This window comes from Meleagris gallopavo, chromosome 5 (assembly GCF_905368555.1).
Source record: "Meleagris gallopavo chromosome 5, MGAL_WU_HG_1.1, whole genome shotgun sequence".
Classification (NCBI taxonomy): Eukaryota; Metazoa; Chordata; class Aves; order Galliformes; family Phasianidae; genus Meleagris; species Meleagris gallopavo.
The window spans coordinates 35,958,893-36,101,933 of NC_139408.1; the positions used below are offsets into that span (position 1 = coordinate 35,958,893).

The window sequence follows — 143,041 nt, forward strand, 5'->3', positions numbered from 1 at the left end:
GCCATCAAGAAGCCAACCTCCACACTCACACCGGGCCGCGCCACCCCCGCCATAGAGCACGCGCGTGCCCGGAACATGCGCAGACAGAGCGGCTGCTCCACGCGGGCTCACGGGGCGCAGCGCCCGGGGGAAGCGGGAATGAGGGTCGCCCTAAGCGGCTACAGCAGCCTCGTGCTGCCGAGCTGAAACTGTATCTCAGTACGAAGAGTTGCTTCTGCCGGGCAAACAGAGCTCTCGCTTCCCAAAAGGAAAGCACGGAAACATACAGCCCGCACCGCTGCTCTTTTCCCCGGCTCAAACCTCAGAACCGGCCCGTGTCACACACTCTTCATCTGAAACCCCAGTGCTTGCAGGCCGGGCCCGCCTGCAGGAAACGGAAAGCGCTCCCGGCTACTGCAGCATCCTTCAGGACGGAACGGCAGAGAGCCGTCGTACCGCTCACACAACCTCTCAACTCCCAGCGTGCCCCGCGCTCCGTCTTGCTGTACCTGCAGGCTGGGCCAATGGGAGGGCTCGGCCAATGAGAAGGCTTGGCCAATGACAGAGTTCGACCAATGGGAGGGCACGGCGGGCGCTGGGCGGGGTTGGTTGCACCGCGGGGCGGGGCAGCGCGGCGCGGCTGGCAGTGGTGGCGGCGGGAAGGGCCGTTCTAGGGCTGCCCCGGGGCTCTGCGGCGGGCAGGATGCCGGTCCACTCCCGGGAGAAGAAGGAGAACAACCACGATGAGATGGAGGTGGACTACGGGGAGAACGAGGGTAGCACCTCGGAGGAGGAGGAGACCGAGAGCTCATCCGTGTCCGAGGAGGGGGACAGCTCAGGTACCGGAGTCGCCGTCTCCGCCGTCCTCTCTGCCCCTTCCGGGGGGAACCGGCCCCCTGCTCCGGCCGCGGCACTGCCGCTACCCGCCCCCGCCGCGACCCCGCCCCGCGGCCCTCCCGTTGCTGCGGCCCAGCCGGGGGCGGGGACGTGGCGGGGGCACGACGACACCAGTTCGGTTCCCGCCGCAGGTCCTGGTGCCGTGCGGGCCGGGCCACGTGGTGCCGCGTTGTCTGTGTGGGGCCTCGATGGGGCTTCGGTCCGCGGCCGGAGCCAACGTCCGCCTGTTTCTTCGCAGGCGAAACCGAGCATTTCTGTTGGGTGTTTTGGGGCCTGTTTGGGTGGGAGGGGACCTGTCAGTGCCATTGACCTCTTCTGCGCAGCGTTAAACCCTGCTCTGCTAAAGGCCCCTTCTTTTTATGCCTAACTTGCTCAGGACCGCGGGCTGGGGTTGATTTAGCATGTGAAAGGTGAATCTAACACCTGTTCACCTGCCACCCTGCCAGAAGAAAAGTTTCCTGTCCGAGATTACTTCATCATTTTAAGGGCTAAATTAGAAACTTGTCTCTTATTGGCATCCATGCTGATCCTCTGGAGAGTGCTCTGCAGTCTGGCATCATTGGGTCTCCGTAGGTCCTGGCCCACATGGGACCTTTGTCACTGGATGCACTGGCTTTTCAGTATCTAAAGGGGAGCTATAGGAAAGAAGGCATAGGACTCTGTTAAACAGGACAAGGGGGCATGTTTTCAAGCTAAGGAGAGGGGATTTGGTTTGGATAGGAGGGGAAAAAAAAAAAAAGCAGTAAGGCTAATGAGACACTGGAATGGGTTGCCTAGAAATGTGGTCTGCCCATCTCTGGAGACAGTCAAAGGCAGGCTGGACCAGGCTCTGAGCACCTTGATCTAGCTGTAGGTGTCCCTGTTCATTGCAGAGGAGTTGGACTAAATGGACTGTTGAAGGTGCCTTCCAACTCAAACAACTCTGTGATTCTTTCAAAAGCTGGAGCTGTGCTCAGTGCTGGCTGTGGTCCTGAGGCAAGCTTCTGGTAGCTGGAATGTGCTCCTTGCATTTACAGTGCACTGTCCTGGTCCAGGCCCATGCTTGTAGCAGCACAGTGACTTGTGGTATGAGCGCAGGGCTCGTGTGGTTCTAAGCGTCCTACCTCTTCCATCTTTGAAATTGCATTTTTACATGCATTGACCTACAGTTGGTTTATCTGAATGTGTTAAAACCCTCAATATACTATTAATTCATTGTTATCTTATATTAGAAATCTGGGAGATCTTGACTATTAACATTCTCTGGCTTTTATATTCACACTGACTTCATTCCAGGGAAAGCTCTGATCTGGTGGTTCCATGGAGCCTCCTCTTGTCTGGGCTGTTTTTGGGTAGAAAACTGTGGAAGCCCACAGGTATGATACAGGGTCATCTAAGTTGGCTCTGCAGTAACAGTGTAGAGTGAAGGCTCTACCAGCGCTAGAAAAGCTTTGCTGCTGCCGTGCTGAGAGAGTATAGACATGCCCTTGGGCAAATATCGTTGATTGAACCCCACTTTACAGCTGTCACCATCCTTCCTCTCATCCTTACTCACCCTTCTTGGTGCAGCGTACTTTCCTGTCCTTGTTTCTTGCTCTGTCTTCAGTGATATTGGGCCTTTGTATGCTAAGTGTCAGAAAAATAGTCCATTAAAAATTGAAATAGCGAAAATGGCTGAGTGAAGAATTTTATTTGTGAATGAGAGGTACTGGGGGCTATGTAAACTAATGCTTAGGTAGACTGCAGCTCCATAGCAACAGAAGTCATAAATAGCAATTTTGTTAGAATATGTAAAGATCTCCAATTTACATCTGTTAACTCAGCACACATTTTTGTGAATTTAAGACTGATGACTTGCACAGGTTTAGACAGGAGGTTTCTTGAAGCAGAGATCCTGAAGTTCTTGGCAGTTTCCTGATCTGAGGGAACATCTTGCTTCTCTCATCTAATGCAGTATTACTCAGGAGATATTTTCAGTCCATAAACCATGGAGCACATCCAGGTATGGGCTTGCAAGAACTAGCAAAATTATTACAAACATTGTTTCTATTTGTGTCTAAAGTAGCAACTGATTTGATGAAGAGATTCCTAGTTCAGAATAGATAGTACTGAGGCCCCTATTTCTCCAAAGCAATTATGGTTTTCTTTTAGATAATATAGCCTGAACTGAACATGTATGGTTGGAAGCTGCCTGAAGAACAAATCATTGTTTCAAACTCTTATGCTCTCTGTGGATATTTGACTACATTTGATAAGTGCTTGGTGAAGCTTTGAATTTAACTTGATAGTTAAACTTGGTTTCTGTTCAATGAAACTGCTGCAAACTGAACCAGTGTGTACAAAGCTATTCTGTGGTGAAACATGTATGCGCACCGAACTTTATAAATAGTTGGGCTATTACATGTGAACAGTTCATTGATCCAGGTACAGATCTACTGCTGAGAAAGGCTGATTAGTCTTGCCTTACCCCCCATTCTCTTGAAGTTGTTCAGTTGGGAAAAAAAAAAAAAAAGAGCCAGAAAGATGTGTTTCACTTGCCTTGAGTAGGCTTGATGAAGCTTAATGTGGGCAGCATCAGTGTGTACTGGTGGTTATTATGTTGGAAGAAAAGTAAATTTGAGAGAGGATATCAGGACAAGTAGCTGCAGGTATCACATTTTAAGTGTAAAAAGCATGTCTAATTATGTCCCTGTTTGCACAGCAGCCTGCTCTGTTTCTTTTTGATGTGACTTAGGAAGGAATGTTTCTATTCTTTTATTATCAGAATTGAATGTGGACTTGAATGTTTGAGAAAATAAATAAATGGAGATGGCTCTTCCCTCCTGAACATGACCATTTTTCAAAAAAAACTGTACAGATACCATTTGTTAAATCTTTCAGAGGGAAAACATAGAGTAGAGGAGGAATGCGCAAGCTTATTCAGTGACAAGGAGGTGAGACATGGGGTTGCAAAGGACTCCTTGATGAGGTCCAGGAGCAGTACTGCAACAGTAACCCTTATTTACTTAGCCCAGTGGCTCTTCCTGCTTGTCTTGAAATAGGTTATGCAGTTTATGTAGGTTACTGTTATATAAGCTGCCTCTTCTCTATTTTTCTAGCCAAACAGTATGTCTTAATTTATTTATTTTTTTTTAATTCTCATTTTTTCCTATGTGGGAAAGGGAGCTTGATATCACGGAATCACAGAATGGCCAGGGTTGGAAGGGACCTCAATTCAAATCATGAATTTCCAACCCCCCTGCCACATGCAGGGCCACCAACCTCCCCATTTAATACTAGACCAGGCTGCCCAGGGCCTCATCCAATCTGGCCTTGAACACCTCCAGGGATGGACGGGGCATCCACAACCTCTCTGGGCAGCCTGTTCCAGCACCTCACCATTCTCATAGTAAAGAACTTAAGAACTTAATATGACAGATATAAATGTAGCTTTCTCTCCTCCAACTCCCTGGCTCTGGTGAAGGGAAGACTGTCTGTTAGTACCAGCCGCAGGCTTTGAAGCTTCTTCTCTTTCAAAATTTGCCTGTATTCTTGTTTATAATTTTTGGTAATTGACTTTTTAAAGCAAACTTTGAATTTTGCAAGTCCATTTTGTTGTTTTTATTATTATTATTATTTTTTATTATTTTTAAATGAGGGCAAGTAATGCTGTTGCCTTTCCATAGTCTTTAGCGGGGATGCAGGAGGAGCAATGTTTTAAGTGAAAGTAGTGTGTGTTTCTTTAAAACCATACAAGAAACCCTGTTGCATTCCACGGAGAAATGCTTTTATGGCAGCACTTTAAAAGTGATGACTATGGGAAATTACATGCTTGTCTCAGTGTCTTGACAAATATGAATTTACTCCATGGAGGCGTGTTGCTTCTACAGACACAAGACGATCAGCACTGCAGGAAATAAGTATTAATTAAAATTACTAGGGGAAAAAAAAAAAAAGAGAGAACCCCTTCAAGTTCTTTCTCATAAATTTGTTATTTGTTTTACTTGCATTTAACTTCTTTTTTTTTTTTTTTTTTTTTTTTTTTTTTTTTTTTTTAAATCTCTCCCAGTGGATGCCTGAGAAAATAGAAGGTGCAGTCAGAAGCAGTATTAACTTGCCCTTGAGAGCTGGCACCGTTTTTATTCTGTTCCTTTTGTTGATATGTATTTAGTAAAGTGTTGTGTTGTTTTTTAATATTGGCAAAGGCCCAGAGTAGCATATCACGGATGAATAAAAAAGCCACAAGTTATGCTCACCATCCAAGATGAGAATTTGGGCATTTTATAGAGCATTTTTTATAGGCCACAGCTTATTAATAAGAGCTATGTTAGGTACTCTTGTGTTTTCAGTACTTTTTTTTTGATCTTTAAACTGAGCTGCCCTGGTTGCTGAGTTGGATTATTTGAATGTAGTAGGGAAAGAATGACTGTAATTCTGAAAGTGATTTAAAATGCCCCAAATGCTCTGTGTAGTATGAAACCTAATGTGAAGTGTTGAGACAGTACGGGGCCGTTAGCAAGTATTTTAATATATAATGAGCTGTTCCCATTTCTAGCAATATAAATTTTCAACAGATAAGCTGTGAGATATAATCTGAAAACTTTTACTTTTTCATTACTGAATATTCACTAAACTGTTCTTTAAAGATAGGAAGAAGTTCTGTAATTGAGGAATTCAAGATATTTCAGGAGTCTTAAGACTTGAAAATGGTTAATGGGCAAAATAAAGATGAAACAACAGAAGATTATTATTCAGTGTTGTAGGTAGAATGTAGACTTCTAGACAGGAAATCAAACATTTTTTTGAGTGTACAGGTAGCTGAGGGGAGATTTGAACAAGCTCTGTTTTATTTCAGTAAGTACAAGAGTGTCCGCTGTGCCCTCATGCCAATGTGTTTTCTTGTTTTCTTGCAACAGAGGATAAAAACATAAGATGCAATTCCCTTTCCCTTCAGTGTTGAGGAGTTGCACTGATCTTCAGAAAAGGCTGCTGTTCTAATGTGTTTTTTTATTAGTTTGTTTGTTTGTTTTACATTTGTTGTCCTAAAAAAATCCACAAGCAATAAAATCCATGTTGATATAAGGGAAAAATTCTGAATTAATTGCTTGCTGAAACACACATAGAACCAAAACAATTCCTGGACAAATCTGAAATGTGTGCTTGAGCTGAAGAAGAAAGTAGGAAATGATCTGGATCCCAGTGTTTTCTTGGTCTCATCTTGTTTCACAGGGCAGATCTTTCAAACTTTAGAGAATCTTTATTTTTACAGCACATAAAAGCTTCAGGTAACTCACAAAGTAATGTAACTGCCATATTCCTTAAATCTGACTGAGGTGAAAGTTGCCCAGTCATTTGGGCTCAGGTAGTATGTTGAACTGCCAACTAAAGCTTTGCTCTTTAATCTGATTTTCAATCTTATTCTGGGTTTCAAGATCTGCCTTATTTTTGAGAACGGGAATTTGAAATCATGCCTTTTAAGGCATGCCTTTAGAGCGTATTTCTCTCCTCTTGCACTCTTCCCTGTGTGCTAAGCATTTATTAGAAGTTCCAGCTTTAAATTTTCTCTCTCTTCAGGCTAGGTCATCTCCTAAAGCTTTGTCAAAGTTTTCTGCTTGTACTGACTGTAGTATAAGGAACTGCAGTCTTTCATTTGGACATACTTCTCTGCTGCCTGTTGGTTTTCATACACAGGCTGAAGGGGCCAGTGTGGTTTTCAAACTTAAAAGCTGTGTTTATTTCAATGGAAAGGTATGATCTTAGTAAAAAGAAATGTAGAACAGACTTCAGACATCAAGGGATCTTAGTGGCAGATCTGAGTTAATAGGTTCCTCTGAGTCAGGGAGGTGATATGCGGGTTCCTCTCATCTTTGCAAATCACTTACTCTTCTGCAAAACAAGAATGAAGGCTTGAATGCTGCCTTTTTTGGAGCTGGCATATGAGACCACACAAAGCAATGAAAAGTTGACCGAGGAAGAGGCAAAGGCATTCAGAGTTGTTTTTGGACTAGAAGAGCTGATGCAGAGCATCTGTGCTTGGTTTGGGGCCCTTCTTGGCCTCTCTGTCAGCTGTTTTCTGGAGTGACTGCGGTGCTGGGCACGGCCTCCTCTTAGTCAAGCTCTCCTCTTGTGCCCTGGCTCCTGGCTGCATGGCTCTCTGCCCTTCTAACACTGGTTAATGGTTAGTCACTTGTGCCTTAACCAGAGAGCTGTTTCTTTGAGATGCAGCTGAGGTAAAGCAGCTTCAGGACATCTCTACCCCTTATATACCTTAGCAGAGCTTGTTCTCCCTCTCTTCTATTTAAAACACAGTGGGCAGGACTGGTGAAGCTTTGGGTCTAGAAATTCAGTTCGTTATCATGGAGAACTGTGGTTAATGAAGTACTGGGTTCAGAAATACCCTGGAAACTGGCGTGTCTTTGATAGGAATAGAGTTTAGAAGTTTCCATTTTATCCTTGCTTGCCAAGTACAGCAGAAGATTGCATGTCACTAAAATTCAGCAGTTTTCCATTCTGTGGTTGCTGCTTGTTACATCCATCTTCTATCCTCTTGAGATGTGCTTTGCTAAATCTAAAAGGGCAGAGACAGAGATGGGGTTTCTGTGTGAAGGAAAATAGAAGCAAGAAATGCTGTCTTGGGGAAACTCTTCCCAACTTTTAGTTTATCTAATCCACCGTAAAAGCAGGGAAAAAGATAGAAAATTCTTTCTTCAACAAAAGAAAACTAAACTGAAACTTTTAGTTCACCTTGTCAAGGTGTTTACCTGAAGGTCAATGGGAGCTACCACTTCACAGTGTTAATGATTTTTCTATTTTGTAGTTTAAGAAATGGGAATGGAGGTAACAACTGACGTTTAGACGTCCCTTTGGCAAGAGCCAAAAATTCTTGCCCAAAAAGTGAGTGTTTATTATACCTTACCATTATGTCTGTTACATAAACTAGAGAAAAAATCAGAAGTATGACTTAAAACAAAAGCTCTGAAAATAATTTAATAACTCTTGCTGCATAAAAGCATACGAAATGAAGTTTCTGTAAAAATCCTATATTTTTTAGGTTTTGCTGTTAAAAACTGTTTAGTTACAAAGTCTTTTTTAATGGTCATTGAGATGAGCTACAGATATTTCTACATGAATATTTTAGCTTCAAACAGCTCTTCCAATTAAAGAGGATGAAACCTTGTTTCAAAACCAAGTGTTACATTCTTCTTTTTAATGGATGTTAATGAAACAAACCTTGAATTACATATGACAGGCACAACATTTGAACTTGGTCTCCAGGGATTTCTTATACTGATGCAGGACACACTTGAATTTTCAGTTATGGCTAATAACTCTTCATGAGTAATGCTGCTTCTCATCTGATGTGCTATACAAGGATTAATTGTTCTGTTTCACACTTTCATCAGCATTTTACATCGTCATTTATGAGATTTAACCTCTTGAAATCTTACAATCATGTTGTTTTTTGGTGTGAGAAAGAAAAATAGCACTTCATGGGACTTCTTGAATTGAACTTAAGTTTCTTACTTAATGTGACAAGTGGTTTATTGTAACCTGCTGTAGCATAGTAATATGATGGTTGATGTGTTTATTGCTTAAATTCAGACTTTCTTCAAGTTTTAGAAGAAAACTATGCAGTCTACTTGGTTACATTGTTCAAAATATATTACCTTTTCTTATTCTTAGAAATGGATGATGAAGACTGTGAGAGGAGAAGAATGGAGTGTTTAGATGAAATGTCCAATCTTGAAAAGCAATTTACAGATCTCAAAGATCAGTAAGTATCTTAAGTGCCTCATTTGAGGGTCTGTTCTGTGAAAATATTGTGTGCAACTGGTGTTTCTTGTCTTTCAAATATCTGGATATTATTTTTGGAGAAGAATAATGGTTGAAAGTTCTGATGTGGTTTGCAGGCAGTTGCTCCAGAATACTTTCTCTTTGGTGTCTCTGAAAGGGAAGAATATATACCAAGGAGACACATGCACATGATGTATACAGTATGTGTATGCATATGCATGTATACGTACATAAATGTATTTATTTCTGTTTTGCTGTAAGAATAGTTCTGAAGTGTTGCGGTAAAGGGCAGGTGTGGTTCTGTTGCACCAAGGAATGATGGTCTTTGGAGAGGTATACCAGGATCCTTCTTCTCCTTGTGTATATGTACGACTTGTATAAACAGACTCAAGCATTGTGTTTGCTGAACTAGACATGAGGGTTTTTTGTAAGGCATCGTAGCAGTTTTTATTGCTGGCATCGATGAAAATTTCTTGTGATCACTGCAAACCAGATACCAATACTGCCAGTGAAACTAGCGTTAGGTCTGTTGGTAGTTTACCACAGTATCTGTATCGCTCAGTGAAGACCTAGTAAGCAGAAGAGAAGAAATGAAGAGCCATGTGTACTCAAAAGTGGATGTGATATTTTTGATAGTATTTGATATGTGGGTTTTCACCAGAGATAGAGTGAGGGCTGCTTCAGTAAGAGCCTGCCTGTCTTTTTCCTTCATTTGTGGTTCTGTAGGAGCAGGTATGTGGACAAGAAAATGAGTTTCTATCTAAAAATCTTTTTCTCCCTCCAGTAATGCAAGCATGGAAAATTTAAATGGTAACAAATCTTTAATTTACTTCTGTAGGTGCACCATGATATTAACAAAGAGTCAGATTAGCTCTTCTTAAAATTCCTTCTACTTTGTACTTACTTTAAATATATATATATTTTTAAATGTTTATTGTTTTCAGACTTTACAAAGAAAGATTAAGCCAAGTGGATGCAAAACTGCAAGAGGTCATAGCTGGAAAAGCACCTGAATATTTAGAACCATTGGCAGCATTACAAGAAAACATGCAAATCAGAACCAAGGTGGCAGGTAGGCATACAAAATGAATGTTTCTATTTCAACAATATGACGTTGCTATTCATTTAAACATCAATTTTATCAATTGCTATGATTTTTACTTTAAAATTGCTACAAGAGTATGTTTTAAAAGCACTGAAACACTGTGTCATGGTTTTAAACTTAAAATATTTTTCAAGTCAAATTGAATAGGTTGCTTCTCTCTTCTTTATTTGTCTGATAACATCATGCTAAAAATATGGCTTATTTTTCATTGAATAGCTGTCTTTGTGTAGTGAGCACAAAGTTTCTAAATTAGAAACAGTAAACTTTGATGCTTCATTGTTACTTTTGACTCCAGGCTGTGAAGAGAAATTGAAATCTTCTGGTCTGTGGCGCTTTTCTCTCTTTTGATAGTCTTCATAATGCTTTCCCTTAGCTGGTGACCTGGCATTTCTGGGTTTTAAGATCTTTATCCAAAATCTACTTGATTAATTCTGAGTAGTACTTTTGCCTATTGCAGAAGATGAAGATTCCAAGTTGAACTTCCCAGGAGGTGTGACATGAAACCACCCTTAGCTTTTTAGTTTTAAATGTGACTTTCCGTCAGTGCTTTGATGTAGATGGGTGTGAACAGGCAGAATATTAAGGATTCTCCTGGTTCAAGTCTTCAACAGCAATGAAAATCAATGTTCCAATGTAGTATTTTTCCTGAGCTCTTTCTACAACTTTTCTGAAGTCTAGAAATCAGATATTTTAATTTTTTTTTCTTTTTTCATTTTGTCTTCAACTCACTGAGATTCAGAAAGTCATTTCAGAGGATGCCAGAAATTGCAGAAAGAGGTTTTATTTGCTCTTACTGTTTCATAGCCTTGACAGAAGTGGGTAGTATGAGGGTTTGAGCTCCAGCAAGTAACTCATAAGGACTGCAAATAAGCAGTGACTATGAATTGATAGGTGCAAGAAATAGACTTAATACTCAGAAACACTCTTATTTCATTGAAGTCTATTTCATTGAGTGGAATAGTCTTGTTAAATGATGTGATTTATTAGTGTCGTGCTGCGTAAAGCAAACCTTGTTCCACACATTCATTTGTAAAAGCTCATTCTTTCATTCTGTTTTCCAGCTATTTGAAACTCTCAAAGTATTATTTAAAATAGTAATTAGAAAATAGAATAGGTGAATACTTATGTGTTTGAAATTTGAAGATATCCAGGGTAATTTGGTAGGCTGTATGAAATAGACCTATTTTGTTAGGTTAGCATGGTAACTAGTATAACTGTTGACAGATAGGGCAAAAAGTGATAGTATTTATTTTTCTTCAGATATTTAGATTTAATGAATTAAAGGGGATTAATTGCCTAACAAAATATATCTATTTTTTTCCCTTTTGTACATATTTTGGGACTTGAAGGCAATCTTAAAAGAGAATTTTGCAATCAGATATTAGCTAAAGAAAGTAACGTTGTCATTTGTTTGATGGCAGGTATCTATAGAGAGCTTTGTCTGGAATCTGTGAAGAACAAGTATGAATGTGAAATTCAAGCCTCTCGACAGCACTGTGAGGTTGTGCCAGCTATTCTGTATCAATCATTTTCCTTTACTGTGTGTCATGCTTTCCAAGTTCAGTGCATATTTTTATGTTTTAATTTTTTATGTTCTAATTTTTCTATTGCTGTTACTTGCTATTTTAACGTGATCCTTTTGTGATATCAAAATCCATGTAAAAGCTTGTTCAAAGCATATCAAAGTTAGGTTTCTAATAGGTTCGCTTTCATACAAGTGTAATTTTCTTATTTAGTAAAATGAGACTGGTAAAAATCATTTTGGTACAATGTTTACCAAGACCAGTAACTAAAATATCTACCATAATTTTAGCAAAAAGCACCTTACATTTTTGTGATTATAATAGTCTTATTCAGTTTTTAAGATATCTCGATCAGCTAGGGATAGAGTTGCTGTTCTTGTGACTGCTTTTGAAAAAATGTTTCTCTGCTTGAACATAACATTTCCATTGAAGCATGTAAATAGTGGTACTGTAGTCCAAATACTAAGTACCTGTGTGTCTGACCCTGGGGCGTAACTGCTTAGATCCTCATGCATGCATTGTAGTCCTCCTCAGCATCTTATTACAGTGGCTTAAATGTGTGTTCTTCAAGGTGGCTGACTGTATTCTTGAAATTCCTGGTTCTTATTCTGACAATAAATTAAGAGTGTACACACATACTATTTAAAATTCCATTTTCTGGTTGCCTTACAAAAGAAAAGGTACAATGTAAGACAGACCGTTCATTACTGGCTCTCTTCATTCCTGTGAATACAATCCTGAGGTTGGTCAGAATGCTTTAAGATTCGCAGGATTTCTTATCCACAATTGAATGATTTTCTTTGGCTGTGTATTATTCATCTTTAAGGTTGTCCTTGTTGCTTGTTTTGCTGCTATTCTTTTACAGTGGAACATTTGGGATTCAAACATGCACCATCCAAGAAGGGTCCCTGGAGAAAAGCTCTTTGAAATCAGTAATGCTGCTTGTAGAATCGTTGCTCTGAGTATAGCTATTCAGCAAGAATGCCTCTGTTGCCCGTAACATCTTCTCACACCTTATTTGTTATCAAGACTAGCAGCAAAACAGGTGTCTAAACACAAACAGTATTTCATTTTAAAAAGGAAGCTTTAAAATGGTATCAGAATAAATAGTACTCATTTGACACTTCAGGTATATATAAGAATGCTTTTGGATTTTCAGTTCAATTGAGGATTATTTTTTATTTAGTGGTAACGGGTTGAGAAATATGTAAAGGGGGGATCTGTGGAACACAAGTACTTTGTAACTTGAAGGGAATGTTAACCACACAGATATCTATTGGAGTAGGAGTATTCAGTTGTTTTTATTCCTGAGCTGATTTGTTTCACTGATTTTGCTTCAGCGTTCAATTTGAACATTGGTGTTGTAAGTTTCTGTTACTATGCTGTGCTGTGGGCAGAAGCAGTTGAGATACAGAGATCTGCTGAATTGGCTCTAGGTCTGCAACCTCTGGCAGAGATATGGTGGCAAATGAGTAGATGCAGTGACTTGTGGTACTTAAGCTGGTTGTTTGTTGTTGTTTTTTCATTCAGTGATTAAGTCCAAGTCTCTGTTTCCTCAAGTTGTTAGTGGTGTTGGTCAGTGAACATGAACTTAAGAATGTAAGTCAGTTGTGCTTCCTGTTTGTGTTTTAGGAAGTGTGCAAGTGAAACTCAGCTTAATTTCTTTCTTTAATTAAAGTTCTAGTTTTAGAGAGTTAAGTGTGTTTAGAAACTGCCTTTAAAAGGGCAACTATTCAATACAGATATTGTATAACTTCCTTATCACCTCAATATAGGGTGTTATAATTGAGAGTAGCTGTACAAAAAGTTCATTTTTCTCTTTCCAAAATACCTGTAGGTGGAAAAGAGGTTAGACTACAACATACTGTAGAAAGCTTGCATCAGGGTGTATTTCCATTGGTGCATTATTAGCACTTTTTATATAAGAGCATTGGAGGCATTTTGTTAATCTATGTGAATCAGAGATAATCTTTTAAATTGATGAACTAGCTAATCTTTCTAAAGCAGTTTTAAGAATGTTTCTCACAGCTTTAAGGTACACAGTTTTGCTTTCACAACTGTCTAGAGTATTCTGTGTGTGCTGTAGATTCTTTCTACTATGAGTAGATATATCAGTTCTGTGGGAAAAGGTAATTGCAAATAATATAGTAGTAGATGATAATTCTCTATAAATTAATACAATCTCATTAACATTGGAGACTTAATAAAGCACTTTCAATGGAAACATTAACTTTTAAGAAAGCTGGAGTAGAACTTTAATGTTTTGCGGTTACTCACTGTGAATAAATCTTTGCTATCCAAAAGGAAAATATTGAGCACTATTCTGGAGGTCTGGCTATGTGCTTTGTATACTTGGTTGTTCTTGGTACTGATACTTGATAACCATACATATGCTGATGCCAAGTGAATGTGCCATCTTTGAGGAGCTGGGATCTCCTGATAAGGAAATGAGTACAGGGCTATATTGTATGCTTTACAGCTCTGTAAAGCGTTCACCTCAAATCTGTTCTTTCCTTCTGCTGAGCCTTTAAATTACTGTAATACAGAACTTAGTCATGCTTCATTTCTTGTTATTTTAGAGTGAAAAGCTTCTGTTGTATGATACTGTACAAAGTGAGCTAGAAGAGAAGATTAGAAGACTTGAAGAAGACAGACATAGCATTGACATTACCTCAGGTGAGTGAAAATGTAATTTTTTAAAATTTTTTTATTAAAAATTCAGGTAGCTATACTATTTCTGGTGAGTTTCAAGTTATTCCGTAGAATGCTATTCTGAACAACAGTGTAAGGTTTGTAGGATAGGTTTGAATTTAAGCTTAAAACAAACTTTCGTCCAAACTTTTCATTCTTTAGAGAATATTCATCTATGACTGCATGATCTTGTGACACTTTTGTTCTATTCAGAATCATCTCACCAGATTGCCCAGAAATAAAAACAAACACTTCTCAGATTTTCTTTTCTGTGACAGCAACTAGGTATACACACTTCTGATTCACTCATTCTTATTATTTCTTTTCAGAATTATGGAATGATGAGCTACAGTCAAGGAAAAAAAGGAAGGATCCATTTAGTCCAGATAAAAAAAAGCCTGTTGTTGTATCAGATATCCTTTCATTGAAATCATTGATCATTCTGGCAGTATTCACTCCTATTTTATAGCTAGTCATATTACATATGTCATTAACAACAAGTTGAAGTGATAATGCATTCTCAAAATTTATTTTTGAATGGCAGGTGGTATTCTAATTGAGATTAGAGAAGCCTAGTTGACACATCCTGTCATGAAAATTAAAATTAGGAATCTGTAATTACTAGCTATGTACAGAGACTGTTTATAAAAATATCTGTCTCTTAAAAAAAACAGGAGCTGTTTGGCTCATCTTTAGAGTATTTGGTGTAGGTACTTGACATCATTTTTGCAGTATAGTTGAAGGAAAGGAAGAGCTACTGAACTGGGCCCTATGTATATTAAGGAATGCACTGCACGTAACGAAGAATGTATCTTGAAGCATTCTCGGTCCTGTTTTTGTGAAGAGCAAGGAATATGGGAGAAGAGATTGAGAACAAAAGGGCTTAGATAGTTGTTGCAAGTTAGGAAAAGCTTTTTTTCTTAGGTGGAGACATAGAAAGGTGATAGCTCTGAAAATAAATACTCTTTTTGGACATAAACGAATAATGAGTAACTTTTCATTACTACAGTCACTTTAAAGGTTAATTGGATGGAAGACAGTATATAAGGTAAAGTGTTGGCTCTCAGTGTAATGGAGATTCAGCCTGATGAACAGTTAGATACAAAATGAAAGCAGAAACAGGCGTTATATCTGCAAAGTGCAATTTGTGTCACTTCTACTTCATAGATTTGCTTCTCTTACTGGGGCATCTTCAACTCAACTTATGACTTCTTAACAATCTCCAAGTCTTCAGAACCCTCTGATTAATTGTCTCAATTCCTGGAATTTTTAATTTTTATAGGCATTTTTTGAGCTTGAGGTTCCTGTAGAATGGGTATAGTGTTTAAGAATTTTGTACCAGTATCTTCTATAAAGCTGTAGATGAGCATACAGTGCAGCTGAAATTTCTAAAGTTATGGCACTTTAAAGAAAGATTCTTGTCTCTTAAGAAAGAAACTGAGTATTCCATTTCCCTCCTGTCCCTAATCCATGCTGTTATTGCTTATGATTTTAATGTAGTTGTGAACTGGTCACTTTGCAGAGATCTATGTAAAGCAAGTACCTAGGAATTCTACAGTGCTCTTGATTTGTAATTCTCTCCTATTTAGAGAAAATTAAAACAAATATGAAAATGGTGAAGGATTCTTGAAGTTTCAAATAGAATGTAGAATACCTTAAAAATGATAACTTTAGAAGAGATTATACGAGTGCAGATGGTTTTTTAGTGGCATATTGAAATCGCAGGAAGTTCTAACTGTAATTTATAACATTGCAAGTAGAATGATTTTTGGAGCAGGGATGGTATGGTTGTATGACAGTCATTAATCTTATTTTTATGTTGAATTCCAATAGTATGAATATATACGTGCTATTACTTCTTTTAATAACTTCAGAAGTATACTTCTAGGTTGCCTAATTCAAAGATGCATTTATTTTTACTGAGCTTCAACTTCACTCAGGTATTTTTTCTGAGACAAATATCTTAATATCTTCATTCAATCTTTAAAATATTAAGTATATTATTATATAAATAAATAAAATTATATTAATATATAAGTATTATCACTGTTTAGAAGAGTTTTCCCTAACTTTTTCACGCCCCTATATAGTTTATATGTTACAAGACCTTGATATACTTGAAGACTGGACGACAATAAGGAAGGTAAGATGAAAGCATGAATGCCTGTAGCTTTGGGTTGCTTTGGGTTCTTATCTATTCCTTTTCCTTACTAGAAATATGTAAATGCATTTCTAATACCATCAAGACTTAAGTACAGGTATGTATTTATTCAGTGGTCTGTTAATGATTCCAGTTTGAGCCATGCTTTTGCAACTTTTCCTGCCTCTACGCAAATCATGCAAAGGAATCTGAAAAGGAGATGGCAAAAGTTCTGCCTAAGTATTTGTCAACTGTGATTTCTGTGATGGAGTGAACTTGAGGCCTGTATCAAGGCCATCTGATTTCTCATTGTTTCTACCAAAGTCTGTCATGCTATGATAGTTTGATAGTGTTTTGTTTAAATAAAGATTTTTGAATATATATAATATGTTTTGTTTTCTGATAGTAAATGTATCATTTTATGATGATACATGTTCTTCAGCCTCTCACTACACCTTTTTTTTTTTTTTTTTTTTCTTTTGGCTTAAAGTATAATGCTGTGTTTTTCCCAACTGTAAGAGGATCGGGATTTACAGGAAGATAAATTCGTTTGACTGATTAATGTTTGGAAAAAAATAAATCCAAATTTTGGGTACAGAGTGTCTTACCAGATCTTTGCCATAGTGTTAGTGTAACTTGATGTAATCAAATGCTATTCTTGCCTTGCATCTGCAGTTGGAAAATTTTTCCCTATATTCTGGCAAAAATCAGTGCTTTCCAACTTGTGAAGCGGGAAACTACGTTGTAAGAATTCGGAAGCTTTCTGGGAAATGGTGTTGAGTTTATTTCCATCTGTCTTGTGGTGCCGATGTGAAAACCTGTCTGTTTTCCTGTCTCACCAGAGGCACAGATAAAAAATAGCTTCCGCTCAGTTTCTTTGCTGTAGTGTAATGTGATTTAAAGCAATAGCAACAACAACAACAACAACAACAAAAATTAAAAATCTATTTTGCTGCTGCATATGATTCACAAATTTTCACTTGCATGAATTGTCTGATTGTGGGTATAACTTAATAATCCAGAGAGTAGGTTGTGCAGATAGCACTTAGTTTTTCAGTATCAGAATTATTGTTATTTTTTAAATAGAATTATATAATGGCCATTTTAAGGATTTTATTTAGAAAACTTGAGATACGTAAAATCAAAACTCATTAGAGAAGGTCATTTTTCCTCCCCAAACAGTTAAAAGCAAGTGTAACTAAGCAGTTCATAAAGTAACATGTTTGTTTTTCCCCCAAAAAAGTACTTCAGGTTTGTATTCGTTTCATAGTATCATCAGTATCACATAACATTAATGCTGCACATAAAAATGTCTTGAGCTATGCTGCACGACATCATTTGATTTGATCTGGCAATTAAGAAAAAAATTCTGCTTACTGTCTTCATTTTCTTTTGTTTCAAGGCAATGGCTACATTGGGGCCACACAGAGTAAAGCCAGAACGTAAGTAAACACTGTTTGATTTCACAAGACAGAACTTGCAATATACAATGATGCATTGAAGCAGGCTATATTTGTTTTAGCCTTGGAATACTGACTGCAGGGTGGAGTGAGCTGACTGACAGATGTGGATTTTGTCTATCCCTCCTCTGAGTTGCTGATACTTGCAGCTTGATTGGTGATTATGTCATTGATGCGTGAATTGTAAAAATTATTTAAAAAATTAAGACATCTAAGAGTGGGCTATGCTAGTGAATATTGGTATATTATGCCAATATTTTCATAAAATGAGGCAGGAAACTGAAATCACCTGAATTTGAAAGGGGCATTCTAAACGTGCCTTGTGTTCACTGCAAGCTGCAGCTCTGAAAAAACAGGTGTGGGAAAGGAGTGGTAAATGATAACATGGTCTGAGGTAAGAAGCATATTAATTGTAGGTAAAATCAAATGCTTAGAGGTAGTGAGTAATGAAGAAAAGGGGGAGAAGACAAGCGAGTGGTTTCTTCAGTGGTGAGTTACTGCTTGCAGTCTGAGATAATGCACTGATGAAGAGATTTCATATTCTGTGTCTTGTTGCATTATTCTAATTGTGAAAATTGACATTGTAGATAGGAGAGTTGTATGGAAGAGAACTCCTTTAAAATGGAAATACAGCTTTTAATTTATCTAACTGGAAATAAATATCTTCTAATTTTCTTGCATTTGGAGTTAATTATCTAGAGAGAGGCTACTTGGTGACAATGGAAAAACTGCATATTCTGTGTATAAATAATTTACTGAATGTTTATTTCTAAATCTTACCTTCTGCCAATTGATATTAAATTTGATCATTTTAGCACCTGTCAAATTAGAGAAACATCTACATAGTGCTAGATCTGAAGAAGGAAGACTGTATTATGATGGAGAGTGGTATGGACGTGGACAGACGATATACATTGATAAGAAAGATGAATGTCCTACAAGGTGAATATTATTCATTTTATACAGCTCTGTATATTCCTGTTAAGCAAAAGGCAACGTGGTGGCCTTGAAGAATAAGGCTTAATTGGAGATAACCTGCAATCTTTACGAAGTTGAATTTCACTGAAGGTAATGTATTTCTCAGGATGGGATTTTATTGAAGGATTGAAGATCTTAACCAGTTTCTGGCCAGCCTGTGATTTAGGGGTTGTGTTCGGAGATTTTGTTGCTTTGAGACTTTGACCTGTTCGCCAGATGTAGAATAGTATGGAAAACTACTTTTTGCTGTTAAAGATAAGCTATTTTTTTCCAAAATTTAAAGAATCACAGAATAGTTTGAATTGGAAGGAATCTTGAAGATAACTGAGTTCAAAACCCTCTGCTGTGACAGAGTTGCTATCCACTAGATCAAGATATCCATGGCCTTATCCACCCTGGGCTAGAATGCCTTCAGGGATGTGTCATCTGCAACCTCTCCGGGCAGCCTGTGCCAGTACTTCACTGCCCTTATTGTAAAAAACTTCTTTCTTTTATCCAGTCTAAATATCTTCTCTTTTGGTTTTAAGCTATTTTCCCTTGTCTTCTCACAGAGGACCCAGTTAAAGAGTCAGTCCTCTGCTTCCGCTGTTTTAATCTGTGTTTGAGCTGTTTGTCACCAATTCTGTTTGGAAGAAACATTTTAAGGTTTGGGTTGTTTTTTTGTTTGTTTTTTTTTTGTTTTTTTTTCCAGTGTTTGTGTTAGGGACTCTCCTTTGTGTCCACAAGGAGCATAAAAGCAAAGATCATGTAAGGATGATTTGGTTAAATTAAATAAGTCAGGCTTTAGCTTTATTTTTCATGGTCTTGGTGCTGGGATTAACGGTTGAATACTTTCTTCTTTGTATTTATTTATTTATCTAAGCTTTGTTTTTGCTCTACACCTTGGGCTTTTGTATGTTTAAGCATTTTCTGGATATGCTTTCTAGCGCATTGTGGGTTTACTGTGGGTAGCCTGTTGTTGATTACTATGAGTGACTGTCCTTTGTAACAATTAAAGTACTTGTAGATGTTGTAAGGATTTTCTCGTAAAAGGAGAAAAAATAGCTGGCTGAAAATTCAACTACCTACTAGAGACTTATGCAGTTACTAAAAAATTGTGTCCTTACAATGGGGCTGGTACCCTCTGAGACCAGTGTTTATACCTACTACATATTTTCATTTACAGTACAGCTGGAGTTTTTGAGATTTTTTTACTCTTAACTTTTCTACATGCTTCTTATTTTTCTTTCCCTGACCCTTCTTCCCCCATTTTCTGTAGTGCCATAATTACAACAATTAACCATGATGAAGTTTGGTTCAAAAGACCGGATGGAAGCAAGTCCAAGCTATATATTTCTCAGCTACAGAAAGGAAAATATTCAATAAAGCATAACCACAACTAACTATTGCTAAGCCATGCTTGATGTGCCATGGGATGAAAGTTGTATTTAATAGCATTTTGTATTCCTTATAAATTTACAGCAGTATCTGATGTGTATTTGTAGTGCTGTATGTAAACTTCATACGGATGGCTTTCAGAAACCTGAGGATGTTAAATCATGTTGACAGACATTTTACCTCTAAATTGGGTCCAGTGCCTAGATATGAAGTATGCTCCTCCAATGTAATGGCTCGGAATTTCTCATTAAAAGTTAATCTTTTAAAATGGAAAAAATAAAAATAAAAAAATTCTTTTTCATTGGTGACCAGTTTGTTTGATTAAAAATGATACCCATGATTACCAGCAACTCACTTGTGGATGTAAATTTAGCTTGTTCAGCTGTTGCTTTTAAATAGATTGTAACATGCAAAAAGCATTGTTTTATCCGAAGTGGATTGATTTATTAAAATTATTGCCCTCGACAGCTCTGCTATCTGACTGTGTTCTATTTTGTGAGGTTTACTACATTGTTTGTAATGAGACAAAGCTAATATTTTGAGTTAAAATTTTTCAGGAGCACTTTTCTAACTTAGGATTATACAGAAAACATATTATTGGTAATTTTTTTCTTCTTCCCCAGATTATCATCAAGATTTACGTGTAAAGTAGATAGTGTTATATGCAGCCCACTAAGGGTGGCTGCTGGGACGATTATGTAAATACTGTTGCATGCTTTGATTATTTGATCCATAGTTGTATGGAATATGGTGAGTTTTTTTTTCAAAAGGGAAATATTTCCCCAGAAATCATATAACTGGGCAAATTTTCACTGTCTTCTTCACCAAACATTATTTTCCAAATTTCTGTAACCCATTTCATCTTTCATCGCCATTGTATACCAGAATTATTTTATGCGGCTTAGAAAGCTGAGTTTCTCTTGTATCTTACTGTTTAAGCCACCAAGAAAAATCCTTTATCCTTCATGTTACTGTGATGTGCTTGAAGCATCTAGACTGTTAGATGGGATCGTTGAAGAATTTTTAATGTGTTGGTTTTGTGCACTTTAATCTCCACTTACGATGACTCTGTGGAGCAAGAAAGCATCCATTTGGTTTAAAGGATCACAGCAAATAAGTATTTTTTATTGTAACATATACATTGTTTATTCCTATACTAATTGTCTCTTTTAGTGCAGAGTGGTAACTACTTTCTGAATGCCAAATCAGTTTCTTCTGAGTGATGCTTTTCTACAAGTGTATGACATGAATAATGTATATATAAAGTATCAGTTGACATTGGCTTTTAACAAGATGAACTGTATGTATACAGTTGTTTGATAAACTTTTTGTAATAAAATATTCGTATTTTTTAACTTAGTATATAAATAAATGATTGGTGTTAGTGGACATCCTCAACATTGTTGTGCTTATTTGTTTTCTAGTCTTGGTGCTGCTGATGTAACAACTCTGTAAGCAAAGTATATTTAAGTTTGCAAAAAGCATAAATCATTTTAAAGCTCCTTGACTTGTGCTTTCTTTCTCTTGAATATTGAGAGTGTGCACACTTATTTTTTTCATCTTACATTTTTTCTTCAGTGTGCTATGAAAGCACTGCTCTGCACATTTAAAAATTACATTTTAAGCACTCTTAAAAATGTCTCGGCTCCTGAATGGCTTGAAATCATTTGTACTTCGGGTTGCTGAGGTCCCTAAATTGCTCAGTGGTTCACCTGTTTTCTCCCTGTATTCTGCACCACACTGGTTGCAATCAGTTGTTTCTAGAGTTGTTTCTAATCTGATATCTTTGGGTGCAGAGCTTTGCTTTGTACTACTGTGCCGTTTGGGTTGACACCTGGTGAGCGTGGTTTCTCTATTCAGAGTAACTGCTCACATGAACTTGGTTAATAAGCATAGCGTTATGTCTTGGTGGTCAAACAACTGAGATCAAACTGTTCCATTTCTGTAAATATGATTTATAATTGTTTTGCTTCTGCATGAGCTGTATTTGGTACAGGTTACATATCTTTGTATTATTTTGTCAGTTAATGGTTTGCCCACTGTCATAAGAGATGTCTTGAGGAGACTTTAGTCATTTGGAGTACAGGCATTGTTAACCTCTTGGTCATCTGTCGTTTGCACTGCTACAGGAAAGCTTTTCAAGGTTCAGTAGTTTTGCTTTAACCTGCAAGTGCGATTAAATTCAATGAAGCACTGAAAGGAATAAGGTGTTGGGCATACTATTTATTTCTTGATCTAAACACTTCGTGAAAGGAAAATAAATAAGAATAATAGGCACTGACAAGAATAACTTTGTTATACTTCAGAGGAGATGCTATTTTTGCTGAGCAAGGTGACCTGTTCATTTTTCCCATAACAAAACTGTGGGTGTATTTAGTTGAAATGCAATTGATGTGACCCAAAAACATTCAGTGCGGTATCTTGTAACAGCAAGCTCCTAAGCTTTCCAAATACACTTGAATGTTGATACTTTATCTCACAGTGTGTTTTAAAACTGTGAAAATCAGCTATTTATTTATTTATATTCCATGGAACATCTTGTTTAAGATTTGGAAGCTAAGGCCTGCATAGCCAGCTCACCATCCCCACCAAGTGGCAAGGGATGATTAAGTACTACAGTTGTCACACTGTCTCAAAACCTATGTAGCCTTCCACTAACAGGTTACATTTGTTTCTTTGTTTTTCTTCCTTTTTTTTTTCTTTTCCTGTGGAAGAGCTGTGGGTATTTTCATTGTTTTGTTTTGCATGCGGGTTTTTTTTTCTGTTTGTTTTTGTTTTTGTTTTTTTTTTTGAGGGCAAGGGGAAGTGGTAGAGAAGAAAGCACGTGGTCTATAGACTGCACATTTAAGTAGCTAAAATCTGCGGTGCTTTTGTGCATCTCAGGTTGGTTCAAGCCTGTCACTGTTCCTGGTGTTAGCTAAATGGCTTTCTTCACACAAGTTCTGCATGTGATGACTCTGTCCAAGCACATCCTTTTACAGACAGCTTAGTGAGCTCTATGGTAGGCGTACTCAATCCTTCTGACAGAAGTTGATCATAAACAAGGCCATCCACCATTGGAGCTAGGACAGGTAGGCAGTGATATGCCTCTGGTACGAAAGCTACCTCAGGGTCTTGCAGCCAGGTGCTCTGGGTGACTTGTGCATACTGGTGGTGCTGTTGGGAACTGCCTGGGTTCTGGAACTGCTTCAGTGGCTCTGTGGCATACGTGTAGCTCAGCTGCATAGTGCATCTGCAGTAAATCAGCATGGAGTTTGCAGCCTACGATTTAATCAAAAGCACAGCATGTGTTCCCTAAGCCTGCTATTTCCTGGAAATGCCAACCTAACTGTCCTTGTATTGTGAATGCTTTTATTTTCTTTGTACAGAGAACATGGTCTTGGCGAAACAGAGGTGACCCTTAATCAATGTTTAAGATTTTTTTCAGTTTACCTTTCCAGTTAGGTGCTTCCAGAAAATGATGTGCTGAAGTGCTGCTTCAGCATGCTGGCTCACACAGGCCTCATTTCTCAAAGTCTGACTTTCCCAGGTGTTGTACAATGAGTTGGAATGCTTGAGGTGAGTGGAGAGTTTCACCAGCTGGCAGAGGACCCAAAGTTAGGTGTGGGCTGAAGGAAATGTTGAAAGGAAGACATTCTAACTACAGAATAAAGATCGAAGGGTAAATGGACCAACTGAAGTGTATGTCAAACATCAGCTTTTCAAAAAATGTGAAATGAGTAACATAGCCCTAGTTACTAATGAGTAGAAGCATGCTGGAATAGGATGATGCCAAACAAAATAGACTGCTTGATTTATTTGAACAGAGGGCATCAGATCAGGCATCACAGAATTGCAGGGGTTGGAGGGAACCTTAAGAGATCATCGAATCCAACCCCCCTGCTAAAGCAGGTTGCACAGGTAGGCATCCTTGGATCTTGAATATCTCCATAGGAGGAGATTCCACAGGCTTTCTGGGCAGCCTGTTCCAGTGCTCTGTCACCCTTTCCGCACGTCTGTGTGGAACTTCTGATGTTCAAGTTTCAGGCCATTACTCCTTGACCTATTGCTATACACCACCGAGAAGAGCCTGGCCTCATCCATTTGCCTCCCACCTCCCTTTAAATATTTATAAACATTAATCAGGTCCTGCCTCAGACTTCTTTTCCCCAGTCCCAGTTACTCAGCCTTTCATCATAAGGGAAATGCTCCAGGCCCTTTTTCCTGTGAGCAAAATGAGTCAGAAACAGCTGGCACAAACTTTTTTTTGTTGAGATTTTGTTGAATCTGCCTTTCCTTTGTGACCTGGGATCTGGGGGTATCCTGCTCCTATGCTGCAGAGAAGTGTTGTGCTGAGTGCCTGCAGGTGGCAGTATGTTTATGTCCAAATTCCTCACTGGTAGACTACAAATTTTCTGTCAAGATCTAGCTTGATTTTTTTTGTTGTTGTTTTTGGGTTTTGTTTTGTGTTTTTTTTTTAATTCTGTTTCCTTCAGTTGTAGCACTACTGCAATTGGTTTTAATCCTAATGCATACTAATTAAGGGATATTTAGAAAGAGCAGATAGTACACGGAGCTCTAAAGAAGGATTATCTCTAGCTACTGTATCATGGAGAAAATTGGCGTGTAAAGGCTTAGGAAGCAATAGAAACGGATTAGATGCTTTCTAGTTGCTATAGAAACAAAATATGTAATTAAACAAAATGAAATATATTACAACTCTTACACTGATGAAAGTACTTAGGAAAGGTTGGACAATAAATGAGTGTTTTATGCTGCAGTACCAACCCAAGAAACAAACAGAGCTTTGGGATTATTTTTCAGATAAAATATTCATCTGCTGCCTTTTGATGCTCAGTTAACTCAAGCCAAAAATATTTTGTTTCCTAACCTGAAGCCGTAAAAAGGAGTCTTAATAATAACCAGTAACTAACGCGGTGAGGTCTTGCATCAGTACTGCTGCAAATTTATACAATTAATGTGAATAACAGTAATGTAATGCTGATGATACTGTAAAATTAATAAAAAGTTGAAGTATATTTATTTTTTGGAGAAAAAAAAACCATGTTATTTTCTGAATATTGACTGTTTAATTATACTTGCTTTAAAATAACAGATCCCTTCAGCGTTTCCTATTCCAAAAGAGTATGTTAGCAGATGCACACCCTTGCTCTGTAGAGGTTACACTCAGCATTTGTGATACCAGTTTTGCATGTCACAATAACTCCTTTTGACACTTTTGAGCTGTGTGTACTTTTGGATTACTTTATCTGCAAGGCAAACGAAGGCAAGACAATTTTGAATAGATAATATGTCAGATCAGAAAGTGAATGGTGTGGATTTAGCACGCGCTGCAGATGAACTAGCAGTTAGTGCCACCTGCCAAAAGAGGGCACTTTGGGGTTTCTTATCAAGTGCCGTTTACTTCAAAAGTTTCACCTGAGTTCTCAGAACATTATTTCTTTCTTATATCTTAAAATTTGATTGTTGACAATTCAGAAAGGTTGCAGTGGTTGCTACTTCTTTGTTAGCTTAATTTTGAAAGTGACCGCATCTGCTAATGGTAAATAAAGGAGGCACATTTGCATAGAAGGAGCTTTTTTTTAGCATATGGCCTGAAATGTGGCCATGGAAGGAAGATCACTGTTTGTTAGCTTCTGATTTTACAGAAAAGAAAAGAGAGTTAGAATGCCAGTATATGATTCTTCATCTTTATTTGTCAGAGTGCAGCTCTGACATTCCCCAGCCTGTGTTTTGAGCCCAGCGTGATGAACAAGTTATTTTACATTTAAGGCTATGAATTGGGCTCCAATTTTTATTATCCAGGCACTGTTTTGTTGGATCAATTATTGGGTTGAAGTACATGAGTAACTTGAGTGAGATAAAGTCTGTGCACGGGAAGTAACCAAAAGGTGACTGTTCAGTTTCAGTTTTCTATTACACCACATTAGCAGTAGGAGTCAAGTCACAAGTCAGTGTAAATGCATCACCGTTGTTCTATGAACTCACCTGTGCTGAACAGCCCAAAACCCAGCCAGCATCTGTGAAAAAGCTGTGCGATGTTCTGATAAAATGTACTTATCAGCAGTTACTAAATTCACATGCTTGCCCAGGTTTTTTCATTCTTTTATTGTATGGTCTTGCTGCTTCTGTAACTGGAGTACTCAGTAAATCTCTAAATAGAAAGCAAGAGAAGCTTGTGGGGGTGAAATGCATGGTTCTTCATTTTGTTTTAAATTCTTTCTTCCATTTTTTCCCTTCTAAATAGTCCAAGATCCATATATAAGTACTGCTAATGATTAGGCAGCCGTCAGCCAATTCCAACATGCCTCCAAATGAACCATTTTAATCAGCCTTCCTCTGAATTGGGCTCTATCATAAAAATTTAACGTGCAACTCACAAAAAGCTGTTTCTTATTTAAGTAATGCTTTTTTTTTTTCTTTTTTCTTTTTTTTTTTTCCTTCCCTTTGTGGGGTATAAATAGCCCAGTATTTTTTGGAATAGTACAGACTAAAAATGTTTTCCTAGCCATGGCTCAGGATGTGGGCTGCTTTATTATTGTATTTCATAATGTAATAATTTTTTTTATTGTAGAAGAACTAATCCTGATGGACTTGTACTTGCTTTATGAGGGAGGCCATCACCACAATGGTCATCTCTGGAGACATAATACTATTAAAATCATCATCCCTGGTTTTAACTTTAGAAGCATGCCTGCCAAGACTTGTTGGCACCTGCATTTGGTGGTACCCATTCACCAGCATAGGGAAATTTGGCATCCCTCCACTGGCAGGAGCAACAGCACTGTGAGTAGGCAGCTGCAGTCCCACCTCTGCGTCCCGGCTGTGTTTGCTGTTACCAGGTGAAGTGGAGCAGCAATTCCACAGAGCTTCATGTGTGGTGTCACCATGGGCCTTCTCTGAAACCTCTCCCTGCATCATCAATGGGATTACAGCTTATGTTTAGCAGTTTTATTAGGGGGACCAACAGGAGGACAGATGAACAACTGATAATGTGCTGGAATAAATCTCATTTCCTTGGAAAACTGAGCTAGAAAAGTGTGTTTAATATCAAAAACTGTGAACAAGCAAAACACAGCCAAGATGTGTCTGAGATCACAAAACCCAAAGCCCTGAGCATAGCACCAGCTGGATGACAAGTACTGGACAAGATCTGCTATAATCCTTTTTTCTGTACCTTGAATATTCATACAAAGGCCTTGTGATGTTAAATTAATTACAGCACAGCTCAGAAACCAGATCTTCAGAGGATAAAACTGCAGTATTTTTGAACAGGTAGAACTACATTAAACATTAGTCTCCTTTGTATGAGATTTCCTGAAAGACCTAAAATGTCATTGTGTAGTCGTTTCTCTGGAACAAGATATCTTGCTAGAAATCCTGTTGTGGGTTTCTATGTTGTAGTAGGATTTATTTTTAAAAATTTGAGCTGCTAACAAGGTTAAATAAAATGAAAAACCTGTTATAGATTAAGTCACTTCATAAGATGTTCTTAGAGAACGTATTTCTGTGTTTTCAGGGTCATGTCTGCTTCTAGTCTTCTCATTCAATTTCCATATAAAATGAATATATGCCAATTATATACGTTAACAATTAAATTCAAGGTTTTCTATTATTGTGAAAAGATTCCAGAAGCTGTATAGAAAAAAGTCACAAATATTGAGCATCCTTATTACTCCATTCTGATTTATGTATGCTGTTGTTTATGAATGGCTTCCCTCTAATTAGTTTTGCCATATAAAACAAGTCCCACTGATATAATAAGGTTTGAAAAGTATGAGCATAGGCATTAACCATTTAGACTTTGACAAAATCTTCCAGCTTGTGTAACTGACTTTATACCACATAAAAGATTTTAAAATATTTTATGTTTGTTGTATGGGGCTGCTGAATCACGGCCTGAACCTCTGATTGATCACCTGAGGCAAGCAATGAGTCAGCCATGGGAGCACAGGTGAATTGCTTTTACCTGTGCTGCAGGAAGGGGTGGAGCCTGGCTCCACCTTTCCTAGACCCATTTAAGAGCTGACTGCCAGTGGGGAAGGATCTCTTCTGGAGATCCGCTCCACTGGAGTCTATTTTGTGAGCCCAGGATAGGGTGAGTGTCTTTCTTTTCCTGCTCCAATATAATAATTCCGTCAGCTAAGCTCCTGGATATATTATACCATCTGTATATTCATTGATTGTACATTTGTTAAGTCTGTTTTATGGGAAACTGCTTCAATCACTAAATGAAAATCCAGGTTCTGGTCCCAAATAGTCTTTTCCACTGAAACTGTGAAAAGTTCAAGTTTTGTTCTATGCTGGCAAAAATAAACAAAACACTGCAGTATGGCTTTTTGCAGGACAGAGGGAATGTTTAGTATTCATCAGGACAACTGAGCCCTGATGTAGAACATGGAAGATCTGCTATACCCAACTGCTACAAAAATAAAAAGTGTTTTTTGTCAAGTAAGCATTTTCTGCTTCAAAATACTTCTTAAACTCAAGTTCCTATTTCCTATCTGAGGAGTGGCCAAAAATAATGTGATGGCCAAGCCATATTAAGGCAAACGTAAGCATAATGTGCCAGCATAATTAACATTCAAGCTTACAACACACCCCTCTATGTGTATTTGTCAGTGTTTATGTAGATAAATGTGCATATATGTACAAACATGCACCAGTCTCTCCAAAGTCTGATGTGAACTGTGTGTTTAAGTAATGCACGCTAAATTGATGCTCTAAACTGTGTGTCTTCCCAGACTGATCAAAGCTCAGAAAGAGATTTATTTCAAGAAACCAAGTGCTTTGAAGTGCCTATGCAAGCTCGATGCGTAGCTTATGATGTAAGCATTCTTTTAAGGACTATAAGCATATAGGAATGGTGTATAACTATGAAATACTGTCTGGTTGTTTGTTGACTTTATATTTATTACTGTAGTATTGACCTCTCACTCCACGATTACATGAGCCAATCTTAATAAAAAATGAGCTTGCGTTGAAGAAAACCCTATTTACAGGACGTAATAATTTGATTTCTTCTTTCTATATCAGCAAAATGGAGACTGCAGCAGAGGACAGAAATTACTCAGGGAAGTAGAAAATTCCTACGTTAACAGTATTTGAGATTGATCTGTGCATCTTTTAACAGATCTTATGATCTCTCTTCAGGTATTTTTATTTACTGATCAAAGTTGATGACTCTCAGATTTGAAAGGTGGAACAACCTATAGGCTCAATGGCACAAGGCTGTGAATAACTTGCTGGAGTAACATTAGCTGTATTTGCTGGAAGATGGACCCCAAAGGTGACATTGTCTGGAAAATCTGCCTCTCGTGCTACCTGGAATATGGTGAGATTTAAGGAGCATACTTAGGTCATCTAATCCTGGATTTTTAGTGCCATTTCTCAGAAATACATGTCTCATAAAGCTCTGTGTGTGCTCTTACTCTTTGACACATTCTTGTCCTTTTTATAGCTTTCATGTTCACAACTAGTGCACGTCGTTGCTCAGCTACAAAACACTTGAAAGAGTTGTGATGTGCAGGGATTCTGCTTGTAAGACTTTTGCCACGATCCATTTATTTGATGCTGCATTTTCATTTAAATTTTCATTACAGCTGTGCGTTACAGTAGCTACGTTTAAACAGTCGAACAGAGAGCAGTTATGCATGCTCATATGTTGAGTATGAGAAAGATTAAAATGTGCTCTTCCAAATATTAATATTATCAGGTGGATGAGCAAAGCCTATAGTATTTCTTTTGCCTTGGTCTCTTACTAATTTTCACTCTCATTTGCTGCAGAACAAATGCTTTCCTGCTTTTAAGCCAGTTCTGTGCACTGCTTAAAAAATAATAATAATAATCAATTTTTATGTACAAGTGCAATTTCAATGGGCTTAGCAAGAGTAACTACTATCTCTCCTTCTCACAAGAATTTTCTTAAGCAGCTGTGTCTGCAAACCATATCAGAGGTAGTGATGCATCCTGAGGTGTAAATTGGTGTGATTCATGACTTAGGGACAGACAGGAATTATGCATGATTTAAAAAAAAAAAAAACAACAAAACAAACAAAGGACTGTGAGGCAGCTGATAAGTTGCTGAAGTAGACAGATAGTATTAACATCAGCAAAGATGCACCCTGCTGAGTTTAGACAATGTCTTGACATCTATTTCAGCCCTGACTTTTATACAGATTTCATGGCCAGTGTCTCAGTATTTTGGTTCATGCTCAAGGTCCTGTTCTCCTTCCTTTCTCTGCTCTATATTCTCGAGTAAGTAGGAGGAAAAAAAAAAAAAAAGATGTTACATTCGAGTTCTTTCTCCTAAAAGCACAGGGTATTGCTGCACTCTGTGACGAGAGAAGTGGGAGTGTGTCTGCATTCCTGGATGCTTTACCGACCTGAGGAAAAGTGGCAGTGCTTGCTTTCTTCCAGCACCGGTGGGAAAGCTGCTGGTCACTCCCAGCACAAGTTAGGCAGGGCAAAGTGGATGGGGGTAAATGCTTTCGTCGGTGCTATGTCCCAAAATGGCAACGCTTCTCACTCTTATCTAAAAACCTGCATATGAAATAGTAGACCACTACAGAACTTGTAAGGCGCCAAAACTTTTCAGTACGTAGTAATAAATATCACACTATGGAGAACTGAAGCTGCTACTTTCCATCAGATATGGAGCCATTTTTTAAGCCAGTTTTAATGTTTAAGATAAAGATATTCTTTCTTGCTTATATAGAATAGAAACAAATAAGTGTTTTTTATTTTGCTTGCTTGTTTGTTTTTCTTATCATGCATCAATTCATTTTCAGAAAATCATCCATTATTATATTTGGATCCTTCAATCAACAAGCAACATGAAAATGTGCAAGAAAGATTTGTTCTTGCCAAAGTCTGCTTTAGTTAAATGAATTATCCTTCTGAGTGTTAAACAAACAATACATAGGATCATTGTATCATTAAGGCTGGAAAAGATTTCTAAGGTCACCTCGCACAACCATCAACCCATCCCTACTCACTATCCATGTCCCTCAGTGCCACATCTACACAGTTCTTAAACACCTCCAGGGATGGCGATTCTACCACATCCCTGGGCAGCCCGTTCCTGTGTGTTTCAGAAGAATTTTTTCCTAACATCCAACCTAATGTTAAGTATGTTTTTAGGCATGAGGCCTTACATGGATGAACTTCCAGTTCTCAATTTATGTTCTGTGACTAGAAAGCATCTTGAGAGTACCTGGCTGAAACAGGAAGAATAATCACCATTGTAAATCCCAACATTTGGAAAAGCAAATAAGACCTATTGGCTCATATTTATAGGAAGATTTAAACAATTATTATTACTATTATTTTTAACACTGAATATGAATATATAAAGCACTTTTCTCTGTCCTTCAAGAACAACTGTTATGCCAGCTGGGAGCTGCAACCCATGGTTGTTGCTCTGGGAGAGCACCAGCTGCCTGAGAAATGCTGCTTTAGGACATGGAGAATTTGAGCTGTGGAAGGAGAGGACTTGCTGCAGAATTGCTGCAGTTTGTGTTTCAGCCCTTTGTTTATGTGCACGTTTACAAAGGTAGCAAAGATGAAGTTGTGTAAAGCAGCAGGAGTTTCTTTACCACTTAACAATTTAAAGGTCCACAGGAATCTGCTGAGCGTTCAAGGTCATAGGTGTACAGAATAATGGAAGAGAAAATAATGAAAAGCAGGTGATTCTCTGCTAACTAATAGTAAATTACCTTGAATTGTTTCGAAGGAGGAATTAATTTATTGGCATTTACAATGAAAACATGAAAAGTTGTATTGCCTTTTATGAAATAGAAATCTCTGACCAGTTCCTATAATGGACATTACCTCAAAATACAGAATGAGGGTAAATACAGTTCATAGTGTTCCTGAAGTCTGCAGGTTAGCCCTATAGGGCAAAGTTTTTGTATGCTTCATATGATGTGGAAACCAACTGGCAACAATTAGTAACTAGCTAGGTACTAAGGAAAGAGGGTATTTTATCGGTATATTCTTTTTGGTTTTGTCTTTCAGAAGCTGATGATTCACTGTTCCACAAACTGTCATGGAAAGGGTCATGGAAAACTTGATGCAGATGGACAGACGTCTCTACAGGGATCATTTCTGTCTTATGGTCACTTATCCAGGTTTCTGTGGGATTTATAGCAAAAATCTTTGTTTCCGGTGGGGTATTCTTTTGTTCTTAATGAGCAATTATATATCCCAGAGTTGGTTGATTTAATGATTATATGGAAATGTTGCAACAATTTCATTCACATTATCCGATTGAATTTGGAGTAGCTTAATTATGTATGAATTAAGAAGCTACCAATAAATAGTGCAAGCCATATCCTGATAATTGAGCAAACATCTGAAATCTTCCTTCAGTGTTTGTATTGACATAATGTACTCTGTAGAGACAATAACAGATTTTAAAGGAGCTAAAGCAAGTAAACCAACTCTTTTTGACATAAATCTATGTCCAGGTGATGGCAATGAAAACAAAGAACAGAACTCTTTGTTAATTTTATTTATCGTTAAAATTGATATTTTTTGCATTGAAGTGGAGGAATGTTAAAGGTGTCACTTGTGCTGGCGGTTACTGCCGGCTCACGCTTCCGGCCCCCGTTTTCTCTCCCGTCTATCTGAGGCAGAAGCTGCCCCCTGCTGGTACACAGGGGAATCAAACAACAGCCGAAGTTGGAATCATTTTTGTCTCCCATTTATACCGCTAGAAACCACAGGGAAATTTTCTTCTCTGCTTTGTAGCATGGGGCTTAGTTCTCTCCCTAAAATCATCTCTGAATTTAACCAATGCTTTATCATAGAGATCTAGAATATCAACGTAGCTCTGTCTGTATCTTTGCAGTACTCACTCCAGCTGTGTTTTTCAGCTTCAGGTTAGGTGCAGAATTCAAGAAAACTTTCTGACAGGGATCTGTGTGTCCGACCTGGGGTCTCTCCTGAGCACTGCCTGCAGCTGTGGGAACCTCTTCTGGAAGGAATCCTGTCCCAGCCTGCTGGAGTGCTGGGACTTGTCCTGGTGGGGGAATTTCCCTTTTGTATACATATATATATTTTTTTTCCTTCCTCTTTTGTCTCATATTAATAATGTGAAAACAAATGCAAGTTGCCAAACCCAGCAGAGAAGGCTGTCTCCCTTGTTCAGAAGTAACATTTTGTGGAGATGGTTATTTCCCTTCTGCTGAATATTTACCACCTACTACAAGAACAGTAATTGAAATCCATTACAAAAATTGTGATTTGTTAATTAAAACCAGAAACTGTGGCAGCTCTTTGCCTCAAATGCACTTTGCAAGTTCACTTTGTATAGATGTTGCATACAGAATTGTTAGAAGTCCCGTTCTCCCCAAAATATCAGGGGTAAACATTGTACTGAAGAGAGAAGGAAAGGCACTCATGTTCATGATTTGAGTTCAACTGTATTTTGATTTAAAATAAAATAATGAGGGTGTTTCTTAAAGAATTAATAAAATAGTGTAGGAATATGGTCAGTATTGTGCATACCGGAGCAGTTCCCTCTCTTGATTGTGATGCTCTTTCGTACAGCTGAGTAAAACTAAATACAATTATTTCTGTGTATCTTAGAACCAAGTTTTCTGGTTTACACAAAATGAGACTCTAACATTGCCTACAGTCGATGTGAAAAGGAAACAGGAAACAAAAAAGTCCTTTGGAGCGCAGTTCAAGGGGGTCTGACGTGCTACAAGAGAGCCACATGACATCTGCACATTTTTCTGTACATTCGCACTGGAAAGAGGATAGAATTGCCAGGAAATGTTGCCCTGTGATTTCTGTATTGAAGTGGCTGCATCTGTGCCACCTGTTGATGACATGATTGGAGCATTAGTTCTCCCTCTGCCTTTGCACTATTGATAACTCTGCTTAACATCGCCACAGGGGAGGCTTTGTTGGAGGCTGCAGTCACTTCGCCTGAGCAATGGTGTACATTGGCTCCGCCATTCAGCCTTTTTTTCCGACATTAGTGCATTTGAATGGGCCACCAGTGAAGCCATTCAGTGAGAACATGCACCGGGGCTCCTGGGTGGCCCGGGCCGCGCTGAGAACCCTCGTTAATGGACTGCGAGCCGCAGCCTATTGAGCTCCATGAACTCGGTGACCAAAGAAAAGTGAGACAAAGATGTCCCTCGGCGGAACATGTAGGTCAGCGCCGGACAAAGGCGGACATCGACCAGTCAAACCTACTTGATTACTGACTGAAAAGGGGACACCTACTGCCATGGGAGCGACCCTCCCGCCGGCTGGCCTGCCCTCACCTGCGTGCCAGCCCGCCTCTCGGAAGACGATTTGCGCTGCAGTTTGCCCGACTGCAAAACGTTTGTCTCCTTTGTTTGTTTGTTTTGCTTCGAACTTATACCTGCTGGAACGAACAGCTCTTGTTTGTGATCATTAATACTATCCTGTTAAGCCAGACAGCAGGTAGTGAGATCTTCTGCTCTCACAATTAAGGAAAAGGGCAGGAAGACATGGCTCTGTACAAGCTCTTTACTGGGCTGAAGCTAAGATGGTCTCACGTGGGTCAGTGTCTTAAAGCCCTTGATTGGCTTTGAATAGCGATAGTATGCAAGACTATGCCTGTCCTGGTATCTCTGTGTGCTCTCCCTGGGGTCCTTTGGGTAAGGGATTATTTTTTTGTTGTTGTTGTTGTTTTTTGTTTTTTGTTTTTCCATGCAGATTAACAGCAGCACTGTGAGAAGCATTCTGAGCCCCAAATACACGTTATAAACTCAGGTATCAAATTTTTTCATTCAGTTTTCTGATGGGGATATGCCTCTGGTACTTATCTGCATGGATCTTTGCCTTCAGCCTCATGAATAAATCAAGTAAAAAGTTGTATATGTGGTAAATTCCTGCAGCAAGGAGTAATAACGTATGTGCTCCTTTAACTATTATTTCCTGCCCCTCATTCAACCACTTGCTTTGGGGAATCTGCTGGGCCTGAGCTGTGTATACCCAAAAGATGTATACTTGCTTCATAATCAGTCTCCCACAAATCTAACTCTGTCTTTTCTAGATTGCTTCTCATGCCTTCAAAATGCAGAGGACAACGTGATAAGCTCTCACATTGTTGTAAATAACAAATTTGCATTTTGATTGAAGATGAAGGACAGACGAGAAATGAGTCATTTTCTTTCACTGTCAAGGACTAATACCATACAGCAAATCCTGTCTACCTGTGCTCTTTATTTTTGTGTTTTGTATAAAAATTAAGACATGGTGACCTAGCATCAGAGACGTCTTAGATGAAGGTCCAAACCTTAGAGAAAACAAAAAAATATGTGGATGTAAATAAAAATACGTGTGTGGGGAAGATGCTGAAGCAATAAGAAACAGTTGAATTCAACTATTAGTTGTTGCCTACAGTACAGGCAATTCAACACCTCATTTTCATTAATTTTAAAGACAGACTGCACTTTTAGAAATGTAAAACATACAGTTAAAGATGCGAGTAGATAATTCTACAAAGAGCACAGAAGAAGCAGAAAGAAGTTGTCTGCAAATGCTCAGGTTGATTAAAAAGGTGAAGAGGAAAGCTAGCCAAAATAAAGAAAAAGATGCATTCAGTAAAGAGGAGAACTGGAAAGAAGAAGACAATTGAGACCTGTTTTTGATGGCCACTGAGCAGGTCAAATGAAGGAAGATGCAATCATCTCTCTTGTGTTAATTTCTTAAATGCAAACACAGAGAAACAGTAGATGGGGATATGCGATTCTATGTGAATGAATAGTGCATATACAAATAAATTCTGGTGACTGTATGCATTCTGGAAACTTCAGAAGCACAGTAACAGCAAACACAAGGCACCACACCTGTCAATTGCATTTAGAATCAGGCTTCAGCTGCAGCTGTAGATGAAATTGTTAGTTTCCCTAACACAGCTGGCGAAGCCTAACATGGCTCAAAACTGACTTGGTGAGAGTAGTTTGGGTGCAGGGCAGAGCACGGGCACAAGATTGTTTTGCCGGCGGTGCCAATGAGGCTGTGGCCACAGGAGCAGTCCGTGCAGTCTCTGGGGGGCAGCACACCACCACCTCCTGGGCCTGAATGCAGCAGACACAGCTTCACACGTTATCTTACAGAAAGAATTGCTTCTTTTTTGAAGTCTTCAGAAAACTCGGTTTTGATTTCAGGAGGCTTCCTGCAGTAAATACCTTGCACTGATTTTTTTACAGGATTATGTTACTTAACATTTTTGTAACTCTGCAAACATTCCCAGCTTTACGCTTGCTCTGCAGTGTTATTTTAATTCTTCTGTTATGCTTTTCCAATACACTTCAGTGGTTACCCTCTGGTATTAAATTTCATAAAATTGCCTTGATCAAAAATGTTCTGATCATTTTGCCCTGCTTCTTTCCACAGTTTCCATTACTGCATAGGGTCCAGACTTGTGGAAAAGCAGTCCTTCAGGAAGAATGCTTGTTCTTAAATGCTGGCCAAGTGGTCTCTGTTCTGGATGCTATGAGATCTCTTGTTCACCCACAACTGGACACCAAGACAGGCAGCTTATGTGTTCAATGCTTAAGGTAAGTGCCCGTAAAGCCAGTCAGAATCAAATGGATCTATGTGGTTCTCCACATATATTTTATTCTGTAGTTGTATCGGTAACTGAGAAATGTGTAAAGAATAAAGGAGATCTGGAGACTAATAGAAGTCAGAATTTTCTTTCATTAATAACTCTCTTCAAACACGTGCTATAATGAAGATAAGAACAGGAGGCTAAAGAACAGAAACTCTTTTTATTCCTAAATAGGTCTTAAGGTAAAACATCCTGCTACAAAGTAGGATAAAGCAGTACTCTTTTTGTAACTAGTAGATATTAGTACTTTTTTATGTGCTTTACTGTGCATGTCCCCATTTTTGATTGGTAATTTTTACACCCAGTTAGTATAGTTTAGTATTTTTTGTTTGGTTGGTTGGTTTTTTTTTTCCCCTCTGGGAGTTTCAAGAGAATGAAAACACCTTGCAAATTCCAGTGCAATTTTATGAATTGGTTTTGGCTTAATTTGTTGTAATTTCAAGGTGATAGGTAGCATTCACTGAAGCACCAATGACAAACCCCCTCATCTATTTGCAGTCTGTAACCTGGACTCCCAACAAGAATGTATAAAACTACATTCAGTTCTTCCTGTTGTTTGGTTTGTGAAAGAGGTTGTAACCCAGGTCATTCGCATCCCAGTAGACTTCAACAAGCAGGACAAAAATTTTCTTTTTAGAGGGAAAGGTGTGTTCTCCTGAAATTAATTTTTATGCATGTTATGAAGTATTTTATACACCAGTTGAACATAAATGAGAGATCATCAGTTAAATTACAGTTCTGGGAAACCTGGGTTTCAGTCTCTGTTTTTAGATACTGAACTTTTAACTTTTTATACGAAGGACAGCATCTGTGGTTGGAAGGACCAGACCATCTAATGGGCTCTGAGGACTCCTCTTCTGGGTCTTGTTTTGTGAGATGAGTTTTAAGGTTGTGCTCTGAATCATATGTAGAGAGAGGCTGAAATCTAAGTGTGACTGTGCTGGTCAGAGTTGAAGCAGTGTTGGAGCATTATCATTGTCTCCTATTCAGGCTTCTGGAACATTTTGAAATGTTTTAATTCGAAACATGTACAGATTTAAAAGTAGAAGAATAAAGTGATAGGTAAGCAAATATATACTTAATTTTTCCAACTGATACTAAATGGAATATTTGCTTGGTCTAAATTACATCTATCTGTCTGTCTACGTCTGCCTGTCTCACTATTTGTCTATCTAGAGAAAATACAGAAAAGGAAATGCTGGGTTTGTCATTTCTAGGTGCAGAAGGCTGCTGTGAATTTCCTTTGAAATTTAGATTAGTTTCGTAAGCTCGTGAATGGCATGCTGCTGCTCGCTGATCATTGTTAGAAAGTGAGAAAGAGGGAGACATGTGAGGGTTATTCTTATATTCTAAACAAGATAATAATGTTTTGTGTAAAATTTTATTAAACGTTTGGAAGTCAGAAGAACAGTTTCTAATTAACATAGTGTTACGTGGTTGAGTAAGATCATTTAAGTTTCATGCTCATTTCTACAAGCGTTCAAACAACACTGAAGGAGTTAATTTGCAATTGGTACTCCAGGAAAAGAAACAATGAATAATGCTAATTAACAGTTAAGATAAATGGAAAGACTATTAGTGCCAGTAGCTAAGATAGCTTCTGTACAATACTCTGCCCCTCTACTAGTTGCTGCCCTTGTGTCAGGAGTGCCCCAAATCCTGATATTATTTCTTCAGAATTTTGAATTCTGCCATTTTCAATGGAGAAGTCATCCTCTTTTTAAAAACACAAAACAATTTAATACACTGCACTGAACATGGAGTTGCAGAAAAGTCCCTTTTTAGTGTATGAAAGCTGCAGTGTTTTTCTTCAAAAACTGTGATGGGCTCAGCTGCCATTTTCTAAAGAAACCCTGTATTTCAATGCAATAAAATTAATTTGAATATAATTAAAAATTGGATTGTGCACATGGTTTCCCATCTTTTATTTTGCTCTGAATGGCTACAGGAATAGACCTCCTGCTGTGAGGGCAAAAAAGCATAAAAAATGAAGTATGGTTTAAACACAGACTTTGCCTAGAAGTACAGTCCCAAATTCAAGAGACTTTAAAACTGTGACAGTTATGGAAATTTTCAGTTTCTTATGGTCTGCTATGACAATCATTATTAGGCTTGTAAGAAAAAATACTTGAAAGCTATGAAAAAGCTCTAAGCTTCAATATAGTTCCGCAGAGCAGCTTCAGGTCTCTGAGCTTGGCCTGGATGGCCAAATTTACCTACTTAGAATCTAATGTCTATTAACTGATGTTATTCCAGGTGAGTGCAAGTCTCTTGAATATGGAAGAAAAACCCCATCCTACAAACAGTATCCTAGGTATCTTCATATATTTGAATTTATCTTAAGTGTGACTTACATCCTGATTTTTAGAGGTTTATAAAGCCTAATTTTGTGGATGATTACAATTCAGCCTTGTAATGGTTTTATCACAAGTCATTGCTGCCTATTGTTAACTCCATTTCCCAGTAGTATTTATCTGAAACAAAAATACAGATCTTTGTTGTTGAGTTTCTGAGGTTCACTGCAAATAGTTTTGTATCAGTTTGCAACATAAAACTCTACATAGCAGCCAACTAGAGATTAATGTGATAGAAATAGAGCCTTTGTAAGTCTAAACGGTGGCATCCCTGCACTGATCTTGGGTATAAAACTCTTCTTATCCGGAAGATATTTTACACCTGGCCATAAACCAAGACTCCATCTGTAAGAACATGTTAAGAGTGGGATTTATTCTTGTGAGAACACACATAGAGTAAAGAAAATATTTGCAGAACACATTAGAGAACAAAAGAATGTACAAGGGATCAGAAGCCAGCCAGCAGTATGAAGGAAGCGGGGAAATAGGACTAGAGAGGTCTGGGGATAAGGGACACACAGCTGAGAACTTGGAAGCGACAGACGGCAATCAGTACTGCAGGTGATTCAGTTGTGGGAGGTGGGTAACTTTCTTCGGAAAGTATTTGTGATGCCAGGTTCAGTGGAAAGCAAAAGTAAATCAGAAGTGGTAATCTCAGTTGGAATAGAATAGCAACAAATAAATTTCTTACTGGATTAACAGCTTTCCAGACATTAAGTGTATGTCACAAAATATTTTCTAGATGCTAGGCAGCTGTTAAAGACATCTACTTCATATAGGCAATGCATTTTCGAGCTAAAGTCTAATGATGAGCAAGTCTCCTTTCATCGGTACCTGCAAGCTTACACTTCATGAACAGCATTAAATTCAGCTGGTGCCAGGTCTATAAAATCATAGAATCATTCAGGCTGGAAAAGACCTCTAAGATCTTGTGGTCCAATTGCTGATCCATCCCCACCATGCCCACTAACCGTGTTCCTTAGTGCTGCATTCATACAGTTCTGGTGGTGACTCCAACACCTCCCTGGGCAGCCCATTCCAGTTCCCTACCACTCTTTTGGATAAGATATTTTTTCTAATATCCCACCTGAATCTCCTCTGGTGCAATTTGAGGCCACTATCTTTAAGCCTAAAGTCTGTCATAAGCTCCTATGGAGCTAACAAGCCTGATGAATAGAGCTTTAAGTGAACACTCATTCCTTATAATTATTGCTTCATAGTAAAGAAGTTTTACCCTCAAGAACCCAAAAGTTCCAGGTCAGATGAATATTTCCTCATTCCTTCTGTTGCGCTCTGCTCCTGCCGTTGTTTTATCAACTGTTTGTGGGTTTGTAAACCTGGTGAGGTGTGGAAACTAACACAAGGGCTCATAGCCTGCTTTTGCGTTTGAGTGGCAGGAGAACTGCCTTTGTGAACTGGTCTCAAATTGCTGTGGCAGGACAGGCATGAGGGAGGTGCGGGCTGGGTTGAGCGCAAGGTGCAGGGAATGCTCCATGTGGCATGGCTGGCGGAGGTTGAGCAGTGGCCTTTGTGTGCTAGATTTCTGCAGAAGAGAGAGTAGAACGTGAAATGGAATCATTTCATTGGCACACCTCTTGAGGTTGCTTTGCTTCTCCGGTAAGCACAACAGGAGAGAGGCTTTCAGTACGCTGAGGGATGTATTTGTTCTGTCTGGCACTCTAAGAGTAGAAAACTCTGTATTTCCTCTCTGATTCACTCATCTAAAGAAGTGACAGAAGATGCTTTTCCTCTGTTACTCTCTTTGAGCTGTTATGAGTCACTGGGTGCTGCCTGCTGAATCATCAGTATACGATTCCTTTTTTACGACCATAACCCTAATTTTTTCTAACTCTTTATTTGATTTAACTTGTTGAACTGTTATTGAATTTGTACTTTGTAAACATCTATCTGTGGGACTCAAATCTGACAGAAATCAATTAGGGTAGGAACAAAAACCATACTCGAGAAGTCTTAAAGGACACTCAAGTATATTTAATATCCATTGTGGGCAGGGAAGCTCCTATAAGGTGACCGTTCACTGACACTGGGCATGTATTTACCATTAAATCATAATTGGAATACGAGATGGCGTTTTATTATCCAGAACAGCTAAAATGTAGAGAGGTTTTATTTCTACAATAGGTCGGAAAGGTGGAAGAGTATGTTGTATATATTTGAACATTTGTATCTTGAGAACAGGAGATAACAGGGACAAGTATTTTAAATACTTGTCTTCTGAATTATATATTGAAGCCAAACAGTGTTATCCCAGGTTCATCTATATTCACAAAAGGGCTACGTGTTTACTTGGATCTTTGAATTTACATGGCAGATATACTGTGCAGTCTTATGGAAGAAATATTTCCATTTTAGAATTCAACTTTTGTAACCTTTGGCAACACGTAGTATCAATGGCTCTTTGTTGTTTAAAAAAAGTGAAACTATAAGCTATCCACAAGGATATGCAGGGCATTGCTATAGCAACACAGCCTCCCTTGCAGCACCAAGAGAGAGTCATGAATAAAAGATGGGGTTCTAAAGACAACAAAATAGAAAAGGTTGTTTCAACCCTTCTAATACCTGACATTTGCTGTTATTTTGTTAAATGCAAACTAAAAGAAATGTTGGGAAAGGGCATGCCTTGGCTGAAAGTATGCATTCATAAATTGGGAAGGTCACCAAGCAGACAGTCACTTCTTGCATTTATCAGCTGAAAAAAAGGATAGAAATCAAAAGTAGAAGCTGACAGCATGCAATTTCTTAAAATGTACATATATAAATTTGTATCCATAAAAGAAACAATCATATTAACTGATTTGAAAAACAGTGCATGCTCACCTTCTGAATTAGTATAAAGGAAGCATAATGTTGGAAAAACACTACCCATTTTCTGGTTTACACTTGAATTAAAAAAAAAAAAAAAAAAAAAAAGAAAAGAAAAAAAGGAAAATTTCCATTAAGGTAGGAAAGATTATCAGCCTCAACAAATTCAAATTTTTCCTTTAGCCATACAGAGATTATAATAAAAGTACAGCACAATCTCATTTTTCTCTGCACCTTACTTCACTTTCAGACCCTTAGTATTTTTAATGGAAATGTTTTAATTAATGAATTAATTGAGAGGCATAAGGAGAGAGGCATAGTTTGAAAGGTTCTTTTTAAAAATGCATGTTATTTGTTACTTCATTTCAACTCAGATTAAAAGCCAGGGAAGGCTACAAAATCCTTCCCCACCTACAGTCTTGTTCAGTAAAAACTGTCTTAAAAATACTGTTGGTTAAAAAAAGGTATTACTCATAAAGCGCTGTATTTGAGGACTAGAAGAGCATGTATTTTGCTTATTCTTTGGAATAATTTGATGTGTATATCTGCACTTGGATTTATTCAATTTGAAACAAAAACATCGTGAGAGATGGATAGATATCTGCCAATTATGCTGGTAAATTTTCACTGTTGCTGTAAATGTTATGTACGAAGAAATGTGAATCAGTAGTGGTGTTATAAAAAATGGTCTACCTGTCCTACAGCTTGGCTTTAAAGCTATGAAACCCACTTCCTTCAGATGATAAATTTTGTTTATTTGCCCGCACTGAGCTGTGTCTTTGTCTCCACTGAGCTGTACAAGTATGAAGAAAGAATGCAGACCAGCATTGCTCTTCAACATGAGAAAAACGAATTAATTGCTGCTCTCCCTTTTTCTTCTCTTTTTTTCTTCATCTAAATCAGTCTCTTTTCTGCACTTTGAATTGTAGCAAGCAGATTACATTTCATCCCAGAGAATGCTGAGATATGCTTTCGTCAGTTGTATAGACTTTAGGCTGTAAATGTGTTGTGAATTGTCCTTGGACTTGCCATGATGATGCTTTTTTGGGGAGACCTCATTGTTTTGGCCAGATAAGACCACTTTTGCACTTTTGTCACGTGGAACACTGAAAGCCTTTCTCTAGGGAAGGCTTTGGCTCCTTCACAGCCCCCAACACAGGAGGAGAACCAAGGATTTATTGAAGCCTTGCAACTTAGGGGCAGTGAGCAATGGAGTTAAGCTGTTCAGGTGAGGTTCTGAGAGGCATGGTTCTCCTTGCTGACATCAGCAGTGTAATCAGTACAGCAACACTGCTTACATAAATGCATTAGTCAACTGTCTCTAGATAGGCACTCACCTCATTGAATTTTGTCTCTTTATACATTTAGTGACAATAGTCACTGCGTGAGGTTTTTGGTTCACTTGTCAATGTCTGCAAGAAATTGATAGCATAAGCCAAATTTATTTCTCTGTTTCCATACAGAACTCTGGTTTGGAAAAGAGATTTTTTTGTAGTACAAACTCAAATGGAAAAGAATATAACTGTATTTAATTATTTTAGAAATATTCAGCGAATAAATTTGCTTGATTAAGACATCTGAAAACATTCTCAAATTTGATGGCACTTCTGGAAGACGTGTTTTATCCAAAAGAATATCTGAGCACTGTCTGTCGTTGAAGTACACTATTGACTGTTTTTTTTAGAAGAGGAGGGATATATCCTGACCAGTTTTATTCAGCAATATTCTTATGTGACACTGATCCTTTGCCATGCCAGGAGAAGGAGGAAGGCAGCATAGGGTACGGGCTGTGACTTCCTTGCCATGGCACATGACTTCATTTGAAAAGTTCCCACACGGAAAACATGCAATAGCAAACAACAGAGCAGTCAAAAATACGTTTGGTGTTACATCTAGTGTGGAGAATGAAGCGTAAAGTGAACTGTAGCAAAAAAGAATATGACAAAGGTAAATGTTGTGTGAGGAAGGCAGTTCTTTAGTAGAACTATTCCAACATAACTAAAAAAAACATAACAGCATGTAGAAAAATAAAATCAAACTATCTTTTGACAACATAACAAGAGCTCTTAAAAGAAACTCACTCTGATTATACAAATAATTAGTAAAACCTTAATTTCTGCTCTATAAATAATAGCTATTAAAGACTATGTGTTACTTAGCATGGCATTAGTTCCTAAAGACACTGAGATTACAGTCTGAAGGGATCGAATAAATGTGCAAAGAGGAGCAAAGAAAACATAAGCTATTGGGAAGGGAATCAGTGGCAATCTAATACTTTAGCCAAGAAATATGCATATAAGAGGAAGAAATGTGTTCCACAGAGGTAGTCAAACTTATCTCCTAATTGTCTAAGGACAAATCTTGTTGAGGCATTTGCCATAAAAGAATTTCATTCTTTTTTCTTTAAATTAAAATTATATAAGCTGACAACTGTACTATTCTATTTATTTCAGAAGGAAGATGTAAAGGATATTTTTCACCTTCTTGTCTAAGAGTAGGCCAAGATTGACCAAATGCAATGACTAAATGTGAACAGTTATCAGTATCTCAAGTACTTCTGGGATATAGGATTTGTAACAAGCTAAGGCAGAAACTTCGCAAGATCCTCTTGGTAAAAATATTGACAGAGTATGATTGAGAAAGCTTCATTAATGCCTTCCTCCACATTCAGTTAAAATAACTTCCTTCCCTCATCAGCATATTTTAATATAATTTAAATTTGAACATATATAAATTTCAAAAACTGCAGCATCTAACTATTATGTTCTGTGAATAGCTGCATATTCAGCAAGAAAAACTCTCATTCTAATGTTTTAAAGCAAGGTAACATCTCTCCAGGACTTCTCAGCTATACATCCTGCTCATTAAGCTGTGAGTTATTTACATATGAGAATAAATGAGAGTATGGTTCTTGAAAACTGGGGTATTGGCAAGACAGGACATGCAGATATCAGATCAGAGATCAGATGTCTGATACCTGGGGAACTTATCTGGTTCTTGTTTCAAATGGAATGTGGGTTGTTTGTGCCAAATACTGTGAGGATTGTGTTTTCAAGCATTTCAGTGTCATTAATATGGTTTAATATTCATTGGAGTAAGACAGCTTTTTATAAATTGCTCCATGAGTTACAAGAAACCACAGGCAAAGTTCAGTGGTAAAATTTTAAAGCAATTCTGCATACCCTCGTCCTTTGCGTGCCCATTTTTCCATGGTTGCTTTGGGTGTAAGTAACTGTTGTGGATGGGTGGTCCAATGTGGCAGAGATGGGAGAGGGAGTCAAGAAGCACCATTTGGAGAAAAAAGACACCTATTTTTACAATATTTTTTTTTCAGAGAATATGTTGATCGAAATAAGTGAAAACAAATAACAAAGCAAGCACATTATATGCCTACTGTTTTCTCTGAATCACAAACAGGCTCAGGAGTCCCTAAGCCAACAAGTTTTCCATCCTTCTTATTTTTAGACCACACCATGAAAAGACTATGCTTTGATACAATGAACACTGAGGTAGTGGGGAAAAAGGCATTTACACTCGAGTACCATCCGTAATCTGTGGGTGTTAACTAGCTCCGACTGGCTTAAGCAGAGGCAGACAACTATTTGGATACAGGGTAATAAATCAAGAGGGGAGAGAAAGAGGAGGGAAATCAGGCAGGTGAATAAAAGGGTACACATGTAAATGGAAAAAGAGAGAAAAGAATGTAACACTGACAGGGAAAAAAATAAGGTGAAGTGCAGAGGAAAGGAGAAAAAAGTATGGATTTTGAAAAAGGCAAGGTGTAAAAGAAAACATTTTTTTTATTTTACTAAAATTTGTTGCAAAAACGTATGTAGTTTAAATGATTTTCACTGTAGTGTGTGCATGGATTTGTGTGTTCTTGACTATACCCTACATTGTCTAAATTGTATTTCTTTAGAGTACTTGCATGAGGTATTTGTGTGCAATATTTTATTATACTTAAATTGTATTTGAAATAAAAATATTGCTTTTCCTGTTTTAAGTGCACACAAGGTTGCAGTCTGTGGATGGAATGTTCCTCTTGGTTTTGGTGTTATCATATTCAACTCCTATCCTTCAAATTTGAAGTGGTCCTGAAAATTGTCTGTACCTTCATACTCAAGAAAATAAAAGCCCCTAACGTAATCTTTAGTCACTTTTATTCATCCTTGACTTATGTTCAAAATTTGCTTTATGGCTTAGATCTGTTTTTTGGCTTATTATTAGAACACTCAGTGCATCTTTCATAACATGAAGATCCTCCCCAACGTGCTAGCTATTTTTCACTGTGATGGGGCAGCTCATGCAGCCTTATCTCTGACTAAAATAAGCATACCTTGTCATCGTTCTGTTTTTATTTTGAGGGAAAGGCTTTGGATAGCAAAGTGGGTAGAGGAGACATTATAAAGAAATATCTGTATGTACCTGAGGCAATTTAGTCATGGTGCAGGTGATTGGAAGACAACTGACTCTTTTTGTTTGCGGAGAGCTGAGTCATTTGCTGACATTGACTGTTGTTGCAGCAACTCTCCATAATATAAAATGTCAAAAAATCCTAGTCAGTGTTTATATAAAATAGGTGTTTATTAACCTTTGATCCTCTTTCAGTTAAAAGCAAACATGCAAAACACTGATTTTGAATTGGTTTCCACCTATAGCCCTTTTTCTGCTCTATTTAAAAAAGCTGAAATTTGTTGATCTCGTGCATGGATCAGTGTTTCAAGTCTCTTGCAGTCTGCCACAGCCACTGGTAAAATTCATAGAAGATACTGTTTAACATTTAAAATAAATAAAAATTTTGCATCAGCCAAACGTAAACTTTCATTGAGTATCACTGTGGGCAGTCCAATATGGTCCAATTGATGTCACACTGACAAAAAAAATTTAGTAAAAATTGATATAGTAGTAGTTTGGTCAAGTATTGGAACAGGCTGCCTAGGGAGGTGGTGGAGTCAGCATCCCTGGAGGTGTTTAAGAACCATGTAGATGTGGCACTGAGGGACATGGTTAGTGGGCATGGTGGGGTGGGTCAGCAGTTACACTAGATGATCTTAGAAGTCTTTTCAAACCTTAATGATTCTATGATTCTATAATTCAAGTTCATTTTCAGTTATTTTGCCTTTTGTTATGCTGAAAAATGAGAATGTGAAGTTATTTTTGACAAAAAATGTTCTGAATTTTTCATGGTATTGGCAAAGAATGAAAAAAAAAAACTGCTGACAGATTGGAATAATTTGTTTGAGGTCACTCATGTCAATAGTAACATACAGAAATTTTTGTTTTTATAAGAATTATTTTTAAGTTATTTACTTTACAATTATCATTTTTGTTTTTCTCATCTCTAGTGGTACAAATTTCAATGAATCCTTTGCTCTTTTTCACTTGAATTATGTCTAAATAGAAATTGCTGAAATGATAACAAGCTTTATTTTCCTTGTAATTTAGGTAGGTTTTGTTGATGCGCATTGAATGATGAAGTGCCATGTCTAATCTTTATCCCAGGTGAAAGGTTCTACACATTCATGAGAAAGGCAGGCTTAGTCAGGTAAATGAACAAAATCAATTTTAAAACAACAAGAGAAAGGTCCATATCATCGTAATAATTTAATATTTCATAAATAATCCAGGATAGCACATATTTTATCCTGCTTTCTCACTTGATGGCAGTGATTTAAAGAAGATTTTGATGTTAATTACATGCCACACCTGCGAGCATATTCCTAAGGCAGTTGTTTTAATCCAACAATTAATGATTACAAATTGATATTGAAAATAATATTTTTTTATTTATTGAAATTCTTTCCTGAAATCAGATCAATCATCTGCCCTGCAGGGCTGGCCCCAGCATCCTCAAATTCAATATCACACATTCTCTGTGCATCTTCCCATCATAATATAATTTCAAATAGGAAAGTGCATACACACAAAGAGACTTTCTAAAAAAAATTAAAAGAGGCAAGCACAAGGGTAAAACTCATGCAGGAGACTGCTAAAGGTATCGGGGACAACTTCAATTGTGGCAAAAATTTTGTCCAAAATAGAATATAGAAAACCCTGGAAGCTTCAATTTCAAACTGTAATGAAACAAGCCAAAATGTTGTTGAGCCTCGACATCCATGATAAAAACACTAGCACAAATAGTGACATCATTTAAATTAGAAAAGGAGAAATCCTGACTGTAGATCAGACAAAACGTAAAAGAAGCATACTAGAAAAGTAAGATTGTAGTAAATCCATACAAAATCCTCAAATTTACATGAATTATTTCTATTGTTTATGCATTATGGTTTATGAATGTTCTTAGTAACTTGATGGAACAAAGGGAAGTGTTTGTTCGTTTGTTGTTGGTTTTTGTGATTTGTTTGTTTGTTTGTTTTGTGTGTGTGTGTGCTATTATATTTATGGAACCTTTCTGTGTGGAGAACAAAGTAGAATTTTCCTGTTCTGAAAGTCTTGATATATGTATAGTAATAAACCAATAGAAATAGATTGTGTTAATCTAAGAACCTGAAAAAAATCACAAGTAAACTTCTAAACTGCTAACTGTGGGAGATAGTGACAGCTTTTATCAGCAATGATACCTGAGGAGTGGAAAGGGCCACTTGTGATGCCTGTTTGTTGTTTTTTTCAGAGCCTGTAGAGTGTGAAATTCATTAGAGACCAAAATTCATTAGTGTATCTGAATTCTGCAATGAGGAGATTAGCTGAAACTGTAATAGAGGCCAGAACTAATACGTGACAGTGTTTTAATGTATTGTAATGGAGAAAATTCAGCAAAACTTGATGTTATGTACTTGGATATTTAATTGGCATCTTACCAAAGGTTAACAAAAATTGGCTATTATGGGATAAGAAATAAGTTTTGTCCTGATTTAGTAATGGATTAAAGAAAAGGGGAGAAATGATAGATGATCATCTCAAACAAAAGGTTTAGAAGGGAAATGAATAGAGCTGTCTGCTATTCAACATATCTTTGACTGATCTAGAAAAGGAGGTGGTAAGGAGATAATTTTTGGCTGATATAAAATTTCTCAGGATAGCTCAAACTTTCTCTTCAGGATTATAGAAGCATTTTACTGCATTGAATGATTGGGTAAGAAAATATCAAATTAATGCAAAGTAATGCGCCTGAGGGAAAAACAATTGTAATTATGTAGCTCACAGTGGTGGACTCAAAATTAGCAAAAATGATCTTGGAGCTATTCTGATTAATTCCTTAAAAACGTCAGCCCAGCTCTCAGCAGCCATCAGAAGACAAACAATACTCAGAAGTATCTGAAAAAGATGAAAAAAGAAACTGAAATCTTGATTATGTCACTGCATACGTTGATGAGATAGCAACACAGTGATTGATTTGGGGAGCTGACAGAGGATATACAGACCTAGAAAGGGAATGGTTCTTTATGAGAATTGTACTCATACTCTTCAGCTTGGAAAGAGACAACAAAAGGTGGGTGTGAGAGAGGAATAGAAAATCATGAATGACATGAAGAATCTGAATAGGGAATGATTACTCACTGCAGGGCACCCAGGGAAACTTTTTGGCAGCAGCTTTAAAACAAACATAAGAAAGATCTTTCCTGCTTAAGAATATTGTATTTTAAAATTTATTTTCATAGGATGCCAAAATTACAAAATGCTTAAAAGCAATAAAACATTTTTATAAAAGAATAAATAATTAAGAGCTATTAAATACAAGATTGATGATTTTTTTTTAGAGTGCAACTAGCACTCTACTTTTCCTCTTTTACATGCTCCTTTTCCTAAGTATCACCTTCTGGCCACTGGCTGAGAAAAATCTGTTAGTTTGATCTAGCATGTCTGTTTTTATGGAAAACAGCATAGAAAACATGATTTATTCAATACTAAGTATGCAAGCTCTGATTCTGCTATCCTTTCTGCTGGCCTATGCTTAGCATAAAAGCTAGCCAGATTTTTGTTGAGATGGCTTGATTAAATTTGGTGTAACTTAATAATCACCAAACTCTCAATAATAATCTAACAAAATCCAATATTTCTTTCTGTACATTTATCAGACATCTAATAACATACAGATGTTTTAAATGTTGATAAGAATGAGTAATAAATAGAACACTTAGTCTGAGATTCAGAGCAGTAAGTACAGTGTGAATTACAGATAGATATATCTCTATGATCAAGTGAAAGGTGCTAATTCATTCTCTGTACAGTCTTGCTTTAGTAAAGCAAAAACAGAGAAGGGATGGTTCTATATTTTCAGTGTCTTTGTATTCATGAAATAGTACTGGAAGAACAGTAATCCATTACTGTATTACTATATGAATGCTGAGGTTTCCATTCATTTCAACGGCTGCCCCACTAAGCATGTGGTTTCTGTGGGAACAGAAAACAGTGTGGTTGGAGAACGTGGGTGTCTTTGTGGGTCTACAGAGCTAATGCAACAATAGCCCTTTCTCTGTCAAGGCCCAATATGAACAGAAACATGACTATACAATCAGCTATGTGTTAGAGGTCTTCTCCTCTTCTCTTTCTGGGCAGAGAAAATTAGATTCTTCTGAGTCAAAAGCAGAATGCGTTAGAATACTGTGCCAAAACAAAACAAAACAAAAAAACCACCACCCTAAATATCTGAGGCAGAATCATACCCCTAGTGATCTTGAGATGGGAGTAGTGACAGAAAATGGTAAGACTGGCAACTAACATTGTAATCAGCCACTGAAATAATGAGATCCGCTGTCAAGAATCAAGTGTTCTGCTATTTAAAATTTATAGACAGGTACTACTGTATTGCCTGGAATATACATATATATGTATATGTATATGAAGCTGAAAAACATAAAATCTTGTCTGATGGGCACCCTGCTACTCACGTGGACTCCTAACGGAGCTGGGACTACTGGTGCTACTACTGATTGGATGCAGGGCTGCCAGGAAGGCTGTGTAGAACTGCATCCAGCACTGGCTGTGTTGCATAGTGGCAAATGGCCAAACAGTCCTTCCAGATTATAGACCTGTGGGTTAAGACAGCACAGTCTTGAGGACCATAATGACATCCTGGCCCATGAGACTCAGACACCAATAAGCCTTTCCATATATCCCCTTTGATATATGTTTGCTGCTGGTTGAACCAAGTGGTTACTTGCAGAAATGTTCTGAACCCACTTCTTGAACTCCTGAAATTTGTGAAACCAGTGAAATAGAAATTGTTCAGTGAAACCAGAATAGAAATGGGATTTGCATTTGTGCTCAAGTAGGAATACTCAAAAAGGAAACTTCATAGATAATGGCTTAGACGATTCAGTGCAAGTGTAGATTTGTTTCTATTGGCTACTGGACATAAAATATTGGGTGAAAAGAACAAATCTGAACTTCTGTTGTTACTCCATAATTTTTAATAAAACTTCTACAGCTCTGTTTCTTCATAGTCTTAAGATGCAGATAGTAAAGCCTAGCCGTATCTGTAAATAATTTTGTATGTAATGTAGATAACGCTACTTAGGAATTGTGTATATATGTTTATATATATACACAAAACTTTTTAAAAAGAAATCCATGTTTTTACCATTATCTCTGAAATTTGTTTTGAAATCCAGAAATGAGGATGCTTTTTGGGCTGTACCAGGTAGGATGAGTCTGATATGAGTAAGGTGTGAATAATGGTTCCTTTCATCCCCCAGATATATCATGCTGATAGTGTTGTTAACTGTGATTCTGAGTGTATGCAGATTGTAATCTGTGAAAATACTTGCTCACTTTTTCTTAACAATATAGGTTCTGCTACCAGAATTAATGCTGTCAAATAAGAAGAGTTGATGACTTTTTTTTTCAAAAAAGTACACAACCAAAGTTAATGTACTAAACAACACATTTGTGCTTCATATTTATTTGTAAAACCTAGTTCAGTAATTTAGTAGAAATGCAAGATTCAGAGCTATTGTACTACTTGCATGCAGTTGTATTGGTGATAAGTAATGCACGAAGAATGCAGCAGAGCAGGCATATATCCTTTCATTTCCTGGAATAACAACTATGGACATAAGTTGCAAAATATTCTTCACACAAGTATTAGTTGTATTTTCCTAAACTTTTGTGTGTGCGGACTGCAATTTAACTTGGATTGTCCCCTATTATTTGCATGACTTTCACTTGGGAAAGTAGAGCAATAAGAGTGCTGGAGAATGTGACAAGGTGTGGTGCTGTTTTATTTTTTTTTTATCCTCCAGCACTGGCTGGCAAGGTCACTGTTTGAATGGATTGTCTGTTTATAACCTTTTCTATCTCACAAATAAGACCTTTTCTGCTGCAGTTCTCAGAAATTACTAAGAAATCCACATAAAAAAACAACTTTTGAACATTGTCTTGTGGGTTTCCTCATATACCAGTATTTGTGACAACTTTCTTGATTTGAAAACGTGTTTTCAGATATATTTGCTGTCTGGTTGCATGTGGTAGTGTTACATTTTCCCGAAGCCACTGTTATTTGTGATGAATAGGAACTATTGGAATAATCTGTAGTGATGTTAATTCACATTCATTTGTGGTGCTGCCTAGATACATAGTAATTGTTCCAGGATACTCCATTCTGATATGGACAAATATTTGTGATGAAGACATCGCTGATTTTTAATTCACTTCTTCTATGAGCTCAGAAGTGGCTGTTTTTAAGTGAGGCAAAGAAAAAGAATAGGAATACGGATAGAGTTTTTAAGATGTATTTATAATTCCATACTTCATTTATTTAATTTTACTGGAATTTGATCATTTGGTTACTTGATTGATTTTCCTCTTCATAAGCAATTTCACATCTTCTCCTCTTCAGCCTTCTTGCTCTAGTTGACAATTGTTACTTTGAAACAGACTGAGAAAATGTTTGAAAACGCTGGACATCTTTTATAGCAATGGAAGCTAGTTCATCTGACTTTGTCCACAGAGAAAATGGCAAATTGGCTCTCAGAACAGCTCCTCTTTGTTCTATTTATAGTGCTCTTAAAGGCCTTTCGAAAATGGTGATTGTGAATTACCATATATCAAGTACAGAGAATCTATATGGAAGAAAGGAATGTAAGGGGCAATAAAATAGCATTCCGTAAATAATAGTATAGGGCAAAATTGGAAACCAGAAAGATCTGTTGTCCTTTCCATCTTCCAAGACTGAATTTTATTATCTTTTACATGTTTTTTTTCCCTAGATGTTATCCAGGGAGTTAATATTACAGCTGAAGATCAATCAAGGTCAAATTAAATTTACATTTATAGCTAATATCAATTTTGGAGAGATAAATTATATGTATGATAATTTAATATAATGCATTTATTTATAGATTTTTGGAATTTTATTCAGGTTTACTAGTCAACATTTTCCATATTTCCCCATTATTTAATTAATTTAAAAAAGAGGAACTTGAGAAATAATTAAAAAAAAAACAAACAACAGCTTTCCTGTTCCACCAGCAATAATGAACTGACTGTTTATTTTTAGAACTCATGTGAACTCTCTCTTTTTATTGACACTTTTCTATTAGAAATTTAATTTTAAAAATCTATTTCTGTGAGGATTCCCTTGGAGAAATGGTCCAAGTGACCATTCCTGCAATTTTTACAGTGATTCTGCATGCTCTGTATCTGTCCTCTTGAACAGTATCTCTGAATACTTGTCCATGGAAAGATAAATTTGATGACATTTTCAAGGTCAATTCATCACAAACCTGTCTCTCTACTCAAGTCTTCAGTTACTTTGCTCAAACTAAAATCTTGGACCAACTCTCTTGTATGGCTGTAAACTCAGGCAGAGAAAGTTGCTCATTTTTGACTCTAAGGCCACCCTAATTATTTTTTTTTTTTATGACTCTGTGTACTGCTATGCTTGTCTGGCATACAGTTTGGCTTTGCCCTGTAAGTTGTTTCTCCCATTTGGTCTATTTTGATTATCCTCACTGCAGTATTTAAAGTCTTTCATGTGTTTCCTTCCAGCTTGAAGAAGTTGGCATTATTAGTCACATGCTTTTTTGTCTTTTGTTTTAATTTGGTCTTCAGACAATTCTTTGTATGGCTGCAAGACTCTTTCTTCTTATGTTTCTCTCATATTTAATTCCTTTGCTTTGCAAAAATCCACTTCACCTCACTAACTGACTCATTCTCGAAGCTTTTGAAAACCTTTCTCCTTATCCTCCAGACTAAGGGTTAGTCCCAAGTTCCAGTCAGCCCACGAGCCCGCCTTCTTCATCTACTTGTTGAAGTTCTAGGCAGACACTTTTCTATTTTCTCCATGTTATTCTCATACCTCCCCCTAAGCTGGGGAAAGAGAATATTTCTATAAACAGCCTCAAACTATTTCATTTATCCTCCAAATCCTCCTTAATATTTTTCTTAACTAGGACTGGGACAGCAATAGCAGTCAAGTGAGATCAAGCTGAGCAATACTCTTAGCCTTATTTCCCCCACTGACTTATTTGCATTACTTGCATTTGGACTTAAAATGTCATCTGAGGCAGAGACAGCAATATAAACAGCTTAAAAGCACTGCAGCAAGTCAGTTGATAAGCATGGTTTCGGAATACTTGCTAGAGTACTTAGAAGTGGTGGACTGTGGTGGATGAATGCCTCCAGCTGAAGGTTTTAAGGGATTTATTTCCCACTTCCTTACTTCTCTGACAGGTTTATTTTATTTGATGAAACCTTTATTGTTTCCCAATTAAGTTATTTGTATGTTAATGATATCTATGGATAGTGCAGGATGATAAATATTAAAATAGGATGTGGAAGTGACTCATATTTCGTGAACTCTGGTCCTGAGGCTTTTACAATTATCAGAAAAAATTACATTAATTGCACCAAATTATATGATGAATGGGGGAAGTTTTCATTAGTATCCATTACATAAAGCAACATAGAAATAAATTTCCTTTTTTTTTTTTTCATGACTATAAATATGTTCAATCTTACATAATAGCAATGCATATATAATGGATGATGTTTATTGCTTTGTGGAGTTTTAGGACTTCTAATAACTTACAGATTTGGGTTAATTATGACTGCAGGAGAAGGAAATTAGATGAGAGGGAAATATTTTGGTCACACAAACCTTGTTTCCTTAGATAAAAAATATTCTGTATGAAGATCAGCATCTTAAAACGTGAACCTGAGAGCAATCTTGCAGCATCAGACTGTATGGGCCATGTGGCTGGCTGCCAAAACATGAGACTCCACAGAGAGTCCAACCAGCCCTTGTCATAGGGTAGATACTGTACTTGCTCTTCCATTTCAGCTACAGTGCATTGCTTCTGGTGTGAAAGAATTTGATAAAAAGGGAGATATTATAATATGTGATGTGTACGATTTTTCTTCATGTATGTCATAGTGGAATTGTTTACAAAGCACACTAGAAATTCCAATTTAATGAAAAAAATGCATCCTTCATTTTTTTCCAGTGGAAGAGGGTAGTTGAAAGGCACATTGAAAATCTTGTTACTCCTTCAATTTGTTTGTCAAACCCTTTCACTCTCTTCTTCCCTGTAGAGCTTGTAGTACAGACTTTCCTTTTGGTCTTTTTCCTGTCTCCATTATTCATTTATAAGACAAGTTTTATCCCTGATAAAAAATTAGTTTCTGGAAAGAAAACAAATTTTATTTTAATCCTTTGAAAGTTGTACAATTAATGAATATACCGATATTATGGTATAGTAGTGTACAATTAACAAATATACAGATGTTAAGGTATAACAGAGAGCTTAGCTATGATGTTATTACAACAAAGCAAGAAACAGAAATGATAGGTATATTCACCCATAACTTGGGTTCACGTAGAAAAACTCTGGCAGAGTGGATCTCCAGAAGAGATCCTTCCCCACTGGCAGTCAGCTCTTAAATGGGTCTAGGAGAGGTGGAGCCAGGCTCCACCCCTTCCTGCAGCATAGGTGAATTGCCTTCACCTGTGCTCCCGTGGCTGACTCATTGCTCACCTCAGGTGATTAATCAGAGGTTCAGGCCGTGATTCAGCAGCCCCATGCTATTATTACAAAAAGTGAGGAAAAACTGTTATGAAAAATAACTGAGCAACTCCCTTTCAACACATTATTTTTTTTAGAAAATCTCTGCTTCTCTGTGAACATTTTATAGAATGTGATGGAAGTGATGGATAATATATTCCAGAGACTGGTTTATTCCATTATCAAGTATTTAATTCACTTTCTATACCACTTTTAATCAGCAGACATCTTAGAAAAATTGAGCCATCTTTCTTTTCTGGAATCTGAGCAGAATAGACTTTAAATACAGTTTAATACATTGGGCTTGTTCAGCCTGAAGAAGAGAAGGCTGAGGAGAGACCTCATGGTGGTCTCATTGTGTGTACAGGTATTTGCTTGCACGATACATACTCTTTTGTTCATGCAGTTGGCATGGTAAGAACAAATCAAGCTTCTTCTGTAAACTTTGGAGTCTTTCTCAGGTAGCAGAATGTACAACTTGATGTATGCAAAACAAGCAGCCACTAAAAAACACATGAATCTTACTTTAAAAATGTAAATCTCCTATTTGAGTTAAATGATCATTATTTTCACATAAGCTCTGTGTTGTAGTAAAATCTGATAAATTAAGAAGGAACATAATCCAGTAATCTCTACATCCAGAATTTTTGCAAAGAAGCAAATATAATGTGTGATAGTTAACAGTGGAGAAGTGTGAAAGAAGGCTTGAAAAGAAAAATAAAAACAATTAAAATTATCCTTATGAATATAGTTAGGAAAGACAGAGATTTCAATTTAAAATAAGATTTGAGTAAGAGTTGGACTTGAGGAAAGGGTTAGAAGTACTCACAGAAGTTGTTCCACACTGAGCAGTCCTCTTGCTCAGACTCAGAAGTCACTAGAAGACATTTCTAATGGGCTGTTCTGTAGGGGAAAAAGAAAAGAAAATTAAGATCCAAAATTAAAATACACAGCAGTCTCTGTAGACTTTCTTCTCTTCTTGTTTTTCAAGAGCGAGTCACCACTTTTTTCTACTTCATGTTCTTTCTCTCAAAGAGGCAGCACATAAGCAGAGGAGTCAGGGTGTTAATTTTGTGACAGAAGCGTTCCTCTTTATCTGAAGTCATACTGAATGAAGGTGGGAAATGGTCATCAATCCAACACAACAGCATTTAGGGAGCGATGTGTTTGCATCAAGACCTCTAAGATGCCTGCTCGCCTGGGGCAGCTGGAGACTCCAGGTCCCACAGAAGGGCACTGTGATTGCTCCATCATTGTTATCCAGAGAGGGTTTTTAAGCAATTCAAAGTAGTATATGACTAAGAAATGTTACCTTGTTCAATAAAGTACTTTAGAATGATAGTCCAGCACTCTAGAGTGTGGAATAAACAACATATTTCTGTTATGTTATCTTATTAACAGGAGGAAGGGTGCTAATAGAGCCCTGAAACTGCATTGTTTATAATGAGATTTCTGAGATTTCTGCAAAAGTTGAATTCTTTTTAGAGGTCACATGAGGAATAGAAATCCTGGAGAAAAGGGTACATTTTGTGCTTTGCCTTGCACAAACTGAGACATGTGTTTGTTGGATGTGTACAGTGGGAACTTTCTTTCTGGATCTGTCTGACACAATAGGAGGAGCATGTGAAGACGTGTGGAATCAGAGTTTAGAAAGGTGTTTGTATTGCAACAAATAGACAAACCTATTAAGTTGCAGTGATGTGATCCAGGCCCTCAGCAGCTTCATCTGAAATGTAACCTATATATCAGCTCCAGATGCAGAAAGACTGGAATTTATGGTGCACAGAATTTAGATATTTCACAGTAAATTAATTAGGAATCAAAATTTTTGAAACTATATGCTCAAAATGTTGTGTTTTCTAACTTGTTTTGTAGATGTTAAGCCTTTCTGCCCTTTTCCTAGGAAACTGCTACATTAAAAGAAATTTAGTTGTTTGGTATGTTATTATAATCTTCTTCTGAACCAGCATTGAGCTTTAGTGCTTAATACCATTTAACACTGTATAATCATTTAAATCCACTTTAATGACTTTTGTAATATAAATGTTTTAAGTATAGTAACAATTATTTTAACAAGTGTTTCCTGATTCTAGGCATGTGTAAAGAAGATGGGGTATGTAATATGTCTGACCAGATAACTGCTTTTACAAATTATATTCATTCTTCTTTATTTAGCTGCAAAATGAAGAGAGTTCAGTGTAGTTCAAGGAAAGCATTGTGGTAAACAGACAGCTTAAATGTGAGCAGTGTAAAGAGCAGCAGCTTGCAGAAATATTGCTATAGATACTAAGACCATATCCTGGCTTGGTACGGACCACACATAATTGAATCATGTTCAATAGAAGGCCATTACAAAACAAAACTGATTTGCAATGCTAATGCAATGAAGACAGCTGTCGCTGGGAATTAAATATGATCATTCAAAGCCTGAATAAATGAGGTGCCCATTATCTTCTGGCTCTGCTGCAGCCTGCTTAAAGAACACAAATAAATGATACTGTCTCAATAACCAGCTCAGTTTTGTCTTCTAGCCATAGAAATATTAAGAAGACAGGGAAGAGGGAGGGAATACAACAACACCAACAACAAAAAGCATAGTCGATTTACAAAGGCAAGCAGAGAAGCAGTGCCCTAGGTCTCTATTTTCAACAGAATGGTATTTGTGGAAAAATGGGGAAAATAGCTCTTTAACCAAGCTAACGTGTTTTAGTTTAAAAAACGCATTCTTATTTGCAGAGAAACAGTGAAAAATAACAGGTGTCTAAAAATTACCATCAGCAATTTTTCCAAAAGAAATCAGCCAGAGAATCCAAAATGTCCAGTGGACTGGTGTGGAGTCTGTAAAGAATGTGAAAGGGAAGGTTACGGGAAATTTCCTTTCCTTTTTCCATGCAGTGCCGCGAATGCCATAAAATATTGCTATCAATTTTAATGTGAGCCATTATCTACACACGAGGAAAAAGCTAATTAAGGAGGAAGAAATTTACACTTGTTTGAAAAGGAAGTTTGTTTAATTTCATCGAGCCCAAAGCTGGAAGAAGGAAAAAGAAAGTTATCACAGACACGAAGGCTGCTTCTGTTTCAAGTCAGGATGGTACCAGTGCAGTGGGGAGGTCAGCAGATTATGTGGCAAGTAGGGCATTGGCTAGAATCTCACTGCAGAAAATAATGTGTAAAGTCTGCGCTTAAAAGGAAAAAAGAGAGAGAACAGAGCAGGTAACTTGCATAAATCATACTGCTAGGATATATGTATGTGTGAAAACATTTCCATAGAAGTGTGATATCCTTGATGGGTAATCATGAATGAAAGATCATAGAGCTGCTTTTCTCTGGTCAGACAAACTATTTCCCTATCCACTTCCCCTTTGTATAGTTTTTTGTTTTCCAAAACAGAAATAACAGGCAGAGCCTGGAAATGGTCAAAATAGACTGGGAGATGTGGGAGACACCTGACATTATAATAAATACCAGCAAATGTAAAGTCATATGCACACAAAGACAAATAAACAGGATGGATTCAGTTTGAAGATTATCTTTTTAGAAGTCAGCAACATTAGTAATGGGTAGAAAAAAAATTGTTGTGTAATTATAGACCGAAGGCTGGTTGAGGTGGAATGCTCTGTAAGTCAGCACACAAACTACAAGCAACAGTATTTGCAAGACTCATTTTATAAGAGCATCTGCACTTGAAATATTGTATATTTCCTTTAGATCCTCACAAGTACTGAATCTGTAATTTAAAAAAGAAGACAATTAATATGAGGGGGAAAATAATGGAGGAGTGTGGAATGACCAATACAACAAATCACTGCTCTGTAGAAATCAGAGGAATTGGAGACACAGATAAGAGAAGCTATACATGAAGAAGTGGAATTATTTGTATTTTGAAGGAAATAATGGACATAAGAGATACCTCCATAAAGCAACTGTGAGAGGAGTTTCAAGGACAGAACCCTTTGATATCAAAACATTTTGTAGGTTAACTCCTCTTGTGAAATTAAATAGAGCAAGGTCAAAGAAATGAGTATTTGAAATTATTATTTTAAGTTCCTTCATCTATCATTTTCTTGATAACTATATAGTTTGCAAATGCTTTAGCTGTGAGCTGCTAAATAGAAGGCCTATTGTGCCCTACTGTGAGAATGTCTTTAATGGATTCTCTATTTTCCCATTTTCACTTGGGTTTCAGTATTTTTCCTGTTTTAAAACCCAGGGAGGAAAAACATTGTATTCACTGTTTTGAAACTCTGTGAGCGCAATGCAGAACCTGTACATTTACTATCAAAGCTTTTGATTATATTGAGCTGGAGGGGTTATCACCTACCCCTTTCCTACCAGTGACTATTGCATTCCCTGTAGATTTATGCCTTTTACCACTTCAAAAATTTCAAAATACATTTTAATTGATAGGAGAGGATTTGTACGACTGTGGTTGATGGCTGTGGATTTTTTTTGATTTATTGATTTTAGTGAGTGGCAACACCACAGGTGATATACAGCCAGAGAAAGAAGCACAGCACTGCATGGTACTGAAGTGTTGTGCACTTAAGAATGGCACCTCACAGACAGTGGGAACATGCATGGCAAGGCCTTTCCAGTGCTGTCCTCTGTTGACAGTTTTCTCTTCTAGGAAGAGGGAAAGCACCTCAAGCATTACCAGATGAATGAATCATCCTGTTGCTTTGGAAAAGAGAATTCAACTTTTTTTTCCCATCTTTAGTAAAGCACTTGGTGTTTTCATGCTCTGTAATTGTAGCAATTAAAATTGACAAATCTAGAACAGTTTGTGTGTTTACCAAATGGAGGTGTGGCTCGCAAATTATCCTGCTAGCACTGTGAGAGCAAACTTCAGTACTGTTTCACAAATATACTCTTGTGCCTAATTCTTTAATTTAAGGTGATGCCATCTTAGCATAGAGAGAAATAAAGACTTATGAAATACTTTATTACAGAAAGTAGATTTAAGCTGGCCCTACAATGTATGAGAATTCAATTACTTAAGGTTCTTTATACAGGAAATGAAGTCTGATTTCACAGATTTTGGGCCTTGTGATTGGATTAAAATGGCACTAGTTCCCTCCTGTTCCCCTTATACTTAGCTGTGTTGTGGAAGAAAAGGGGTCAAAATATACATAATGACTCAGCATCTTCTATTTGAGTTGAAACCAAAGCATTTGCAAATAAAAGCCAGGGAAAGCAGGACAGAACAGAAGAAATGGGTACTGTGCTCTCTCCTGCTGGAGCACTTTTTGGGTACAAGAGGGTAGCGTTCCCTTTCCTTATACCTGGATGGATTTTAGCCCATTGCAATGAATATTCCAAAAATCAATGCAATGCAGGTGCATGTATTTCAATTCTAAAATGTTCTGAATCCTCTTGCATGGTTGTCCTGGGCCTACTTAATTTCAAATTCCCTTTGAATGCTACCGAAATCCAAGGAACAGAAAAATTTCTGTTCTTTTCCAGATGTAGATTGTAGTTAGTTTCCTGTGTTGTGGTATTTAATTGATAGGAACTTCCTTTAAAAAAAAAAAACAAAAAAACAACAAAAAAAAAAACCTGCATAATAGCTGGATCATATTTCATTTTCTATTTCATCTAAGTACCTAGAACATTCCAGAAAGAAGAATACAGGTAATGATGGTATTGCTTCCAGGTAAGAAAGAAGTAAAATCCCATTTGGTTTGCTCTTCTTAACATAGTTAAGGAATGCAGCTTGTGTCCACCATGTTGTGCAATTCACAGACTAATCCAGCATTTATCAGAGTAAATGGTAAGTGATTGATGGAAACTAATTACAACATTTCACAAGAAATAATTGTTGTTAAATGTTGGTCTTTACTGCTTACTCTTTGTGTAGCTACGAAGAGCTCTCTTTGGTTTCACTTGATATGATGACATCACCTTCAAGTTCCCTAAGTTCCAGACTGTGCTCTGTCTTGTAGCTCTGCATTAGAGAACCAGGTGCTGGGCTGCCCTTCCATCATGATGTTTTCAATTCCAAGAGATGCACTTCAAAGTGGGCAGAACTTGATATAATCTTTGAAACTTTGGAGTTGGAGAACCATATGGATACCTACATATTCTCGTAGTTGTTGCTTTGTTTCTGCATATGTGGATGGTTGTGGCTGGACTACTTAGAATCCAGCTTCAGAAAATTGGATAGGTTTGATGTGTTTGTTCAACCATCTTTGCATAATTCTTTGCATAAGTTGTGATTTAATTCTCTTTGTTATTAAGCATAAGCTTGTATAGAAATAAGTACTGAGCAAAAGTGTTTATGTTGTGTTGATAAGGCTGGATATGCAGCTATGAAGCTGTTGCACAGCAACAATATGCATTATCTTTACAGACAACTGTAATTTTTGTATTGTATACTCAAAACATGAAAATAAACTGTAACAGAAGGTTTTCAGTAGATCTTTGTTCTCAGCCTGCATTTTTTCAGTCATTTTGTTTCTTTTTCAAATGGTCTAAACTGTATTACATTTCCTGACAAATTTAATTTAAAAAAACAACAACAACAACTTCACACTAATTAGCTAATTAGGGGCCATAAAATGTTCTTTCTGTCCCTCTCCATTTTTATTCTTGTTTATTTCTGAAGTGTGAATGGGGTGGAAAATCCATCCACTAAAAGGGAGATGGAGATAATTGAACTCTTTTCATACAGTTCCAGGTAGAAATCAAATCCAAGACCCAGAGGTGAAAGGTGAGCTCTGTAACTACTATACCAAACTATTCTTGGTAATTATCAGCATGAGCATAATTATTAACATTTCAATTATACTCACAGCACTACATCTCTCCAAGGGGTTTAACTCCACTGATTTTTAACTTGTCTTGTTTTTTGGTAGACATCCAGTTGGAACAAAGTTGCTGGATAATATTTTTGACACAAAAGGGTAACATACTTTTCAGAATATGTGATCTATATGTTTTGTCCTCAATGACACTTGCATGCTTCCAGATTTTGATTGCTTGGTAACACTACTTGGCATAGTGAGGTGTCTATTTCAATAGATTTAAATAACTTGTTACACAAGAAAGAAATGAACAGCTCCAGACTATCCTCTCTTAAAATCTAAAGTAGAAATTACAACTTAGATGAATAATACTGCATCCTTTGATTTAAAACAAATACTTGATTTTGCTGCCTAATAACTTTTAATGTAACTGTTTTCTAAAATTTAATATGCCCAAGTATGAAGACCGATGTTTTATGAATTATAAAATATCTTATTTATTTTTAACAGTTTGTGAGTATTCAAACCTGAATTGCTTAATAAATCAAAGATTTATAAGTAGAAATCACTTGCTTCTTCTCTATTGCTTCTACATTATGGTTGAGTTCTGCCTATACGGTGTTTGCTATCTGAATAAAGTTGCCACATTATTCTGTATTTACAGGAGTGATACTTTCAGAAAATGCTTGTAAGAACAGCCTACCTGGGGAGGAACGGAGACTTCAGCTTGACTACTGATAAGGCAGCAAAAGCAACTCACCTGAGGACTTGCTGACCCTGAAGAAGAGAAATTAAATGAAAAAATGTGTAGCACTGGTAGTAGCCTATGTTCCTGCTCCACAGCATGTGGGTATGAAAGTAAATGGGTTCAACAGATGTAAAATTCTTAAATCTTCATTAAAAAAATGGCAAGCTTCTAACAGGGCTGGAAGAAAGAATAGTGCAGTGTCCTATATATTCTTTCCTATTCTTGTGCTTTTTCATGGAAATCTGCTTATGGCCAGAAAATTATGCATTAGATGAACCTTTGGACTGATACTGTACAGACACTTAAATTTTCTTCTGTAAGAACTGTTCTTTTAACAGTTATTAGTTAAGGCTGCAACATAGCCTAAAAACATCTGCATACAGTAGGAGGATGTTGGGTTATTGGCAGGATTTATGTGTAATCAGGACCCTAGAAAAAAAAGTATATTGCAAGCTTACATTTTAAATGGTGGGCATTGTACTTTGGTAGTGTACACAAAAGATGCAAGAACACGAGAATGCTACAAGACCAAACACAGAATCTATGAAATGTGTTGATTTGTTTCTTTCTAAAACAACAATAATAGAGAAACAGAAATACCATAATAGAAGTTCAGTAACACAGGAAAAAGATGCAATGGCTTTGGAGGACTCTCCTAACTCCCCCCTGGAAAAACAGGATATACATTTATGAAAAGATAAACCATAGTTAAAAGGGAAGGGTGGAAGAAAAGCACTGATTTCAGGAGCATTGTAGAGACTACAGAAACTATTTTGCACAAGTTAGTGCTGCACAAAGTTTCAAAATAAGGCTCAGAATAAGAAAACAAAGGCCAGCAGACAAATTGGACATTTACAAATATATCAGGTTATGATGATGTCATTAACAACTTGAAACAACTACAGTTAAAACCAAGCCACGTGCAATTGTGCAATGGAGTGACAAAATATCACCAGGAGAAATGTAAGCAGTATTTACAATCCCAGGTAAAATGTTCAACCTGAAATGATCTGGTATTAGCACATAAGCAAATTTATGAGTTTTATCAAATGACTTTGTACCAAAAAAAAACCAACAAAACAGAACTCAGAATTGATTCGGTACCAGGACTATCCTCCAACAATTCCTATAAAATTGCCAAAGTGTAGTTGAGGAAAAGAAATGTCTTCTGGGCACATTACACCTGGAAATACATTGAGCACTTCCACAAACTAGAAATTTCTTCCTTACAGCATACCTATTCATAACTTTAAACAAAAATGTATGGGACAATTATCTAATCTGGAAATGGCTGCTTACCTGACAGTGTTATATTGCTAGCAGGTTTGGTTAACAGTACCTTCCTAAGTCTGGGCTGGTCATGTAAGACTGATAATGAAAATTTTGGGCTGGTTCTCATTCCTAATGCAAGTAAGAGATTTTTCTGTTCATAATAAATAGCACTGGTTTGCATGCTCTCTCTCCTTCTGCATTGCCAGAGCTTGATACCACTGCAGCTGGGAATGATCACGTTCCAGACTTCAGCTGCTGCAGCTGACGACAGCCACATTCTGCATTCTCTGCCATCTCTGCTGTGAGAGCAACAGTTACAGCAAACCTGCAGGTTTGTGACTGCATGTGTATTTGTAGAACAGTTTTCTTTTTCAGACGCTCTTCTTTTTTAAATGGGAGATAATTTTTAAAAAATGGAAGATGAGACTAACCCAGAATATGCTGCTTTACCTCATGATGCAAATATAGGTGCTAAAGGAAGACTGCAGATGAAATGCAGCCCCTTTTGTGTCTTCCTAGCAAACGGGTGATATAGGTTCAAACCTAGCATGACAAATCCAGAACAGTTGCTACAAGAACATCTCCAAAGAATTAAGAGATTCTTCTATTGAGCTATAAATGCATTTTGTGGAAGCTGAAAAATCTTTGTAACAACTGAAGATAGTAAAGGCCAGAGATCAATTCAGTGCTTATCAGTGCAGTTAAAAAACTGAGCGGTCCCCAAGGCTTGGCCAACCAGCACTGTCTTTTCTCAAATAAAACTCTCCTAGTGTTAACTAGAGTCTCAATGAGCTCAAGTTCATTAGTACAAGATAGCTGAAATCACACCTTCCTGGCTTCACTACCACTTCAGCAAACCAGGTGAGCATTTTTTTTAAACACTAAGATGTAATTTGTAACAATAATTGCAGAAATAAATGAAAAGAAGGTCATGTGTGAGTAATAGTGAAAGATTAGAAAGTCTAAGAGAGTGAGCTTAGAATATTTTATACAGACAAGTAAACATTAGCTTATGCAAGGATGTTGTGTCTGCCAGAAATAAGGGTAAACTCCCAGAGCTGTTCCTAGTCACTGTAACATAAGATTGGACTACAGAACAGAGTAGTGCTACCTTTGTTCACATAAGCTTGAAGAAGATATGCACCAAGCTTCTCTGAAATAGCTTTATTAGAAAATACTGCAGCTGAAGAAGGGGTTATGTACCACAAGTCTATTGTCCCTTGTCATGTCTAAGTCTTTTGCCTGGTGAACAACATGCTGCTTTGGGCAGGAGATCAAGGTGTTGGTGAAGCTGTGCAGTGTTAGATATGTATTCTGCTCCTGGCAGGATTGTGTTCATGTCTGGTTTCTAAAATGCTGTGTTTTGTCTCAGATTGGAAGTTGTGATAGTGGAAACTTAAATTCAGTGTCTGCAGTTACTGAGGGCAAATATTCTGTGGAAATGTGTTCAGTCACAACTCACTAGATATGGTCAAAGGGAAGCTCTTGAAAAAGAGCTGTTTTAAGAAACACAACTGAATAGAATGGAAGAAGCTGGAGAAGAGTTGTTATGTCGCCTTCAAATTGAGAGCAGGATTTTAAATTTTATTAAAGGATAAGAGGAAGGCACAGGGGGAAGGCTATTTTAACTGCTTCAATTTGGGCAGCATGTAGAGGGGGGAGCTGAGAGTAAGATGTGCTAGAAGGGAAGATTCGGTATTAGTTCAGAGGAAAATAGTGAGTTAAGCATGTAATGATAACAGTGGTCCCATTTTCTTTTTACAGAGAATGGAAATAGATAAAGTATGAATAAGGTCAGCCTTGAATGCATTGCCTTGAGTAAGTGCCTCATGAAAATGAGGAATCTGACCCTAGGTAAAAGCAGTGTGATTGAAGTACAGATGCTTTTATAGCATGCAAAATACAAAATCACCAAATCCTCCATATGTGCATAGGCATGTACATGTGTGCATGCATAGTGGGGATGTGCACTGTCATAACTTGTTACCAAGCAAAAATTGTTAACCAATTAGTTCATACAATAGTAACCTCCTATATCAATGACAGATTCTACAGATTTAATTTAGACAGCAAGCTCTGCCTGACACTGATGAACAGTAAAAGCCGCTGTCAGCAAAGTAACTCGGACTCCTTGGCTCTTATGCCCCTGTTGTGTTTGACTTTGGAACTCAGTTCAGAAAGTATTTTCATCTGCATCTTTGAAATTAGGACTGTACAATTTATTTAATCCATTTTTCTACAAACCCATTTTTACTTCTGGAACAGTTTGGCTTTTTTCCTCTAATGGTTGCAAGTGTGAGGGTTGTGTTTTACATATGATGCAGAGCTACATCGTTACAATCCATTGTAGCCAGCAAAAAGAGTTCCAGGGAGCACTTTGAACCCTGAAAACCCAAATTACTTTTCCTAACAGGCTTCAAGCTCTTTCCAATGGTCTGTCAAAACAAAGGAAAACTGGAAAAATAAAGGAAGGAGAGAGGGAGGTGGGGAGCATGGACATATATAATGTAAGATTGTAGAACTCCCTTGTTTTAAGTCAAACACTATTTTTTATTTTTAAGCATATGATAGTCTTGTGTTATGACAGCCTGAGCATCAGGCAAACTTCAGTTTTTTCAGTGACTTTTGCACTGTTGGTGAGCTTTGCTGTAGTTTGTTCAAGGATGCCATGAAACATCTGCCTATCTGCCTGTTGCATATAGAGGTATTTGGAGATCACAGCTTTATCCATTGTCATTGATAGGAGGTGCTGAAATTTACAGGATTTGCTCTTAATCGCGGAACTGTAAAAAGAGTTGCTAAAATTCATTTATTCATTTATAATTACAGAAGAACATATAGCTAAATTCAATACATAGTAGTTATCTACATTTTTTTTTTTTTAGTTTCAACATTTTCTTTTCCTGTAGAAATAGGTATTTAAATAATATAGGCTTTAAAATCAGCAGCAAATGGACCAGAGTGTATGTGTATAGAAACTCTCTAATATAAATTAGTGCTTTTTAAAAATCACTGTAAATTCTGTTTTCTGTAATTATAACAAGCCCTAGAGTTTTACCCATGTAATAGTAATTATTTTTACTGTCTTCACCATTATTTTCCTTTTGATTTATTTAACTACATCTAACTTGAGCAAACAATGTTAAGTGGGGAAACAGATGTGGTTAAATAGTCTGTAATTATGCCTTTAGTCATCTGTTGCCATCACAAGGCTCCTCCTGCTACTATGACCAGAAAAAGTGACCTAACTGATTTCACCAGCAGCCTTGCCAGTGTCTGATGCAGAATAGATGGCCTTATTAAGCAATCAGAAAAAATAAATAAATAAATAAATAAAAATCAACCATTGCAGTGGAATAGTAATCAGCAGTGTTTATACTATCCCCACAATGCACAATCAGAATCATGAATTCTGCTAATTGGGTACCTTCTGCATCCAGAGGTACCTTCAGTAGGAAACAAAAGGGATTTGAAAATTAGTGTTTTTAGCAATTAGCTTCTGTCTGAAGGCTTAGCCCAGTTCGTGGAAGCCATGATTTAAACAGAGATTATTATAGTAACTCTGGTATTTAAATGTCCTCTGTCATTATTCAGCATCAAATTTAGCATAGCAAGACTAATTTGGATTTACTCTTTAAAATATGATTGTTCTGAATTTTCCTAATCCTTAACTGCAAACCATATATTTTATGCTTTTTTTAATATTTCCCACATCAGTTATTTTCTGTTAAAGATTATGAGCTTGTTTCAGACTAACTGTAGAGGTGATTAAATGTGTTTGCTATTGAATTGCTGAGATTGAACAAATAGCATGTTGAGAGAGTTGGACTATTATTTTTCACAGAATGATCCACGCTCTATTGGCATATTGAGGAATTCCACGCTTTGTAAAAATGTAAGGACTTCAAGTTTATTGTTTATAAACACGGCTACAAATTCACACCAGTGAGTTGTGATATATGAAAGTTGAAGAAGAGAAATTTAGGCACGCATTTTTCTGAGTAAACTGCTAGTGTATTTACAGATGGGCCTCAGTCAAAGCTCAGTGCATTATATTAAATTGGTTATAAAAAGCCTTTAGTCTTTTCTTTCCTTTGAATCTTCAGAATTTCTGATGCAATAATCTGATAGACAAATCTCTGCGCTTCACTTCTTACCATTACAGACTCCTTGCTGTTGGTGCAACAGTATTACAATTTGAGAAACCTCTTCACCTTTTCTGTTAAAGCATCAGCTTCATGTTCCTGCTTTGCTAAATCTCTCCATGTGGTTACAGAATGTCTGTGACAATAGCATACAAGAAAAGCTTAGAATCCAGGAAAAAAAATGAAGAAGAAATAGGAAAAGGGAAATAAAATATCTTTAAGTCAGCCCTCAGTTTTAGCTCTGCTCTTTAAAGGTTATGCTGAACAACGGAAATGTATTATCTGCAATTTATTAATAAGTTCCCATCCTCATTAGTTAACTGCTATTTAATCTGTATGTGATTAACTATGTGACCTTAAAAAGATTGTTATTACTACAAAATATTACATTATGAAACCATTAAGTTATAGGAAAATATTGGTACTTTGAAGACAATCAGAATGATAAGTGTGATAGTTTTTAGAGATACTGTACCAACACTTCCTCTGACTGATTGCATTACATATTGATATTAGCAATATCAGTATGTAGCGCAATCAGTCAGTGGAAAATGAGTGAAATGTGAACTAATGAGAGCTAATTGTTTCATATAATAGCAAGGACAGAGAATTCTTTCAGTTAAATTAGTCTGAGTTGAAACAACTATCAGTGTAATAATGTTGATAATATCAACCAAATTAGATGTAATGAAATAAATGCTATGCTAAAGATCAAGGATACCCATTGGCTCTGACTCCCACCTGGTGCTACCTAGTGAGAGAGCCTTATGACTTAGGGCTCAGTTTGCTCAAATTTCTGCCTACAGCACATGCATTTCTGTTTCCAGGAAACAGAAGAAATTTTGAATTCTTGTAATTCGAATATGGCAAACGGAGGAAGCCTTCTGAGAGAGTGAGGCAATGAACAACACATAGTACAGACGTACCACTAAAGACTATTGCTATCTCTGGCACACTTGTTAGTGACAGTGGGTGATGTGATAGGTGGGAAATGCAGGCTTGAGCAATCCTTGCAAATCTGCCCAGGTATCAAGGGTTTTTTTTCTTTTTTCCCCCTTAGAAATTACTGCATTTAAACATATGTCTGACATAATCGGTAATGGTCTTATAGTCTGTAACACTGTTTTCCCTTTTCCTGCTAAGTCCCGTTCCTTCTGGCTGATGTTTGGCAAGGCTTTCCAAGTCATATATTCACAACCAGATCCCAGACCCTTAACTCACAATGGGGACTAGATGGGGATGGTTGTGTTTTCAGAAAAGGTGAGCCCACAGCAGGTCCCACTGAGGGCATGGAAAGCATGAAGGTTTCAGCCCTGGTATTTCAGAGTCCAAATGGAATTTTTCTATCCTTCTCAAAGAAAACACAAGTGTGTTATAATTGAGTTCTCAGTGATACATCTTCTGAGTAAAATTAATCATTTGTTATATAGGATCAAAGGAAGAAAAAGCTAGAAATAACAGCACCCAGGAGGAAGCTTGAGTTAGAGAAGGTTGACACACAGTTCATCAGCAGCACTGAAACCACATAATCAGCCACTAATTGAACAGTTTATTATTTAGAAAACATTTGACATCCTTCCACCTTACAGGCTTCAGTGAATGCTGAGAAATGTAGACACTCAAAAAGCACATGTACTGACATAAGTAGTAAAGATAAAATGATTTTTTAAATAATTATAAATATGTTTAGAGATATGGTTTTAACTCAGCCAAAAAAACAAACTAAAAATCTTACATTTGTGTATGAATGGGAAAAAAATCTGCAGAAGCACTAGCGGTGGAATCAAACAGGGTAGAACAGCCAGCTTGAAGGCTGAATAGATGATGGATAGACTGGCAAGGCCACAAAGACACTAGCCCATCTGAAAAAGCACCTGGAAACTCTGGTATGACATCAACATGAGTCATGAATGAATATGCAGATGTACTTACCAAAGGTATAATGAGTAGTGATTAAATAAATTTATTAGCTTATTCTCTTAATACATGAGGATAAGTGAAATATTTAATATGGAGCCTTAGATGTGATTACCAACGGTTATTTTCAGAGGACCTTCCAGCTCCTTTTTGTTTCTTCTACTTTTCATTTAGCAAGGCTATTATCTCACCTATTTTTGAGTTCCCATAATTTCATCCCCTCATCTGTTAATGGACTTTCTTTCTCTTTAGTATTTACTTCCCTATCTATAAAAGCTTTTTTAATCCTCCCAAGCTCCTTTTATTCTTTCTGGGCTTGATTGTAATGCTACACCCTGCCCTGGCTAAGTAGCTCTGTTGGCCCAGGAGCAGCCTGGAGAATTAAGCAGGACTTGATGTTCTGGTCTCCTTCTGTGCTCTGCTTCAGAAGACAAGGCTGGGCTGTGGCTGCGTGACTTCCAGTCTAACCAGTAACCCTGGCTGACAAACTAAAGAGAAAAGCATTTTGCAGGTACTGTGACTTCTTGCCCCGCTGACCTGCTTGCAGATGGTGAGTCCTGCTCTTCGTGCCGAAACTTTTGCTGCACAAGAGAGCAGTGTGCAGCAGGTTATGTAATACTTTGCTCTTCCTGTTAGTCTCAGCTTTAGCTTCTTAATTTCTTATAGCCTTCAGTTAAATGAGGAGGTCTTATTGCTGTGCTGGCTAGCGGCTCAGGAGCACTGTCAAAATGCTGTAATCGGGCAGTCTGGATGTGTGCACAGCATCATGCACTGATGCACCATCAGTGGAGATGGGACAGTTCAGCCTTCTGATTTTTGGCTCCTCGTATCAGCTTCCTCTAGCTCACTCTGGTTATTTTCAGACAGTTTTCTAAGGAAATGGTTCTTATATGATTTTACCACGTGTGTTTGCATACACTTCTGTCCATTTTCCCTTTAGTTATTTCCTTTCTGCCTTTTTCTCCTTTCTCCTGCCCTCTCCTCTATGATATTTATCTTATTTTCCCAAGCCAATCACACAGGAATAATGGTGCTAGGGAAATAGATGGTGAAATAAGGAAAAGAAATCCCATGAACATCATCTCTGAAGGAAAAAAAATGCAACCTGTGCTCAGTCTCCATTAGGCATGAGAGATCTCAGTGCTTGGTGAAGTTTTACCTCTCATTATGTTTTCTGGAGTCTAACTGGGGAAAACTTCTGGGGGAAGAATTCCCATTGCTGAACCACTCACTCATAAATGTCCAGTGAGTAAGCTCATGCTTAATGTTGATGCAACTCAGTCAGAAGAGTGGCACAAAAGACATTTGGCTTCATTAGTTTAGCCTCACTGAATTACATAACACTTGTTTTACATCTCCTTATGATATTAGATATTTGAGCAAGGCTTCAAAAATCCAGTATTAGGTTTCAAATTTTCCTGCTTAGTCTCTCAGAGGAACTATCTGCAGTACATACCTTAATTCAAACTATGTGCTGTTTTTTTGTTTTTTTTTTTCTTTTTCTTTTGAGGGTGCCTTTGCTATCTTCAATATGGTTGTTTTCAAGAAATCAGACACTCTTTGATTTCTGTCTCACTGTCTTCCTTTCAATACCTCCCTAATATTGTTTCTTCATTTTTCTCTAAGAATTAACAGTTTCATTTTATGAGCAATAGAAGTTTGTAACTTGATTTCCTCTCTAATATATGTGCGACTCTATTTGTTATCTTGCAGAGAGATTCTCAGGAATTCTCCAGGTCAGGTTTTCTCCATAGTGGATTTTACAGGCTTGAGAAATAATTATTTTTCCTTGACTGTTTGTGCTTTGTAGTCGGTTCTCTAGGCTGGCTTCATGTGCATCACCATGGTTTCTCTGCAGGGCAGGAGAGCTGCCACGTGTGGCCACACTGTTTCACTAAAAACCTGAAGCACTGTTCATACAGCTGAATAGAACTTTGAGGGGAGATCAGTGGGAGCAGATAATTTGTAGAAGAAAAGAGGAGAAAGTAGTCAGATATTTTCTCTAAGGTTAGTACCAATCAAAATATTGGTAAGAAAATGTGCCAGAATACTGGAGTAATATATGAAGATGTAGATAAATATCCTAGCTCATGTTTCATTGGTGATTTCTACATTTTTGCCCTTAGGTTTCTGTCACTGACAGTCCTGAATCATCCTGTGAAGTAAACAGTAGTTATGACATCTGAAGATGATAAATTTAAGGAACCAAAAATATGCTGTTTTCCACAATTAACTGCTTTCAGGTAACCTTCAGATTTGGCTGTTGTTATGTTTTATAATGTATATTGTGGCTCTCTTATTTTTTTTTTTTTTTCTTCCTTTTGCTTTTGTATTGCTTTAAAAAGACAACAGAACATGCTGTGAGTTAATGTTTCACTTGTAAAAGGTTATGGATTAAGCTCAGTTGGTTTCTCAGGCTGACACAGGGTTCATGATTAAAAGAATGAAAACAAACATGAATTGAAAATGTCACTAACCTTTATTGGGCCCTGAAAATCCCTGAGCCTGCATGACAGGAGGCTTTCCTGTTTTCAACAGGATAAAGAAGATTGAAACAAAACAGCATGGATCTTGGCTATTTGCATCTCTTAATGAATGCTCTTCACGTTTGGGTCCCTTTATCAATCTCCCAGTTTTCAAGGGTTTAGCTGTGAAAGTGCGGATGGTATCACATACTCTTATGAACCATGGAGTAGACATCTGTCTAGGAGGCTTTTTCCTCTGAATTATGCTCAGTGTAAAGGACCAAGTCTTAAGCTTAATTTATGACTGCATGGATAAGGTAGCCAGTTATCCAGTCTGAGTGATAGGCCAAATAAAACCATCTTTAAATAATGTCACCATTTTTTTTTAATTTGAAAAATTGTGGTTAATTTCAATATCAGAATATGTTTTGAATGTCAGAACAGTTTAATGAAAAAAAAAAAGCTCTTTTTTTTTTTTTTTTTTTTTTTTTTTTTAGGAAAAATTGTCAGTTCTTCCTGACAGTAGAAGAAATCCTGTTTAAGCCAAGGCAGGAGAAACTTGAAGCAGACTTGGACAGCCTGGAGAGGAAACCAAAAATGCCCCTGGGCTGGGAAGCTTTGCTCTTTTAAGAGCACAGGTTCTGGCCCTGTGTCTTAGACCTACATATTGAAAGAGTATATTGCATGGTGTGCCTGCACTTCCTCTGCACTTATTCTTCCTATGCCTTAGGGAAGAATTACATGCAGCACTTGGCCTTGGAGACTCAAATATTCCCTGCTTACTCATTATCTTACATTGCTCAGCTGATTTTTCCCGGTCAAATTACTGAACACACAAAAGAATTATCAAATGTTTTTAGTCTAGGCAGTGAAGAAACAAAGCTTGTGTTTTCCTTCATTTTAAAATTTTGAACTGCACGTTTTAGTTACAGCTGTGTCACTGCTTCACTGATTTCATAGGTAACCTGAGAGAACGCTTTATGGAGGAAGAACACCAGGGGATCCTGTGACCAAATGTATTTCCTTCTCCTGATCTATAAATGTCTGGCAGATATAGAATTTTTGCCTCACAAAATCAAATTTACTTTTTTTTTCTGTGAAGTGAGGCAATACAGACCCATGCTTAGTACATAATTATTTAATATATCCCACTATTTCATGGTGCAACTCTGACCTGTAACTGAGATTTAATGAAGTGCTTTGGCAGAGAATTAATATTAGAAGAAACACAAACCTGCAACTGTTAAGTCTCACTTCATCCAATTATAGCTTGTTCTTAAGTTACATAATCTATTTTACAGGTTTTAGTGTAGGAAAAGAGTAATCTCTCACAGCATTTTAATGAGGACCAGTTTTTATCTCAAGCTATTTTAGTCTTTTGCAAATATTGAGGAATGTTATATCTGATAAAATTTACTTAGGTATCTTAATGATATAGAACTCTAAACCACTGTTTCAAAATTGGCCATGTCTCTAAATGTGCATGGACATGTGACTCTCATTTTATTGAAAGAGACAAACCATATCAATGAACTGAAAATTAAATAGATGGCTATTAGGTGCTCTAATCCTAGAAAGCTCCTTGTCTTCTGTTGATATAAGAAGCTCTGTAAGAAGTAAAATTGAAGTCACACTTCCAGTGCACACTAAGTGATGAGACAGTAGGAAACACTGCACACAGAGATAACCAAATTTCCAATGGGAAGAAATGCCGAGAAGTACTGGGAGTGTGAGCACAACTCTCTGTTTGCAGTTGAGTATCTTGCCTTGTCCCTTCCTGACGTTTTTCTCTTTCACCTCTCCAAAGTCTCTTTGGAGAGAGAGAGAGAGAGAGAGAGAGAGAGGTTCTTCTCTGCAAATCTATAATTGCACATGAAGTGTGAGGCATGCTTCTTATGTAATGACAGTTTTAACAGCCTGCAGTTTGATAGTGAAGTTACCCACATGAAGAGCAAGTTCAAGGGAAATTGCATCCCGAGGAAATACTTCTAATACTGCTAGTGACTGGGATGAGTAGAGAATGGACAGCTTCTCTTCTCAACTGTGATTTGACTAAGATCAGATATGCTTGGTGTATATTTCACAGGTCGGCTCTTGAAGATCAGGCTTTCGGCCTTGTCTGGGAAGATCAGCCAGCTGAAGTGTGGGAATGATACCACACTGCTAAGTGCTTTCAGGACCCCAAAATTTTGGCTCATTCCTAGTGCAGAAACTTAGTCTCCCAGGAGATTTGACCTGTGGAAAGCTGAGGAATCTTTTTGGATCCTTAGAGCGATATTAAGATGCCTTCATTCTCCTCTTGAATTTAACATATGGAGGGAAATTTTTAACAATACACAGTGCATTGAAATGAATTTGAGCACGTCATTTTGATTTGTCAAATGTGCATGGGCAATTCACTTTATTTTAGTACTATTTGTCTGAGACGCATGGGAATTTTCAGCAGAAAACCAGTTAGAATGAGACTAGGACTCAAATGCCCTTATCTATCTATCATCTCTCCATCAGTCTGTGTGTTTAGATACTGAATACGTTTGTGGAATTAGCCCAATGGGCAAAGGCACCAAAGGCATTTATTTGCCTCTAAAAATATTTCTTACAGCAAGATGCAGAGAAGAAAAAGTAAGTGCTGTTCTTCTTATTTTGTCTCAAGCTATAGTACTTAAATCCTCATGTTATTTCTCTGGAAAAAATAAAAATGAAAAGATCCACATTGAGAGCATATGGAGCAATGTAACATCATGTAGGTTAATTTGCTAAGCTCTTGAGAGCTGTTTCATGTAATATATGGTGCTATGTGATGTCTTGGCTTACTCCGGGCTGTGTGAGAGTTGAGCATGAATTCAGGCATAACTTAGTGACTGTCATTTTCAGTTCTGAAAATACATGGACACACCTGATTTATAATAAAAGCGAGGAGCTAGTGACACTTGCCGTAAGGAAATTACTATTCAGTTTGGTGCCAGTTCCTGTTAAACTCTTCCAATGTACTTTTGTCTTGGCTTGAGTTCTTCTGACTGCTCAAGCAGAAAGGTTTCTTGCAGCAGAGAACTGAGCCAACTGTTTAGAGGGTGTTTTTTTCCCCTAATAAAACTTTACTGCACTTTTATGTGAATTTAGTGTTTGTGAAAGGCCCTGCTCTGATGGCATGGGCAACAGAGACCCTAAGTTCATGCACAGCCCGCAGACAATGCAAGCAGGACTGGTTCTGCCCTGCCACGTGTATTCTTCATCACAGCCCAAATGTGATTACTGAGACAGGTAAAACCTTGATTCAGTCTCTGATGATCTTCCATCATTTTCTTTTCATCTGACACCATCACAAGGCTGCAGTCTGATTTCAGCCCATTATGCACGTGAAGGCCATAGACTGAGAGTCACAATAAGCAATATACCAAGTGACAGGACACCTACCCCAGCTGGTACCAAGTGCAAAGATATGATATTTGACGTGCTCCTTGCATTAGCTGGACAATCTGACCTCTGAAAATACAGAAAGAGTTTATTAAGCAGCCCAGTGCTGGGAGCAATGCCCAGGAGGGAAATACAGATGCTGCCACCACACAGGGCTCTGCAGGGAAGGAGGCTCAAGCATCTTGAGCTGTCGTAGTTCTACCTAAGACAGTAGGTGGGTAGTTCAGCAAAGAAACTGTACCTCTAAGTAGCACAGCTTTGAGCACCAAGGCCACATTTTACAGGTATCTTGTTTAAGCATTGAGAATCTATAAAATTATGGCCGAGTTTCTTGGGCTATAAGGAAATTAAGAAGATGCATTTTGCCATTTTTTGCTTTAATCAGTATTCTCTTTGAGTGATACTGAAAGTACACGAATAATGGTCTGTGAAACAGTTAAGGTAATTGATGCTTTCACTGAGGCTTTAAAACATAGAAGGAACTAAACAAGAATGGAAAATGTGCTTCTCAGTCTGGTAGGTGCATTTTCTGGAGGTGGTAAGAATACTTTCTAAATAAAAAAAAAATTATATATTATATAATGTTATATAATATAGCATCTTATTATTTGGGTCTTTCTGAGAGAGTAATATCAAGACATAACTGGTTCTCTTGGAGAACTGTCTAATTGTGATCTGAGATAGTTTTGTTTTATCTCCCCAGTGATTCACCTCTGAGGGGTTAAAGAATCATTTAAATCTATTAAGCTTCCATTAATCTGAGGCTGAATTCAGTACAGATGACAGTGTTTTGAGTTAAGTGCTACAACTGAAAGATAAAAAAATCTCACCTCAAAATGTACTTTCTGAGCCTGCTATTTCAAGTAAAATGTAATTGAATGTTTTCTTAATTTTTCCTTACTGTTTGTGCTTCTTAACGGCCTTCTGGGATCTATTATTGTTATGCTTAATTTTACGTATTAAGAAATGGGATAGAGAAGGGTTTGACAGATATAATGGGATATGCCTCACTCACCTGTCCACCTACAAAGCATAGTTACTCTATGGCGCTGCAAACTCTGCTTCTTTCCAAGCTGCAGCTTGGCCCTGAGAAGCTTATCTCATTGCATTTCACTTCATGATTCCCTACGAATGCCTTGTACATGAAGTTCCTGTATGTTTTTTCATTTAGGGAGAACTGCTGGGAAAGTTAATATGTTAATATGTTTCAAGTAATTCTGTACATGAATCACAGCAGGTTTATTGCAGATTGTTGTGTGATGGTATCTTGGATTCCTGACAAAACAACCTACTTAGGATCTGAACCTGCATATGCGCCAAGTGCACAGAGGCTGGTTGTATTTAGTTTAACAACACTAATTTAATTAAACTGGCTTATTATCTGGCTTTTAATTTGCAACCTGAGTTTAATGAGACCTTTTCTCTTGTTTTATCTTCCTCTTCCTCTTTTCTCTCTTCTCCCCTCCTTTCTCCTTTCTCTTTCTCTTTCTCTTTCTCTTCTCTTCATCCACTTCCTCTCTGTTTCTCTCCCTGAGAGCTTGGGCAGTATCAGAAGACTATGGTTTGAAAGATGAGCATGTGTAGGTAACAATCCTTTGGAGTTGTGCAGAGCTATTAATGGTCTCTGGTATACACCACCCTTGGAACACTATCACTGAGATAATGGAGAACTTCCATGAATCTGGGCCACTCAAAAATAGGGCGGATCTCGGGTGGTAACTAAAGGCTCATTGTACTTTACTCAGCATAGAGGAAACTGCTTAGGAGTTTTCTAACTGGCAAAAGCTGTATGAACTGCTTACCCCCCAAATTAGAGCCTGAAATGCCTTTAAGTGCCTCCACAGACTCATTTTGTCCCTCTGTGCAGCACAAGTGTGGGGCAGCACATGTGCGATGCTGCCTCCTGCCCAGGAGCAGGGCCATCTGATGCAAAGCAAGGCAGCAAACTGCACACAGGAAGGCCCTTGCCTGCTGCCACAGCTGCTCCTGCTGCTAATTGATGCTGTGTATCTGTGGCATCATCCCAGCAACTATTTTAGTTGGTTTCCAGCTGTGAAGGTTTTTGTCTCACAGCTAGTGGTATCTTTGCAGCTGGTAGAGCAAGGTAAAAATAAACACAACTAATTCAGCAGAGCAAAGAGAGGGAATGTTCACAGAAATTAAAAAACAATTTTATCCAAAGTCATTTGGGAGAGATATCTGTGTCTGTGAGGAGAAAGGATGATTTGCATTGAAAAGAGTTGGTCACTTGCCTGTGACTTCCAAGGAAAGGGAAATATTTCTGTGTGAATGTTGACTTTATGAAATGTGCTAAATGCTGAAATTTTCCACACATCAAACTCTGGTGATATTATTGACAGCTCCTCTACAATGTTCCACACATATATGTATGGAACATATATGTTCAAATATGTACTGCACAGGAGGCGTTCTGAAGAATTACTTCACTTATGATTTTTAACAAACTCCCCACTTGTTTTCAAGCAGCAGTTAAGTAACTACTGCTAGTTAGAGGGCTTGTTTTTCCTACCTTAGCTTGGGTATTTTTCTTTCATAAAAAGTTTAAAAAAACCCTGTACTACCAAGCTCATGTCTCCTGTTTCTCCATAACTCCTCCAATAATACCCATGTTAACCCTTAAACCTCCAGCAGCACTAAAAGTGGCTCTGCAGGTTCTAGGTTGCACCACCCCGTTTTGGTATTTGCATTTATCTTAAATCCTTGTCGTTTCTCATAGTATTTTGAAAAATGTAGGACATGTACTTGATAATGCTTAAGACTATCTTAGGACATTCAGTATCTTAGGAAACTTTATGTTCTCAGAAGGAAAATTTTGCCTACAACATAGAAAAATGTATTTTTATTTTTATTTGTTCTTTCCTTTGCTTTCATGTTTTGAAATATTTATTTTTACTGTTTTACCTTAGAGTTTTGGACACAACAGCATGACTTGTACATCACAAACCCAGATGCACAATGCCTACACTCTAGCTTGGAAATGTTCTGCTCATTTCAAATTTGCAATACATTACTTTCTACCTGAACTTAGGAAACTGACATTCAGAAGTCAGTCACATTACCTAGAATGCAAATATATGCTACTTATAGTGGCAATGCATGAACTAACAGAAAGTTAAAATAAATTTAACTTTACTTACTTTTATCAAATTGGCTTGCTCAACTATTCTGTTTACAGTATCATCAAGTGTTTATTTAATACATTCTTATCTGTTCTGTTTTATAATGAAAAATTGGTACCTAGGAACATAGGAACATAAACATTGCAACATTAAGTAATTTCATAGAACTATATTTAGATAATCAACAACTATAGACTCCCCACTTAATCTTTTTTTTTCAGCATATTTATTTATTGACTCCCTCCAAAAGAAAAAAAAAAAGTATAATTTACATAGCTTCTTAAATTTTGAATTCCCTTCAACACTAGTTCTAAATCCTGTATGTGATGGGACTGAAACCCACCTGTTCTTGCAGAATAGCTTGAACACCAGCTGGCCAAAACCTGACGGAGGACTTGCGTCATGGCAGTCTCTGCCCACAAACCTGAAATTGCTGTACTGGAATGAATGCTATTTAGAGAGAGATCTCTTCATTGCTTAAACACTATTCTTAATCCATTCTTTCTCATAAAAGTCACTTAAGATAATTTCCATTGGATGTCCTTCCTTAAGGGGTCAGTGACTCAAGGAGAAATAACTTTGAGAGTTGGGAGATGAAAAACTTTCTGGAATAAACAAGTTTTTCTCTTTTCTCAGAGCATCCCGTTCCTTTTATCAAGCCACCTAGGTAGATTCTTGAATCCACCTCCTGGAAAGGAGGCATAAACCTGCTGCCTGAGCTGTCTTAAGAGCTTGATCAAGCAGTGAGGTAAGTGCCTTTTACTACATGGAAACTACAAGGTCAGAAGGGGAAAAAGTACTGAGAAGATGGTGATTATGAGCATTAATCATAATAATATCGAGTTCTTGTGTAGCACTTTTCATCAGGAGATTTTAAAGCACTGTACAAAAGAGACGAGACTCATTATCTCCATATTTTAGATCTAAAATGTGACCTCTGCTACCTTAAGGCTGTTTTTCACGGGTAAAAAAGGCTTCTGGAATCAACAGTTCTTTTTTTCTGTTAAATTTCTAATCATCACAATGAAGATTTTTGAAATCTACTTGTTTTAGTATTCTCTGTAATGGAATTTTAATTGTTTTACTTACAGCCCAGGATATCGTGAATGAATAAATGTGATTTTTATCAGCACATTGACATCAGCTGATTGAACTGGCATGTTAGCATTCTCAGGGTATATTCTGACAATTATTTTAACACATCCTATTATGTTGAGAAATGGTAACTGATTATATTGGTGTTGCAATGCACAATGAAATAGATCAGTGTAAACCACTTTCAAGGAGGGCTTAAATGAATCCTCTTCTTTTTCATTTGTAGAGGAGTGATGCATGGACCTTTTAGAGCATCCTAGTTGAGAGCATGCACCTAGCAGCAGAGAGGTGATCTTTTAAATCGTGCTAATACTCCTGCGACAACTGTCTGTGTCCTAAATGCCTCACAAAAGAATTGTACGAAGCAAAACATCAATATTATTGTCAACGGGCAAATTTTTACCTCTGCTGTCAGGAAAATATTTGTTTTACTATGCTAGAAGATGGACCCTGATATCTACCAGCATAATTTTATTATAAGAGAAAAGGCTTATGTCTGCAGGACAGCAAAGGACAAAACTGGGTGCTCACCTTTCTTCTTGGTACAGAGAGGCTCAAGTATTTGCTGAGGAATTTTTCTGGAATGTTCCCCTCTGAGGCAAAGTTTGGTCTTCATGAGTAAGTCCTACCAAAAAAAGAGAGTGGGTTGTGAGGAGCTTTAAATATCAGAAAGGAAAATCAGAATAACAAAAATATACTGTTGTCTATGTTCAGAAAATTACACTAGAGAGGTGGTGCGTAGGTTGCTCTGAAAATAATGCCCCATATTTACTTCAATGGAAACTCCAACAGATACAATGAGCACAGTAACACTACTTGATTGGGCAAATTGTCTGTTACAAAACACTATTTTTTAACAGAGTCACCACCATTAGCTATGCATTTTCACCAACAGTGAACAAGAACCTTGTATGGGGACTTCTGAATCACGGCCTGAACCTCTGATTAATCACCTGAGGCAACCAGTGAGTCAGCCATGGGTGCACAGATGAAGGCAATTCACCTGTGCTGTCGTAAGGAGTGGAGCCTGGCTCCACCTCTCCTAGACCCATTTCAGAGCTGACCACCAGTGGGGAAGGATCTCTTCTGGAGATCTACTCCACTGGAGTTTCCCATGCAAGCCCAGGTTATGGGTGAGTGTACCTATCATTTCTGTTTCCTGCTTTGGTATAATAACATCCTAGCCAAGCTCTCTGTTATACCTTAACATCTGTATATTCATTAATTATACAAACCTACATGCCGTGCTCATAAAAATCTGTGCCAGTGGAAGTGACCACTGGCACCACAGCTGAAACGCACCATCTCACTGTACTCATACCCACCGTTTTTCTCCATGAACGTTCAGCAAGTGCTGAGGAAGGTCACTGGGTCGCATTCACACACCTTTGCCTCATGTGCACTTCCATGTCAGATACTATTTGTCAGGCTGCCCCCTTGCTACCATCTGTTACACAGCAAGAACGTGTAGCTGTTGGTGGGAAGGTTCAGCCTCTAGTGCCACACCACCAGCATCTGCCTCTAATGCTATGGGTCGTCATAATAAAATAGGAGGCATTATTTTTAGAGCATGCGTTGTATTTGAGAGGACTTATGAAGCACCCTGTGCAGTTTTGAGACCCTGCTCACAAGAAATTATTTTGTAAAATAATGTTTTTTAGAAGGTTAATATTGAGCGCTGATGTGAACATAGACTTTTAAAGAAGCTGCTTCTAGCGCAAAGCTTGCCTCGCTCCTTCTTAAGGAAAGACTTGAGATACAAACCATGAAAGGGAAAAAAAGAAATGAAGCTACTGGAAGATGCTATGTTTCAGGGAATTGCCTGTCTTTCTACCAAGGGTGAGACCTTTTTGCCAAGTAGCTGCAAACATTTTTATCTAATAACAAATTACCGTGTGTTTTCCATTTGGCTAAAAGTAACATGAATGTCAGACACTGGGCCTGAAGTACCATCTGCTCATTATTTTTATTTAGAATTTCTCTTTTCATTAGGTCTTTTTTGGTTGCAGTAATGATAAGGAATAAATAAGACAGATCACTTAAAACTCTATTCATCAGGCTTGTTAGCTGCATGGGAGCTGGTGATAGAATTTGTAGTTCCTATACCAGCTGAACTTAATGCTGTTCGTGAACTTTAAACTTCCTGACACTGATGAAATGAGGCTAGACTTTAGACTTTAGCTCATAACAGTTTTCTGATTACTTATTTGGATTCCCAGGTGGATAACTGTTACTTCAGTTATTTCAGAAAAGTAAGCTTCTCATTAATATTCTCTTTTATCTTTTTTTTTTTTTCAGTTAAGTGTGGTTATTCCTTGTAAGAATTAATTTGCTGAGTTATTGGCAAAAGTGTTCATACGGATGTATAACATCAAATTGAATGCCTTTTAAACATTTTTAGCAAATTCTGTGGGAATTTTTGTAGTATTTTACCCTTATAGTATCTATATACAAGGTAGGATTTGTGTAACATGAGTGATTTCTTTTCAAGCCGAAAAAGTATGGGGACACAGCAGTTGCTGACACAGCTTTACATTTCTGGAGTAAGTGGGTACTACATTTATATAAAGACTTAGTGCAAAAACAACAATTTATGGCTTACTCATGTCATGTGATGAATGCTCTCAGCTTTCAGTATACAAAGTGAACTGGGAAAGTCTGCACGTCCTGAGACCCACTCCCAGATGAATGCCACTCTTCAGATTATACTTATTTCTTTCCAACTCCTATCAAATGTTTACAGATGTGCTGGTTTTCAAAATAAAGAAATAAAAAATTAATGTCTGTATAGCAGGTGGACATTGGAAAGAGAAACAATTTTGCACTGAAAAAAAAAAAAAAAAGGAAACAATCCAGCAGCAGCCTTCAAAACACCCTTCAGATAGGAATTCCACACTTTTGAGCTACCTGGTAGTCAAGTGGCCCATAAAGCCTTCTCCATGTCATCATAGAGACCATGTTTCTGTGAACACAGAGTCATGTTTCAGACTCACACAGGGCAAGTGGAAAAACTGTAGAGGATTCCAGAAAACTGCAGAAGATGTAGAGAGGATGAAAGAGAATCAAGAGCCAAAATAAGCAAGGCAAATGGATCTCTAGTGTTTTTGTTAGCAAAGCAAATATGTGCTAGTGCTTTAGCTTCTCTTGTTCTGGTTAATTTCATGGGTAGGAATGGGGTGGAAAATGGGATGTCTTCCAGCTGACCAAGTTGGAGCATACTTAATGCAAGTATTGTTTTGAAACATGTTTTTGTTTAAGAAACCATGAATACAAACTCTGAACATCCCAATGTAGCAGAAATTTTGTTTTCCAGAAGAATTGATGAAAACACGGATGTGATTAGAAGTACAACGCCCACAGATTTCATGTTCCTACTCTCCCTCGAGGACTAGAGTGTTGCATCCAATGGCAGTAAATTGTTCTCAGTGTGTGGCACCACAACATGACAAGAGAGCAATGCCAGATTTCCTGCAGCAGTGTCTCTGACCACAACACTGCCTGGACCCTCCAGCTAGCACAGATGAAGACAGGGACTCATCTTGCCACTGGCAGATGCATTCCGGATGTTGCTGAGTTTCTGGCTTTTGGTTCCATCTCTGTGCAGAGTTTTATAGTATGTCTTCAGTTACAGTTCATAAGCAGATACAGAAGAAAATATTACATTTACACTGGGAGGCCTCCATTCCATTTATTTAAGCCCAACCGACTCTGACTTTGTCCCCATTTCAGTACAGTACACTTTTCTCAAACCGTGAGAATTAAGTGCTGTGAATATTTAACAACTGATTTCCCAAGTTGGTGATCTTGTTTAAAAGGTTACAGTACCATGCTTTCTTGACTTTAATTTAGTGTGTCTTTCATTTTGTTGTCTGATTTGTATGACACTTACAAGATAAATGCTCTGTTTTGTCAATGCCCCCGTATAGTAAATCATATTCCTGTAATTTGTCACACTGATTGTTTCTGTGAATAGAGATCATTGATGAAAAGCTACTTAGAAAATAAGACTTAATTTATGAATGAAATAAGCCTAACCTGGAAGGAATCTATTGATGTTTTTCTTCCCTGAGCATTGAATAAAATATGTAAAAGATTACTTTCTTGTACTGGGGTGCAATATTTTGACAGGACATCAAAATCCTTACTTCTAATGACTAAAGTACAGCTAGATTTGAGTGAGTCAAGAAAAATGAACATGTACTCAGCTGTACTAGATTATTCGTGTTCTAGACTTTGTTTGCTCCATCTCTTAATTACAGGTTAAAAACATTAAAATTAACCATCTGTAAACATGAGACAGACCTCTCATCTTAAAATTAACCATCTGTAAACATGAGACAGTCCTCTCATCTGTGTTGTTAGGCTCGGAGACAAGGAAAAAAGATCAGAGAACAAATGCTTAGCTGTGCCTTTCTCTCTTGGCCTTTCCATTTATGAGGAGCAAGGTAAATGCACTGGATGACCAACATGCACTCAATCAAACAGAACATCTTGTGTTTTACATAGCAGCTGATAGTTCTCCTCTTACAAGTGATCTGAATATGTAGACTGAGGAATGTGAGCTGCCAGGATGGTCCTTCATGGGGAATGCTCAAGATGACTTGGGGAGATGCCTGGTATGAAGCACCATGCAGGCCTTTAGCTTCTCTTGGGAACTGAAACTCACAGAGAGCCCTACTGAAGGTCTCAGTTATGGTTAGATAATGGTCGGAGGATTGAAATGAGAGAAGGGCCTGTTTAGCTGCCTTAGCTGTTTATTTGCTTACCCTTCATGTCCCTTTCTGAAGTCTCATTCTGGAGCCTCTTTTCTTCAGATCCTGAGCAGAGATGAGAAAAATTTGGGCTTGATTGATTTTTTTTTTCCCCTCCCCTCTTTGCTAAGGGAAGTAGAAGATGCATTAGTGTGAGATACTATCATGTCTTTCTCCCACCACATATCTTGTTCATTGGCTGCCTATGCAGAAGAGGTTGTTAACACTGGAGGAGCAAATGCAGTGACAGTCATACTCTGTGATCACGTATGACCCTTCCTGCAATCACAGATAACAGTGCACATGCAACCATGGTCAGACTTGGCTCATTAATAACGGCACTGAAAAAACGTAGATTAGATTTATCTTCAAGGCCAAAACTGGAAGTTTGAGTCTTCCAAATTAGTCGGTTTTGAAATCTATACATTCCAACAGGTAACTGTTTTGTGCAGCCAAAGAACTCAAGACGTGATCAAGACTGTACATATGTAACTTGCTGACTTATGGGCTGGAGAGATGTGAAGGGAATGTAATGAAGCAACTGTAAGTAATAGAACAATAGGTTATGAGTTAAAAGGGAAAAAAAGATCAAGTTATCAATACACCTGTTGGAATTTCCTGAGTTAAAGTATGATTTTCTGATTAAGAGAGATTTTAAATGACTTAAATAGTTGGATAAAGATTAGCAGAAGAAAATCTATGAGAAACATCCCGAGTCCCCTGAAGCATTCAAAATGTCTTTTCTACTAATTTTCCCTTTCTTTGTCAATAAGCTAATTAAGAACTAGGGCTATATTTTCTTCCAAAACTTTTTATTTATTGAAAAAGAATTGAATTGAATGAAAAAATGAATGTTAAGACAAAAATTCCAATAAATTTATATCTTGAAAATGTGCTGGTGGATGTTAAAGATGCTTCTGATTTTTTTTTTCCTCCTGTTTTTATGCTTTCTGTGGTTCCCAGTGTCTTTCAGCAAGCAATAGACTGTTAAAATATCTGATTGCTTTGCTACTTTTGGGAAAATCAGATAGATTGCTTTTACGTGTACTGAAGAAACGTAGTGCAAGTTTTCATACCACTAAAACTCCTCCTGTGAGTCAATCTATTTCTTAAGAGCATTCCTGAGCACCCCAGTTAATTCAACCCAATTGCTACTGCTGGCATTTTGCCTTTCTACATCTTCTCTCCAATTGTAATCAGCTGCTCTGTAATCATTTGTTTCAAAGTGAAATGGACGTGGATTTATTATTTTATCTATCTATCTATCTATCTATCTATTTATTTATTTATTTATGTCTGTGTTCAAAACCATTCCAAACACCAGCAAAAAGCGTGTCAGTACCACAGAGTCTGTTAGGCTGTTCTTTCTTTGCAGGAGGAAAGAAGATAGTAGGCTTCAGAAGATATGTTTTTATGACCACTGCTATAGAAATAATAAAATAAAACCTGCAGTATTTTGACAGTTTTTATTCATACATTTACAACCTAAAACAAATGAATAAAAAAACTACGTTATTGTACATCTGATCACAAGGCGACAAAATATGTACAAAAATTGTTAAAAAATATTAAGCCTACAAAATTATAGAAGGATATATAGAAGGTAGGGTATGTGTAGGGTTAGGTTGGTGGGGAAACTATCAAGGAAATTTTGTAATAAACATTTCTCATACTCCAGCTACGACAGAAAACATTGTGTATTGAAGGAATAAAATCAGGCAGCCCTGCCACATGAGGGATATTATATCATGTAACATTGAAGGCATTATACTGCAGTATTTCAAGAGCTGATAAAGAGAATCGTGGTATATCATCATTTTTTGTTCCATGAAACAATGGAACAGCACTGGAAAGAAGAAACCATCAGGTATGTGGAGATCTTGGCAAATTTGTTTCTGTGGTAGACAGTTTTCTCTAATTTGCCAGGATATCTCTTACACTCATTCAACATCTGATAGCATGGGAAACAATTCACTAAGGAGGTGTTGATTAATCAAATTATGCTGAGAGAGGTCTAGTTGTCTGAATTTTCTTCTGACAACTGAAATACTCTGAAGCAGTAATTCAGGGGTAATGATCACAGCTGTCGCTGACATGATCTGGAAAAGACAAGGCCGTCACATCAGTGAAGGCTCTTAAAAGGTCAAAATTAATTTGAAGATGTACCTAAAGAAGAGTTGGTCAGATACTTTCCCATACATAGTATTCTTTTCGAAAATATATTTTTTTCTATATAGGGCTTATTTCATCTTATGTACATCTAGTGCAGTACTGTGTAGAAAACACACAAATGCATTGGGCACAGTATTGATCTATTCCTTTAAAGTTTAATCCAAAAAAATCTCTACTGAATTTTGGTTTGGGCAGAGCTGACATTGTATCTTTAAATATGGGTAAGACTCTTGAGTATATAGATCTGCAAGTACAATGAATAAATACATTTAGGTAATAGAATGAGAGGTCACTACATGCATATGAATTGTTTGCCTACTATCAAGAGGAATTGAAAGTTATAATTGTTTGACTTGGGAAATGTGATATTTCTCTTTAAGTTCATCCTTAAATATTAAAGCATAATTTGTTTTGATTGAATTTCTAATGTTAATTAGTGAGGCTTGCACAATTAAAGACATCAAGAACATATAATTATGTTCCTTATAATTATACCATAATTGTTTTAGTGTGTTAAATGATCTAATAGATTTTTCCTGTTTCAACAGTAGCATTACAACCATCTCTGTTGAAATAGCTGGCAAACATTCAGTAGGTACTTTCAAGCATTTCAAGTAAAGTTTTGATGGGTATTCATCTGCTAATGAAATATTCATGCATTATATTTTTCTCTATTACAAGTGACTTTCTCTGAAGCGCCTAATGCTCGGTTTGCTTAGACAGATATAACATTCAATCAAACTAATGGAAACTGTGGAGTACTGTTATACTGGATATTTTTAAATCAAATGCTCTTGATAAATATTGAGTCTCTGATGTTAAATAGCATTTCAAGCACAGTGCATGGATAGTAAAACAATACTCTGGCCTCTTGTTAATAATGTTAATATTGCAACTGTCACCATTTGACAAATAATATGATTTCCCACGTGCATAAATGTTTTGGTCTTCAAAAATTACTTTTTGAGTATTTAAGATTTTCCATACTATGTATACATTCACTCCCAGTGTGGGACAATTAGACAAATTAGTATTACAAGCAAAGGATATATTCTTTGTCTGTTTAAAATTTAATATCTCTTTCAAGTAGCATAACTTGCACCCATGTCAATACAAAGGCATCAATTTTGGTAATTTTGTAGGCAGGAAGATAATGATGCTCTTAAAAAGCAATTGCTTAAGGCCTTTGGAGAATTGTCTGGGCATATTGATGCTGCCTCTCCTTGTTTCCTAGATGCTAAATTTCATTAAATTAAACTAAAATGAATCAAATGTTTTCCTGCAGTACTTTTGCACAGGAGTTCTTTTGTTAGTTTTTACAAGAAAATCAGGGTGAAAATGTGAAGTGGTTGACAAAAAAATGAATAAAACATGCTTCATGCTTGGTTTTTAATGAATACAATTAAAATTCAGAGCTTAATATTATGCCTTGTTTTACCATTTCTGCATACGCGGAAGTAGTAGCTCCCTCATAATATATCCATAGTCAACATGAACTTTGAATTCATTTATTTTCAGATGACGCTGTGTCCAGGGTTCCAGTGAAGTCAGAGCAAGAGCCAAATCAGCAGGGAAAGCATCAGAGGAATAATGGGGGAAAAAAATGCAGATAAGATCAGTAATGAGAAACTTCTACCTACTTTATTCAAAGTGATTATGGAATGAGTCTTTGTGACTTTTTATGGAACACATTAAAAAAACAAGATTCTCCCACACCCTCTTACAGGTAGGTGGTGATAGTTTCCTTCGTTCACTCTGTGTAATCCAACTGCCAATGACCCCCAGTAACATCATGTACTTAGTAGTCCTCCTGATAGTCCTTAAAGACTGCATTAACCTCTTTTTGCATTAAGGACAGGAACCTGCACCATTTGATACCTATTAAAGGAGTGATTGGGTATCTGAAAATATTTCACCAAATATTTCTCCTCTTAGCGAACAAATGAGTCAGACAGAAAATTAGACATCTTAAGTGATGCTTGCTGTAAACACATACAATTCACACTGATGAAAAGATTTCCTTTAGCTTGCCATGTAACAACCTGGCCTCATGATTGTCCTCAGGAAAGAGTTTATGGTAGGTGGATGCTCTGCACACGTGGAGCACAAAATTCTGGGGTCAGGCAACTCCTGCTCAAAATTAAAAATGAGATGCAGATGTACACTGAGGTCTGTAGGAGTGCTTTTGGAAAACTGCCTAAAATCTAAGTTAACCCAGTGAGTCACCAGCTTCCAGCAGCCTTCCTTTGCCATCCTGCAGGCTGCAGAACCAGTGAAAGGGCATCAATACCAGAAGAAAAACTTCCTCCTTCCGGGTGCAATTCTGCCACTTTTACTTGAGTTATTTGGTTTAAAATACTACCATACTGTATTCAGGGATCAGCTGAATAGTTCTTTTGAGACTGATGTTTTATTTTACTTTTTCTTTACAATCAATTTTAGAAGGGTAAAGCACAGTGCTAGGAAAACTAGGAAATGTGTATAAAATTACGGAGCAGTGACTCTGTGGGGAAAATGTTTACCCTGTGGGCTTTTCTCTTTAGAACACAACTGCTTGAAAGTATCACATTAAATACTAATGTGTGTGTATTTAAAGAAGGTACAATATATGAGAGGAGAAAAGCCTATGAAGTGAGTAAGGTGGAGCTGCTGTGGTTAAGCACTCCTCACAGAACACTGCCATGGTGCCATGAAATCCCACGTAAGTGGTCAGAACACAAGTAAGAGCTGCCTGTGGGTAGTCCCAACCTATTCACAAGCCCTTTTGAACAATTTTCCTACTTTTTTAAATACTGTTTTTGGCAAACATTCGATACTTGAAATACAAAATGCATGAGTCACCTACTGGGACAGGCACAGTGTGGGGTTTATTGAATTTAGCTAAATTGTGAGTCATCTATCAAAAGTCCTCATAGTGAAAATACTTGTAATAATTTCACACATTACAAACAAGAGTAGGTATGATTTTTCAAGATTTTTTGAAGTATTTTTCACTTGGAGATTTTACTCTTTGTGTTTCACTTTATGTTGTAGGAAATTGTTAACTTTTTAGTGCCGCAGATTAAAAGGAAAGGTGGTTACTGCTCATCAGTTTAAACAACAAAGATCAGAAATGCAAAACCTGACATAGTACAAAACACTGTTGTACAAAGCAAAGCCCTCAACATGAGATTGAATACAAATTCTTCTTGTGCCACTGTTGAGATTTATTATTCTACCAGCACATCAATTTCTGTTGAGATAGGTAGTTTTAAAATTTAGAGGCAGCAGTTCTCAAGGGGAGAGCTGCAAATTACCACAGATTCCGAGTTGCCAAAAACATGTGGTAGTTCTGTGTGTGGGTAGGGGATAGTTTTTTTTGGTGTAGGTTGGAAGGAGGAAACTCATGAGCAGAAGATAAAGATGTGAAAAATAGGAGTGTATTAAATACTGTCAGAATTGTCATCTGTTTACTACATAAAAGCATAAACAGCTCAAAGATGAAGATAAAGGCAGAAAAGCACCAAGGAAGCTTCTGAACAAATTCCTGAGTGGGATGGACCTGAATGCCTCTGACGTACACGATGGGTGGTCTTCTTCAGAGCCAGCTCTTGAGCTGGGCCTTCCCCTAACGTTTGTCATAGGCGCTTCGCCCAGGCGTTCCCTCCGCCTCTCGCCCCCCTTCCTCTGCTGGCAGGAGACGCCGCTCCCGCCGGGTCGCCACTGCCTCCACGCGCCGCGCCGCCAGATGGCGCTCTTGCACAAGGCACTCCGCTGGACGGGGCGGACGGGCCGGCGCGACGCGCGGGGCCGGGCCGGGCCGGGCCGCGGAGTTTTCCTCTTAGCCTCCTGCAGTGCGGAGCTTTGCATTCCTCCACTGTTTTTCGATCGTTTTAAGATCAGCGCCATCGTTTCGTTGCACAGTGACGGAATATTTGTCAGTGTGGAAGGGAAGCAAAATGACGGGTCCGAGGAGTGAAGCTGGGAATGAGAAAATGCATATAAACGAAGCAAAGAGCACTAACAATGCATAAATGAGAAATGTCTGCAGAGAAAAGAGGCGTAAACCACATTTGGACGTGTACAATAAGACCTGAAAGCAGAACTGCATGCCCCCATTCACAGTTTTGTTGGGTTTAAATAAAAATCTTTTGTCTGGTCACTGTAAAAGAAAATGTTACATATTAATTACATATTGTACATAGTGTATGTTGTATATCGTATATTTATTTATTATATACGAGTTCACTTTTCTACCTAGAATGTGACTGCTGAAAGTGTAATGTTTTCTATTCTTTCTCTACCGTTTAAAATCTGAGATTGTGAGGGTGACAACAAACCTTTTCCAAATATTCTACCTCATTCTCAGGATTCTGCGGTTATTCAGAAGTGAAGTTCTAAACCACTGTGGCCGCCCATCGCTCTGGTCACCAGCCCATCCCATCCCACACTCCCTGCCACTCAGAACTATCCAGCCTCAGGAGACAGCTTTGGGTGATGTTCTTAAATAAATGCTTAATCATGAACATAACCAGAAGCACATTCATGATGCTTAGAAACAGACATACAAAATTCTCAAGAGCCTTTGTAACTAGTTTAGAGGAAGAAGGAAAAGTGGAAGAGAAAAGGAAGCTGAGGAACTGCTGGAAAATGTCCTCCCATCTCCTCAATAGCATGGCTCCCTGAGGAGACAAAGCAAAGAGCATAATTACTAATAGCCTCCACAATATGGTTCCCGAAGCCCAGAGATGACTGCAGTGCTGAATACAAACACCAGATTAGTTTCCCAAACAACAATTTTATCATAACATAGGCCAAGGCCACACAGCATAGCAAAATAAAAACTTAAATCCAACTCCCAGAATTGGCAAACAATACAGCAGGTAAAATAAACTGCAAAGTGCTACATAATATAGCACTTCCATGAGAAGACAATCAACGGCCTCCATAAATAGGGAAAAAAATTAGCATACTGACTATGAATTGTGAAACTACTACAATATCCTCAATAACGCTGAGTTAACATGCTATGGTCAGATCTGCTGAAAAAAAAAAAAAAGACAATTATATATATATATATATAAAAAGCAATGTAAAAGCAATTGCAAAGCACCCAATGATTGATGCCCAGCCAGTCCTTGAGCAGCAGCAGCCTAGCTGATGAACTCCCCCCTTCTCAGAGTTTCCTTCCACGTTATGTTGTATGGCATGGAATATCCATTTGGCTTGTGTGGGTCAGCTGTCCCGGTTCTGTCCCCTCCCATCTCCTTGGAATTCCTCAACCCCCTTGCTGGCAGTACAGTAAAAGATGCTGAGTAGACTAAAACATTCTTAACTCTGTCAGAAGCAGCCCCAAATGACTGTGCTCACCTCAGTATTGGAAGTAATCTGCATTTACCTTCTGCTGTACTATTGGTCATGACTAGGAACCGCTTTAAAAGCATCCTGAAGGAAGAACAATATTTTTGGGGTGTTTCTAATTGTAATTATGATGACAAAATTCCAATTTATTTGTGTTTGTTCAAGTTGTGGTGATTTATTTTTTGGTGGAGTTTTGCAAATGGAACAATCTCCACTATTTACATAATCAAGACATCCTAATCTTCAGAGCAGGGCATGCTATCAGCAGCTGGCTGTGCCACGTATGGTAGGAGCCCATCATTTTTACAGTTTGTGTTTGCATTCAGTCTTGGTATCTATTGGCCTATAATGAAAATCTACTGTCTTCTACTAATTCAGTTTAATTTACATTGATATATGGAGTTGTGGCTGTGTTATGCCAGCTGCTGAAGCCCATTCAGCCAACAGGTCCTGCTGGGGGCAGGACTCCTCTCTGCAGCCTCATTCACATGCAAGGTACAGCTGGGAAGGACAATTGGAGAAACACCTTTGTCAAAAGCTGGTGAGAAATTACATGAAGAATTAAATTCACAGGCAAAATGAATCTGTGGGCATTTTCCATGGTGGCAACCACAGCAAACTGGCAGCGGTGCAGATCTCCCCTGGGGGATATGCTCCTCACCTCACAGCTACAAAACCTCTGTATGGAAAATTACAATTTTTCTCTCAAATACAATTTTTTTTTTTAATTATTTGTATTTTTCATGACAAAGAGATAGTTAAAAATACTCATTTTCATAATTTTTTTTTTTTTTTAATGAGATGCACCTTACTGCATTTCTGTAGGGCTACAGACAGGTGACAGAGGCACAGCTGCACCAAGATCCCACCTGCGTGTGATGGAGCTGCTTGGGCACTGCTGTGCACTGACCGAGGGTGTAAGGGGGAGTGAAAGTATTTCTGAGTTAGGAGTAGTTTGATTAGTCACTGTGAGGAATTCGTTAATAAAAAGTATGTTTTTAATTATGTTTGTGGACATCTACTGCCTCAGAAGGAACACCAAACATTTATGTGAGTTTCAAAACAAACATGGAAAGCGAAGAAATGACTGCCCTACACCCAGGGTGCTCGGTGTGTGAGGCGCCTTGGGAGAACAGGCAGGAACACCTGAGTGCAGGGCGTGCCCTTAAGAAAAGCCCGACGCCGCTGCAATGACGTAAAAAGGGCGCGAACGGTGCAGCGGGATGCAAAAAAAGGCGGGAAGCGAGAACGCCGTTCTTAGCTCCTATTGGCTGGCTGGCGGCGGGGGCGGACGACACCTATAAAAGGCGCAGGGACTGGCAGAGGTGCGATAGGTGTTCGCCTCAGGGCGTGGTGGAAGCTGGGAGTTCGAAGTGGGATGCTAGAGAGAAGCCGACTAGGCTGAGGTAAGGGGGTGAGAGCCATCCTCGCTGGGCTTGAGGGGATGGAGATGGTGGGGCAGGACGGCACTGAGTCGGGAAGTGTGAGGTGTCGCTGAGGGCGGTTGGTGGACGGAGGGCGGCGGGGGAGGGTGCTATCTTCGTTCTGAGGAGTGCATGAGGGGATGGAGGAAAACGTCTCTGGTGGGCTGAGGGGCGCCTGACTGGAGTGAAGAGAAGTACCGCTCTGGGGCTGAGGGGCGCGTGAGGAGGCGGCGGTCTTGCGGACTGAGGGGCACATGAGGGGATGGAGGAAAAACGTTTCTGTCGGGCCGAAGAACACCTGACTGGAGCGACGAGAAATGCCGCTCTGGGGCTGAGCGGAGCGTTTTGGAGTGTAGGCGCGTGCTGTTCGCGTGCTGAGGGACTTGTGAGGGCGCTGAGGGGCGGCGGAGGCGGGTGCCGTTCCCGCGCTGAGGGGCGCGTGAGGGGATGGAGAGAAATGGCTCTGGTGGGATGAGGGGGTGTCTGACTGGAGCGAGAAATGTTGCTCCGGGGCTAGGCAGAGCGTGTGGGGGGGTAGAGGTGTGCACCGTTAGCGGGCGGATAGGCGTTTGACTGGAGTGGGGAGAAATGTCGTTCGCGCGTGCTGAGGGGTGTGTGAGGGCGCTGAGGGGCGGCGGAGGTGGGTGCCGCTCCCGCGCATGAGGAGCACGTGAGGGGATGGAGAGAAATGGCTCTGGCGGGATGAGGAGCGCCTGACTAGAGCGACGAGAAATGCCGCTCCCCGGTTGAGCGGCTAGTTGGGAGGGCGAAGGCGGGTGCCGTTCTTGAGCAGATCTGACTGGAGCGGACACGGATATCGTTCGCGAGCTGAGGCGTGTGTGAGGAGGCGGGTGCCGTTCCCGGGCTGAGGCGCCTGACTGGACCGGGGACAAATGCCGTTCCTGGGCTGAGGGGCGTGTGAGGGGACGGCGCAGGCAGGTGTCGCTGGCGAGCTGAGGAGCGCCTGACTGGAAAGAGAAAAGCTGTTCTCGGACTGAGCGGCAGGTGGGGGGGGAGGGGGGGGCTGGGGAAGATGCCGTTCGCGGGCTGATCGGTGCCTGACTGGAGCGGAGACAAATGTCGTTCCCGCGCTCAGCGGCGCGTGGAGGGAGGGGGACAATACTGCTCCCGAGCTGAAAGCAGTCTGACGAATGGAGGCAGGAGTCGTTCCCTCGCTGCGGGCTGTGTGAGAGGAGGGAGACAAATGTCACTGGCGGGCTGAGGGGTGCGTGAGAGGGGAGGATGCAAGCCTCATTCCTGTGCTGAGGGAAGCGAAAGGCAGTAAGCTGCCATGCTGGGACCAGATGCCAGAGCAGAGGCAAGCCACCCACCTGACCTGTTCAGATCTCTGGCTGGAGAGAGTACCTGACCCTGCAGCTGTCAGGGGAGAGTGTCTGAGTGAGGTGTGAACAGGTGGAAGAGCTGCTCAGCCTGGTGTTGGAACTCGAGGAGGAGGCAAAAAGACTAAGGGCCATTAAGGAGTGTAAGTGGGAGATTGTCTGGTGGAGTGACTCTCTGAAATACCAAAAGGAAGGGTGCTTGGGAGATGGCCCTCCAAAAAGTGGTGGACTCTCTGTCAAAATCGGGCAGACCTGACAGATGGAGGAGGGTAGGAAGAGAGTCTCAGCTCGGTGTCATGGGCACACCCCTTGCTTGCCTACCCAACTTCCCTAGAACACCCTATAGCATCCTTATAATAAAGCTGAGGAAGTGTGGAATAGATGAGTGGATGGTGAAGTGGGTTGAGAACAGGCTGACTGAGCTCAGAGCATTGTAATTGGTGGCAGAATCCAGTTGGAGACGTGTATTTAGTGGTGTTCCTCAGGGATTCCTGCTGGGTTTGGTTTTGTTCAGCATCTTCATTAGTGACCTCAGTAAGGAGGTACTGTCCACCCTCAGCAAATTTGGTGATGATGCAAAGCTGGGAGGAATGGCTGACAACACCAGAAAGCTCTACTGCCATTCAGTGAGACCTGGGCAGATAGGAGCCAGATGAGGTTTAACAAGATAGAGTGTAGAGTCTAGCATCTAGGGAGGAATAACTACATGAACCAGGACAAGTTGAGAGATGACCTGCTGGAGAAAAGCACTGCAGAAAGGGACTTGGGGGTCCAAGTGGATGGCAGGTTGGCTATGAGCCAGCAGTGTGCCCAGGTGGCCAAGGAGACAAGTGACATTCTGGGGTGTACTAAAAAGAGTCAGCAGGTCAAGGGAGGTGATCGTCCCCCTATACTCTGCTTTGGAGTATTGTGACCAGTTCTGGGCTCCCCAGTACAAAAAAAAAAAAAAAAAAAAAAAAACAAAAACAAAAAAACAACCCCCCCCCAAAAAAAAAAAAAAAAAAACAACCAGACATACTGGAAATCAAATAGGGGGCTACAAAGTGGATAAAGGGTCTGGATCTTTCCAATCAGGAAAGGCTGAGCAACCTGGGCCTATTCAGCCATGAGAAAAGAAGACTCAAGGGGATTTGATCAATGTCAACAAATATCAAAGGTGTGGGAGAAGAAGGAATGAGGCAAGACTCTTTTCAATACTGCATGGCAGTAGGAAAAGGGTAAACAGCCACAAACTGAAGCATAGGAACTTCTGCATAGCATAGGAACTTGTGCATAAATGTGTGTAATAGATTAATTTAAGGGCGATAAAGCAATGAAGTGGACTACTCCTAAAAGTAATGGCTTTTCCTTCATTGCACGTGCTCAAGGCCTGCCTGGAAGCCAACTTGAACAAATTGGTCTACGGAGCCTCCTTTGGCAAAGGGTTAGACTAGAGATATTCAGAAGATGCACAGAACCCCTACAATTCGGTGATACTGATCTGTAGTCAAATATAGACCTGGAAATAGTCAGTAAAACACGGAGAGCATAGATTTGATTAACTGTATGTGTTACTGGGGGAATTAGTGCTCCTCGGGTCTAAGGGTCTCATCCTTCACCTGAAGGATCGGCTGCTGAAGAAAGAAGCGGCAGGACGTGGAGCTCCGAGGCAACTGTGGGGCAGAAGAGGAAGGAAGACGACGACTGCGGACGGGCAAAGGGAGAGGCTCCCTGGGCAAAAGCATGTCACATCACCGTAGAGCGTTGCCGGCACCTGCCGGCTTTGTGCTGGGCGACCTCCCTGCAACCAGGGCTCGGGTCTTTTGCTGTAGTTGGCCTTTTGCCTTGTTGCTCCTTTGGCTGCCCCGGGGAGTGTGGCCCCCTGTAAGGAGGGCGAGAGCCACTTCTCCGCGCTCGAGTGGGAAACGGAGCTCGCTGGACCCCGAGGGCACCCTGTAAGCAGGGTAGCGCCCTTTCCCTGTCACCCTTCCTCCAGCCCCTCGGCACTGTTGCCTGCTGGTGACCTGCCAACGTGACGGCCCTGTAGTCGGGTTGTGTGTTATGCTATTTGGCCCTTGGCCCCCTGAGAAGGCTTTTGGCACGTTGAGGCCCGTGGCCTCCGTGCTGCCCGGGGTGGGTCAGAGGCTCTTGTCTGCTGCTCGTGGGTTCGGGTTTTTGCCCGGGAATTGGCTACAGTGTGTTCTCCTTCCCTTCTGGAAAGCTGTACCTGTGTGTGTGTGTTCCCCTTCCTTTCCTTGTTTGCGTTTGCGTGGGTGACAGTGCGATTGAGCTTTCCCTGTAGGCCTCCCTGAAAATAGCTGCAGCCAAGCTTAGGCTTCCCAGGGGGGAATGGAGGACTTGATGCATTAAGTCAGCGGGGTGTTCCCGCTCAGTCCCACGAGTGGAGCGAGTGTCCTCTTGTCTCGCCCCTTTATTTTTCCTTAGGACAGAGCAGAGCTAGCGCGGTAGTTCTGTGGGCAAGGCCACCCTGTAGCCAGGGCTTGGGTCTGTGCCTGCGCGGCCGCCTGTCCTGCTGGCGATGTGGCAGCCCTGTAGTCGGGGTGCGTGTCACGAGCCCTGGAGCCCTCTGTCCCCCGAGCAGCCCGCCCCCCTGTAAGCAGGTCCGGGGAGACTGCAGTTCTGCAGCCGGCTGCTCTAGCCAGCTTGTGGGAATGACCCCTCCCTGGCCCGTTAGCGGGTGCAGGTTGAGGTGCTGCTTGAGGTTGGGGCGACCTCCCCGCTGTGCGGGTCGAGGTTGCTCCCTGGGCTCCCAGAGACGTGGTGTTGTGGTGCAGCCGGGCGGGCCGGCCCGTCCCTCGGGCGCTGGCGGGAGCTGTGTGCTCCGTGGGGCTTTTTGGAGATGGTGAGGCGTGGGGTGCCGTCCTGTAGGCAGGGCTGTGCGTGCCCCCTGTTTACGATGAGATGTGTGCTGAGGAACCGCCTGTACTCAGGTGGGTATCTCCGGCCCCGACCTTTTAGAGGCGTGAGGCTGTGGAGTTGTGGGGCTGGGCTTGCACCCTGCCTGGAATCGGGGCTTGGATCCCGGGCGCGGCCTTTGTCCGTGCCGCCCCACTGCCTGGCTGCTGAGAGTCGTTCCCGCTGCTGTGGGGGAAACCGAGCTCCGTGGCTCCGTGGGTGCCGTCAGCCCGCCTGTAATCAGGGTGTGGGCGTGGGAGCCTTTGTGCTCCGCTGGCAGCCTGTGTGGGGTGACCGCCCCGTTAGCGGGGTGCAGGTCCTGGCGACCCCCGACTGGGAGAGAAGGAGCCTCCCTCAGCCTTTGGGACCGGGGCTGCCCTGTAAGTGAGGGCCTGGCGCTGGAGTCCCGGGCACTTTGCAATGGGAGCAGTGGCTGGGGCCCCCTGTAAGCAGGGGAAGAGCCAACTCTTTGGCCGCCGCTTTGCGTGCCCAGCTCCATTTGCCCAGGCTGCCCGACTCTGCGCCCTGCTGCAGCTCCGGCCGGACCTCCGCGGCGCGTCAGTGTGGTGAGAAAAGCTGCTTTAAGTTGTTTGTGCTGGGACGAATTGGGGGTGGGGGATGCACGGTCATCGTTGGCTGGGTGGCTGTGGGCCGAGCACCCTTGGGGTGTTGGCTTCCCTGTCGCCCTTAGGAGGGCGAGAGCCACTTCTCCGCGCTCGAGTGGGAAACGGAGCTCGCTGGACCCCGAGGGCACCCTGTAAGCAGGGTAGCGCCCTTTCCCTGTCACCCTTCCTCCAGCCCCTCGGCACTGTTGCCTGCTGGTGACCTGCCAACGTGACGGCCCTGTAGTCGGGTTGTGTGTTATGCTATTTGGCCCTTGGCCCCCTGAGAAGGCTTTTGGCACGTTGAGGCCCGTGGCCTCCGTGCTGCCCGGGGGTGGGTCAGAGGCTCTTGTCTGCTGCTCGTGGGTTCGGGTTTTTGCCCGGGAATTGGCTACAGTGTGTTCTCCTTCCCTTCTGGAAAGCTGTACCTGTGTGTGTGTGTTCCCCTTCCTTTCCTTGTTTGCGTTTGCGTGGGTGACAGTGCGATTGAGCTTTCCCTGTAGGCCTCCCTGAAAATAGCTGCAGCCAAGCTTAGGCTTCCCAGGGGGGAATGGAGGACTTGATGCATTAAGTCAGCGGGGTGTTCCCGCTCAGTCCCACGAGTGGAGCGAGTGTCCTCTTGTCTCGCCCCTTTATTTTTCCTTAGGACAGAGCAGAGCTAGCGCGGTAGTTCTGTGGGCAAGGCCACCCTGTAGCCAGGGCTTGGGTCTGTGCCTGCGCGGCCGCCTGTCCTGCTGGCGATGTGGCAGCCCTGTAGTCGGGGTGCGTGTCACGAGCCCTGGAGCCCTCTGTCCCCCGAGCAGCCCGCCCCCCTGTAAGCAGGTCCGGGGAGACTGCAGTTCTGCAGCCGGCTGCTCTAGCCAGCTTGTGGGAATGACCCCTCCCTGGCCCGTTAGCGGGTGCAGGTTGAGGTGCTGCTTGAGGTTGGGGCAACCTCCCCGCTGTGCGGGTCGAGGTTGCTCCCTGGGCTCCCAGAGACGTGGTGTTGTGGTGCAGCCGGGCGGGCCGGCCCGTCCCTCGGGCGCTGGCGGGAGCTGTGTGCTCCGTGGGGCTTTTTGGAGATGGTGAGGCGTGGGGTGCCGTCCTGTAGGCAGGGCTGTGCGTGCCCCCTGTTTACGATGAGATGTGTGCTGAGGAACCGCCTGTACTCAGGTGGGTATCTCCGGCCCCGACCTTTTAGAGGCGTGAGGCTGTGGAGTTGTGGGGCTGGGCTTGCACCCTGCCTGGAATCGGGGCTTGGATCCCGGGCGCGGCCTTTGTCCGTGCCGCCCCACTGCCTGGCTGCTGAGAGTCGTTCCCGCTGCTGTGGGGGAAACCGAGCTCCGTGGCTCCGTGGGTGCCGTCAGCCCGCCTGTAATCAGGGTGTGGGCGTGGGAGCCTTTGTGCTCCGCTGGCAGCCTGTGTGGGGTGACCGCCCCGTTAGCGGGGTGCAGGTCCTGGCGACCCCCGACTGGGAGAGAAGGAGCCTCCCTCAGCCTTTGGGACCGGGGCTGCCCTGTAAGTGAGGGCCTGGCGCTGGAGTCCCGGGCACTTTGCAATGGGAGCAGTGGCTGGGGCCCCCTGTAAGCAGGGGAAGAGCCGACTCTTTGGCCGCCGCTTTGCGTGCCCAGCTCCATTTGCCCAGGCTGCCCGACTCTGCGCCCTGCTGCAGCTCCGGCCGGACCTCCGCGGCGCGTCAGTGTGGTGAGAAAAGCTGCTTTAAGTTGTTTGTGCTGGGACGAATTGGGGGTGGGGGATGCACGGTCATCGTTGGCTGGGTGGCTGTGGGCCGAGCACCCTTGGGGTGTTGGCTTCCCTGTCGCCCTTAGGTGGGGGGAGTTAGCGCTCCTCGGGTCTAAGGGTCTCATCCTTCACCTGAAGGATCGGCTGCTGAAGAAAGAAGCGGCAGGACGTGGAGCTCCGAGGCAACTGTGGGGCAGAAGAGGAAGGAAGACGACTGCGGACGGGCAAAGGGAGAGGCTCCCTGGGCAAAAGCATGTCACATCACCGTAGAGCGTTGCCGGCACCTGCCGGCTTTGTGCTGGGCGACCTCCCTGCAACCAGGGCTCGGGTCTTTTGCTGTAGTTGGCCTTTTGCCTTGTTGCTCCTTTGGCTGCCCCGGGGAGTGTGGCCCCCTGTAAGGAGGGCAAGAGCCACTTCTCCGCGCTCGAGTGGGAAACGGAGCTCGCTGGACCCCGAGGGCACCCTGTAAGCAGGGTAGCGCCCTTTCCCTGTCACCCTTCCTCCAGCCCCTCGGCACTGTTGCCTGCTGGTGACCTGCCAACGTGACGGCCCTGTAGTCGGGTTGTGTGTTATGCTATTTGGCCCTTGGCCCCCTGAGAAGGCTTTTGGCACGTTGAGGCCCGTGGCCTCCGTGCTGCCCGGGGGTGGGTCAGAGGCTCTTGTCTGCTGCTCGTGGGTTCGGGTTTTTGCCCGGGAATTGGCTACAGTGTGTTCTCCTTCCCTTCTGGAAAGCTGTACCTGTGTGTGTGTGTTCCCCTTCCTTTCCTTGTTTGCGTTTGCGTGGGTGACAGTGCGATTGAGCTTTCCCTGTAGGCCTCCCTGAAAATAGCTGCAGCCAAGCTTAGGCTTCCCAGGGGGGAATGGAGGACTTGATGCATTAAGTCAGCGGGGTGTTCCCGCTCAGTCCCACGAGTGGAGCGAGTGTCCTCTTGTCTCGCCCCTTTATTTTTCCTTAGGACAGAGCAGAGCTAGCGCGGTAGTTCTGTGGGCAAGGCCACCCTGTAGCCAGGGCTTGGGTCTGTGCCTGCGCGGCCGCCTGTCCTGCTGGCGATGTGGCAGCCCTGTAGTCGGGGTGCGTGTCACGAGCCCTGGAGCCCTCTGTCCCCCGAGCAGCCCGCCCCCCTGTAAGCAGGTCCGGGGAGACTGCAGTTCTGCAGCCGGCTGCTCTAGCCAGCTTGTGGGAATGACCCCTCCCTGGCCCGTTAGCGGGTGCAGGTTGAGGTGCTGCTTGAGGTTGGGGCAACCTCCCCGCTGTGCGGGTCGAGGTTGCTCCCTGGGCTCCCGGAGACGTGGTGTTGTGGTGCAGCCGGGCGGGCCGGCCCGTCCCTCGGGCGCTGGCGGGAGCTGTGTGCTCCGTGGGGCTTTTTGGAGATGGTGAGGCGTGGGGTGCCGTCCTGTAGGCAGGGCTGTGCGTGCCCCCTGTTTACGATGAGATGTGTGCTGAGGAACCGCCTGTACTCAGGTGGGTATCTCCGGCCCCGACCTTTTAGAGGCGTGAGGCTGTGGAGTTGTGGGGCTGGGCTTGCACCCTGCCTGGAATCGGGGCTTGGATCCCGGGCGCGGCCTTTGTCCGTGCCGCCCCACTGCCTGGCTGCTGAGAGTCGTTCCCGCTGCTGTGGGGGAAACCGAGCTCCGTGGCTCCGTGGGTGCCGTCAGCCCGCCTGTAATCAGGGTGTGGGCGTGGGAGCCTTTGTGCTCCGCTGGCAGCCTGTGTGGGGTGACCGCCCCGTTAGCGGGGTGCAGGTCCTGGCGACCCCCGACTGGGAGAGAAGGAGCCTCCCTCAGCCTTTGGGACCGGGGCTGCCCTGTAAGTGAGGGCCTGGCGCTGGAGTCCCGGGCACTTTGCAATGGGAGCAGTGGCTGGGGCCCCCTGTAAGCAGGGGAAGAGCCGACTCTTTGGCCGCCGCTTTGCGTGCCCAGCTCCATTTGCCCAGGCTGCCCGACTCTGCGCCCTGCTGCAGCTCCGGCCGGACCTCCGCGGCGCGTCAGTGTGGTGAGAAAAGCTGCTTTAAGTTGTTTGTGCTGGGACGAATTGGGGGTGGGGGATGCACGGTCATCGTTGGCTGGGTGGCTGTGGGCCGAGCACCCTTGGGGTGTTGGCTTCCCTGTCGCCCTTAGGTGGGGGGAGTTAGCGCTCCTCGGGTCTAAGGGTCTCATCCTTCACCTGAAGGATCGGCTGCTGAAGAAAGAAGCGGCAGGACGTGGAGCTCCGAGGCAACTGTGGGGCAGAAGAGGAAGGAAGACGACGACTGCGGACGGGCAAAGGGAGAGGCTCCCTGGGCAAAAGCATGTCACATCACCGTAGAGCGTTGCCGGCACCTGCCGGCTTTGTGCTGGGCGACCTCCCTGCAACCAGGGCTCGGGTCTTTTGCTGTAGTTGGCCTTTTGCCTTGTTGCTCCTTTGGCTGCCCCGGGGAGTGTGGCCCCCTGTAAGGAGGGCGAGAGCCACTTCTCCGCGCTCGAGTGGGAAACGGAGCTCGCTGGACCCCGAGGGCACCCTGTAAGCAGGGTAGCGCCCTTTCCCTGTCACCCTTCCTCCAGCCCCTCGGCACTGTTGCCTGCTGGTGACCTGCCAACGTGACGGCCCTGTAGTCGGGTTGTGTGTTATGCTATTTGGCCCTTGGCCCCCTGAGAAGGCTTTTGGCACGTTGAGGCCCGTGGCCTCCGTGCTGCCCGGGGGTGGGTCAGAGGCTCTTGTCTGCTGCTCGTGGGTTCGGGTTTTTGCCCGGGAATTGGCTACAGTGTGTTCTCCTTCCCTTCTGGAAAGCTGTACCTGTGTGTGTGTGTTCCCCTTCCTTTCCTTGTTTGCGTTTGCGTGGGTGACAGTGCGATTGAGCTTTCCCTGTAGGCCTCCCTGAAAATAGCTGCAGCCAAGCTTAGGCTTCCCAGGGGGGAATGGAGGACTTGATGCATTAAGTCAGCGGGGTGTTCCCGCTCAGTCCCACGAGTGGAGCGAGTGTCCTCTTGTCTCGCCCCTTTATTTTTCCTTAGGACAGAGCAGAGCTAGCGCGGTAGTTCTGTGGGCAAGGCCACCCTGTAGCCAGGGCTTGGGTCTGTGCCTGCGCGGCCGCCTGTCCTGCTGGCGATGTGGCAGCCCTGTAGTCGGGGTGCGTGTCACGAGCCCTGGAGCCCTCTGTCCCCCGAGCAGCCCGCCCCCCTGTAAGCAGGTCCGGGGAGACTGCAGTTCTGCAGCCGGCTGCTCTAGCCAGCTTGTGGGAATGACCCCTCCCTGGCCCGTTAGCGGGTGCAGGTTGAGGTGCTGCTTGAGGTTGGGGCAACCTCCCCGCTGTGCGGGTCGAGGTTGCTCCCTGGGCTCCCGGAGACGTGGTGTTGTGGTGCAGCCGGGCGGGCCGGCCCGTCCCTCGGGCGCTGGCGGGAGCTGTGTGCTCCGTGGGGCTTTTTGGAGATGGTGAGGCGTGGGGTGCCGTCCTGTAGGCAGGGCTGTGCGTGCCCCCTGTTTACGATGAGATGTGTGCTGAGGAACCGCCTGTACTCAGGTGGGTATCTCCGGCCCCGACCTTTTAGAGGCGTGAGGCTGTGGAGTTGTGGGGCTGGGCTTGCACCCTGCCTGGAATCGGGGCTTGGATCCCGGGCGCGGCCTTTGTCCGTGCCGCCCCACTGCCTGGCTGCTGAGAGTCGTTCCCGCTGCTGTGGGGGAAACCGAGCTCCGTGGCTCCGTGGGTGCCGTCAGCCCGCCTGTAATCAGGGTGTGGGCGTGGGAGCCTTTGTGCTCCGCTGGCAGCCTGTGTGGGGTGACCGCCCCGTTAGCGGGGTGCAGGTCCTGGCGACCCCCGACTGGGAGAGAAGGAGCCTCCCTCAGCCTTTGGGACCGGGGCTGCCCTGTAAGTGAGGGCCTGGCGCTGGAGTCCCGGGCACTTTGCAATGGGAGCAGTGGCTGGGGCCCCCTGTAAGCAGGGGAAGAGCCGACTCTTTGGCCGCCGCTTTGCGTGCCCAGCTCCATTTGCCCAGGCTGCCCGACTCTGCGCCCTGCTGCAGCTCCGGCCGGACCTCCGCGGCGCGTCAGTGTGGTGAGAAAAGCTGCTTTAAGTTGTTTGTGCTGGGACGAATTGGGGGTGGGGGATGCACGGTCATCGTTGGCTGGGTGGCTGTGGGCCGAGCACCCTTGGGGTGTTGGCTTCCCTGTCGCCCTTAGGTGGGGGGAGTTAGCGCTCCTCGGGTCTAAGGGTCTCATCCTTCACCTGAAGGATCGGCTGCTGAAGAAAGAAGCGGCAGGACGTGGAGCTCCGAGGCAACTGTGGGGCAGAAGAGGAAGGAAGACGACTGCGGACGGGCAAAGGGAGAGGCTCCCTGGGCAAAAGCATGTCACATCACCGTAGAGCGTTGCCGGCACCTGCCGGCTTTGTGCTGGGCGACCTCCCTGCAACCAGGGCTCGGGTCTTTTGCTGTAGTTGGCCTTTTGCCTTGTTGCTCCTTTGGCTGCCCCGGGGAGTGTGGCCCCCTGTAAGGAGGGCGAGAGCCACTTCTCCGCGCTCGAGTGGGAAACGGAGCTCGCTGGACCCCGAGGGCACCCTGTAAGCAGGGTAGCGCCCTTTCCCTGTCACCCTTCCTCCAGCCCCTCGGCACTGTTGCCTGCTGGTGACCTGCCAACGTGACGGCCCTGTAGTCGGGTTGTGTGTTATGCTATTTGGCCCTTGGCCCCCTGAGAAGGCTTTTGGCACGTTGAGGCCCGTGGCCTCCGTGCTGCCCGGGGGTGGGTCAGAGGCTCTTGTCTGCTGCTCGTGGGTTCGGGTTTTTGCCCGGGAATTGGCTACAGTGTGTTCTCCTTCCCTTCTGGAAAGCTGTACCTGTGTGTGTGTGTTCCCCTTCCTTTCCTTGTTTGCGTTTGCGTGGGTGACAGTGCGATTGAGCTTTCCCTGTAGGCCTCCCTGAAAATAGCTGCAGCCAAGCTTAGGCTTCCCAGGGGGGAATGGAGGACTTGATGCATTAAGTCAGCGGGGTGTTCCCGCTCAGTCCCACGAGTGGAGCGAGTGTCCTCTTGTCTCGCCCCTTTATTTTTCCTTAGGACAGAGCAGAGCTAGCGCGGTAGTTCTGTGGGCAAGGCCACCCTGTAGCCAGGGCTTGGGTCTGTGCCTGCGCGGCCGCCTGTCCTGCTGGCGATGTGGCAGCCCTGTAGTCGGGGTGCGTGTCACGAGCCCTGGAGCCCTCTGTCCCCCGAGCAGCCCGCCCCCCTGTAAGCAGGTCCGGGGAGACTGCAGTTCTGCAGCCGGCTGCTCTAGCCAGCTTGTGGGAATGACCCCTCCCTGGCCCGTTAGCGGGTGCAGGTTGAGGTGCTGCTTGAGGTTGGGGCGACCTCCCCGCTGTGCGGGTCGAGGTTGCTCCCTGGGCTCCCGGAGACGTGGTGTTGTGGTGCAGCCGGGCGGGCCGGCCCGTCCCTCGGGCGCTGGCGGGAGCTGTGTGCTCCGTGGGGCTTTTTGGAGATGGTGAGGCGTGGGGTGCCGTCCTGTAGGCAGGGCTGTGCGTGCCCCCTGTTTACGATGAGATGTGTGCTGAGGAACCGCCTGTACTCAGGTGGGTATCTCCGGCCCCGACCTTTTAGAGGCGTGAGGCTGTGGAGTTGTGGGGCTGGGCTTGCACCCTGCCTGGAATCGGGGCTTGGATCCCGGGCGCGGCCTTTGTCCGTGCCGCCCCACTGCCTGGCTGCTGAGAGTCGTTCCCGCTGCTGTGGGGGAAACCGAGCTCCGTGGCTCCGTGGGTGCCGTCAGCCCGCCTGTAATCAGGGTGTGGGCGTGGGAGCCTTTGTGCTCCGCTGGCAGCCTGTGTGGGGTGACCGCCCCGTTAGCGGGGTGCAGGTCCTGGCGACCCCCGACTGGGAGAGAAGGAGCCTCCCTCAGCCTTTGGGACCGGGGCTGCCCTGTAAGTGAGGGCCTGGCGCTGGAGTCCCGGGCACTTTGCAATGGGAGCAGTGGCTGGGGCCCCCTGTAAGCAGGGGAAGAGCCGACTCTTTGGCCGCCGCTTTGCGTGCCCAGCTCCATTTGCCCAGGCTGCCCGACTCTGCGCCCTGCTGCAGCTCCGGCCGGACCTCCGCGGCGCGTCAGTGTGGTGAGAAAAGCTGCTTTAAGTTGTTTGTGCTGGGACGAATTGGGGGTGGGGGATGCACGGTCATCGTTGGCTGGGTGGCTGTGGGCCGAGCACCCTCGGGATGTTGGCTTCCCTGTCGCCCTTAGGTGGGGGGAGTTAGCGCTCCTCGGGTCTAAGGGTCTCATCCTTCACCTGAAGGATCGGCTGCTGAAGAAAGAAGCGGCAGGACGTGGAGCTCCGAGGCAACTGTGGGGCAGAAGAGGAAGGAAGACGACTGCGGACGGGCAAAGGGAGAGGCTCCCTGGGCAAAAGCATGTCACATCACCGTAGAGCGTTGCCGGCACCTGCCGGCTTTGTGCTGGGCGACCTCCCTGCAACCAGGGCTCGGGTCTTTTGCTGTAGTTGGCCTTTTGCCTTGTTGCTCCTTTGGCTGCCCCGGGGAGTGTGGCCCCCTGTAAGGAGGGCAAGAGCCACTTCTCCGCGCTCGAGTGGGAAACGGAGCTCGCTGGACCCCGAGGGCACCCTGTAAGCAGGGTAGCGCCCTTTCCCTGTCACCCTTCCTCCAGCCCCTCGGCACTGTTGCCTGCTGGTGACCTGCCAACGTGACGGCCCTGTAGTCGGGTTGTGTGTTATGCTATTTGGCCCTTGGCCCCCTGAGAAGGCTTTTGGCACGTTGAGGCCCGTGGCCTCCGTGCTGCCCGGGGGTGGGTCAGAGGCTCTTGTCTGCTGCTCGTGGGTTCGGGTTTTTGCCCGGGAATTGGCTACAGTGTGTTCTCCTTCCCTTCTGGAAAGCTGTACCTGTGTGTGTGTGTTCCCCTTCCTTTCCTTGTTTGCGTTTGCGTGGGTGACAGTGCGATTGAGCTTTCCCTGTAGGCCTCCCTGAAAATAGCTGCAGCCAAGCTTAGGCTTCCCAGGGGGGAATGGAGGACTTGATGCATTAAGTCAGCGGGGTGTTCCCGCTCAGTCCCACGAGTGGAGCGAGTGTCCTCTTGTCTCGCCCCTTTATTTTTCCTTAGGACAGAGCAGAGCTAGCGCGGTAGTTCTGTGGGCAAGGCCACCCTGTAGCCAGGGCTTGGGTCTGTGCCTGCGCGGCCGCCTGTCCTGCTGGCGATGTGGCAGCCCTGTAGTCGGGGTGCGTGTCACGAGCCCTGGAGCCCTCTGTCCCCCGAGCAGCCCGCCCCCCTGTAAGCAGGTCCGGGGAGACTGCAGTTCTGCAGCCGGCTGCTCTAGCCAGCTTGTGGGAATGACCCCTCCCTGGCCCGTTAGCGGGTGCAGGTTGAGGTGCTGCTTGAGGTTGGGGCGACCTCCCCGCTGTGCGGGTCGAGGTTGCTCCCTGGGCTCCCGGAGACGTGGTGTTGTGGTGCAGCCGGGCGGGCCGGCCCGTCCCTCGGGCGCTGGCGGGAGCTGTGTGCTCCGTGGGGCTTTTTGGAGATGGTGAGGCGTGGGGTGCCGTCCTGTAGGCAGGGCTGTGCGTGCCCCCTGTTTACGATGAGATGTGTGCTGAGGAACCGCCTGTACTCAGGTGGGTATCTCCGGCCCCGACCTTTTAGAGGCGTGAGGCTGTGGAGTTGTGGGGCTGGGCTTGCACCCTGCCTGGAATCGGGGCTTGGATCCCGGGCGCGGCCTTTGTCCGTGCCGCCCCACTGCCTGGCTGCTGAGAGTCGTTCCCGCTGCTGTGGGGGAAACCGAGCTCCGTGGCTCCGTGGGTGCCGTCAGCCCGCCTGTAATCAGGGTGTGGGCGTGGGAGCCTTTGTGCTCCGCTGGCAGCCTGTGTGGGGTGACCGCCCCGTTAGCGGGGTGCAGGTCCTGGCGACCCCCGACTGGGAGAGAAGGAGCCTCCCTCAGCCTTTGGGACCGGGGCTGCCCTGTAAGTGAGGGCCTGGCGCTGGAGTCCCGGGCACTTTGCAATGGGAGCAGTGGCTGGGGCCCCCTGTAAGCAGGGAAGAGCCGACTCTTTGGCCGCCGCTTTGCGTGCCCAGCTCCATTTGCCCAGGCTGCCCGACTCTGCGCCCTGCTGCAGCTCCGGCCGGACCTCCGCGGCGCGTCAGTGTGGTGAGAAAAGCTGCTTTAAGTTGTTTGTGCTGGGACGAATTGGGGGTGGGGGATGCACGGTCATCGTTGGCTGGGTGGCTGTGGGCCGAGCACCCTCGGGATGTTGGCTTCCCTGTCGCCCTTAGGTGGGGGGAGTTAGCGCTCCTCGGGTCTAAGGGTCTCATCCTTCACCTGAAGGATCGGCTGCTGAAGAAAGAAGCGGCAGGACGTGGAGCTCCGAGGCAACTGTGGGGCAGAAGAGGAAGGAAGACGACTGCGGACGGGCAAAGGGAGAGGCTCCCTGGGCAAAAGCATGTCACATCACCGTAGAGCGTTGCCGGCACCTGCCGGCTTTGTGCTGGGCGACCTCCCTGCAACCAGGGCTCGGGTCTTTTGCTGTAGTTGGCCTTTTGCCTTGTTGCTCCTTTGGCTGCCCCGGGGAGTGTGGCCCCCTGTAAGGAGGGCGAGAGCCACTTCTCCGCGCTCGAGTGGGAAACGGAGCTCGCTGGACCCCGAGGGCACCCTGTAAGCAGGGTAGCGCCCTTTCCCTGTCACCCTTCCTCCAGCCCCTCGGCACTGTTGCCTGCTGGTGACCTGCCAACGTGACGGCCCTGTAGTCGGGTTGTGTGTTATGCTATTTGGCCCTTGGCCCCCTGAGAAGGCTTTTGGCACGTTGAGGCCCGTGGCCTCCGTGCTGCCCGGGGGTGGGTCAGAGGCTCTTGTCTGCTGCTCGTGGGTTTGGGTTTTTGCCCGGGAATTGGCTACAGTGTGTTCTCCTTCCCTTCTGGAAAGCTGTACCTGTGTGTGTGTGTTCCCCTTCCTTTCCTTGTTTGCGTTTGCGTGGGTGACAGTGCGATTGAGCTTTCCCTGTAGGCCTCCCTGAAAATAGCTGCAGCCAAGCTTAGGCTTCCCAGGGGGGAATGGAGGACTTGATGCATTAAGTCAGCGGGGTGTTCCCGCTCAGTCCCACGAGTGGAGCGAGTGTCCTCTTGTCTCGCCCCTTTATTTTTCCTTAGGACAGAGCAGAGCTAGCGCGGTAGTTCTGTGGGCAAGGCCACCCTGTAGCCAGGGCTTGGGTCTGTGCCTGCGCGGCCGCCTGTCCTGCTGGCGATGTGGCAGCCCTGTAGTCGGGGTGCGTGTCACGAGCCCTGGAGCCCTCTGTCCCCCGAGCAGCCCGCCCCCCTGTAAGCAGGTCCGGGGAGACTGCAGTTCTGCAGCCGGCTGCTCTAGCCAGCTTGTGGGAATGACCCCTCCCTGGCCCGTTAGCGGGTGCAGGTTGAGGTGCTGCTTGAGGTTGGGGCGACCTCCCCGCTGTGCGGGTCGAGGTTGCTCCCTGGGCTCCCGGAGACGTGGTGTTGTGGTGCAGCCGGGCGGGCCGGCCCGTCCCTCGGGCGCTGGCGGGAGCTGTGTGCTCCGTGGGGCTTTTTGGAGATGGTGAGGCGTGGGGTGCCGTCCTGTAGGCAGGGCTGTGCGTGCCCCCTGTTTACGATGAGATGTGTGCTGAGGAACCGCCTGTACTCAGGTGGGTATCTCCGGCCCCGACCTTTTAGAGGCGTGAGGCTGTGGAGTTGTGGGGCTGGGCTTGCACCCTGCCTGGAATCGGGGCTTGGATCCCGGGCGCGGCCTTTGTCCGTGCCGCCCCACTGCCTGGCTGCTGAGAGTCGTTCCCGCTGCTGTGGGGGAAACCGAGCTCCGTGGCTCCGTGGGTGCCGTCAGCCCGCCTGTAATCAGGGTGTGGGCGTGGGAGCCTTTGTGCTCCGCTGGCAGCCTGTGTGGGGTGACCGCCCCGTTAGCGGGGTGCAGGTCCTGGCGACCCCCGACTGGGAGAGAAGGAGCCTCCCTCAGCCTTTGGGACCGGGGCTGCCCTGTAAGTGAGGGCCTGGCGCTGGAGTCCCGGGCACTTTGCAATGGGAGCAGTGGCTGGGGCCCCCTGTAAGCAGGGGAAGAGCCGACTCTTTGGCCGCCGCTTTGCGTGCCCAGCTCCATTTGCCCAGGCTGCCCGACTCTGCGCCCTGCTGCAGCTCCGGCCGGACCTCCGCGGCGCGTCAGTGTGGTGAGAAAAGCTGCTTTAAGTTGTTTGTGCTGGGACGAATTGGGGGTGGGGGATGCACGGTCATCGTTGGCTGGGTGGCTGTGGGCCGAGCACCCTCGGGATGTTGGCTTCCCTGTCGCCCTTAGGTGGGGGGAGTTAGCGCTCCTCGGGTCTAAGGGTCTCATCCTTCACCTGAAGGATCGGCTGCTGAAGAAAGAAGCGGCAGGACGTGGAGCTCCGAGGCAACTGTGGGGCAGAAGAGGAAGGAAGACGACTGCGGACGGGCAAAGGGAGAGGCTCCCTGGGCAAAAGCATGTCACATCACCGTAGAGCGTTGCCGGCACCTGCCGGCTTTGTGCTGGGCGACCTCCCTGCAACCAGGGCTCGGGTCTTTTGCTGTAGTTGGCCTTTTGCCTTGTTGCTCCTTTGGCTGCCCCGGGGAGTGTGGCCCCCTGTAAGGAGGGCAAGAGCCACTTCTCCGCGCTCGAGTGGGAAACGGAGCTCGCTGGACCCCGAGGGCACCCTGTAAGCAGGGTAGCGCCCTTTCCCTGTCACCCTTCCTCCAGCCCCTCGGCACTGTTGCCTGCTGGTGACCTGCCAACGTGACGGCCCTGTAGTCGGGTTGTGTGTTATGCTATTTGGCCCTTGGCCCCCTGAGAAGGCTTTTGGCACGTTGAGGCCCGTGGCCTCCGTGCTGCCCGGGGGTGGGTCAGAGGCTCTTGTCTGCTGCTCGTGGGTTTGGGTTTTTGCCCGGGAATTGGCTACAGTGTGTTCTCCTTCCCTTCTGGAAAGCTGTACCTGTGTGTGTGTGTTCCCCTTCCTTTCCTTGTTTGCGTTTGCGTGGGTGACAGTGCGATTGAGCTTTCCCTGTAGGCCTCCCTGAAAATAGCTGCAGCCAAGCTTAGGCTTCCCAGGGGGGAATGGAGGACTTGATGCATTAAGTCAGCGGGGTGTTCCCGCTCAGTCCCACGAGTGGAGCGAGTGTCCTCTTGTCTCGCCCCTTTATTTTTCCTTAGGACAGAGCAGAGCTAGCGCGGTAGTTCTGTGGGCAAGGCCACCCTGTAGCCAGGGCTTGGGTCTGTGCCTGCGCGGCCGCCTGTCCTGCTGGCGATGTGGCAGCCCTGTAGTCGGGGTGCGTGTCACGAGCCCTGGAGCCCTCTGTCCCCCGAGCAGCCCGCCCCCCTGTAAGCAGGTCCGGGGAGACTGCAGTTCTGCAGCCGGCTGCTCTAGCCAGCTTGTGGGAATGACCCCTCCCTGGCCCGTTAGCGGGTGCAGGTTGAGGTGCTGCTTGAGGTTGGGGCGACCTCCCCGCTGTGCGGGTCGAGGTTGCTCCCTGGGCTCCCGGAGACGTGGTGTTGTGGTGCAGCCGGGCGGGCCGGCCCGTCCCTCGGGCGCTGGCGGGAGCTGTGTGCTCCGTGGGGCTTTTTGGAGATGGTGAGGCGTGGGGTGCCGTCCTGTAGGCAGGGCTGTGCGTGCCCCCTGTTTACGATGAGATGTGTGCTGAGGAACCGCCTGTACTCAGGTGGGTATCTCCGGCCCCGACCTTTTAGAGGCGTGAGGCTGTGGAGTTGTGGGGCTGGGCTTGCACCCTGCCTGGAATCGGGGCTTGGATCCCGGGCGCGGCCTTTGTCCGTGCCGCCCCACTGCCTGGCTGCTGAGAGTCGTTCCCGCTGCTGTGGGGGAAACCGAGCTCCGTGGCTCCGTGGGTGCCGTCAGCCCGCCTGTAATCAGGGTGTGGGCGTGGGAGCCTTTGTGCTCCGCTGGCAGCCTGTGTGGGGTGACCGCCCCGTTAGCGGGGTGCAGGTCCTGGCGACCCCCGACTGGGAGAGAAGGAGCCTCCCTCAGCCTTTGGGACCGGGGCTGCCCTGTAAGTGAGGGCCTGGCGCTGGAGTCCCGGGCACTTTGCAATGGGAGCAGTGGCTGGGGCCCCCTGTAAGCAGGGGAAGAGCCGACTCTTTGGCCGCCGCTTTGCGTGCCCAGCTCCATTTGCCCAGGCTGCCCGACTCTGCGCCCTGCTGCAGCTCCGGCCGGACCTCCGCGGCGCGTCAGTGTGGTGAGAAAAGCTGCTTTAAGTTGTTTGTGCTGGGACGAATTGGGGGTGGGGGATGCACGGTCATCGTTGGCTGGGTGGCTGTGGGCCGAGCACCCTCGGGATGTTGGCTTCCCTGTCGCCCTTAGGTGGGGGGAGTTAGCGCTCCTCGGGTCTAAGGGTCTCATCCTTCACCTGAAGGATCGGCTGCTGAAGAAAGAAGCGGCAGGACGTGGAGCTCCGAGGCAACTGTGGGGCAGAAGAGGAAGGAAGACGACTGCGGACGGGCAAAGGGAGAGGCTCCCTGGGCAAAAGCATGTCACATCACCGTAGAGCGTTGCCGGCACCTGCCGGCTTTGTGCTGGGCGACCTCCCTGCAACCAGGGCTCGGGTCTTTTGCTGTAGTTGGCCTTTTGCCTTGTTGCTCCTTTGGCTGCCCCGGGGAGTGTGGCCCCCTGTAAGGAGGGCGAGAGCCACTTCTCCGCGCTCGAGTGGGAAACGGAGCTCGCTGGACCCCGAGGGCACCCTGTAAGCAGGGTAGCGCCCTTTCCCTGTCACCCTTCCTCCAGCCCCTCGGCACTGTTGCCTGCTGGTGACCTGCCAACGTGACGGCCCTGTAGTCGGGTTGTGTGTTATGCTATTTGGCCCTTGGCCCCCTGAGAAGGCTTTTGGCACGTTGAGGCCCGTGGCCTCCGTGCTGCCCGGGGGTGGGTCAGAGGCTCTTGTCTGCTGCTCGTGGGTTCGGGTTTTTGCCCGGGAATTGGCTACAGTGTGTTCTCCTTCCCTTCTGGAAAGCTGTACCTGTGTGTGTGTGTTCCCCTTCCTTTCCTTGTTTGCGTTTGCGTGGGTGACAGTGCGATTGAGCTTTCCCTGTAGGCCTCCCTGAAAATAGCTGCAGCCAAGCTTAGGCTTCCCAGGGGGGAATGGAGGACTTGATGCATTAAGTCAGCGGGGTGTTCCCGCTCAGTCCCACGAGTGGAGCGAGTGTCCTCTTGTCTCGCCCCTTTATTTTTCCTTAGGACAGAGCAGAGCTAGCGCGGTAGTTCTGTGGGCAAGGCCACCCTGTAGCCAGGGCTTGGGTCTGTGCCTGCGCGGCCGCCTGTCCTGCTGGCGATGTGGCAGCCCTGTAGTCGGGGTGCGTGTCACGAGCCCTGGAGCCCTCTGTCCCCCGAGCAGCCCGCCCCCCTGTAAGCAGGTCCGGGGAGACTGCAGTTCTGCAGCCGGCTGCTCTAGCCAGCTTGTGGGAATGACCCCTCCCTGGCCCGTTAGCGGGTGCAGGTTGAGGTGCTGCTTGAGGTTGGGGCGACCTCCCCGCTGTGCGGGTCGAGGTTGCTCCCTGGGCTCCCGGAGACGTGGTGTTGTGGTGCAGCCGGGCGGGCCGGCCCGTCCCTCGGGCGCTGGCGGGAGCTGTGTGCTCCGTGGGGCTTTTTGGAGATGGTGAGGCGTGGGGTGCCGTCCTGTAGGCAGGGCTGTGCGTGCCCCCTGTTTACGATGAGATGTGTGCTGAGGAACCGCCTGTACTCAGGTGGGTATCTCCGGCCCCGACCTTTTAGAGGCGTGAGGCTGTGGAGTTGTGGGGCTGGGCTTGCACCCTGCCTGGAATCGGGGCTTGGATCCCGGGCGCGGCCTTTGTCCGTGCCGCCCCACTGCCTGGCTGCTGAGAGTCGTTCCCGCTGCTGTGGGGGAAACCGAGCTCCGTGGCTCCGTGGGTGCCGTCAGCCCGCCTGTAATCAGGGTGTGGGCGTGGGAGCCTTTGTGCTCCGCTGGCAGCCTGTGTGGGGTGACCGCCCCGTTAGCGGGGTGCAGGTCCTGGCGACCCCCGACTGGGAGAGAAGGAGCCTCCCTCAGCCTTTGGGACCGGGGCTGCCCTGTAAGTGAGGGCCTGGCGCTGGAGTCCCGGGCACTTTGCAATGGGAGCAGTGGCTGGGGCCCCCTGTAAGCAGGGGAAGAGCCGACTCTTTGGCCGCCGCTTTGCGTGCCCAGCTCCATTTGCCCAGGCTGCCCGACTCTGCGCCCTGCTGCAGCTCCGGCCGGACCTCCGCGGCGCGTCAGTGTGGTGAGAAAAGCTGCTTTAAGTTGTTTGTGCTGGGACGAATTGGGGGTGGGGGATGCACGGTCATCGTTGGCTGGGTGGCTGTGGGCCGAGCACCCTCGGGATGTTGGCTTCCCTGTCGCCCTTAGGTGGGGGGAGTTAGCGCTCCTCGGGTCTAAGGGTCTCATCCTTCACCTGAAGGATCGGCTGCTGAAGAAAGAAGCGGCAGGACGTGGAGCTCCGAGGCAACTGTGGGGCAGAAGAGGAAGGAAGACGACTGCGGACGGGCAAAGGGAGAGGCTCCCTGGGCAAAAGCATGTCACATCACCGTAGAGCGTTGCCGGCACCTGCCGGCTTTGTGCTGGGCGACCTCCCTGCAACCAGGGCTCGGGTCTTTTGCTGTAGTTGGCCTTTTGCCTTGTTGCTCCTTTGGCTGCCCCGGGGAGTGTGGCCCCCTGTAAGGAGGGCGAGAGCCACTTCTCCGCGCTCGAGTGGGAAACGGAGCTCGCTGGACCCCGAGGGCACCCTGTAAGCAGGGTAGCGCCCTTTCCCTGTCACCCTTCCTCCAGCCCCTCGGCACTGTTGCCTGCTGGTGACCTGCCAACGTGACGGCCCTGTAGTCGGGTTGTGTGTTATGCTATTTGGCCCTTGGCCCCCTGAGAAGGCTTTTGGCACGTTGAGGCCCGTGGCCTCCGTGCTGCCCGGGGGTGGGTCAGAGGCTCTTGTCTGCTGCTCGTGGGTTCGGGTTTTTGCCCGGGAATTGGCTACAGTGTGTTCTCCTTCCCTTCTGGAAAGCTGTACCTGTGTGTGTGTGTTCCCCTTCCTTTCCTTGTTTGCGTTTGCGTGGGTGACAGTGCGATTGAGCTTTCCCTGTAGGCCTCCCTGAAAATAGCTGCAGCCAAGCTTAGGCTTCCCAGGGGGGAATGGAGGACTTGATGCATTAAGTCAGCGGGGTGTTCCCGCTCAGTCCCACGAGTGGAGCGAGTGTCCTCTTGTCTCGCCCCTTTATTTTTCCTTAGGACAGAGCAGAGCTAGCGCGGTAGTTCTGTGGGCAAGGCCACCCTGTAGCCAGGGCTTGGGTCTGTGCCTGCGCGGCCGCCTGTCCTGCTGGCGATGTGGCAGCCCTGTAGTCGGGGTGCGTGTCACGAGCCCTGGAGCCCTCTGTCCCCCGAGCAGCCCGCCCCCCTGTAAGCAGGTCCGGGGAGACTGCAGTTCTGCAGCCGGCTGCTCTAGCCAGCTTGTGGGAATGACCCCTCCCTGGCCCGTTAGCGGGTGCAGGTTGAGGTGCTGCTTGAGGTTGGGGCGACCTCCCCGCTGTGCGGGTCGAGGTTGCTCCCTGGGCTCCCGGAGACGTGGTGTTGTGGTGCAGCCGGGCGGGCCGGCCCGTCCCTCGGGCGCTGGCGGGAGCTGTGTGCTCCGTGGGGCTTTTTGGAGATGGTGAGGCGTGGGGTGCCGTCCTGTAGGCAGGGCTGTGCGTGCCCCCTGTTTACGATGAGATGTGTGCTGAGGAACCGCCTGTACTCAGGTGGGTATCTCCGGCCCCGACCTTTTAGAGGCGTGAGGCTGTGGAGTTGTGGGGCTGGGCTTGCACCCTGCCTGGAATCGGGGCTTGGATCCCGGGCGCGGCCTTTGTCCGTGCCGCCCCACTGCCTGGCTGCTGAGAGTCGTTCCCGCTGCTGTGGGGGAAACCGAGCTCCGTGGCTCCGTGGGTGCCGTCAGCCCGCCTGTAATCAGGGTGTGGGCGTGGGAGCCTTTGTGCTCCGCTGGCAGCCTGTGTGGGGTGACCGCCCCGTTAGCGGGGTGCAGGTCCTGGCGACCCCCGACTGGGAGAGAAGGAGCCTCCCTCAGCCTTTGGGACCGGGGCTGCCCTGTAAGTGAGGGCCTGGCGCTGGAGTCCCGGGCACTTTGCAATGGGAGCAGTGGCTGGGGCCCCCTGTAAGCAGGGGAAGAGCCGACTCTTTGGCCGCCGCTTTGCGTGCCCAGCTCCATTTGCCCAGGCTGCCCGACTCTGCGCCCTGCTGCAGCTCCGGCCGGACCTCCGCGGCGCGTCAGTGTGGTGAGAAAAGCTGCTTTAAGTTGTTTGTGCTGGGACGAATTGGGGGTGGGGGATGCACGGTCATCGTTGGCTGGGTGGCTGTGGGCCGAGCACCCTCGGGATGTTGGCTTCCCTGTCGCCCTTAGGTGGGGGGAGTTAGCGCTCCTCGGGTCTAAGGGTCTCATCCTTCACCTGAAGGATCGGCTGCTGAAGAAAGAAGCGGCAGGACGTGGAGCTCCGAGGCAACTGTGGGGCAGAAGAGGAAGGAAGACGACTGCGGACGGGCAAAGGGAGAGGCTCCCTGGGCAAAAGCATGTCACATCACCGTAGAGCGTTGCCGGCACCTGCCGGCTTTGTGCTGGGCGACCTCCCTGCAACCAGGGCTCGGGTCTTTTGCTGTAGTTGGCCTTTTGCCTTGTTGCTCCTTTGGCTGCCCCGGGGAGTGTGGCCCCCTGTAAGGAGGGCGAGAGCCACTTCTCCGCGCTCGAGTGGGAAACGGAGCTCGCTGGACCCCGAGGGCACCCTGTAAGCAGGGTAGCGCCCTTTCCCTGTCACCCTTCCTCCAGCCCCTCGGCACTGTTGCCTGCTGGTGACCTGCCAACGTGACGGCCCTGTAGTCGGGTTGTGTGTTATGCTATTTGGCCCTTGGCCCCCTGAGAAGGCTTTTGGCACGTTGAGGCCCGTGGCCTCCGTGCTGCCCGGGGGTGGGTCAGAGGCTCTTGTCTGCTGCTCGTGGGTTCGGGTTTTTGCCCGGGAATTGGCTACAGTGTGTTCTCCTTCCCTTCTGGAAAGCTGTACCTGTGTGTGTGTGTTCCCCTTCCTTTCCTTGTTTGCGTTTGCGTGGGTGACAGTGCGATTGAGCTTTCCCTGTAGGCCTCCCTGAAAATAGCTGCAGCCAAGCTTAGGCTTCCCAGGGGGGAATGGAGGACTTGATGCATTAAGTCAGCGGGGTGTTCCCGCTCAGTCCCACGAGTGGAGCGAGTGTCCTCTTGTCTCGCCCCTTTATTTTTCCTTAGGACAGAGCAGAGCTAGCGCGGTAGTTCTGTGGGCAAGGCCACCCTGTAGCCAGGGCTTGGGTCTGTGCCTGCGCGGCCGCCTGTCCTGCTGGCGATGTGGCAGCCCTGTAGTCGGGGTGCGTGTCACGAGCCCTGGAGCCCTCTGTCCCCCGAGCAGCCCGCCCCCCTGTAAGCAGGTCCGGGGAGACTGCAGTTCTGCAGCCGGCTGCTCTAGCCAGCTTGTGGGAATGACCCCTCCCTGGCCCGTTAGCGGGTGCAGGTTGAGGTGCTGCTTGAGGTTGGGGCGACCTCCCCGCTGTGCGGGTCGAGGTTGCTCCCTGGGCTCCCGGAGACGTGGTGTTGTGGTGCAGCCGGGCGGGCCGGCCCGTCCCTCGGGCGCTGGCGGGAGCTGTGTGCTCCGTGGGGCTTTTTGGAGATGGTGAGGCGTGGGGTGCCGTCCTGTAGGCAGGGCTGTGCGTGCCCCCTGTTTACGATGAGATGTGTGCTGAGGAGCCGCCTGTACTCAGGTGGGTATCTCCGGCCCCGACCTTTTAGAGGCGTGAGGCTGTGGAGTTGTGGGGCTGGGCTTGCACCCTGCCTGGAATCGGGGCTTGGATCCCGGGCGCGGCCTTTGTCCGTGCCGCCCCACTGCCTGGCTGCTGAGAGTCGTTCCCGCTGCTGTGGGGGAAACCGAGCTCCGTGGCTCCGTGGGTGCCGTCAGCCCGCCTGGAATCAGGGTGTGGGCGTGGGAGCCTTTGTGCTCCGCTGGCAGCCTGTGTGGGGTGACCGCCCCGTTAGCGGGGTGCAGGTCCTGGCGACCCCCGACTGGGAGAGAAGGAGCCTCCCTCAGCCTTTGGGACCGGGGCTGCCCTGTAAGTGAGGGCCTGGCGCTGGAGTCCCGGGCACTTTGCAATGGGAGCAGTGGCTGGGGCCCCCTGTAAGCAGGGGAAGAGCCGACTCTTTGGCCGCCGCTTTGCGTGCCCAGCTCCATTTGCCCAGGCTGCCCGACTCTGCGCCCTGCTGCAGCTCCGGCCGGACCTCCGCGGCGCGTCAGTGTGGTGAGAAAAGCTGCATTAAGTTGTTTGTGCTGGGACGAATGGGGTCGGGGATGCACGGTCATCGTTGGCTGGGTGGCTGTGGGCCGAGCACCCTCGGGATGTTGGCTTCCCTGTCGCCCTTAGGTGGGGGGAGTTAGCGCTCCTCGGGTCTAAGGGTCTCATCCTTCACCTGAAGGATCGGCTGCTGAAGAAAGAAGCGGCAGGACGTGGAGCTCCGAGGCAACTGTGGGGCAGAAGAGGAAGGAAGACGACTGCGGACCGGCAAAGGGAGAGGCTCCCTGGGCAAAAGCATGTCACATCACCGTAGAGCGTTGCCGGCACCTGCCGGCTTTGTGCTGGGCGACCTCCCTGCAACCAGGGCTCGGGTCTTTTGCTGTAGTTGGCCTTTTGCCTTGTTGCTCCTTTGGCTGCCCCGGGGAGTGTGGCCCCCTGTAAGGAGGGCGGGAGCCACTTCTCCGCGCTCGAGTGGGAAACGGAGCTCGCTGGACCCCGAGGGCACCCTGTAAGCAGGGTAGCGCCCTTCCCCTGTCACCCTTCCTCCAGCCCCTCGGCACTGTTGCCTGCTGGTGACCTGCCAACGTGACGGCCCTGTAGTCGGGTTGTGTGTTATGCTATTTGGCCCTTGGCCCCCTGAGAAGGCTTTTGGCACGTTGAGGGCCGTGGCCTCCGTGCTGCGAGGGCTGGGTCAGAGGCTCTTGTCTTCTGCTCGTGGGTTCGGGTTTTTGCCCGGGAATTGGCTACAGTGTGTTCTCCTTCCCTTCTGGAAAGCTGTACCTGTGTGTGTGTGTTCCCCTTCCTTTCGTTGTTTGCGTTTGCGTGGGTGACAGTGCGATTGAGCTTTCCCTGTAGGCCTCCCTGAAAATAGCTGCAGCCAAGCTTAGGCTTCCCAGGGGGGAATGGAGGACTTGATGCATTAAGTCAGCGGGGTGTTCCCGCTCAGTCCCACGAGTGGAGCGAGTGTCCTCTTGTCTCGCCCCTTTATTTTTCCTTAGGACAGAGCAGAGCTAGCGCGGTAGTTCTGTGGGCAAGGCCACCCTGTAGCCAGGGCTTGGGTCTGTGCCTGCGCGGGCGCCTGTCCTGCTGGCGATGTGGCAGCCCTGTAGTCGGGGTGCGTGTCACGAGCCCTGGAGCCCTCTGTCCCCCGAGCAGCCCGCCCCCCTGTAAGCAGGTCCGGGGAGACTGCAGTTCTGCAGCCGGCTGCTCTAGCCAGCTTGTGGGAATGACCCCTCCCTGGCCCGTTAGCGGGTGCAGGTTGAGGTGCTGCTTGAGGTTGGGGCGACTCCCCCGCTGTGCGGGTCGAGGTTGCTCCCTGGGCTCCCGGAGCGTGGTGTTGTGGTGCAGCCGGGCGGGCCGGCCCGTCCCTCGGGCGCTGGCGGGAGCTGTGTGCTCCGTGGGGCTTTTTGGAGATGGTGAGGCGTGGGGTGCCGTCCTGTAGGCAGGGCTGTGCGTGCCCCCTGTTTACGATGAGTTGTGTGCTGAGGAACCGCCTGTACTCAGGTGGGTATCTCCGGCCCCGACCTTTTAGAGGCGTGAGGCTGTGGAGTTGTGGGGCTGGGCTTGCACCCTGCCTGGAATCGGGGCTTGGATCCCGGGCGCGGCCTTTGTCCGTGCCGCCCCACTGCCTGGCTGCTGAGAGTCGTTCCCGCTGCTGTGGGGGAAACCGAGCTCCGTGGCTCCGTGGGTGCCGTCAGCCCGCCTGTAATCAGGGTGTGGGCGTGGGAGCCTTTGTGCTCCGCTGGCAGCCTGTGTGGGGTGACCGCCCCGTTAGCGGGGTGCAGGTCCTGGCGACCCCCGACTGGGAGAGAAGGAGCCTCCCTCAGCCTTTGGGACCGGGGCTGCCCTGTAAGTGAGGGCCTGGCGCTGGAGTCCCGGGCACTTTGCAATGGGAGCAGTGGCTGGGGCCCCCTGTAAGCAGGGGAAGAGCCGACTCTTTGGCCGCCGCTTTGCGTGCCCAGCTCCATTTGCCCAGGCTGCCCGACTCTGCGCCCTGCTGCGTCTCCGGCCGGACCTCCGCGGCGCGTCAGTGTGGTGAGAAAAGCTGCTTTAAGTTGTTTGTGCTGGGACGAATTGGGGGTGGGGGATGCACGGTCATCGTTGGCTGGGTGGCTGTGGGCCGAGCACCCTCGGGTGTTGGCTTCCCTGTCGCCCTTAGGTGGGGGGAGTTAGCGCTCCTCGGGTCTAAGGGTCTCATCCTTCACCTGAAGGATCGGCTGCTGAAGAAAGAAGCGGCAGGACGTGGAGCTCCGAGGCAACTGTGGGGCAGAAGAGGAAGGAAACGACTGCGGACGGGCAAAGGGAGAGGCTCCCTGGGCAAAAGCATGTCACATCACCGTAGAGCGTTGCCGGCACCTGCCGGCTTTGTGCTGGGCGACCTCCCTGCAACCAGGGCTCGGGTCTTTTGCTGTAGAGGCTCTTGTCTGCTGCTCGTGGGTTCGGGTTTTTGCCCGGGAATTGGCTACAGTGTGTTCTCCTTCCCTTCTGGAAAGCTGTACCTGTGTGTGTGTGTTCCCCTTCCTTTCCTTGTTTGCGTTTGCGTGGGTGACAGTGCGATTGAGCTTTCCCTGTAGGCCTCCCTGAAAATAGCTGCAGCCAAGCTTAGGCTTCCCAGGGGGGAATGGAGGACTTGATGCATTAAGTCAGCGGGGTGTTCCCGCTCAGTCCCACGAGTGGAGCGAGTGTCCTCTTGTCTCGCCCCTTTATTTTTCCTTAGGACAGAGCAGAGCTAGCGCGGTAGTTCTGTGGGCAAGGCCACCCTGTAGCCAGGGCTTGGGTCTGTGCCTGCGCGGCCGCCTGTCCTGCTGGCGATGTGGCAGCCCTGTAGTCGGGGTGCGTGTCACGAGCCCTGGAGCCCTCTGTCCCCCGAGCAGCCCGCCCCCCTGTAAGCAGGTCCGGGGAGACTGCAGTTCTGCAGCCGGCTGCTCTAGCCAGCTTGTGGGAATGACCCCTCCCTGGCCCGTTAGCGGGTGCAGGTTGAGGTGCTGCTTGAGGTTGGGGCGACCTCCCCGCTGTGCGGGTCGAGGTTGCTCCCTGGGCTCCCGGAGACGTGGTGTTGTGGTGCAGCCGGGCGGGCCGGCCCGTCCCTCGGGCGCTGGCGGGAGCTGTGTGCTCCGTGGGGCTTTTTGGAGATGGTGAGGCGTGGGGTGCCGTCCTGTAGGCAGGGCTGTGCGTGCCCCCTGTTTACGATGAGATGTGTGCTGAGGAACCGCCTGTACTCAGGTGGGTATCTCCGGCCCCGACCTTTTAGAGGCGTGAGGCTGTGGAGTTGTGGGGCTGGGCTTGCACCCTGCCTGGAATCGGGGCTTGGATCCCGGGCGCGGCCTTTGTCCGTGCCGCCCCACTGCCTGGCTGCTGAGAGTCGTTCCCGCTGCTGTGGGGGAAACCGAGCTCCGTGGCTCCGTGGGTGCCGTCAGCCCGCCTGTAATCAGGGTGTGGGCGTGGGAGCCTTTGTGCTCCGCTGGCAGCCTGTGTGGGGTGACCGCCCCGTTAGCGGGGTGCAGGTCCTGGCGACCCCCGACTGGGAGAGAAGGAGCCTCCCTCAGCCTTTGGGACCGGGGCTGCCCTGTAAGTGAGGGCCTGGCGCTGGAGTCCCGGGCACTTTGCAATGGGAGCAGTGGCTGGGGCCCCCTGTAAGCAGGGGAAGAGCCGACTCTTTGGCCGCCGCTTTGCGTGCCCAGCTCCATTTGCCCAGGCTGCCCGACTCTGCGCCCTGCTGCAGCTCCGGCCGGACCTCCGCGGCGCGTCAGTGTGGTGAGAAAAGCTGCTTTAAGTTGTTTGTGCTGGGACGAATTGGGGGTGGGGGATGCACGGTCATCGTTGGCTGGGTGGCTGTGGGCCGAGCACCCTTGGGGTGTTGGCTTCCCTGTCGCCCTTAGGTGGGGGGAGTTAGCGCTCCTCGGGTCTAAGGGTCTCATCCTTCACCTGAAGGATCGGCTGCTGAAGAAAGAAGCGGCAGGACGTGGAGCTCCGAGGCAACTGTGGGGCAGAAGAGGAAGGAAGACGACTGCGGACGGGCAAAGGGAGAGGCTCCCTGGGCAAAAGCATGTCACATCACCGTAGAGCGTTGCCGGCACCTGCCGGCTTTGTGCTGGGCGACCTCCCTGCAACCAGGGCTCGGGTCTTTTGCTGTAGTTGGCCTTTTGCCTTGTTGCTCCTTTGGCTGCCCCGGGGAGTGTGGCCCCCTGTAAGGAGGGCGAGAGCCACTTCTCCGCGCTCGAGTGGGAAACGGAGCTCGCTGGACCCCGAGGGCACCCTGTAAGCAGGGTAGCGCCCTTTCCCTGTCACCCTTCCTCCAGCCCCTCGGCACTGTTGCCTGCTGGTGACCTGCCAACGTGACGGCCCTGTAGTCGGGTTGTGTGTTATGCTATTTGGCCCTTGGCCCCCTGAGAAGGCTTTTGGCACGTTGAGGCCCGTGGCCTCCGTGCTGCCCGGGGGTGGGTCAGAGGCTCTTGTCTGCTGCTCGTGGGTTCGGGTTTTTGCCCGGGAATTGGCTACAGTGTGTTCTCCTTCCCTTCTGGAAAGCTGTACCTGTGTGTGTGTGTTCCCCTTCCTTTCCTTGTTTGCGTTTGCGTGGGTGACAGTGCGATTGAGCTTTCCCTGTAGGCCTCCCTGAAAATAGCTGCAGCCAAGCTTAGGCTTCCCAGGGGGGAATGGAGGACTTGATGCATTAAGTCAGCGGGGTGTTCCCGCTCAGTCCCACGAGTGGAGCGAGTGTCCTCTTGTCTCGCCCCTTTATTTTTCCTTAGGACAGAGCAGAGCTAGCGCGGTAGTTCTGTGGGCAAGGCCACCCTGTAGCCAGGGCTTGGGTCTGTGCCTGCGCGGCCGCCTGTCCTGCTGGCGATGTGGCAGCCCTGTAGTCGGGGTGCGTGTCACGAGCCCTGGAGCCCTCTGTCCCCCGAGCAGCCCGCCCCCCTGTAAGCAGGTCCGGGGAGACTGCAGTTCTGCAGCCGGCTGCTCTAGCCAGCTTGTGGGAATGACCCCTCCCTGGCCCGTTAGCGGGTGCAGGTTGAGGTGCTGCTTGAGGTTGGGGCGACCTCCCCGCTGTGCGGGTCGAGGTTGCTCCCTGGGCTCCCGGAGACGTGGTGTTGTGGTGCAGCCGGGCGGGCCGGCCCGTCCCTCGGGCGCTGGCGGGAGCTGTGTGCTCCGTGGGGCTTTTTGGAGATGGTGAGGCGTGGGGTGCCGTCCTGTAGGCAGGGCTGTGCGTGCCCCCTGTTTACGATGAGATGTGTGCTGAGGAACCGCCTGTACTCAGGTGGGTATCTCCGGCCCCGACCTTTTAGAGGCGTGAGGCTGTGGAGTTGTGGGGCTGGGCTTGCACCCTGCCTGGAATCGGGGCTTGGATCCCGGGCGCGGCCTTTGTCCGTGCCGCCCCACTGCCTGGCTGCTGAGAGTCGTTCCCGCTGCTGTGGGGGAAACCGAGCTCCGTGGCTCCGTGGGTGCCGTCAGCCCGCCTGTAATCAGGGTGTGGGCGTGGGAGCCTTTGTGCTCCGCTGGCAGCCTGTGTGGGGTGACCGCCCCGTTAGCGGGGTGCAGGTCCTGGCGACCCCCGACTGGGAGAGAAGGAGCCTCCCTCAGCCTTTGGGACCGGGGCTGCCCTGTAAGTGAGGGCCTGGCGCTGGAGTCCCGGGCACTTTGCAATGGGAGCAGTGGCTGGGGCCCCCTGTAAGCAGGGGAAGAGCCGACTCTTTGGCCGCCGCTTTGCGTGCCCAGCTCCATTTGCCCAGGCTGCCCGACTCTGCGCCCTGCTGCAGCTCCGGCCGGACCTCCGCGGCGCGTCAGTGTGGTGAGAAAAGCTGCTTTAAGTTGTTTGTGCTGGGACGAATTGGGGGTGGGGGATGCACGGTCATCGTTGGCTGGGTGGCTGTGGGCCGAGCACCCTTGGGGTGTTGGCTTCCCTGTCGCCCTTAGGTGGGGGGAGTTAGCGCTCCTCGGGTCTAAGGGTCTCATCCTTCACCTGAAGGATCGGCTGCTGAAGAAAGAAGCGGCAGGACGTGGAGCTCCGAGGCAACTGTGGGGCAGAAGAGGAAGGAAGACGACGACTGCGGACGGGCAAAGGGAGAGGCTCCCTGGGCAAAAGCATGTCACATCACCGTAGAGCGTTGCCGGCACCTGCCGGCTTTGTGCTGGGCGACCTCCCTGCAACCAGGGCTCGGGTCTTTTGCTGTAGTTGGCCTTTTGCCTTGTTGCTCCTTTGGCTGCCCCGGGGAGTGTGGCCCCCTGTAAGGAGGGCGAGAGCCACTTCTCCGCGCTCGAGTGGGAAACGGAGCTCGCTGGACCCCGAGGGCACCCTGTAAGCAGGGTAGCGCCCTTTCCCTGTCACCCTTCCTCCAGCCCCTCGGCACTGTTGCCTGCTGGTGACCTGCCAACGTGACGGCCCTGTAGTCGGGTTGTGTGTTATGCTATTTGGCCCTTGGCCCCCTGAGAAGGCTTTTGGCACGTTGAGGCCCGTGGCCTCCGTGCTGCCCGGGGGTGGGTCAGAGGCTCTTGTCTGCTGCTCGTGGGTTCGGGTTTTTGCCCGGGAATTGGCTACAGTGTGTTCTCCTTCCCTTCTGGAAAGCTGTACCTGTGTGTGTGTGTTCCCCTTCCTTTCCTTGTTTGCGTTTGCGTGGGTGACAGTGCGATTGAGCTTTCCCTGTAGGCCTCCCTGAAAATAGCTGCAGCCAAGCTTAGGCTTCCCAGGGGGGAATGGAGGACTTGATGCATTAAGTCAGCGGGGTGTTCCCGCTCAGTCCCACGAGTGGAGCGAGTGTCCTCTTGTCTCGCCCCTTTATTTTTCCTTAGGACAGAGCAGAGCTAGCGCGGTAGTTCTGTGGGCAAGGCCACCCTGTAGCCAGGGCTTGGGTCTGTGCCTGCGCGGCCGCCTGTCCTGCTGGCGATGTGGCAGCCCTGTAGTCGGGGTGCGTGTCACGAGCCCTGGAGCCCTCTGTCCCCCGAGCAGCCCGCCCCCCTGTAAGCAGGTCCGGGGAGACTGCAGTTCTGCAGCCGGCTGCTCTAGCCAGCTTGTGGGAATGACCCCTCCCTGGCCCGTTAGCGGGTGCAGGTTGAGGTGCTGCTTGAGGTTGGGGCGACCTCCCCGCTGTGCGGGTCGAGGTTGCTCCCTGGGCTCCCGGAGACGTGGTGTTGTGGTGCAGCCGGGCGGGCCGGCCCGTCCCTCGGGCGCTGGCGGGAGCTGTGTGCTCCGTGGGGCTTTTTGGAGATGGTGAGGCGTGGGGTGCCGTCCTGTAGGCAGGGCTGTGCGTGCCCCCTGTTTACGATGAGATGTGTGCTGAGGAACCGCCTGTACTCAGGTGGGTATCTCCGGCCCCGACCTTTTAGAGGCGTGAGGCTGTGGAGTTGTGGGGCTGGGCTTGCACCCTGCCTGGAATCGGGGCTTGGATCCCGGGCGCGGCCTTTGTCCGTGCCGCCCCACTGCCTGGCTGCTGAGAGTCGTTCCCGCTGCTGTGGGGGAAACCGAGCTCCGTGGCTCCGTGGGTGCCGTCAGCCCGCCTGTAATCAGGGTGTGGGCGTGGGAGCCTTTGTGCTCCGCTGGCAGCCTGTGTGGGGTGACCGCCCCGTTAGCGGGGTGCAGGTCCTGGCGACCCCCGACTGGGAGAGAAGGAGCCTCCCTCAGCCTTTGGGACCGGGGCTGCCCTGTAAGTGAGGGCCTGGCGCTGGAGTCCCGGGCACTTTGCAATGGGAGCAGTGGCTGGGGCCCCCTGTAAGCAGGGGAAGAGCCGACTCTTTGGCCGCCGCTTTGCGTGCCCAGCTCCATTTGCCCAGGCTGCCCGACTCTGCGCCCTGCTGCAGCTCCGGCCGGACCTCCGCGGCGCGTCAGTGTGGTGAGAAAAGCTGCTTTAAGTTGTTTGTGCTGGGACGAATTGGGGGTGGGGGATGCACGGTCATCGTTGGCTGGGTGGCTGTGGGCCGAGCACCCTCGGGGTGTTGGCTTCCCTGTCGCCCTTAGGTGGGGGGAGTTAGCGCTCCTCAGGTCTAAGGGTCTCATCCTTCACCTGAAGGATCGGCTGCTGAAGAAAGAAGCGGCAGGACGTGGAGCTCCGAGGCAACTGTGGGGCAGAAGAGGAAGGAAGACGACGACTGCGGACGGGCAAAGGGAGAGGCTCCCTGGGCAAAAGCATGTCACATCACCGTAGAGCGTTGCCGGCACCTGCCGGCTTTGTGCTGGGCGACCTCCCTGCAACCAGGGCTCGGGTCTTTTGCTGTAGTTGGCCTTTTGCCTTGTTGCTCCTTTGGCTGCCCCGGGGAGTGTGGCCCCCTGTAAGGAGGGCGAGAGCCACTTCTCCGCGCTCGAGTGGGAAACGGAGCTCGCTGGACCCCGAGGGCACCCTGTAAGCAGGGTAGCGCCCTTTCCCTGTCACCCTTCCTCCAGCCCCTCGGCACTGTTGCCTGCTGGTGACCTGCCAACGTGACGGCCCTGTAGTCGGGTTGTGTGTTATGCTATTTGGCCCTTGGCCCCCTGAGAAGGCTTTTGGCACGTTGAGGCCCGTGGCCTCCGTGCTGCCCGGGGGTGGGTCAGAGGCTCTTGTCTGCTGCTCGTGGGTTCGGGTTTTTGCCCGGGAATTGGCTACAGTGTGTTCTCCTTCCCTTCTGGAAAGCTGTACCTGTGTGTGTGTGTTCCCCTTCCTTTCCTTGTTTGCGTTTGCGTGGGTGACAGTGCGATTGAGCTTTCCCTGTAGGCCTCCCTGAAAATAGCTGCAGCCAAGCTTAGGCTTCCCAGGGGGGAATGGAGGACTTGATGCATTAAGTCAGCGGGGTGTTCCCGCTCAGTCCCACGAGTGGAGCGAGTGTCCTCTTGTCTCGCCCCTTTATTTTTCCTTAGGACAGAGCAGAGCTAGCGCGGTAGTTCTGTGGGCAAGGCCACCCTGTAGCCAGGGCTTGGGTCTGTGCCTGCGCGGCCGCCTGTCCTGCTGGCGATGTGGCAGCCCTGTAGTCGGGGTGCGTGTCACGAGCCCTGGAGCCCTCTGTCCCCCGAGCAGCCCGCCCCCCTGTAAGCAGGTCCGGGGAGACTGCAGTTCTGCAGCCGGCTGCTCTAGCCAGCTTGTGGGAATGACCCCTCCCTGGCCCGTTAGCGGGTGCAGGTTGAGGTGCTGCTTGAGGTTGGGGCGACCTCCCCGCTGTGCGGGTCGAGGTTGCTCCCTGGGCTCCCAGAGACGTGGTGTTGTGGTGCAGCCGGGCGGGCCGGCCCGTCCCTCGGGCGCTGGCGGGAGCTGTGTGCTCCGTGGGGCTTTTTGGAGATGGTGAGGCGTGGGGTGCCGTCCTGTAGGCAGGGCTGTGCGTGCCCCCTGTTTACGATGAGATGTGTGCTGAGGAACCGCCTGTACTCAGGTGGGTATCTCCGGCCCCGACCTTTTAGAGGCGTGAGGCTGTGGAGTTGTGGGGCTGGGCTTGCACCCTGCCTGGAATCGGGGCTTGGATCCCGGGCGCGGCCTTTGTCCGTGCCGCCCCACTGCCTGGCTGCTGAGAGTCGTTCCCGCTGCTGTGGGGGAAACCGAGCTCCGTGGCTCCGTGGGTGCCGTCAGCCCGCCTGTAATCAGGGTGTGGGCGTGGGAGCCTTTGTGCTCCGCTGGCAGCCTGTGTGGGGTGACCGCCCCGTTAGCGGGGTGCAGGTCCTGGCGACCCCCGACTGGGAGAGAAGGAGCCTCCCTCAGCCTTTGGGACCGGGGCTGCCCTGTAAGTGAGGGCCTGGCGCTGGAGTCCCGGGCACTTTGCAATGGGAGCAGTGGCTGGGGCCCCCTGTAAGCAGGGGAAGAGCCGACTCTTTGGCCGCCGCTTTGCGTGCCCAGCTCCATTTGCCCAGGCTGCCCGACTCTGCGCCCTGCTGCAGCTCCGGCCAGACCTCCGCGGCGCGTCAGTGTGGTGAGAAAAGCTGCTTTAAGTTGTTTGTGCTGGGACGAATTGGGGGTGGGGGATGCACGGTCATCGTTGGCTGGGTGGCTGTGGGCCGAGCACCCTCGGGGTGTTGGCTTCCCTGTCGCCCTTAGGTGGGGGAGTTAGCGCTCCTCAGGTCTAAGGGTCTCATCCTTCACCTGAAGGATCGGCTGCTGAAGAAAGAAGCGGCAGGACGTGGAGCTCCGAGGCAACTGTGGGGGAGAAGAGGAAGGAAGACGACGACTGCGGACGGGCAAAGGGAGAGGCTCCCTGGGCAAAAGCATGTCACATCACCGTAGAGCGTTGCCGGCACCTGCCGGCTTTGTGCTGGGCGACCTCCCTGCAACCAGGGCTCGGGTCTTTTGCTGTAGTTGGCCTTTTGCCTTGTTGCTCCTTTGGCTGCCCCGGGGAGTGTGGCCCCCTGTAAGGAGGGCGAGAGCCACTTCTCCGCGCTCGAGTGGGAAACGGAGCTCGCTGGACCCCGAGGGCACCCTGTAAGCAGGGTAGCGCCCTTTCCCTGTCACCCTTCCTCCAGCCCCTCGGCACTGTTGCCTGCTGGTGACCTGCCAACGTGACGGCCCTGTAGTCGGGTTGTGTGTTATGCTATTTGGCCCTTGGCCCCCTGAGAAGGCTTTTGGCACGTTGAGGCCCGTGGCCTCCGTGCTGCCCGGGGGTGGGTCAGAGGCTCTTGTCTGCTGCTCGTGGGTTCGGGTTTTTGCCCGGGAATTGGCTACAGTGTGTTCTCCTTCCCTTCTGGAAAGCTGTACCTGTGTGTGTGTGTTCCCCTTCCTTTCCTTGTTTGCGTTTGCGTGGGTGACAGTGCGATTGAGCTTTCCCTGTAGGCCTCCCTGAAAATAGCTGCAGCCAAGCTTAGGCTTCCCAGGGGGGAATGGAGGACTTGATGCATTAAGTCAGCGGGGTGTTCCCGCTCAGTCCCACGAGTGGAGCGAGTGTCCTCTTGTCTCGCCCCTTTATTTTTCCTTAGGACAGAGCAGAGCTAGCGCGGTAGTTCTGTGGGCAAGGCCACCCTGTAGCCAGGGCTTGGGTCTGTGCCTGCGCGGCCGCCTGTCCTGCTGGCGATGTGGCAGCCCTGTAGTCGGGGTGCGTGTCACGAGCCCTGGAGCCCTCTGTCCCCCGAGCAGCCCGCCCCCCTGTAAGCAGGTCCGGGGAGACTGCAGTTCTGCAGCCGGCTGCTCTAGCCAGCTTGTGGGAATGACCCCTCCCTGGCCCGTTAGCGGGTGCAGGTTGAGGTGCTGCTTGAGGTTGGGGCGACCTCCCCGCTGTGCGGGTCGAGGTTGCTCCCTGGGCTCCCAGAGACGTGGTGTTGTGGTGCAGCCGGGCGGGCCGGCCCGTCCCTCGGGCGCTGGCGGGAGCTGTGTGCTCCGTGGGGCTTTTTGGAGATGGTGAGGCGTGGGGTGCCGTCCTGTAGGCAGGGCTGTGCGTGCCCCCTGTTTACGATGAGATGTGTGCTGAGGAACCGCCTGTACTCAGGTGGGTATCTCCGGCCCCGACCTTTTAGAGGCGTGAGGCTGTGGAGTTGTGGGGCTGGGCTTGCACCCTGCCTGGAATCGGGGCTTGGATCCCGGGCGCGGCCTTTGTCCGTGCCGCCCCACTGCCTGGCTGCTGAGAGTCGTTCCCGCTGCTGTGGGGGAAACCGAGCTCCGTGGCTCCGTGGGTGCCGTCAGCCCGCCTGTAATCAGGGTGTGGGCGTGGGAGCCTTTGTGCTCCGCTGGCAGCCTGTGTGGGGTGACCGCCCCGTTAGCGGGGTGCAGGTCCTGGCGACCCCCGACTGGGAGAGAAGGAGCCTCCCTCAGCCTTTGGGACCGGGGCTGCCCTGTAAGTGAGGGCCTGGCGCTGGAGTCCCGGGCACTTTGCAATGGGAGCAGTGGCTGGGGCCCCCTGTAAGCAGGGGAAGAGCCGACTCTTTGGCCGCCGCTTTGCGTGCCCAGCTCCATTTGCCCAGGCTGCCCGACTCTGCGCCCTGCTGCAGCTCCGGCCAGACCTCCGCGGCGCGTCAGTGTGGTGAGAAAAGCTGCTTTAAGTTGTTTGTGCTGGGACGAATTGGGGGTGGGGGATGCACGGTCATCGTTGGCTGGGTGGCTGTGGGCCGAGCACCCTCGGGGTGTTGGCTTCCCTGTCGCCCTTAGGTGGGGGGAGTTAGCGCTCCTCGGGTCTAAGGGTCTCATCCTTCACCTGAAGGATCGGCTGCTGAAGAAAGAAGCGGCAGGACGTGGAGCTCCGAGGCAACTGTGGGGCAGAAGAGGAAGGAAGACGACGACTGCGGACGGGCAAAGGGAGAGGCTCCCTGGGCAAAAGCATGTCACATCACCGTAGAGCGTTGCCGGCACCTGCCGGCTTTGTGCTGGGCGACCTCCCTGCAACCAGGGCTCGGGTCTTTTGCTGTAGTTGGCCTTTTGCCTTGTTGCTCCTTTGGCTGCCCCGGGGAGTGTGGCCCCCTGTAAGGAGGGCGAGAGCCACTTCTCCGCGCTCGAGTGGGAAACGGAGCTCGCTGGACCCCGAGGGCACCCTGTAAGCAGGGTAGCGCCCTTTCCCTGTCACCCTTCCTCCAGCCCCTCGGCACTGTTGCCTGCTGGTGACCTGCCAACGTGACGGCCCTGTAGTCGGGTTGTGTGTTATGCTATTTGGCCCTTGGCCCCCTGAGAAGGCTTTTGGCACGTTGAGGCCCGTGGCCTCCGTGCTGCCCGGGGGTGGGTCAGAGGCTCTTGTCTGCTGCTCGTGGGTTCGGGTTTTTGCCCGGGAATTGGCTACAGTGTGTTCTCCTTCCCTTCTGGAAAGCTGTACCTGTGTGTGTGTGTTCCCCTTCCTTTCCTTGTTTGCGTTTGCGTGGGTGACAGTGCGATTGAGCTTTCCCTGTAGGCCTCCCTGAAAATAGCTGCAGCCAAGCTTAGGCTTCCCAGGGGGGAATGGAGGACTTGATGCATTAAGTCAGCGGGGTGTTCCCGCTCAGTCCCACGAGTGGAGCGAGTGTCCTCTTGTCTCGCCCCTTTATTTTTCCTTAGGACAGAGCAGAGCTAGCGCGGTAGTTCTGTGGGCAAGGCCACCCTGTAGCCAGGGCTTGGGTCTGTGCCTGCGCGGCCGCCTGTCCTGCTGGCGATGTGGCAGCCCTGTAGTCGGGGTGCGTGTCACGAGCCCTGGAGCCCTCTGTCCCCCGAGCAGCCCGCCCCCCTGTAAGCAGGTCCGGGGAGACTGCAGTTCTGCAGCCGGCTGCTCTAGCCAGCTTGTGGGAATGACCCCTCCCTGGCCCGTTAGCGGGTGCAGGTTGAGGTGCTGCTTGAGGTTGGGGCGACCTCCCCGCTGTGCGGGTCGAGGTTGCTCCCTGGGCTCCCGGAGACGTGGTGTTGTGGTGCAGCCGGGCGGGCCGGCCCGTCCCTCGGGCGCTGGCGGGAGCTGTGTGCTCCGTGGGGCTTTTTGGAGATGGTGAGGCGTGGGGTGCCGTCCTGTAGGCAGGGCTGTGCGTGCCCCCTGTTTACGATGAGATGTGTGCTGAGGAACCGCCTGTACTCAGGTGGGTATCTCCGGCCCCGACCTTTTAGAGGCGTGAGGCTGTGGAGTTGTGGGGCTGGGCTTGCACCCTGCCTGGAATCGGGGCTTGGATCCCGGGCGCGGCCTTTGTCCGTGCCGCCCCACTGCCTGGCTGCTGAGAGTCGTTCCCGCTGCTGTGGGGGAAACCGAGCTCCGTGGCTCCGTGGGTGCCGTCAGCCCGCCTGTAATCAGGGTGTGGGCGTGGGAGCCTTTGTGCTCCGCTGGCAGCCTGTGTGGGGTGACCGCCCCGTTAGCGGGGTGCAGGTCCTGGCGACCCCCGACTGGGAGAGAAGGAGCCTCCCTCAGCCTTTGGGACCGGGGCTGCCCTGTAAGTGAGGGCCTGGCGCTGGAGTCCCGGGCACTTTGCAATGGGAGCAGTGGTTGGGGCCCCCTGTAAGCAGGGGAAGAGCCGACTCTTTGGCCGCCGCTTTGCGTGCCCAGCTCCATTTGCCCAGGCTGCCCGACTCTGCGCCCTGCTGCAGCTCCGGCCGGACCTCCGCGGCGCGTCAGTGTGGTGAGAAAAGCTGCTTTAAGTTGTTTGTGCTGGGACGAATTGGGGGTGGGGGATGCACGGTCATCGTTGGCTGGGTGGCTGTGGGCCGAGCACCCTTGGGGTGTTGGCTTCCCTGTCGCCCTTAGGTGGGGGGAGTTAGCGCTCCTCGGGTCTAAGGGTCTCATCCTTTATCTGAAGGATCGGCTGCTGAAGAAAGAAGCGGCAGGACGTGGAGCTCTGAGGCAACTGTGGGGCAGAAGAGGAAGTATAAGCTTGTCTTTTTCTTTACTGGGATTAGTTTCTGCTATCCGGCCCTTCCCGTGTTTTGGAGTTTACTTGTTTGTTTATTTTTCTTATTATATGTAATAAATTCTATTGTTATCTTAGTTTTGGTATGTTGTCTTTTTTTTCTGTGGCATTATTAAAAATATTTATCTGTTGATGTAAATTTATTTTTTCATTCTTTTCAGGTCTTGGTTTTTGTGTTGGCATTTGTCTCGTTTTGTTTTTTTTTTTTTTCATTATTTGATGGTTGAGTTGCTGTTTCTTTCCATTGTTTGTGAATTAGTCTTTTCTTTCGGGGAGGAATTGTTGATTAGTTAGCCAGGCCTCATTTTCCTGTTTGACTGTTGTATATATGTGTAGTTGTCTTTTTTACGTGTTTGTTTGCTGAATTACATTTATTTGTCTTCATAAGCTTTCTCTTCTGAAATACGCCTTTTTCTGTTTAACTTAGGCTCATGTCTGGAAATGAAAATCTAGCTTTCAAATATTTTGAGTTCTTTGTTTTGGAAAACAGGAGGAGACAGCCATGGAATTACTTAAGGAATCTGTGACAACCAATGTCGTTTTCATTTATTGAGTTATGAAATTTATTATATTTATTTGTAAGCAAGTGAAGTACACGACGACTCAGTGAAAATAGTAGAGTAGTTGTTGCCTAATGGCCATGCCTAAGAGTAAGCAGTTTTTTTTTTTCCAGTATTAATCTTGACTCTCTTATTGAAAAAAATTTTAAACTTTTTTTTTCTGATTTGTGATTTCTTGGTTATATTTTCATCATGTTATGTATGGTGTATAATGACTCTATGTTAGTATTGTTTGTTAGAGTTTTGGAGCGAAGAGGTTGCTATGTCAGTACTGATATTCTTGTTCCTCCTGGATCTAGAGGGCAAGTTGTTCTGGAGCTGTGAGAGGTCATTCATTCTCCTACAAAACAGGACTGTGTTGACGGACTTCTACAGTGACCTTTAAATTCTTTGTCAGTTGTGTTTAAGGGAACACCAGTTCTTAAAATCTGGCAATGTATTTTAATTACGATGCTTTTTTTTTTTTTGTAGATTCCAAGTTATGTGGTTTGAGTTGTGTTTTAACTTTGTTTTATGTTTTCAAGAATTTTTTGAGTGCCTATCAGTGTGGATCTATGATACATGTTTTCTTAGCTTATGAAAAGTCAGACTTCTATTTAGCTGTATTTTCGGAGAATGCATATGTTTATGGGAACTGTTGAATCATGGCCTGAGCCACTGATTGATCACCTGAGGCAAGTAATGGTCAGCCATGGGTGCACAGGTGAATGCAATTCATCTGTGTGACTGGAAGTGGTGGAGCTCCTCCTCTGCTAGACACCTTTTAAGGGCTGACTGCTGCTGGGGGAGGATCGCTTTCTGGAGGTTGTTCCCTTTGGAGTTGTTTTACTGTGAGCCTAGGACACAAATGAGCTTTTCGTTTATTTTTGATTATTTATTTCCACCATGATAATCTGCCTAGTTATACAACCTGTAAAATACCAGCCTAACTGCGCCTCTCTGCTAATTGTTGATTTGTTCATTGTACATGTGTATAATTCCCTGTTATGTCTGTATCTGGGGTAATAAAAAGCACAGAATTCCAGTTTTTTCTTTGCTTGTAAGGTTTAATCCAATGACTGCTGAATTCATCCTTTTTGTGAACTTTGAAACTTGTACTTATTGCGAAGGTGTTGTGAAGAGCTTTTATTCTTGTTTATGAAGTTTATTTTTTTTTATCAAAGATTTTGTCTGTCTTTATGCCCTAGCAGAATTCAGTGTTAGGCATTTGTGAGAGCCTCTAAACTCAATTCTGAATGTTTGGGTTTGACATATAGGCACAGCCTGTCCTGCCTGAAGAAAGTTATGTGCCAGAGAAGCATTTAGTGCGTTTGTCTTAGAACGTGAGAACTTGGTTATGTTTGGCCTCTGGTCTTTAATCCTAGTCTTTTTTTTTTTTTTTAATATCACGAACTGTTGTGCTGACAATATCAATCCAATACTCAGTCATATGAGCTTGAAGTACAATGCCACCAATAATTACATGGAATCTTTTCAAGAGGACTAAGTATGTTCTATCACTCTAAAATTCCACATCCTTCCCTCGATCCCTTCCATGAAGATACATATTTCGCTGCTATGTGGTGAACGTCAAGGGAATTTTGATACTAATCCTAGCCTTATTTTCCGTTTTTATAAAGCTTTTAAAGAACTGTGATGAATCTTGACAGAGGATTTAACATTTTGTCTGGCAGTGTCCTACACAGGGAAGCAACAGTTAAAACTGGTATTGGGTGCTTTAAAAGCCCATACCTCATCACCCCCACTCAACTCCTTGTTTTTGCTGGTTTTAGTTAACATACCATTTTCTCTCTTTGTTGGAAGAAACTCTAAAATTCTTCTGGATCCCCCTGGAATGACAATGGAGACGGTGCAGATGGACTGCCTTGGTTGTTTCAGAAACTTACTGTGTGACAGTAGAGACACTCAAGTTGCATCGCCCACACTGCTTAGCATTGCACCTGGAAAGAACTGTTTGTCCCTCTGAGCATCTTCAATAGGAGGGTCTCCAGAGTGCTCTGCTGTCTCTATTGCCTCAGCAATATTTAATCAATGATTTCTCGTGTTACAAATTCTCAGTAGCTCAGAATTATGGCTTTAAATAATGGAAAATGCAATTGAAAAGTTGAGAAGGAGGGGAAGGAAGAAAAAAAAAAACACACTTAAATGAGGTAAAGGTTGCAAAACCACAGGGAAAAGTAAACACTACTTCTTGACCCTGGATGTTAATCTGAATAAAAACAGAGTTCAAGGCTTGCTATGAAGGATCAAAGAGATCAGATGACTAACTGGCAAGAATAAAAACAAGGATTAGAAGTGGCAGATGGAAACCTGAACAGGAAAGCGAATGAAAGCTTTCTGCTGCCGAAGGGGCTTGGCTAAAAGGATCAAACCACACGAAGAATGAGAGCTTCAGACACAATGTAAATGAAATAGTACTTGCAAAAGTCTTGGATTGTAACAAGGGAGGTTGGCTGCCTAAAGCCATACTCAAAATGCTTTTCTTTGCTATTTGGCTTTCATGGAATTCTGGTGAATTTAAGTTTGGTTAGAGTAGAGCGCTGAGATTCAGGAAGTGGACTAAATTAGATATTTTGTTGGAATTTATGTGATTTATACTGTGTGTATGTTAGGATCAATTGTATCAGTTGCATGTTCAACTAACTGTGGCTGGTGGCCAATTAGGGGTGAGTGATAGGAATAAAACTAAATGGGTTAGCACACATTCACAAATAGTGTATGAGTGCCTCTCTTTTCATGGTTGACATCATCCAGGCAGTACAGGTGCACTGAACTCTGGATCTGTTAATTCAGTTGGTGCTGCTGAGTTGCTACCCACTCCCTTATGGGCAAAGCTGCTAATATGTTTCTTACTACAGAGTAATGTAGATGTCTGATGAAATGTGTCTGGGAGGGAACCACATCCTCCCTGCTGACTGCAGCTCCTGTCCAGTTTTGTTGTGTTGACTATAAAAGCCAGTGCTTTTATCTCAAGATTCAAATATACCACCACAGATATAGTGGGGATTTTACCTGCTTTTGATGTCATCAGTAGGTATACAGTAGGTATAAAGTATACAAGACCACCAACACTTCTGCATTTTGGATCAGCATTGTCTTCAGTTTGAAGCCCTCCTAGCTATGTAGGCAGGTTGGCATTGTGTTTGGACTTTTTCTTTGGGCAGCTGTGTTGTGTGTTGGGATTTGTAGCATTGCTGCCTCCTAGAGCTCTTGTGCAAGTGTTGGTGGCTAGCACGTCTTTCTGGCACTGTCCTCTCACACTTTCTGGGAGCTTGCAGGAAGTTTCCACTGTTAGCATGGGTCATGAATAACCAGGTAAATATGCCACTGCTAGGCACAGCAAGGAGGATACAGGCCCAGTGCTCAAATACTCAGTAGCATTGTGAGAGGGTATGAGGATATCATTACACAGAAAACAACAGTGGCAGCAAGACCTGCAGATACCCATTTTCCCTGCTACTTATTCTCAAGATACCATTTCAGTGATCTGAGGATCCAACAGCTCATTACAGGAAGGAGCAGGAGCTTGATCTTCTGTGACATCCCAGCTGCACTTGTGACTCTTTCTGTGGAGTTCTGTAATGTTTGTTGTCCCTCCTGTGGTCACTGGCCTGAGTTGTGGCATTCTTCTCTCCCCTCCTATACAGGGCATGCTGCTTGTGGGATAGGGAGCTCAACCCAGTACTGTTTTGTGACCTGCTGTAGGGTGAAGCCTTCTGAGCCTTGCTGCACAGAATTAATTCAGGGAAACTTCTCTAAATCATTCTGAGGATAGAATTAGCTCCTTGGTTTTTACTTCGTGAGAGATGTGGGTGGATAAGGAGGGTGATGGAAAATTACTTTTTTCTTACGCATTGATCTGGTCCTGCGTACAGCATAGGTTGTAACTGTGCAGTAAAGCCAGAGCTGAATTTGATTGCAAGTTATCACATGATTTTTTTTGAAAAAAGATTTCTGAGGTAAACATCACAGATTCTAGGAGACTGGTGGGTGTGCAGGGAGGTGAGGGGAGTGGGAGAAAGAGTTGTTGTTTTTTTTCCTGGGGGGTTCAATTTTATATCTGAAGAGTCTTGAAACGTTGTTGCAGAGGCTGGTCCTTGAAGTCTGCAATCAGGTGCAAATATAAACCACTGTGAGTGACACAGAGAATGGAAATAAATATTCTTTGTAACACTGGTTGAAAATTTATGTGTGAAAAATTTTTTCAGTGTCAGATCAGAAAGTCAGTAGTATTCTTTTTCCCCCTTTTCTTAACATATACATTAAGAGCGCTGAGTTTCTTGGCAAAACCTGAATGTGCTGAAACCCAAACTGATATTTGGGGTGGCAATTTTTTGGTTCATCTCTGACTGGTGCTGCTGAGATTGGAGTTGAAAATTACAAAGTGACTTTAAAGAAATGTATCTTTTGTTGGAATAAAAGCTTTGAGTAACTGCCAAAGTTACTTGTATAGGAGTATGGGAACTATGGTCTGTTTGCCTGCTTTTGTGTCTGAGCTGCTCTTCCTTGTCTGTCACACATCCATAGGGCAATAGCTAGGAGGGCTGGTAGCAATGGATATCTCGGCTGGTAGGGAAACCACCTATCTCAGGCTAGGACACCTCATCTTCAGTGTAGTGTGGTACCATGAGTCACAGTGACAACCTTTCCAAATCAGAATTTCCCCTAGTTCTGACAATGATTTACTAAGCACCCTTGAGTAAGTCTTTGTCTCGGTTTCTTTCCATTTCCCATTTGGTACTTGAATGGCAGACTCAAGGGGGGAAATAGTCTTTCCCCTGATGTATTCGTATAACACTGAACTCAGAAGATCGATATTCTTAATTACTGTTCAGATATGGATGCACTACAAATAATAATTAGGCGTTTAATCACCGTCATTTATGTAACTTCGCAAATATTTCATGTGAAAGCTTTATCTAAGTATCTAGTGGGAGTTTTCCCATGTATTTTTATAATGGGAGTGTTACCAATCTCCATAAGGGAAAAAGCAATAGTTACTGCTGTAGTTTGAGTTTGAAAGTGGAAACTGCCTTGATGGCCAGCCATGAGAGCAGCATGGCAAGAAGGTGTGCTCAAGGAGCTGCAGTGCTGTTGGCCCTTCTCCCTGCAGCCAAATTACTGTAGGAGTTCTCAGTGTGGTACAGGAAACTAGGCAAGGCCATTTTATATGATGGGCCACAACAAGCAATGCTACCAAGAACAGTGGTTGTAATGAAATTGCTTGATCTTCAGGCTGCTCTCTTCTGTTAATGGTGTTTTTCTTAGCACTACTGCACAATAGAAAATACTATCTTTGAGAAAGTATTGTGTGCCTTAGCTGTGACTTTCATTTAAATGAACATGGATTTTTGTCTGTAAAGTTTAGATTGAAATGTAGAAAAGGTGAACATGATGAGATTGCATTTGCTGTTTGAGTTGTAATAGTTTATACTTGGTATTTGCAATTTTTATTTCATGTGGTGATTTTGAGATTTGCTGGAAATGGTTATATTCAAATTTGTTTTGTTGGTCCCAGTTATTTCAAATGATTGTGTGGGACTTTACCTCCCCCAATGGACCCACTAATCTGTCTCTACATATTCCATGCATAATTTTTGTTTTTAGGCTAAATCATTTCCCAGGGTAATAAAAAAACCTTGTCTTTTAGTTGCGTTTTTAAAAACTGCATAGGAATTATGGGAGGGAGAGGGAAAGTTCTTCCTGCTCTTTCTCCACTGTTTAGGTGGTAAGTTGTTAAGAAAAACTCTCTACTGCTGCTACATTCCAGTGAAAAGTTTCTCAAAGGATATGAAAACAGTTTTGTCACTAAAAATTGCACATCTTTTGTTTGCTGCTTGCCAGCAAAGGGCTGGACAACTCGTTCAAAAGAAGTTTTCCTCTGCATACTTACCATTCAGCTTCTTTCAGGAGTGTTGTGCACATTCTTGAAAACAAGAAGCTGGGCATGAGCCATCAGTGTGTTCTTGCAGCATGGAAGGCCAACTATATCCTGGGCTGCATTTAAAAAAAGGGGTGGCCAGCAGGGAGAGGGAGCTGATTGTTCCCCTCTACTTGGCTCTTGTGAGACCCCATCTGGAGTACTATGTCCAGGCCGGGAGCTCCCCAGTAGAGGAAGGACATGCAGCTCTTTGAGCGGGTCCAGAGGAGGGCCACTAAGATAATCAGAGGGCTGGAGTACCTCTCTTATGAGAAAAAGCTTGTTTAGAAGAGAAGGCTCTGGGGAGACCTTATTGTGGCTTTCTAATGCTTGATGGGAGCATATAGATAGGAGGGGGTATGACTGTTTACATGGGTAGATAGTGACAAGACAAAGGGGAATGTTAAAATCACAGACACGGGAGGTTTAGGTTAGCTATTAGGAGGAAGTTTTTCACACAGAGGCTGGTGGCACACTTGAACAGGTTGCCCAGAGAGGTTGTGCATGCACCATCCCTGGATGCATACAAGGCCAGGCTGGATGTGCTCTGGGCAGCCTGGTCTAGTGGTTGGTGACCTGGCCCATGGCAGGGCCGTTGAAACTAGATGATCTTTCAGGTCCTTTTGAACCCAGGCCATTCTATGAGAATACACTCCCCCAAATGAATGAAAGATTTAAAAGGTTCTATTAAGATAAGAGGTAGTTCATGTGAAAACTGCAATTTGTGGGAACAGATATGAGGGGGAAGATAGGCCAGTTTTTTTTTTTATTATTATTAAACAAGGTCTTTTTTTTCCAGTATCTCACTGACTCAGTGGTCTGGCTATTAGCTTCTCCATCCCACTGCACTGATTGCATTTTCACTAAAATCCTACTGCCTGAAACTGAGCAGCAGTAGAACATCACTAGTTGTTGCTGTGAATTGACCTTTTTTCTTCCTCAAGATTTCTGTAAGAAAGCTATTGTGCTACCTAATTTGTGCCTTTCCTTGCCTGTCTGGCTTTTTTGTGCTATTATTGCTTAACTTAAAAGCAGTGGTGAAACTTCCTGATCTGTGTACTTTCAAAAGTATCTTTTTTTTAGACTTACTCACTTTGGTATGGGCATAACTAGGTAAAATACAATTATTTAATTGAAAGCACAATAACATGTAGAAGGAAGATATTTAGTCCAAGGAACAAGTGTGTACTATTAATTCAGTGGGGATAAACCAAAGATTTGCTCTACAAGGGAGTTCTGTTCTGTATTCTACTTGTGTAATGAATGGATCTGTGGTGTGGAAGGGGATGGCTTCTAGCAAGCTTATCATTGGTGATCATCACTAAGCTGGAGTTATTTGGCATGCTGATTCTCTTAATCTCAACCGATCAAAAAGTGCAGCCAAGCTCTTTTATGAAAGTATACAATAAAATAGGAGATGCCTCTGTACAAACTTTAAACAATTAGAATTATCACAGGAAAAAAAAAAAAAAACATAACGATTTGGAAGAACAAGGTGGTATTTTGGCAGGAGGGTATGGGAGACTGCCATTGTTTGGTGTTTCAGAGAAAAAGTACTGGGTGGAACACAGCCGTACATGCTGGAAGCAGAGAAGCAGAGCTGCAGAAGGAGAGGCAGGAGCACTCTGAACAGAGCTGCATTGTCAACACAGCACTGAGAGGAAGCCAAGACTGAGATTCTTTTGAGCAGATTGCTGTTTGAAAAGGCAAGCTTGGAAATGCGCCTAGGTGAACTGCTTCTTGTCTGTTCCTATTGTGTTTAGAGAAGCAGAGGGATATGTACATTCTTTGCATATAAAAAGAGTTGTAGTGAAGAAATATGACTCGAATCGTAAACTTCTCTGCCTAATAGAAAGAATACAGCAAATCCCAAGCATTGTTTTTATGAACAGAAGGAAAACAACAAAACAAAGAGATGTAAATAGGTATGAGTCTTCCACTGGAACGATACAGTAGTGGTGAACAATGTTTCTACACAGGAATATTTTCATTAGAAATTGCTTTTCTGTGCATGTTTTTAATTTAACCATGATTTAAGTCGAGTTGGTGTGACCCTAGCTGCAATGTGCTATTTTATCTTGACTGAAAGAAGTATAAACTTAAACTCCATGACAGTGAATTGTCTTCAAGGGTCAAAGTTTGGGTACCCACTACTGCAAAAGCTTGCTGGAGGACTTCATCTCTCTGTAGATTTTCTCCTTGTGAGCTGCACAACTTTCAGTTCACACATTCTTCCTGCTTTCCTCCAATTCCCTGTGAGAAAAGAGGCAGATCTGCAAGATGTCCCTCCAGGGTTTGAATAAAAAATTGATCAACAATGCATTTTCTGCTGAAGGCACAGTATAGAATCATAGATGAACCACATCAAATTTGGTTAAGATTTTTTATTTGGAAAAAAAAAAAAAAGGGGGTGGGTGATGAGAAGCTGAAGAACTTCAGTGTTTTCTGAGAATGAACTTGGCTTTTCATTTTGAAATGGCTTCTGGGTTTTGAAATAGACAAATTTCAAGAAATTCATTAAAAGATATTAAAGTCCAAAAGATTAAAATAAAACTATTTTCTCATATGCTTCATCTTTGAAAATATTATTTCATTAATTAGTTGCTCTTTCTCAAAAATATGAAACACATGTATTAGACCTGTTTATTCTACATATACAGAAATTTAAGCAATCCACATTCCCGCAGCATCCTGTCTGCTCAAACCTGTGTCAAACACGTCATTTTTTTAATTTATTTTTATTTTTTGCGGAGATTGCAGACAGGTTAAGTTTTTCTCAGTGTGCATTAAATTTACTTAAAATTGAGTTTAGAGACAGGAATCAAAACTTTGTTAAAAAATTATCAGTCAAATGTAATGACAAGGATAAAAAAAAGTTGGAAATATAGTTGGAGTTCTTTGATTATTTTTTTTTTTAAACAATGCTTAGCATGGAAGTTGTTTTTAAAAATAGGATAGAAAAGGCTTGTTTTTAAAAACTATTTTCCCCTTGTTTAACAGTTCAGTTCAACTCAAAAACCGCAACTCAGTTCTACCTGTCATTCTTTTGCTTCTGCAACTGTCAGGCAACATTCGCAGGTGTTTCTTAGGCTCTGAACTAGTGAGTCTAGCAGTTTTAGGTGTATGACAGTCATTAGAGTGGTGAATGTCAAAATTAAATTCAATAGCAGAGCTGTGCCCACACATTTCAGCAATCTGCCCTGCACTTGGTGCCAGGCTGGCAGGAGCTCCTTGGTGCAAGGCCTTGTGTTCTCTACTTCCCTGTGACTA

The 143,041-nt window shown here is 44.8% G+C and overlaps 1 protein-coding gene across 8 annotated transcripts; it reads left to right on the top strand.

The window, feature by feature from the left end:
- Nucleotides 1–562: 562 nt before the first annotated feature.
- Nucleotides 563–84,684, top strand: BRMS1L (BRMS1 like transcriptional repressor). Of its 8 annotated transcripts, none has more exons than XR_014883632.1 (22): nt 563–818; nt 8,518–8,608; nt 9,573–9,700; nt 11,155–11,234; nt 13,836–13,932; nt 14,277–14,360; nt 16,026–16,090; nt 17,490–17,529; nt 18,363–18,489; nt 29,056–29,236; nt 31,921–32,033; nt 32,781–32,929; nt 33,496–34,659; nt 36,289–36,452; nt 62,504–62,551; nt 63,057–63,242; nt 64,619–64,743; nt 72,333–72,481; nt 72,601–72,717; nt 73,437–80,241; nt 80,815–80,876; nt 83,902–84,684. XR_014883632.1 is itself a non-coding variant. In XM_085225219.1 (10 exons), exons 1-10 carry the CDS (start codon nt 683–685, stop codon nt 19,905–19,907), a joined length of 972 nt encoding a protein of 323 aa, XP_085081345.1. In that variant the 5' UTR covers nt 563–682; the 3' UTR covers nt 19,908–21,404. The 8 variants fall into 8 exon arrangements, 1 of the variants encoding a protein (XP_085081345.1); XR_014883630.1 differs by having other exon boundaries at nt 73,437–77,933; nt 80,130–80,241; nt 80,815–84,684; XR_014883633.1 differs by lacking the exon at nt 80,815–80,876 and having other exon boundaries at nt 73,437–77,933; nt 80,130–80,241.
- Nucleotides 84,685–143,041: the final 58,357 nt, after the last annotated feature.

What these genes read in the sequence shown, in the direction of transcription:
- BRMS1L (XM_085225219.1), top strand. Translation starts at nt 683, where the DNA reads ATGCCGGTCCACTCCCGGGAGAAGAAGGAGAACAACCACGATGAGATG. An exon ending in TTTACAGATCTCAAAGATCA is followed by an intron (nt 8,609 to 9,572) that starts GTAAGTATCTTA and finishes TATTGTTTTCAG; the next exon opens with ACTTTACAAAGAAAGATTAA. An exon ending in ACACAGAGTAAAGCCAGAAC is followed by an intron (nt 17,530 to 18,362) that starts GTAAGTAAACAC and finishes TGATCATTTTAG; the next exon opens with CACCTGTCAAATTAGAGAAA.